Consider the following 144,179-nt stretch of genomic DNA (forward strand, 5'->3'; position numbering starts at 1 on the left):
GAAACATGCAGAAGAATGAAACTGAATCACTGTTTTTCACCATTTGTATTTGTACTTTTGTATTAAGTAAATTCCAAGTGGATGAAGGACTTGGATGTTAGACCAGAAACTATCAGATACTTAGAGGAAAATATTGGAAGAACTTTTTTCCGCATAAATTTTAAAGACATTTTCAATGAAACGAATCCAATTACAAGGAAGACTAAGGCAAGTATAAACCTATGGGACTACATCAAATTAAAAAGCTTCTTCATAGCAAAAGAAACCACTACCCAAATCAAGAGACCCCTCACAGAATGGGAGAAGATCTTTCCATGCCATACATCAGATAAGAGTTTAATAACCAACATATATAAAGAGCTTGCCAGACTCAACAACAAGATAACAAATAACCCCATCCAAAAATGGGGGGAGGATTTGGACAGAATATTCACCACAGAAGAGATCCAAAAGGCCGAGAAACAAATGAAAAAATGCTCCAAGTCTCTGATTGTCAGAGAAATACAAATCAAGACAACAATGAGATATCACTTCACTCCTGTGAGAATGTCACACATCAGAAAAGTCACCAGGTTCCAGGTGTCATCAGGATGCCGGCCAGACTTCCCTGGATTGAAGACCCCACCAATATGTCCTGGAGCTCATCTTCCCCAGAGACCCACCCTACTAGGGAAAGAGAGAGGCAGACTGGGAGTATGGACCGACCAGTCAACGCCCATGTTCAGCGGGGAAGCAATTACAGAAGCCAGACCTTCTACCTTCTGCAAACCACAATGACCCTGGGTCCATGCTCCCAGAGGGATAGAGAATGGGAAAGCTATCGGGGGAGGGGGTGGGATATGGAGATTGGGCGGTGGGAATTGTGTGGAGTTGTACCCCTCCTACCCTATGGTTTTGTTAATTAATCCTTTCTTAAATAAATAAATAAATAATAAAAAAAAAGAATAGGTTAAAAAAAAATTGTTTAAGGACTCTCCACACTGTCTTCCAAAGGAGCTGCACCAGTTTGCTTTCCTATCAGCAATGCAGAGGAGTTTCTATTTCTCCACAACCTCTCCAACTCCTGCCATTACGCGCTTTGTGGATGTGGGTCATTCTCTCAGGTATGAGATGGAATCTCAATGTAGTTTTAATTTGCATTTCTCTAATGATACGTGAGAGGGAGAATTTCTTCATATGTATCTCTTTAGAAAACTCTGTAAACTGTTCTTTGGTGAACATTTTTTATTATGTTAATGCTTTTTGTTGTTGTTGTTGAGTTGTACCAGTTCATTTTAACTGATTTTCTTTTTTAATTAGTTATATATTTATTGGATACAAACAGAAAGACATCTTGAGGAAAGAGTGAGATAAAGAGAAATAGAGAGAGACTTCTGCAACACAGCTTCACCACTCCTGAAGCTTCCCCCTACAGGTGGGGTCAAGGAGTTTGAACATAGGTCCTTGGGCACTGTAATATATGCACTCAACCAGGTGTGCCACCACCCAGCCCCAAATTATACCAGTTATTTACAGATGTTTGATATCAGTTACTTGTCTGAATGTCTGATGTAATATTTTCTCCCAGTTTCTGGATTGCCTGGCTTTCCTTGTGTGGTTAACTTTTGATGTATAGAAGATTTTTAGATTGTTACAGCCACATTTATTTATTCTTGTTTTCATTCCACATGCCCATGAACTTGAGTCTCCAAATGTGTTTTTGATGTTAAGATCCTTCAATGTTTTGCTGATATTTTCTTCTCTACATTTTAGTATTTCTGGTCTAATATCTAGATCTTGGGTCCATTTTAATCTGATGTTGGTGGTTGGCGTGAGGTGATGATCTGGTTTTATTGTTCTACATGTGGCTGTCCAATTGTTCCAGCATCATTTGTTGAAGAGGCCTTCTCTTCTCCATTGAATGGTTTTAGCTCCTTTGTCATATATTAAGTGATTATATTAGGGCTTATTTCGGGGCTCTCAGCTCTGTTCCATTGACCCTAGAGTCCAGTTTTAACCCAGTGTCATGCTATTTTAATTGTTATTGCTTTGTAATATTACCTGAAGTTAGGGAATATGATGCCCTCATTTTTATTCTTTTTTTACTCAGAAGTGCTTTTCATGGTTTTGCTTGTTTGTTTGTTTTTGAAGTTCCACACAAATTTTCAGAGAAGTTGATCTAGTTCATTGGAAAATGCCATTGGGATATTGATAGGTATTATATTAAGACTGCAGGCTGCTGTTGACATTATGGGCATTTCTATAATGTTTAATTTTGTCCAATCCATAAACGAGGAATATTCCTCCACTTCTTTGTGTCATTTTCAATTCCCTTTAAGAGTGTCCCATAGTTTTCACTTTATTGTGGGTGGGTCGATGATAAATGGGATTAATGTCTTCAATTGCTTTTCCTCTAGTTCATAATTTATATATAGAAAAGCCACCAACTGAATGTAAATTGGTACAGCCTCTGTGGAGAGCAGTCTGGAAAACTCTCACAAGGCTAGACATGGACCTTCCATATGATCCAGTAATTCCTCTCCTGGGGTTATACCCCAAGGACTCCATAACACCCAACCAAAAAGAGGTGTGTACTCCTATGTTCATAGCAGCACAATTCATAATAGCTAAAACCTGGATTCCGTAACCCAGGTGCCCAAAAACAGATGAGTGGCTGAGAAAGCTGTGGTATATATACACAATGGAATACTATGCAGCTATCAAGAACAATGAACCCACCTTCTCTGACCCATCTTGGACAGAGCTAGAAGGAATTATGTTAAGTGAGCTAAGTCAGAAAGATAAAGATGAGTATGGGATGATCCCACTCATCAACAGAAGTTGAGTAAGAAGATCTGAAAGGGAAACTAAAAGCAGGACCTGACCAAATTGTAAGTAGGGCACCAAAGTAAAAGCCCTGTGGTGAGGGGTAGACATGCAGCTTCCTGGGCCAGTGGGGGGTGGGAGTGGGTGGGAGGGATGGGTCACAGTCTTTTGGTGGTGGGAGTGGTGTTTATGTACACTCCTAGCAAAATGTAGACATATAAATCACTAGTTAATTAATATGAGTGAGGGAAAATCAATTGTATGTCTCAAAGTTTTTCAAAACACAAACTGAATCTTTTAAATATATAGGCTGTTTATTTGATATGCGGACTCTCTCAAAAGCCTAGACCAAGTAGATTAGAAGCATCCAATAGCACAGCTATATACAAGATACTGAGTACTGTACAGCAAACCCTGACAAAAGGACTTTTCAAAGTTAACCCAATTAACAAATAATGTGATGATAACATTAATTATCGATGATCTTTTTGAACCCTAAGACAGCAGGAACCTCACATCTCCACTATAGAGCCCCTACTTCCCCCAGTCCTGGAACCTTAGGCTAGGGCCCACTTTCCCGTATGCCCCTCCCAATCCATATCAAATAATATTGCATCTGCCGACCACAACCTAACCAACACAATGATTGCCACCTCAACATGCTTCACCTCAGACTGTGTCCGGAGACTTCACATGTGGAATGACAACCCTTCAGTTTCATTACTCGGGTGAGACCTTTCCTTTTATAGTACACTCTAATTTCATCTCAGGTGCTTCACTTCCTAACAAAGTCCCAAAACCTAGATATACACCAGTTTCTGTGAGAGAGAGCTTATGTTCACATGTATCCATAAACTACTGCAAAATGTATACCTGAAAGCAGAAGTACACTAGAGTTTGCAGTGAGTACGTCCCTAACACTTCCTCTCCACTATTCCAAGCTTTGGGTCCATGATTGCTCAACAATTTGTTTGGCTTTGTATGTTAACTCTCTTTTCAATCACCAGGTTCCAGATGCCATCAGGATGCTAGCCAGGCTTCCCTGGATTGAAAACCCCACCAATATGTCCTGGAGCTCAGCTTCCCCAGAGACACACCCTACTAGGGAAAGAGAGAGGCAGACTGGGAGCATGGACCGACCAGTCAACGCCCATTTTCAGCGGGGAAGCAATTAGAAGCCAGACATTCTACCTTCTGCAACCCTCAATGACCCTGAGTCCATGCTCCCAGAGGGATAGAGAATGGGAAAGCTATCGGGGGTGGGGGTGGGATATGGAGATTGGGTGGTGGGAATTGTGTGGAGTTGTACCCCTCCTACCCTATGGTTTTGTTTATTAATCCTTTCTTTAAAAAAATTAAAAAATAAAAAGAAAAGCCACCAACTTATGGTCATTGATTTGTTTCTAGTAGTTTTTTTTTTTTCCTGTAGTCTTTGGGATTCTCTAGATATATTACCATGTCATCAGTGAATAATGGTAGCATGATTTCTTCCTTTACAATAATGTCTATCTTTGATACTTCTTTCATGTCTGATTGCAATGGTGAGGGCCTCCAGGACTATGTTGAATAATAATGATGATAGTGGACAGCTGGGATATTGTGCAGATGCAGTCACATCTGCCATGTTGTCCCCTCAGGCTACTGCTAGTTCCCACGAGAGTTGGGACATTCTCGGAGTGCCTGTTTCGCCATGTTGTGCCCTCAGGGCATTGTCTATTTCCCTGTGATATTTGGAGGGCTTTGGTCACTCCTCCCCCCTCCCATTCTCACTAGAGTTATTATCCTATCCTGGAGTGCTATGGTTACTCCTCCCCCTTCCCATTCTCGTGAAAGCTGCTCCTATAAAAGTCCTTCTTCCGCACCTCACTCTCTTGCCAGCGCTTCACTCCGGTGGTGTTCAGACGCAGGAAAGGTTACTGTGTGAGGCGGCCATTTTTGCTACCTCCACGTGGCCCAACAGCCTCTCTAGCACCCAACTCTGAGGTGTCAGTGCAAATAAAGATTTGTGTTTCCTCTTCGCTCCAGACCCCCTCTCTCTCTTCTCCGCTGCCAGCGCACAACATCTGGTGCCCAACGTGTCCCGCACTCACACCCAGCCTGAGGTCCAGAAAAGCTGCCCAGACACAGGTAAGTGGCATCCGCCTGCCTCTGTGGCCCCGCATCTCCCTCCACCATGGGATTTTTTCCGTTTTATGAGGAGGTGTCCCAGACATTCTATCCTTCTCTCCTGGGACAGGCTTTCGATCTCAGAGACGCTTTAATTTTCGCTACACCATGGATTCTCATGGCTATATTTACTATTTTCAGGATATATACAAGGCCTCCTGCCAAAAGGTTAAGTCACCTTGAGGCTGAGATACGGGAGTTAAGGGATATTTGCTTAAGACTTAAACACCCTAAGCAATCTGCAGTCAGCCCCAAAACTGCTGCCTCTGGAGACACGTATTTGGTTTCTCCTGTGGCAGCTTCTGCTCCTTTGACCCCTCCCTCAGTTCTCCCCACAGACACGTGTTCGGCCGCCCCTTTGACCCCTCCTCCAGCTGTCCCTACAGACACGGGCTCAGTTTCTCTTGCTGCGGCTTCCGCTTCTTTGACTCCTCCCCCTGCTAATACCTCATCATTAAGAGACCCTGTGGCTTCCTCTCCTTCGACTCCTCCCCCTGCTGACACCTCATCATTAAGAGACCTTGTGGCTGAGATACGAGAGTTAAAGGATATTTTTTTCAGCATTTACTGACCTTAAACCATTTGCAGTCCTCCCCAAGAGCTCCGTCCCCATAGATAAGTGCTCAGTTTCCCCTGTGGCCACTACGGCAGCTTCTACTTCTGTAACTCTTTCCCCCGCGTCATCAGACCAAGTCCACACCTTCCCGGTAAATGTGGTCCCTAATAGACAAAACCCTCAGGTATGGGTTTCGCATGCATTTTCCCTCAAAATTACTCTAAACCTGTCTGGGTTCCTGCCCGCCATGTCCGACAATAACCGCAGGATGGTGCTGTTATCCCTAAAGAACAAGAAATACTACAAGAGGACTAGATAAAGGATACATCCCAGGATCCATAATATGACATGGCAGAACCTACAAAAGTTGGCTCACAGAGCCCTCTCTCCTTCCCCTCCCCTGAATGTCTTATGTTATGACTGGCCAGTTGTGTTTTGTGAGTGTGTTGAATGACCAAAAATTTTTTGCATGACCCATCTGCTCAAAATACTCTAAATGTTAAAACCATTGTCACTAACATATGTTAACTCTCTAAGTAACCTGAGTCTGTTTATACTCCAAAGTAAAAATGGTTTAAAATCAATATATATTTTAACTATAATTGGTCTAAAGATCCTGCTGTAGAGACTGCTACAGGAGGTCACATTAGATTACCTTTTAACAAAAATCATAAAGATATTCAAACCAATTATAATCATTGAGGTATCAATTATAGTAAACCTCTAACTTGTTACAAGTTTTATTTTTTTTCACAAGTAAGTGATTACAGCTATCAAGCCTTCATATGAAGAATCATCTGTTCATATGGTAAGGTATTAAACTATAAAAAGTTCCTCCATACACAACCTATGTAAATTAACAACATTCACATATTCTTGTACACTTAACTGGGGTATCTTGTCTTGCAACCATAAGCCATGCTTTTGTCAGCCAACAATTTAAAGATGTTTCCCTTTATAACATCACCCATGCCACGGACATCCTTTACTACCCCCAAAGACAAATGTCTGTTCCCCTAGACATCACATCCACTGACTGCTTCCCTTGGACTTGAAATATGATCCCACCTCTTCATACCAATGGATACATTCCCCCTTCCTTACCTGTCTACCCTTAGTTGTGGGACTCTAGCTTGTTTTACTTCTTCTGCTCACAATAGGTCCTATAATTCTTTTTTTAAAACATTTTAATTTATTTATTAATGAGAAAGAGAGGAGGAGAGAGAAAGAACCAGATATTTTTCTGGTACATGTGCTGCCAGGGATCGAACTTGGGGCCTCACGCTTGAGAGTCTAACGCCTTATCCACTGCGACACCTCCCAGACCATGGTCCTATAATTTTTAATAAGCTCATGGCCTTTTTGCAACAACAGATTGATGCCATAAAGATGCAACCTATACAAACTCACTATCATAGGCTGGACATGGCAGAATATTGAGTTGCTGTGGAGGATTTGCCCCCCTCCATCAGAACGTCCACCATGTAGAGGACTGGCTAGCCAATTATGGGTAAAAGGGAAACTAGTGCTATCCAGTCAACCTAAGACAGGGCACCTGGTACTACCAGGCAAAAATGACCAGGTGTTCCAATGACAGGTAAGACGGAAGGCTGATCCCCAACCTAAGACAGGCACAGTCCGCCCTGCCATAAAACAAAGTCCACCAAACATCAAAACATGATATAACAAAGGGAGACATGTGGAGAGCCACATGTGCCCTCAAGCTTGCTATTGGCATGGCCATAGAGTTTATGTTAAAAGATAGTTCCTGGGAATCGGGCAGTGGCGCAGCGGGTTTAGCGCAGGTGGCGCTAAGTGCAAGAACTGGCTTAAAGATCCCAGTTTGAGCCCCTGGCTCCTCACCTGCAGGGGAATTGCTTCACAGGTGGAGAAGCAGGTCTGCAGGTGTCTCTTTCTCTCCTCTTCTCTGTCTTTCCCTTCTCTCCATTTCTCTCTGTTCTATCCAACAACCACAATATCAGCAATAACAACAATATAATTACAACAATAAAACAACTAGGGCAACAAAAGGCAAGATACCAAAAAAAAAAAGGGGGGGATAAGATAGTTCCCTCTTCCCTACACCTTAGAGTCTTTGTTAAAAGATAAGTTCTTTTTCCCCATGAATATATAATAATAAATGAATAGGAAAGATAACATCCCCCAATACACAGTTGGCTAAGGCAACAAACCTCTTTTTCTATAAAGCATTCAAATCAGATGCCCTGCTAACCACGAGAAGCAGATTGTTTGTTTCTTCCACAGGAATCCCAGAAAAAACCATCTGGACCCCTGCACACCCTGACATCACCCATTAGATGGCACGACTACAGTGGCACACCCCCCCAAAACCCTAGATGTCACCTGATGTGATCTGAAGAACCTGATTCACAGACTCCAAGGACAGAACTTTTTTACTGTCTGTCTGCCTTTCCTGCTTCTGCTTTGCCTGTCATGTTTTGGCAGTTCCAGCTCACAATCTACAGAAAAATGGAATTCCAGAGGCTGACCTTCCTCATGCAGCATTTCATCCCCTGCTATTTCTCCCCCTAGTTGCCTACTTTGGACTGAGACTTCTATCGGACTTGCTGGTATACCCTTTGGACACTTTAGACAATTTTACAGCAACTTCCTTCCCTTCACATTGCTGGTTTTTCATAGACTGACCCTGAGTAGTTCATAGACTTTACAAACTGTTGCCCTGGGCATTAGATAAAAGGAAAGGGGGAGATGCTGGGAAATTGTGCAGATGCAGTCACATCTGCCATATTGTCCCCTCAGGCTACTGCTAGTTCCCACGAGAGTTGGGACATTCTCGGAGTGCCTGTTTTGCCATGTTGTGCCCTCAGGGCATTGTCTATTTCCCCGCGATATTTGGAGTGCTTTGGTCACTCCTCCCCCCTCCCATTCTCACTAGAGTTATTATCCTATCCTGGAGTGCTATGGTTACTCCTCCCCCTTCTCATTCTCACGAGAGTTATTATCCTATCCTGGAGTGCTATGGTTACTCCTCCCCCCTTCCCATTCTCACGAAAGCTGCTCCTATAAAAGCCCTTCTTCCACACCTCACTCTCTTGCCAGCTCTTCCGGTGTTCAGACGCAAGAAAGGTTACTGCTTGAGGCAGCCATTTTCGCTACCACCACGTGGCCCAACCTGCTTCTCTAGCACCCAACTCTGAGGTGCCAGCGCAAATAAAGATTTGTGTTCCCTCTTCGCTCCGGACCTCTTCTCTCTCTTCTCTGAAGCACACAACAGTGGACATGTGTGTCTGGTTCCAGATTTCAGATGGAAAACTTTCCATTTTTCCACATTGAAGATGATGTTAGATATGTAATGGGAGCTTCTCAATTGCATTTTCTGTTTTCTGGATTTTTAATTTCCTCATAGACTTCCACAGTTGGGAGATCAGTCATGCAAGCCTTGCACAAGTTCTAAAAAATAATCAGTTCCATTTGCAACTCCAATGATTGTTCTCGGCGTCACAGTTTGTAGTTTCTGCCAGGAAATGAAGCAAACATTCCCTTTTTCAAGGCAGGTGCAGCAGCCTGACAATAATCCAATAAAAAACCTATTAGCTGGGTCTCCATGACACTCCTGGTATCCATGGGACCCACAATATCTTTAATGTAGATAATAAATCCAGACCATTTCCTTCTGCAATTGCTCCCAATGTGGCTCCACTTCTAGGACTGTTACACTAACCTTTTGTTGCTACGTTTTCTCATGAATGCTGAATCACTCTCTAATTTTTGCCATGAAACACATGAGGTCCCACTCAGTGAAACAGATCGATTTGCTTGTGTTAGTCCATTGCCATTGCCTACTGGGCTATGTCTTCAGATTGCAAACAGCAGGCCCGATGCTAACTAAGTTGTAAATTATCAGTCATGCCTTGGTGATTAAGTGATGATGGGTAAAAAGAGGACACAAGAGTAGGTCTGTGACCATTGGGATATACTGCATATATTTCTGAGCTCGTATTCTGGATTGATAAGCTGCAGAATAGGTCAATGTGTTAACTTAAATTTGAAGAAAAAAATGTTCCAATTCATCCCATATGCTGCTCTTCCCTCAGTGCTCACATCACCTCTCATATCCTTCTGGAAATTAATAGTGACAAACATTCAATAAGAAAACCTCTATTGCATTTGGGTTTTATCTGACAAGGTTAGCCACAGAGTGACTGGGGGAAGTGAACTAGGAAGCAGATGAGGAGGGTATCCAGGTCCAAGCAGAAACCGCTTGACTAGGCACCTTATAGTATCCCTCCCAGGCCCTTCTATTTGCTTGCTACACTTACTGACTCACTGCAAACTACTGTGCACTTTTGCTTTAAGGTATATATTTTCCCTTAACTTATGGATACATGTGTACATATGCCTTATCTCATGGACCCTCTTCTATGTCTAGGTTCTGAGATTTTGTTAGGAAGTGCATCACACAAAATCAAATTAAGGAGTTCAATGAGCTAGGACAAGTCCCACCAGAGTAATGGAGGTGGAGGATTGGCATTCCCCCATGGGCACCTTTACATATCCAACCCTATCCTTCCTTGCCTCCATATTGAGTATCAGCTTAAAGAGGCAAAATTGCTCACAGTTAAATATGTACTATGACCTCTATCTTAGCCTTTAAAGTGCTGGACTGTAAGTATTATAAATATGTAAGTCAGGTTTATCTTGCTAACTAATATTCCTAACATAGCACCCAACATCTAGTACCCATTTCATAAGTACATCAAAGCAATGCACGGATTCTCATGAATGTTTTCACAATAAAATATTCTTTTCCAACACTTCTTATATTTTATTAGTCTCAGGACCCCAGTAGATGCGGTGCTGGTGACAAAATGAGGGTCTCGTGCATATAAGGCCTATATTCTACTACTGAGTACTCTATTTGCCTGTATTCTACCTCTCTAGTCACTGCAGAAAGGATTTAAAATAAGTGCAGTTGACTAAATATGCTGAAGATACAGTATAAATGCTTCAAAAACGGTTTAATAGCCTTCCTAGCCACAAGGATATAATCAATGTATTAACCTGAAATGGAGTCTGGTAGGAAGGTCTAACTTTCACTGAAAAAGAAACATCAAGTCAAATAGAACAGAAAGAGGATGATTCAATAAGAAGAGAAAGTAACTGACGAGGTAGCGCCTATCTGGAGTTACAGAAGTCAAAACAGAAAAGTGAGAATCACTGTAATTGATGTTTTAAAGACATGTGTAGAAGTCTCATTGTTTAAATGTGAAGGTAAAAGAAAAAACTAAAAATACACTCAAGGTTTTAATTCTTTGAGTCTAGAAGATAGGGATTTACTATTTATAGCTAGGAATTAAAGCTAGTAAAATGGCTAATTTTTATTTTCCACTTATTTACTATACATACTAGATTAATTTTCAGGGGAACTGTCATTCTAGTAACATTCTTCCTAATCACAATAACCTTAATTTCACCATATTCGTCTCCAAATGATCATTGTTTGTAAATATCCAGTGTATCCTCCAAAAACAATAATTTGCCACCACTGTGGAGGAAAAGGATCATTGTATTTTTCTTTTCTAGTTGAATATTCATGGAGTTTGGCTAGCAAACTTAAGTAACAAAATTTTAGTACATATAATTTAGTCCAGGAACAAAAAGAATTGTAGGCACTGCACAGAGTTTGTAAGATTATTGTTGTTGCTATTTCTATTGTTGCTTTACAAAAGTGATTTGCAAGTGTGGAGACTAGATTGTTGTTCATTCTTATTCCTTTTAGTCTTATTTGTTTTCATATGAGAGAGAGAGAGTGAGTAAACTGAGTTTGTCTCAACTCTGGCATGTGTCAACTCTGGTGACTGACCTGGACCCTCCAGAGTAAGCAAGACCTAGGATCTAATGCTGCATCACCTCCCAGAATCCGCTGTCATTCTTAACCATTGTTTTTATTTACTTATTTATTTTGCAATGTAACTTGTAGCTTAAGGCTTTTTTTTTACTTTAATTTGTTTTTTGTTTGTTTTTGTTCTTCAGACAGAGACAAAGGAAGAGAGAGAGAGAAAGAGAGAGACAGAGACAGAGAGATCGCAAACACTCCTTCAATGTGATGAGGGCTGGGCTTGAACCTGGGTTACACTTAGAGCAACACACTATCCCAGTGACTATTCCACCAGCCCTGTGGCATAACTTTTGGCACTTAGTAAGTACTTAAAAATACCTGTCACTGTTGATGTTAGAGAATCTGCTGTCCTTCTGTTTATAAGTGTGCTCTTTCTCAACAAGGGTCATTTATCTACCTTTCTCACTTTGCAAACAGACTTTTTAAAATTCCACTATGTAGTTAGAAGCACATTTTATAGTATATCAAACACATAGTTAAGAATGAAAGATAAAAATCCTGATATCTTATTCCGATTCACCACCTCTTAACCTACTACTTTCCTTAACTGTGTAACCCAGGGATAAAATAAATGCTCTACACTGCCTCATTCTTGGTCCAATTGTGGTCAAATTTCCCTGAAGCATGCCCAGTGTCTTATATGAACCTAGGCATTTTATTATCTAGGGCCACATTTTGCCCTTATAATCCACCCCAGAAGGTAGATATATAAGCATTACTATCCCCATTGTGCTCAGAGAAGTTCCAGGTTCAAGGATCTTGCCTAAAAATCACACAACTGGGTACTGCCAAGCAGGTCCCTGCATATAACATCCATGCAACTTCATTTTCCTAAATCAAGCAGCTTCTGAGACTGAGCAAATATCTCTCTCAATTAAAGTTATGCACATTAATTACAGATGTTTCCCAAGTACATGGGTGGGGAGGTGAACAGCTGTTCTTAACCTTAAAAGTGACACTAGATCACAGTCATGGAGAAGGACAACAGGAAGCATCTTTCAGACAATTTACAATTTACAGCTTGTGGCCAGGCCTGCATCTGTAGTGACAAATAGAAGCGGTGTATGGTAATTACCTAAGGCATTAAGCCCTAGAGATAACCACTCTCCATAAACTCCTCCAGTCACTTTGTCCTTAGAAGCATGGCCTTCCTTCTCTCACCCTCACATTTTCTGAATAATTACATGGTAGATACTCTGCAGGCAAGGAAAGGGTTTGCTCTGTCCCACACAACTGGACTGATTGGCTTAATGGATGCTAATGAGCACAAGCTCTGTGCTCCATGAGAAACATGCGGCATTCTTGTTCACCATCTATCTCCCTGACTTCCTCAGAGGCCCATTTAAACCCACTCTCCAGGTACAATTATTTCTACCTTCCCTGTGAAGCTTTCCCTAGATGTTCCAAGTTGATGTACACTTTGATGGGATCCTTTAGGCTATAACTGACCCCTCTTCATCCCTAAGGCATGCTATTTAGTTGTGGCACATACATTGACTAATATTGAAATAAAAGGCCAAGAACTTTTCATTTTCTTTAATAATCTTTTATTTATTTATTTATTTATTTATTAGATGGAGACAGAGGGTAATTGAGAAGGGAGGGAGAGATAGCAAGGGAGAGAGGCAGAGAGGCATCTGCAGCCCTGTTCCACCACTCATAAAGCTTCCCCCCTACAGGTGGGGACCAAGGGCTTGAACCTGGGTCCTTGTGCTCTGTAATGTGTGTGTGTGTTTCACTGCCTGCCCCCCCCCCATATTCTCTGTCACTGTATATTTCTACAATCCAACTCCTCCTCTCATCCCAGCCTCATTCTCAACCAATAGGAGGCACTGGCAAAGGACTAAAGCCATAAAAATTGACAATGCAAACAATTTTCATAAATATATTAAGACTTAGATATTCAAACAAATGCTGTTTTCTTTGCAGAAGTCCACTTGGAAAACACAACTTCTGTCTGTATTTGACAGTTGCTCCTAAATTTGTACTTTAAGGGGCTAGATAGCCTATGCCTGAAAGGACTGACAGCTCCTATTTGACCCCTTACCAGTCTGTCAGCTTACAGACCAGGTAGGAAATCTCTTTTTCCAGCTTGAAACATTCTAATAGGGATTTGATGGTCTTGATTTTTATTTTTTCTATTTGTACTTTTAAAAAGTTTAATTTATTTATAAAAGGAAAATATCAGTAAAACCATAGGATAAGAGGAGTAAAATTCCATACATTTCCCACCACCAGAGTTTCATATCCTATCCCCTCCATTGGAAGCTTTCCTATCTTTATCCCTCTAGGAGTATGAACCCAGGGTCATTATGGGGTACAAAATGTGGAAGGTCTGGCTTCTCTCATTGCTTCTCTGCTGGACATGGGTGTTGGCAAGTCGATCCATACACTCAGCCTGTTTCTATATTTCTTTAGTATGACAGGGCTCTGGAGAGATGGAGTTCCAGGGTACATTGGTGGGGTCGTCTGCCTTGGGGAGTCAGGTTGGCATCATGGTAACATATGTAACTTGTTGTCTGAAAAAGTATTAAGATACAAAAAAAGAACAATTTGTTTAATAATCTGGAACCTAAAGGCAAGAATATAGCAGATAAGATATGGGGTTTCTATTTTGGAAAAAGTTAATAGGTCTATTTTAGGTATATTCCAAGGGACTAACAGTGGAGCAAATAAAATATCAGTAGTCCACTGAAGTGCATAACCAAATTGTGGAAATATCTACATCCTCATGCAGGACAGATCTTCTCATGTTTGACACACATTGTTAACTCTATTTTAATTATTGGAGGGGAGGAGATACAGATGAAGTAGAGAGAGAGAGAGAGAGAAAGAGAGAGAGACCTGCAGGGCTGCTTCACTGCTTGTGAAACTTTCCTCCTGTAGGTGGGGATCAGGACTTGAACCTGGGTCCTTGGATATTATAACACATGGACTAAATGAGGCAAGCCACTTCCCTCTCCCCCTGAACACACGTTGCACTAAAACTCCAACAGAACCTCACCCTGAACCTGCAGCAGTGAGCAGCCCTAACTCTTGCTGCTTTGCAGAACTGTAACCTCTTATTAAGTAGAAAATGGGTTTCTTCTTCTTTGCCTCTAGACCTAGCACAGTGTCTCAGTTAATAAGTTCCAAAAACTCAATCAATTCATTACTCAGTGAGTTTCCCCTTGCAGGGCTAAAGGAATTAAGGGAAGGTGCTGAGCAGTGTGGGTCTTGGAAGACAGACAAGACTTTATAGTCCACTGGGGAGTTGCCATCAGCTTTAGTGGTTAAGTAAAAGATGGGGACAAAGACAGAGGGTATCACACACAGAAAATATTGGATACAAACAAAAAGACTGCATATTTACTTCCTCTAGGTTTCAATAAAGATTTCGACACTTTTTCCTACCACCACTACCTAAATACAAAGACCTAATATAAACATATAACTATGTAAATATAAATTCCTACATATAAATATATTGATGAATAAATCAAGATGATGTATATGAATATTATTTAAGCAAGAAATAAGTTTCATTTGGGTACAGTGTATAAATATAACAATATACATTAATTAAAAGAGATAATATTGTGTCCTTTGGGACAAAATGGATGGAACTGATTATGCTTAGTGATTATGCTTAGTGAAGTAAGAAAGGAAGTGAAAGACAAATACAGGATGATTTTACTCATATATGGAATACAGAGAACTGAACTATGTGAACTTGAAGAAAAAAAAGTCATCACATTTCTAAGACCTTGGAAACACTATGGTGATTATCATTATGTGTGGGTAAGGGCACAGGACTTTGGAGGTGGGAAACTATTATCTTATAACCTTGTACCTCATAAAATATAAAATCAGTGTATGCTAAATATGGCACTGAGATACGTAGCATCAGAAAATATTGAACTTCCTAGACATTGACTTCCACATCTTTACTATGAAAATAACAATTCTTGCCCTGTTTCTGAGTCTAAAGATGAAGAACAGAGGCTGTAACACAGTGAAGTAAAATGATGGGCACCGAGGTAAATGTAAGTAATTAATATCTAAAGTTGGCTACTCTGCTGGAAGAGAACGCAGCTACTTTACAATATAAGGACACCAATGTGACTTGCTTGTTTTCAAAACCCTTTCATACAAGGTCAAACCTTTTGCATGTGAAACTGCCAAGTAGGTATAATCAGAATCCAAAAAAGATGACTCTCTATACTTTATTTTTCTCCACCCAAGATTGGTGATTTAAGAAATGTTCAGAAGAACCAAGTTGAAAATGTCTCCTAGAAGCAGTTCTGTCTTTTATAAATTGTAAAAACAAACAAATAAACAAAAGCTCTTACTCATTGTGTTTTTTCCATGTTAATACAGAAAGAAGACATTTAATATAAGGGATGAATGTAGTTGCACACCGACAAAAGACTTGAAATTTATTCGTTAATTAATATAGTAATTTACACCAAGAAAGTAACCAGGTCATTTAGGAAATGGCTCTTCTGTCTTGTGATTTAGGTCCATGAGTTAATTGGTTTCTCTGCCTGGCTGATTGTCAATGGAGATGCCTACATCGCTCTAACCAACATGTCCATAAACAGAACACAGTTATTAATTTCATTGGCTCCTCTCAGTGGGCAATGGGACTGAGCCAACCTGTGTGCACCTGGTTTGTTTGTTTGCTGAATCACCACCTCAAAAAGCCAACTTGTGTCTGTCTACACAACACCTACATAATTGGACTAAGGCTGTGTAGCCAAACAACTCATTGATTCACTGGCAAGTACCAGTTGCTTGATTAAGTTTCCAGTTGTCTAATGAAAGTAAATAGCTAATAAACTGCAGTGCATGTATCCTCTAATGGGGTCGATAAATTTTGTGAAAATTGTGCATTTCTTTCCTGCATAATCAGTCTAATGTCAAAAACATGGTTAGAAATCAATTGAATTGTCCTCTCATCTAGCACTTCCTCTTCGATGAACTATTCTTTTGATCTCAGAAAATTTATTTAAATCTAACACCTCACATTCTGTCCCCACCACCATACTCCATCTCACTTCTCGCATGTAGACACAATGTTACCATACCCACTTTGATCTTCCTTGATGTAGAGTCCTTCAAGCTTCTATGTAATGGGGACTTATCTACATTGTATATTTGAACTGTTCATAAAAATGATTCTACTTCAGAGAAATTAAGTGCATAGGCTAAGTTTCCCCGTGGTGTTAGACCTTCAAATAATGGTGTATAAGTTGTACTAGTGAAATGTCAAAGAGTAAAGGACAAAGTATTGGGCAGAACTAGATGTATGAGCAAGGGCAGGGTGCTAAGACAGATTGCAGTGATACAATGGAAGGGCATATTGTTTGACTTACCTTGAATCTAACCTGAGAGAAGTGACAATTGGAATACTAGATTGTACAGTACGGTGACTTTCATATTTACTCAACAAATGGTGAGTTTCACTATTTTTCAAGACTCTTTTTCAGTAATGATAAAAAAGAAAATTTACTATAGAGCTTACATTCATAAGCTTACAAGTCCTAGAATTGGTGCCACTGTGCAATGTGGTTTGGAAATGCAAAGGGGTTTGAATTAAAATATGACAACCACATGGGAAGCTGTCATGGCAATCTAGGTAAGAAATAAGGAGAGCTGAAAATGAAAGGCAGTGAGGTGGGTATGGAAAATGAGTTATTTTACTTGGAGTGGTCATCATTTCAGAAATCATGGATAAGGGCCTCCAACCTATTTCCAAGGTGCAATCAGTCTTCCCTTGATGATTTGAGACTACAATTACATTTATTTGGAAAAGTAAAGCAAAATTCATTCTAACAGTTATAAAAACATGTCATAACTATGCACCAATGAGTGAACTCCTATAGGCTGAGCTGAGATTTTAACAGAGCTTGTGGGAAATCTGTGGCTACGGCAGCTGAAGAGAAGCTTCCAGTCCCACGAGGCCTTCAGTGGCCCAGATCCACAGCAAAGCTGCTTTCCTTGCTCCACAACCATCCAGACAGTTGTGTATTCCACTAATTCTGACCTGCCCACAGACGGTGTTCACAGCATGGCACAGCACAGAGCAGATCTGGAGGGAGATGATTGCTATGTGAGCCTGAACTACTCACTTATCTGCCCTGTGGTTGCAGATGAATTTTGGAATCTGTCTACACCTCCACTATATGATCCATGATATGGGTGGGTGCTACAGTCTGTAGAGGTGATTTCTTAAGATTTATATATTTATTTGCTTATTAATTTATTTCTGAAAGAGGAAATAGAGAGAACCAGAGTAGCATTATGGCATCATGATGCCTGGGATTGAACTCAGTGCCTCTTGTTTGCCGACACACCACTTCACCCACTGAATCACCTCCTGGGTGGCTTAAGTAGTTGTTATAAGGACCGGCCCCACTTGCACTGGAACACTTTACAAGTGATCAGTGAAGCAGGTCTGCAGGTGTCTTTTTCTTTCCCTCCCTATCTCCTTCTCCCTTCTCAATTTGTCTTTGCCCTATCAAATAAAAGAGGAAAAAAGGAAAAATAGCCTCTGGAAGCAATGGACTCATAGTGCCATCACTGAGCTCCAGTGATAACTATGGTGGCAATAAAAGTAATATTATAACAAAGAGTAAGGACAAAATAGCTTGTCTGGATAGTACACCCACTTTGTCATGCAGCAACCCAGATTTGAGCCACTCTTTCACAACATTGGAGGAAACCTTAGTACTTTAGTTCTCTCTCTCTCTGAAAGTCAATCAGTCAACCCATAGCATTGAAATACTGACAATGACAAGAAGAAAGAAAAATTTTAAAATAGTAATTAAAAACCAAACAGAACACTGTACCTCTAAGATTCATGGACATTTCATAAACAGATAAACTTGTAGCCATCTGAAAACCCTGGAAATACCAGCAGAACTTCCTCTTCTCTCTGGGGGAGTAAAGGGAAGCATGTACATGTATGCAGGTTCACCTTCCTAAAAGACCTTAACTTTCAGCACATTCTTGCTCAAGTACTCAATTCAAAAGATGCAAAGTAATGAAAAGACACAGAATGAGGTGAAAGATGAAGAAACGTCTGGACAGGGAAAGGCAGCGAGTCAGAACAGGAAGACAGAGAGGACTTGAGACTAACGTTCCTTTGGTCACATCTTTTTTTTCCTCTTTTCTTAGATAGAGACAGGAAGGAATCAAGGCAGAGGGAGAGTGAAAGGGACCATAGACCCTTAGAGTTCTTCAATGTGGTGGGTGCTGGGTCTGAACTTGGGTTGTACACATGGCAAAGCAGCACACTGTCCAAGTGAGCTAGTTCACTGGCCTCTTAGGTCGTATTTTGACTACAGACTCAGAGTGCTTTACAACTTAGACCCTTGATAAGCAGCAGTCCAGATTATGAGCCAGCAATTACTGAAACACCTCTAACCTTACCCAGAAACCCCCACTCTACAAGCGATACTCGGGCCCCTGCTCTTGAAAAACCTTGCTTAACTGATTTATTATTATTTATTTATTTATCTATCTATTTATCTATTTATTTCCCAGAGCACTTCTCTGGCTTATGGTAGTGTGGGGGAATTGAACCTGGCATTTTGGAGCCTCAGGCATGAGAGGCTCTTTGCAAGATCTGGGTGAAACCTGGGAGAGCCCATGAACATATTGACTTAATAGGTGGACTCTAACAGGGGGGAATGACTTGGACTGTGACAGCTGGGCCTGCCCTCATGATCATATCTCCTAAAAATGCCCCCAGTAAAGCAAAACCAGTCCCAGTACTGAATTGTTCATTACTACTTACTGCCTCTACAGTAAGTGCAAATTGGAACTTCTAAAAATGCTTGAATCTTGTCCAGCAGCAGTAGTCAGGCACTTATCTATATACACAGAAGTCAAACATCTACAGGTTTACTTCTCTTAAAAATGACTTATGGGAGTCGGGTGGTAGCACAGCGGGTTAAGCGCACGTGGTGCAAAGCACAAGGACCAGTGGAAGGATCCGGGTTCCTTCAAGCCCTCGGCTCCCCACCTGCAGGGGATTTGCTTCACAAGCGGTGAAGCAGGTCTGCAGGTGTCTATCTTTCTCTCTCCTTCTCTGTCTTCCCTTCCTCTCTCCATTTCTCTCTGTCCTATCCAACAACAACTACACCAATAACAATGATAATAACTACAATAAAACAACAAGGGCAACAAAAGGGAAAAATAAATACATATATTTTTAAAGATTTATCTATTTTAAATAATCATCCTCTTGCCTTCACTACTGTGGATAAACTTTTTCAGACAGAAAGAGAGAAACGGAGACAGGGGAAGAGAACATAGCATTGAAGCTTTCTTCAGTGTGGCAGGGGCTGGTCTAGAATCTGGGTAAAGTGTATAGCAAAGGAGATGCTATTCAGGTGATCTATTTTGTTGACTTAAGATTTATCTTAATTTGGGAGAGAGACAAAGAGAGAGAGAGAGAGAAAGGGAGAGAGAAAGAAAGAGAGAGAGAGAGAAAGGGAGAGAGAAAGAAAGAGAGAGAGAGAGAAAGGGAGAGAGAAAAAGAGAGAGAGAGAGGTGGGAGAAGCTGAAAAGTGAGAGAAAAGACACAATAATATGACTCCACCACCCATTGAGTTTTCTTTCACTGTTCTTATATGGTGCCAGGTCTTGAAACCAGTACTTTTCCTACCATAAAGGGCATAATCCAGCAGGTCAACTGCCTTCTGATTCAATTTACTTATTTTTAGAAATAAATAAAATATCTTCTATTTATAATATAATAATAATTAGTAATTGGATATAAGATAGATTTTATTTGCCTAGAACTACTCAGCTCCAGCATAAATGGTGCCATAGATTGAAACTGGAACCTCCTTTATGCAAATCTTACATTCTACTACTGAGTCAGTTTGACAGATTTATTTTGATCTTATGCCTCATCCAGTTTCCTTCACTGGCCCCCATATAATCACATACATATGTACACACAGTCTCAATGCTTACAAGAGTAAGATGGGGAGGGAAAAATACAACTCATCCTGCTGCCTAAACTTTGTCATATCTCACAAGATATGTCCACTGGGAAACTATAGATTGGTTTGGAGAAGGAATAAAAAGATTCCATATTCACACCACCAGAAGTGAGTAGCATATCTTTCTCACAATAGCATATACACTGTTCTCACTATAAACAGATTTCATCATCTCGCTCCATTTTCTCAGTGGCAGGAAGATATTTTAGAAATATGTTGAGAAGATATTAAGATAGTCAAGTCAATGTTTCCTAAAGCCTGGTGTTCTATGATTTACAACTTTCATATAACAGTGACAAGTATTTCTTTTTAATAGCATTATGTAGTCACATAACTTTGGGAAGTTTTGACAGTGCTCTAACAAAAGAGATGGAAATTTAGTTACCACTGACTCTTCAGCATATACCATGATGTGTTCCCAAGAAAAAGACAGGTTTTGAAGCATGTCTCACATTTATTTTGATTCTTCTCACACAGAGCATTTCATTTGACCAATTTGTTATGAATATTTTCAGAAATATGGAAATAAAAAATTGGAAGAAAGAATTCCTGTGATCAATTCCATCTGTAACACTTACTCACTGCTTGTCTTTAGCTATGTATCCCTGTGTACGAAGCTGCCTCAACACCAAATGATTTGAATTAACATTCATTAACTAATCACTTGCAGTTGGGTCAAGCAATGCAGGACTGGCTGAACTGAAAGTGAATGGCCTGGGTCAGGGGTTTTCATTAGACAGCATTCATATTATTGGTCCTGGTTATAGTCTTTGCATGGTTCAAATGGAGAAGCTTCTGCTTACAAGTTCACTTGAAGGGTGATCAGCAGGAATAGCTATATTCAGCCTCAAAGCCTTAAAATTCTTCACTAATTATTGGACACAACTGTCCTCAGTTCTCCCCAACATAGTTGTCTACAGATTGCCATTTAATAATCTCATGGATGAAGCCAAAGACACAACAAGGATGAGGGAAGTCACAGTACTTAATATCTAATCCCAGAAGTGGCAGGTGTAACCAACTAGAACCTCACAACTAGGTCCAGCTCACAGAAGAGAATATGAACAAGTACGAATTCTAGGAAGCAGGGGTACTTGGAGTTATTTAATAACAGCAGTTCAGTTGGGGTGAGACTATTTATTTATTTTGCCTCCAGGCTATCACTGGGGATCAATGCCAGCATTAAGAATCTACTGCTCCTGGCAGCCATTTTCATTAGATAGTATTGAGAGAGGAGGGGAATATAAGGGGGGACAGAGACAGACACCTGCAGACCTGCTTCACTGTTTGTGAGGTAACCCCTGAAGGCAGGGAGCCAGGGGTTTGAACCAGATGGGAGAGAATATTTTGCAAACATCTATTACAAGGAGATGAAAATTGTATTCATGTGTCAACAATTCTACTGTAAACCACTAACTCCTAAAGTGATTAAAAACTCTACAGTGGTAATCCACTACCACCTCCATCAACATATTTAAATACACTTATTTGCTAATAAAAAATAAAAATAGCAGCTAGTAATAGCTATTAAAAAGAGTCACAGGATATTCAGCAGGGGAAAATACTCAAGTGATCTGATTTCCAAATTGAAAGATAAGAAAACAAAGGTTCTATGGGGTTAAACATGTTTCCCTCAATCACATGGCATCAGGGAGTGACAACCCTTTTGTATAACTCAGGTCTTTTGAGTGTCAGGTTGGTGTTATTCCTATCACTGGCTATCTAGGGCTGTCTCATCTGTAAAATAGGATTAAAGTTCCCTAGTCTGTCTTTTCCCCAACTGAGAAAAAAGCAGTCAGAGTGAAAAAGCATAAAATGCTGGCTATTCAAAGTTGTATTTTATTATTATTTATATTAATACTAAAATAAATGGCACTTAAGTTTAAGGCCAATCAAATTAAATTCTACTTAACTCCTTTTCCTTTCTTTAGTTGTGCTCTTACTTGCTTAGGGGAGATGAATACATGTACTTCCTGTTGAAGGAATGCTCAGAGCCAGACATCTTGCCTCTTTCCCACTCCCCTTGCCTCCCAAGTCATGTACAAGATCTTTCTGCTCTCATTCACCTGCAAAAGAGCCTCCTAGACATAGTTCCATCTAGTGAAGTTCTTTCTCATTCCTGGCAATGCATATTCAAAATAAAAAGAATGCTTCCCTCCTAAAGTGACACCATAGAAAGAATAGATGTGGGGGGGATGAGCAGCACCACACAGATTAAGCACACATATAGTACTAAGTGTAAGCACACATAAGTACTAAGCAAGGACCCTGGCAAGGAATCTTGGTTCAAGCCCCCACCCCAACTACAGGGGTGATGCTTCACAAGTAGGTCTACAGGTGCCTCTCTCTTTTTTTTCTCCATCTCTATCTCCCCTTCCTCTCTCAATTTCTCTCTGTCCTATACAATAAAATTAAAAAACAGCCACTAGGAGTGGTGGATTCATAGTGCCAACACCAAGTCCCAACAATAACCATGGAGGCAAAAAAAAAAGTTATTGAATAATGCGGAGACCCAAATATCCTATCTTGTGTACCTCTGCATTGTACTCCAATGTTCCAGCCACCAAAATTTGTAACATACATGAAAGCTTATCTGAGAACTACATTTTTGAGGGTCCACATTGGCTAGACATTTTTATTGATTTATTATGACCATAGGATAAGAGGGGCACAATTCCGCACAATTACAATTCCCAATTATAACTACCAGAGTTCTGTATCCCATCCCCTCCATTGGAAGCTGCCCTATTCTTTATCCCTCTAAGAATATGAACCAAAATTCTTTATGAGGTGCAGAATGTGGGAGGTCTGGCTTTTGTAATTCCTTCTCTGCTGAACATGGTCACTGGCAGGTCAATCCATACCCACAGCCTGTTTCTATTTTTCCCTAGTGGGATGGGGCTCTGGGGAAGTGGGATTCCAGGAAACATTGGTGAAGTCCTCTGCCCAGAGAAGTCAGCTTGGCATCATGATAGCATCTGCAACTTGATGGCTGAAAAGCATTAAGATATAAAACAAAACAAATTTTTTAGTAATCAGGAACCTAAAGGTAAGAATATAGCAGATGAGATTTGGGGTCTCCACTTTGGAAAAAGCTAGGAAGTCTATTTTATGTATATTCCAAGGAGCCCATAAATTTACTGATTTTTGTCTGAGCCTGACAGTTAACATAAAGGTAGGCTAAAGGTATTACCTGGGGAGAAGGTGTCATAGTTGGAAATAGGACTAGAAAGCTGGATAAGAACAGAGAATAGCTCCCAAATTTGGGAATGTTATATAAATATCTTTAGCTGTAAACCCCACTGATTTAATTTGGGGCCTATATTCAGCACATGAGCCTGTATAATCTTTGCATCCCTATAGATCTGTGATCATAGCTAGGAACATTCTGGACCATACTCATTGCAGGGCCTGTCTTTCTGGAGTAACAATAGTAGGTTGATCCAACCTCCCTTCGGAGAATTGGGCAGTCCCTACCATTGTTGGTCCACACTGAGGGCAAGGTCCTGTAGAGTCCTACAAGAGGGTCTACTATGTTGTTCCTGATGGAGATGACCAGTGATGGTGGAGAGAGGGATTTTTTAGAGGTCTAGGCCCATTATATCTATGTGGTAATCCCAGGATTCCCTGACTAGTGCCCAAGATGATGGGGTAGCCATTCACATCATCATCTTAGATTTTGAAAGACACACTCAAGTGAACAACCTAGATGGGGTTTTAAAATTGAAGCTAGGCTCAGCAAAATAGCTCACTTGCATAGTGTGCTGCTTTGTCATGTGTGCAACCAAGGTTCAAACTCAGCACCCACTACATTGAAGGGAAATTTGTTGCTGTGTTCATCTCTCTCTCTCTCTCCCTCTCTCTCTCCCCCTCTCCCCCACATCTCTTTCTCTATATAAAGAAAATGAAGAAAAGAAAAGGAAAGAAAAAATTGGGCTAAATAAGACTATAAAATGATAATATTTTTATCAACTTCATAATGAAGAGTAATCAATCGGTCTAAGGAAATCTGAATCCCAAGCCCAATCATATTTTCCCACATTTCCAGGAATTTCCAGGTTTGTTATTATTATGATTTCCCAGCAGATTCTAGAAAACTTGAAGGGAATACATTTAATATTTATTTATTTTCCCTCTTGTTGCCCTTGTTGTTTTATTGTTGTTGTTACTGATGCTGTCGTTAGATAGGACAGAGAGAAATGGAGAGAGGAGGGGAAGACAGAGCAGGGGAGAGAAAGATAGACACCTGCAGATCTGCTTCACCACCTGTGAAGCGACTCCTTTGCAGGTAGGGAGCTGGGGCCTCCAACCGGGATCCTTATGCAAGTCCTTGTGCTTCATGCCACATGTGCTCAACCTGCTGCACTACATCCCGACTCCCTAAGGGAATACATTTATCTCATTTGTAACCCCAGTGCCTGACAGTGTTGGAATTCCTATCACTGAATAACAAATATGTATCCACCATTCATCCAAAGATCCTGAGGACAACTTCTTGTCTTATCTTCCCCTCAACATTCATTAAAATCCTCCAAATGTGAAGGTGTGTACAGGTGAGCATACTGTTTCTCTCGATCCCATCATCTTAAGAGTGACAGGCAGAGCTGTGGAGATAACATAATGGCTATGCTAAAAGTCTTTCATGCCTGAGGCACCTAACATCCCAGGTTCATTCTCCAGCAGAATCATAAGCCAGAAGATAATCAGTGCTCTGCTAAGGTAAGAAATAAAAAAGAAAGAAAGAAAGAAAGAAAGAAAGAAAGAAAGAAAGAAAGAAAGAAAGAAAGAAAGAAAGAAAGGTTTAAGAAGGAAAGAAAGAAAAAGAAAGAAAGAGAAGGAGGGAGGAGGGAAAAGGGGAAGGAAGAAAGGAAGGAAGGAAGGAAGGAAGGAAGGAAGGAAGGAAGGAAGGAAGGGAGGGAGGAAGGAAAAGGGACTGGACCCCATAAGGCAGAATAATGAATTTTGTGAGTTCTATGACTGAATATAGAAAAGATTTTGCCAGGTATTGTCTACCAAAGCCCAGTAATTCCATGAATAAATGCCAGTGGAAGACTCCATATCATAGGATAACAAAAATAAGAATAAAGTTGTGAATGCTATTCCTCCCACACAAAGGACTGTGCTTCCCACTGAGGACTTCCCTTTAATTGGCTCTCAAGGTTCCCCTTCACACATCAAAGAAAACAACCTGTCCTTTTATGCTTCTTGTGAAATGTCCAGGAATGGCTCTATCTACACACATAAGGGAAGATGACAGGCACTCTGGATGGTCTCTGACATTTGCTCTTCAACTGTTTTCTCCCACAAAATTTATTCTTCCAAGAGTCTATCAGAGTAACCTTTAATTTCCCTCAGACAGCCTTTATCATTTTTCTTTTGGAAAGCTATAGATCAGACACATTTTATTGAGGTAATGTTGGCTTACTGCATTAGTTTTACTTGTCCTATTTCAGTTGTATTCAAACCATATGTGATCACAGTGCAACCATCACCAAGATGTTAATCACCCACTCCAACAGTCCAGTGAACCTCCCTCTCCTCTGTCAGCTTCCTTTCTCTCCTCTCTCTGGGAACACCAGTTGTGCATTAGAGATTTAGGGGTTTTTTATTTTCTTTCTTTTACTTTTTAAAATTTTTTTCCAGGAAATAGTTCTTAATACATGTGTAAAATTTCCTTACATTTTACAGAACTCTCTCACCCTCAACCTAAGTTCCCCTCCACCATCATGCACCAGGACCTGAAAGGCTCCCCGCCAGACCCCAAAGTCCTTTACTTTGAAGCAATATACCAAAGCCAGTCCAAGTTCTACATTGTGCTTCCCCTCTCAGTTTTAAAAATTAACCTCACTCAGTTGTATATACAACTAAAGTCTTTGTTTATAGAGCTTTCTTTCACAAGCATAACATAATAAAGTATCATTTTGTCAGTTCACATTGCCAACAAAACTTGTCTTGATATTATTCCGTATTTCTCCCACATTTATCCACCTTGTCTCTATTTCTTGGCTTCATACCCTCATTCTCTTCCTTCCTGAAGTAATTGAGAACAGGAATCTCCCTGTCAAGTTAGTTCCTCACTCTTTTGCCAGCCCTTCTTCATTTCACTTATTTATTGGACTCATGTACATCCCTAGAGTTTATAATAATCCAGAAATTCACTGAATTCCAATTTAATATTTCCCTAGCCACTAATTTTATCTCTCTATTACCATTGAAGCCTTCACAGTATGCACTGATGCCAGAAAATATAACATGTATCTCACAACTGAGGTGCAAATAGAATATTCTTTAAAATATCTTGCCCTTTATCCATAAACTATATGAGAACAAAAAAAAGAAAGAGAGAGAAAGAGAGAAAAATAAAATAGCACTCTGTTTCCCTTAATTTCAGCCTCATAGCTCCAGCTGTGCTGTGTGTTGTTCCAATAACAACTATCATCTGTGCACTTTAAGTCTGGTCAACAATTTACTAAATACACACAACACTTTGATGTCTCAATTCTCTTGTGTGATTTTTTTAAAAATATGTAAGCCATGTGGAGTAAAATATGAAAAGTGGTTTTACATCTGTCTACATTGATATTAAAGAGTTCTCACAGGCTGGGGTTATGGATCAACCTGCCAATGTCCATGTCCAGTGGAGAAGCAATTACAGAAGCCATAATTCCCACCTTCTATACTACAAAGAGATTTTTGGTCAATATGTCCAAAGGGATAGGTAAAAGGGGAAGTAAACAAGAGGGCTTTGTACCCCCATTCCACCAGGACCCAAAGCATTTGTCACCAGGAACCTTGTTTTTATAGCATCAATGAAAGAAAAGTGACTCTGGAAAACACCAGAGGAAGCCAGGCACAGTTTCTCTTATCTGAAAGAGAAGAAGAAGAAAGGAAAGGCACCCAGAAGTAGTAATAGGTATATTTGTGACTTAGAAAATAAGTGAATGGGGGAGTCGGGCTGTAGCGCAGCGGGTTAAGCGCAGGTGGCGCAAAGCACAAGGACCGGCATAAGGATCCTGGTTCGAACCCGGCTCCCCACCTGCAGGGGAGTCGCTTCACAGGTGGTGAAGCAGGTCTGCAGGTGTCTATCTTTCTCTCCTCCTCTCTGTCTTTCCCTCCTCTCTCCATTTCTCTCTGTCCTATCCAACAACGACAACAACAATAATAACTACAACAATAAAAAAAACAAGGGTAACAAAAGGGAATAAATAAATAAAATAAATAATTTTTTTTTAAAAATTTAAAAAAAAAAAGAAAATAAGTGAAGGGGGAGTAGGGCAGTAGCACAGTGGGTTAAGCGCATGTGGTGTATGGTGCTAGGACCAGCACAAGGATCTCTGATCAAAGAGCATGTTCAAGTAGTTACTGAGAATCTTATACACAAAACACACCTAACACAAGTCATTGTTGGAAATTGCCAGATCATGGATCAAATAAAAGTTTTTCACTTGAAACTATGAGTAAAATGAAAACAGCCTATGTTTTTTTTTAATTTTCATATGCAACCTACATTTAAAACCACTTGATTAGCTTAGAGACAGAAAGTGAAGAAAGCATATGCACAATTCACAATCTTGATCTATTGAACAACACATAATCTCCCTAGATAGCTTTGAAGGAAATCAGTTTAAAAGGGTATGGAGAGGACTTGGGCATTAGACCAGAAACTATCAAATACTTATGAGGAAAATATTGGAAGAAGTCCTTTTCAGCTAAGTTCTATAGGCATCTTCAATAATACAAATCCAATTGCAAGGAAGATTAAAACAAAAATAAACAAGCAGTACTACATCAAAATAAAAAGCTTTGTACAGTAAAAGAAACTACCACCCAAACAAAGAGATCTCCTACAGAATGGGAGAAGATCTCTACATGTCATACATCAGCAAAGAGGCTAATAATAAAAACATAGAAAGAAATCACCAAATGGCAAAAAAAAAAGATATAATTCAAAATGGGGAGAAGATATAAACAGAATATTCACTAAAAAAAAGACAAACAGACATATAAAAGAAAATGCTCTGGGGAGTCGGGAGGTAGCACAGCAGGTTAAACGCATGTGGCATGAAGAGCAAGGACCAGCATAAGGATCCAGGTTCGAGCCACTGGATCCCCACCTGCAGGGGAGTTGCTACACAGGCAGTGAAGCAGGTCTGTAGGTGTCTTATCTTTTTCTCCCCCTCTCTGTCTTCCCCTCCTCTCTCTATTTCTCTCTGTCCTATCTAACAATGACAACATCAATAACAATAATAAACTACAACAATAAAAAACAACAGAGGCAACAAAAGGGAAAATAAATAAATATTTTAAAATAAGAGATTTTACAAAAAGTGCCCCAAGTCTTTGATTGTCAGAGAAATGCAACTAAAGACAACAATGAGATACCACTTCATTCTTGTGAGAATGTCATATATCAGAAAAGGTACCAGCAGCGAATGCTGGAGAGGTTGTGGGGACAAAGGAACCCTCCTCCACTGCTGGTGGGAATGGAAATTGATCCAATTCCTATGAAAAATAGTCCTGAGAACTCTAAGAAGTCTAGGAATGAGGAGCCAGTCGGTGGCACACCAGGTTAAGTGCACACGTTACAATGTGTAAGGACTGGGGTTCAAATCCCTGATCCCCTCCTGCAGGGGGAAAGCTTCACAAGTGGTGAAGCATGGTTGTCTCTCTGTCTCTTTCCCTCACTGTCTTCCCCTCCCCCCTCAATTTCTGACTGTCTCTATTCAATAATTAATTAATTAATTAATTAAAAAGCAAAAGAAAACAAGCAAAAAATAAAGGTTGGAGTATTACACCAAAGTAAAGAACTTGGAGGAGAACGGTATTTTAGGTCCTAGTGCATGATGATGAAAGAGTGAGAGTGTTTTGTAGAAAACTGAGACATTTTCTTTTTTTAAAGAATTTATTAATTTATTTATTCATGAGAAAGATAGGAGGAGAGAAAGAACCAGCCATCGCTTTGGTACATGGGCGCTGGGGATCGAACTCAGAGTCTAGTGCCTTAGCCACTGTGCCACCTCCCGGACCACTGAGACATTTTATACATGTACCAATAACTGTAATTTCTGTAAATTGTTAATTCCCCAATTAAAAACTGAAAAAAAGAAAGAAAAAGACTCCAAATTCTATACTTTATTTCTAGACTTTGTCTCTATAAACTTTATTCTGCTGGATCCTATATGGGCAATTTAACTGAACATGAAAAATTCCAACTAACAGTCTTCCTTTGTGCTTTGAGCTCATGTGCTAGCCCTAGCCCACTTTTAGGAGGTGTTGCAGGAAGTTGCTATTGATTCCTACAGCAAATAGTGAAGTTCAGGATGTGGGTTAGGGGAGCAGCTGACCCATGAAGCTGACACTTCTGCTTCTAGCTCCCTGACTAACCATTCAGCTGAGTGGTTCTTTGTGAAAGCAAACCCTGGAAATAAGTGCACCGAGGCATATACATTTCTCTAAAGCAGTAAGAACTGTCATGGTGGTGACACACATGGTTGAGTGTACCATGTGGATGGACCCACACTGAAGTCTCTAGTCTCTATTTACAGAGGAGAAGCTTCCCACGTGACAGAGGAGTGATGTAGGTGTTTCTCTTCTCTATGTCCCCTTCTCCTCTCAATTTCTCTCTGCTTTATCTAGTAAACATCAATATACAAATGAAACCTCTTTTAAAAATCAATGCCATTGACTTATTACAAAGTAGTTATCCTTCTTTGATACTGTGTCTCTGTGATATGGGACTTAAATACCATGAGCAAATTGGGAGACAATTTCATACATCAAATCTGCACATACATCATTTCTCCAACTTGCTCTTTTCACTTCTTCATAGATGCCAGTATATGTCAGACCTCTTCACCATGGCTATATGTGTCTTTTTTCTTTATTTCCTGATCTTGTGTCTTTCTACCTAGGAATTTCTGATATCAATTTCTTGTCTGCATTCCCTATTCTTTTGTTTCTGTAAGTAAAATGCATCAAGTATTTAACTTTTTAATTCTAGTTAGTATAATTATCAGTTCTATAAATTCCATACCATTTTAAAAAATATTTTCTTATTATTGATTTAATAATGATTGACAAGATTGTAGAATAAGAGGGGTACAATTCCCACCAACAGAGTTCTGTACTCCCTCCCCTCCATTGGAAGTTTCCCTATTTTTTTTATCCCTCTGGGAATATGGACCAAAGATCTTTATGGGTTGCAGAAGGTGAGAGGTCTGGCTTCTGTAATTACTTCTCTGCTGAGCATAGTCACTGACAGGTAGATCCATACCCTAGCCTGTTTCTATCTTTCCCTAGTGAGGTCTGACTCTGGGGAGGTGAGTTCCAGGACATATTGGTGAGATCATCTGCCCAGGGAAGTCAGCTTGGCATCATAGTAGCATCTGCAGCTTGGTAGCTAAAAAACATTAAGATATAAAGCATAACAATTTTTTAATAACCAAGAACCTAAAGGTAAGAATATGGCAGATGAAATTTGGGGTCTTTATGTTAGAAGGAGTTAGGAAGTCTATTTTAGGAATATTCCAAAGGGCCCATGACTTTACTACATTTAGCATGTCATTCTCTAATAGTTACAACTTTCTGGTTATATTAACAATGTTTTTTTTCTTACATATGTCAGCTGTACTTATTTTTAAATTGATATTGGATAATATGACATATAATTCTCTATTTTCTATTTTTTCCTTTGGATTTTTAATCATTCCTTCTGTCTCTTGGATTACCTAGTAACTTTTGATTGAATTCTGGATACTTCTAACAACAGATGAGTGGCTAAGAAAACTGTAGTATATATACACAATGGAATACTACTCAGCTATTAAGAGTGATGATTTTACCTTCTTCCTCTCATTTTGGACAGAGATTGAAGGAATCATGTAAAGTGAGATCAGCCAGAAAGAGAAGAATGAATATGGGGTGACTTCACTCATGGACAGCAATTGAGAAATAAGAACAAAAGGGAAAACACAAAGCAGAGCTTGTACTGGGTGTGGTGTATTGCACCAAAGTAAAGGATTCTGGCAATAGCAGGGTGAGGCTTTCAGCCCCTGGAACACGATGATTGAGCAGAACCTAGGCTAAGGAGAAATTATTTTGCAGAAAACAGAGAGATTTTACACATGTAACAACAGCTGTCTACTGAAAATTATTAATCCCCCCCATTTATATACATATACACACACACACATAGATAGTGGCTCTATTTTTCTGTCCTGCTCCAGACATAATATTGGCTCCTTAGTTTTATCCTGTAAGAAATATTCTATTTCATGTCGGCCCCTGTGTGTGTGTGTTGGTTGGTTTTGTGGAGGGGGTGTAGAATAATCAGCCAGGAACAGACAGACTTTCCTCATAGTATTTATTGACACAAGAATGTGCTACATCAAAGTATGGAACAAAAAAACATAAAAAGTATTTCTTCAGAGGTCCACATATCATGACAATTAATGTTTGGCCACGAGAACATTGCTATGCAACTCCTTAGGGAGCCCTTTGGCTAGCAGGAGGCATTAGTCTTCTACACTCATGTCCATCTTCTGCATGCCATTCTCTGTGAGGGGCAGCAGTGTTTGCCATCATATGCAGATTAGGCTATTGCCTCCATCATATGCAGATTAGGCTATTGACTTTTCACCCAATTGCTCCTTAGCTGATGACAGCTACCAGGAACCTATCAGAGAATAGAAACTGTTGGTAGTAAAGTATTCCTTTGTTCTGTACATAACTCTCAGTAACTGAGGCCTAGGGTATGGAACAGCAGAAAATCAGCAATGCAAGCTGTTCTCAGTAAGTAGCAGGCAGGATAAGTCAGGAATCTCCAGAAGTATTCTTCAGGCTTTTAGCCTTAACACTATATAAGTTGAATATGGGAGAGTACAGGTGTGGCTGAGAAGCCATTGTTTATGAGCTAATACAATTCAACCTTTTGGCTACTTGTACTCTTCTATAATTTTTTTTAAACTTCAAAACATTGACAGGAACAACAGCATGTCTAGATCATACAAAATGCAACTGTCCATGATGCACATTTCAAAAATGTTTTCACATAAATTCCTGGAGGTTCTTGTTCTTATCTTCATGTTATGATAATTCTAGTTAAGTTAAGTCATACCTTCTTCTTGGAATAAGTTCAAATAACTATAAAATGATTTTGGGAAGAAGAGAAATATGTAATGTATACAAACAGGAAAGGACAAGACATTATATTTAGCTATAACTATGTCCTGTCTTCCTTACCTTCAAGCAGCACCTCAACTGATTGGGCCTTTTTATGTGGTGGAAACTAAGCTGTTATTCATGAAAGGCCTGAATCTTATATATACTGGATTTTAAGCTCCATAAACTTTGGGACATAAAAGCATTTAGAGACATCTAAAAATGCCTGCATTTCAGATATATTTCCTTCTGTCCTATTATAGAGAATCAACTACTTTTCTCTTTGGTGATCAGAATTGGTCACATTAACCTATAAAACAAAGCTCTTTCACTATAGATTGGTTCTGTGTCATAAATGTCAAGTGTTAGCCTGAAGTTTTCAATTCAGTCAAGTTACTGCCTCCCATCCCTCTTAGGTAAAATACTCCTCTACTGAGATCCAAAGCTTCTTGATCAGTAGAGCCCAAAAATATAGAAATAAAAGTTCTACATTATATATGAACTTAACATTCACTCTGCTCTATATGCCCTCTTAGACCAAGGAAAAAAAGAGAAAGAAATGGTGCCCTGGATATCTCTGTGCTATTTGTCCTCAGAGGTCAGGGTAATGGTGGGACAATTTGCTGTTGCAGGGTAATGGTGGGACAATTTGCTGTTGATAGTGGCTCCCTCTTTTACCTGAAATGATGAGATCCCAGGAATCAGAGTTCAAGTTACAGAAACAAAGCAGGTACAATTGCCACAGTGGCTGACAGCAAAAGCAAAATATCTAAAATGTGGTACATAGACTCCTAGAGGCTCATTGGAGGTAACTAATAGATCACTAGTAAAAAAAATAATAAGCCTGAGGGACCAATTACTCTACAATCAGTGCCTTAACTGTGTCTTATAGTTGGCAAAGACTTCCTCAGCCCCACATTGGAGGTTATCATTTAAAGAAAATTGTTAGGAAACCTGATTGGAAAGAAAACAATAAGAGAAACTAGTTGAACTCTGTCTGTAATACTAGATCTGTCATGAACATGGGTGAGACACTCCTCTTGGGATCTTATCTTTTGTAATTTTAAAATAAGAATAATAAATAAGAGTATAGCAATAGTGGATGTATATGGAATACCCACAGTGCACCAGGAACTGTTTTAAACACTTAATGTCATTTACCTCATGCAACTGACTTATGAGAAGAGTTGAATTATGAAATCTATCTTGCAGATAAAGTAAAACTGGTGAATAATGCACCCCTAGTTTCAATAGCCAGGAAGTGGCAATTCAGGGGTCATACAAACTCACATTTAATGTCACTAAAAATGATTAAATGCTCTTAAACTTGGTTTAAATATTAGTGGCTTTCTATTATGTTTGCTGTATGATCTCAGATGACCCAAGGTGATCCCCAGGAATGACCAATATTATGGCAACAGATGAGCTTTCTGCAATTGACTGACGTAAATTAATTCAGGTGGACTAAATTGGCTATAAATTCTTTTACTAGGCATCCATGCCCCACAGGCTCCTGGGCACTAGAACAAAAATAACTAAGTGCATAATGATCACAACAGGACTACATGCCCAAACAAATCCATGTACCAGAGCACACAGGAGAAAAAGAGAAACAACTTCCTATTAATTCCCCGAATCATGCCGGGTGAGCACTTAGTGTTGATTTCTAAAGCACAACCGGGGGGAAGGTGGGAGAAAAGGATAAAGGCTACCAGCTATCTCAGCATGACTTGACATCGGGACACTCAGGTTCTAGTTCTGTCTGGGATTCTAAGTATCTGCACAACAATGAGCTTCTTGGAAACATCAAGGAAATGTCAGTGCTAAGAGATCATCTTCAGGTTCATTTGTAATTCTATAGATGAGTATATGGAGACATAAAGAAGTATGTCCAAACCAGAACAGTCCTATGACTATAGGACTAGAGAAGAATGAATGAAAGAATCAAAGCCTGAAATCAAGACACCCAGAATCTAGAGTTTGCACTTTGTTCTACTAGGATATTTCATTGTCTTAAGTGGAAATTCCAAAATACCTTTCCTAGGGATTGAACGACTCTAATTGTTCGCCAACTATGTAATGATATTTTCATATTTCTGTAAAACACTTTCATGTTGATGAGAAATTAAAGCTATTCTATATGTCTTTAGAAGGAAAAACAAGACTCTATGACTACAAAATGTAGAAACATTTTAGTCTGAAGTAAGAAGGACTCTGTGTTCATTGGGTTGTTAGGTAAGCATAAATACCTCTACTGTGTGTATGGAATGATGACATTGTTCAAGAAGGTTATCAGAGATTACCTGCCATACACTGCTTCCCTGGGAACAGGACTTGCTATCCTGAAACCCCTACTAAATTTATGGCTAATATAAAGCTTTCCAACTTGTTGAACCACAGATCTGAGTGAGGGATAAGAGAAAATATCCCTTGTCCAAGATAGCTTTTCATAGTGATTCCATTTCAATTGTCACAACCAATCTCAGAAAAGAAGTCAAAACAAATTCCTGTGACTTCAGGAAAAGAGGTCATCTCTTGTACTTGCTCTCTTTTTAATACAGTCTTCATCTCCTGCATGAAACATTTTCTGTCTTCAGTTGCCAGATTCTACTGTCTCTTCCTCAAGCACTATCTCGCCTCCTCTCCTCCAAGCTTCCCTGGGATATCCTGCTTTGGCATCCCTTACCCCCTAAACACCTGTGACACCTTTTAAACTGAAAAATAACTATATTCCTACTTAATTTGGATACATGATAATGTTACCAGAGTCTAGGGCTACCCAGAACAAGTATAATCAAGAAAAAAGACTTCTGAAAGGAAAATGTGACTGAGAAAATCCTTAAACGGGTTGTCGATCTGGGAGGGTGGGATTATCAGTGCCTACTCTTGTCTATTCAACCCTGGTAATTGACACAGAGAATAGTACACCTTAGGTGCTCAAAAACATCAAAGGAAGGAGGGAGGAAAGGGTGCGTGAGGAGAGGAAAGGAAAAAGAGAGAAGAAAGGCAGCAAGAGTGGCCCAAGCCTGTTTGGGGGATGCTGAAGATATGGGTTTGTGGGAACAGTGTCCATCTGTGTCATGGCCGACAGGATTGTGAATGAGCAGAGTAGTCACAAAGTGGGGATAGCACAGAAGGCCCAGTAAGAACTGGAAGCTGGTTGGAAAGGCATGTGTAACATTCCAAAGAGCAATGCCATTTTTGAAGCTCCATTATAAAAGTTCATCTCATTGAAAGCACAGTTCTCAGTTAATTTTTCCCCTTATCTTCAGCTTATGTAGCTGAGTATTATTTGTGAAAAGCAAATAATAAAATGCATATACCATTCTCTGCTTTGGTCTTTTTTTTTTTTTTTTTGCATTTTACACTTTGAATTTTTCCAATGTTCTGGTGTTAGCTGTAAAGTTGGGTTTTCACATATGTAGAGGATCCAAGGTGATGTGAGCATTTCTTCAATTTGAAGCTACAAAGTTAGAGTTAATGAACTCTCCTCTCCAGAGAGTACTTATCATTAGCTCAATATCAACTCCCTTGTACAGTTCCAAATATCCTACTCCAAATCTATATTGGCTTCCAACCTCCAAGACTGACTAATGCTCTTGGAAATGAACCAAAATGCAAAGATTTATCATCAGAGAACTTAAAAATGCACCTTATATTTTTTTACAAACTATTTAGTTAACAATGTTCCAATCCCGTTGTTTATTATTAAATTAAGTACAATAGATTGTAATTTATTTCTAACCCTTATAAGAAAGAAATAAAATGCCTTCTGTGATTCCAAAAGACATATTGAATTAGAGCTTTGTAGATGTGTAGAGGGGTAAGAGAAAAAAATGGAAAACAGGCCTGATCTCAGATGTTATCTCTGCTTCATACTGATCTTCAATTTTGGGAAAACTACTTTGTCCAGGTCTCAGTTCATTCAGGTAAAAATTATGATAAAGGGGGGGCTTGACAATGGCACACCTCGTTGAGTAAAAATGCTGGTATCCACAAGGATCTGGGATCAAGCCTCCAGTCCCCACCTATAGGGGGGTTGGCTTCATGTGTAATGAAGCAGTGTTGCAGGTGTATCTGTCTCACTCTCCCTCTCTCCCTCCCTTTCCCCTCTCAATTCTTCTCTGTCTTATCAAATAAATAAATATTTTAAAATTACTATAAAGACTACTATATTGTACATCAGTTTTGTTAAAGATGTACATATATAACTATATGCATTTATTTACATAGTTTTAATTTAAACATTAATAGATTGTAGTCTAACTACATTTACTATTTACCCCTCTGGAAACAGATGCTACTCTGAGCTTTCTTGCCTCTCCCAGGTTACTCTTTTTACCTGGTTTTTCTTATTTTATTCTCTTATCAGAGCATAGCTTTCCATTTTGCCATTCTCTTGGCACCAGCATTTGTCTATTTTCAGACTAATGTATTAATCAAAAACTCCAAATAAATTTTTAATCCTTTACCTTTAAGAATATCTTTGATGTTAACGTCATTAGACATTATTAATTGGGAAATTTGGGCTGGCGTAAAGTCAGCAGAAGAAAAAATCTGGACTTAAAATTTCAGAATAGCACAAGTCCTTAAAATTCCTTCCACTCAGGCCACTGTTCCATGGGCCAACTGCTGTTGTCCTTGGATCCAAGTCAAGGAGACACATTTCAGCACCCTTCATTTATGCTGAAAGTATAGATTTTACAAGTAGGAGATGGTACTTGTTATAATAACATTCACCTACAAAAACAGTGAATGTTATTTGATCATAGGCTGGTGGTATTTAGAAAAGCTAACACAAAAATTTATACATCGAAGAAGTTAATCTCATAAGACAGTCTAAGGTGACACTACTATGATAATGTATCTGAGCTAAGGATAGAATCCAGCATGAGGAAGATCAATATAAGCCCTCTTGTGGGCTTCTCCAGGACCTTGCCCAGACTATAAAATAGCACTCGTAGAAACTGCCCCACTCTCCAAAGGGAGCCTGGGTCATCCTACTCTGCCACTCAAGGAAGACTGGTCTTGAAATGAATGAGTGCAGCCTAGAATGTTCCCAGCTGAGACCATGGACTATGAACTCAGACTAACAGGGATATGGAGGTTACACAGGCTCCTGTGCTAAATGTGAGTATACATGGTCCGGGGATCAGATCGATGGAGTAAACAGTAAATTGTATTTATACTTTCTTCAAGTTTGTTTTCTTCAAGCTATGACAACTGAGTGCCTGAGAGAACCATCTAGAAATGATGGTAAGACTAGTATCCATAATTTTGTTAAATCACTAAAGCAGTAACTACTGATGAAGTATAGTAGTTCCTAATTTGCAGAAAAAAATTTCATAAAATTGTGCTTTGTGATTTTTTTATTTATAAAAAGGAAATATTAAGTAAACCATAGGATAAGAGAGGTATGACTTCACACAATTCCCACCACCAGAAATCTGTATCCCATCCCCTCCCCTGATAATTTTCCTGTTCTTTAACCCTCTGGGAGTGTGGAACCAAGGTCATTGTGGGATTCAGAAGGTTGAAGGTCTGCTGCTATAATTGCTTCTGCGCTGAACATGAGCATTGACAGGCCAATCCATACTCCCAGCCTGTCTCTCGGGTTCCCTAGTGGGGAAGGGCTCTGGGGAAGCAGAGCCCCAGAACATATTGGTGGGGTTGTGTCTCCAGGGAAGTCTGGTCAAGATTATGTTAGCAACTGGAACCTGGTGGTTGACAAGAGAATTAACATACAAAACCAAACAAATTGTTTACTAATCATGGACCTAAGGGCTGGTTGAGTGCAGATGAAGAGTTGGGGGGTCCTCATTTTGTAGATAGCTAGTAGGCATATTTTAGTTAAATTCAAAGGGCCTATGGCTATACTAGTTCCCCCCCCCCTTTCTTTTTTCCCCTGAGACTTAAATCTAATATACCAGTGGATCCAAGTTATTGTCTGGGGAGATGATGTCATGGCTGGGAAAAGGACCAGAAAGCTGAACCAGGGAAGAGAGTAGCTCCCTAATATGGGAAAGGTGTATAAATATTTTTTACTGTAAACCACATTGATTTGATGTGATCTGGGGCCCATAATCAGCTTAGGGGCCTAAATGACTTCTGCATCCCTCTAGATCTGAGCTCACATTCTTTGGTCATGAGTGGGAACATTCCAGGCTGCCCAAATATCGACCCATCTTCCTCAGGTGCAGCATACAGTATGTTATATATTCTCCCTTTGGAGGATGGAATATTATCTACTATTTTTTATCCAAGTTGAGGGCAAGGTCCTATAGGGGCCCACAAAGGGGTCTATTGTGTTGTTCCTGATAGAAATCACCGGTAACAATGGAGAGAAGGATTTATTCGAGGTCTGGGCCCATCAAGTCTGTTTGGGAATCTCAGGACTCCCGGATTAGGGCCCCAGCTGATGGGGTGACGCGATAGTGAAATACTCTAATGATAGTCATCATTAGAGTATTTCAGTCTCTTGCCCTTATTCAGCTTTTGCAGTCCTTGCTTTGATGAGGTTAGCTTTGGAGTGAGTGAAAGAACTATAATAGGAAGTAGGTGAGGAGGGTATATAAGTCTAAGTAGACACTATTTCATTATGAACTTGATACTGATTCACTACAGACTATTGTGTACTTTTGCTTTCAGTATCTATTTTACCCTAATTTATCGATACATGTGAACATATGCTCTATCTCATGGGACCTGGTCTATATCTAGGTTTTGGGACTTTGTTAAGAAGTGAACCTCATGGAATGAAATTAAAGAATACTATGAAAGGAATGGTCTTGCCCAAGTAATGAGAATGAAAGGTTGACATTCCATGCCTGATGTCTCTGGACACAGTCTAAGGTGAAGCATTCTGAGGTGGTACTCATTGCATTGATTAGGTTGGAATCGGCAGATGCAACATCATTTGGTATGAATTGAGAGAAGCACGGAGGAAAATTAGCCCCACCCTAGAGGTTCCAGGACTGGGGGAAATATAGGCTCTAAAGAGGAAGCAGGAGTTCCTTCTGTCTTAGGGTTTAAGAAGATAATAATTATTGCTATAATCACATTATTTGGCAATTGGGTTAACTTTGAAATATCCTTTTGTTAGAATTTTTAGTATCATACACAACATCACCAAGTTTTATGTCCTTTGGCATTATTTGTATATAGCTATGACACTGGTTGCTTCTCTTTTTTTTTTTTTAATTTTTTATTTAAGAAAGGATTAGTGAACAAAAGCATAAGGTAGGAAGGGTACAACTCCACACAATTCCCACCACCCAATCCCCATAACTCACCCCCTCCCATGGTAGCTTTCCCATTCTCTATCCCTCTGGGAGCATGGACCCAGGGTCGTTGAGGGTTGCAGAAGGTAGAAGGTCTGGCTTCTGTAATTGCTTCCCTGCTGAATATGGGCATTGACTGGTCGGTCCATACCCCCAGTCTGCCTCTCTCTTTCCCTAGTAGGGTGTGTCTCTGGGGAAGCTGAGCTCCAGGACACATTGGTGGGGTCTTCAATCCAGGGAAGCCTAGCCAGCATCCTGGTGGAATCTGGAACCTGGTGATTGAAAAGAGAGTTAACATATGAAGCCAAACAATTTGTTGAGGAATCATGGATCCCAAGCTTGGAATAGTGGAGAGGAAGTGTTAGGGAGGTACTCACTGAGAACTCTAGTGTAATCCTGCTTTCATGTATATATTTTGCAGTAGTTTATGGATACATGTGCACATAAGCTCTCTCTCACAGAAACTGGTGTATATCTAGGTTATGGGACTTTGTTAGAAAGTGAACTACCTGAGATGAAATTAGAGTGTATTATTAAAGGAAAGGTCTCACCCGAGTAATGAAGCTGAAGGGTTTCATTCCACATGTGAAGTCTCTGGATACAGTCTGAGGTGAAGCATGTTGAGATGGCAATCGTTGCTTTGGTTAGGTGGTGATCGGCGGATGCAATATTATTTGGTTTGGATTGGGAGATGCATACGGGAAAGTGGGCTCTATCCATGGGTGCCAGGACTGGGGGAAGTAGGGGCTCTATAGTGAAGATGTGAGGTTCCTGCTGTCTTAGGGTTCAAAAAGACAATCAATAGTTAATATTATTATCACATTATTTGTTAATTGGGTTAACTTTGAAAAGTCCCTTTGTTATGGTTTGCTGTACAGTATCCAGTATCTTGTATATAGCTGTGCTATTGGAAGCTTCTAATCTACTTGGTCTAGGCTTTTGAGAGAGTCAGCATATCAAATACGTAGCCTATATATTAAAAAGATTCAGTTTGTCTTTTGAGAAACTTTGAGACATACAATTGATTTCCCCCTCTCATATTAATTAACTACTGATTTATATGTCTACATTTTGCTAGGAGTGTACGTAAACACCATTCCCACCACCAAAGGACTGTGACCCATCCCTCCCGCGCACTCCCACCCCCCACTGGCCCAGGAAGCTGCATGTCTACCCCTCACCACAGGGTTTTTACTTTCGTGCCCTACTTATGATTTGGTCAGGTCCTGCTTTTAGTTTCCCTTTCAGATCTTCTTACTCAACTTCTGTTGATGAGTGGGATCATCCCATACTCATCTTTATCTTTCTGACTTAGCTCACTTAACATAATTCCTTCTAGCTCTGTCCAAGATGGGTCAGAGAAGGTGGGTTCATTGTTCTTGATAGCTGCATAGTATTCCATTGTGTATATATACCACAGCTTTCTCAGCCACTCATCTGTTGTTGGGCACCTGGGTTGCTTCCAGGTTTTAGCTATTATGAATTGTGCTGCTATGAACATAGGAGTACACACCTCTTTTTGGTTGGGTGTTATGGAGTCCTTGGGGTATAACCCCAGGAGAGGAATTATTGGGTCATATGTCCATGTCTAGCCTTCTGAGAGTTTTCCAGACTGCTCTCCACAGAGGCTGGACCAATTTACATTCCCACCAGCAATGTAAAAGGGTTCCTCTGTCCCCACATCCTCTCCAGCATTTGTTGCTGCTGTTCTTTTTGATGTATGCCATTCTTACAGGAGTGAGGTGGTATCTTAGTGTTGTCTTAATTTGCATTTCTCTGACAATCAGTGACCTAGAGCAGTTTTTCATATGTTTGTTAGCCTTTTGGATCTCCTCTGTGGTGAATGTTTTGTTCATTTCCTCTGCCCATTTTTGGATGGGGTCATTTGCTTTTTTGCGACTAAGTTTGCTGAGCTCTTTATATATTTTGGTGATTAGTTTCTTGTCTGATGTCTGGCATGTGAAGATCTCCCATTCTGTGAGGGGTCTCTCTGTTTGTTTAATAGTTTCTTTGGATGTGCAGAAGCTTTTCAATTTGATGTAGTCCCATTGGTTTGTTTCTGCTTTGGTCTTCCTTGCAATTGGGTTTGATTCATCAAAGATGTCCTTGAGGTGTATGTGGGAAAGTGTTTTACCAATGTTTTCCTCTAAGTATTTGATTGTTTCTGGTCTGACATCTAGGTCTTTGATCCATTTGGAGTTGATTTTTGTTTCTGGTGAGATAAAGTGGTTCAATTTCATTCTTCTGCATGTTTTAACCCAGTTTTCCCAGCACCATTTATTGAAGAGAGCCTCCTTTTTCCATTTAATACTTTGGGCCCCTTATCAAAGATTAGATGCCCATAGGTGTTGGGATTTACTTCTGGGCTTTCAATTCTGTTCCACTGGTCTGTGTGCCTATTTTTGTTCCAGTACCATGCTGTTTTGATGATGATTGCTTTATAATATAGTTTAAGGTCTGGGAGTGTGATGCCTCCATTTCTGTTTCTTTTCCTTAAGATGGTTTTGGCAATTCTACGTGTTTTCAGGTTCCAGATAAATGATTGTAGTGTTTGTTCTATTCTCTTAAAGAAGCCTGGTGGAACTTTGATGGGTATTGCATTAAATTTGTATATGGCTCTGGGGAGAATATTCATTTTGATGATATTTATTCTTCCAATCCATGAGCATGGGATATCTTTCCATTTCTTGGTATCAGTTTCTATCTCCTTGAGTAGCGACTCATAGTTTTCAGCATACAAGTCTTTCACTTCTTTGGTCAACTTTATTCCTAGGTATTTGATTCATTTTGCTGAAACAGTAAATGGGAGTGATTTCTGGATGTCTTCTTCTTCAGATTTAGTGTTTGCATAAAGAAATGCCACTGATTTTTGTACATTGATTTTGTAGCCTGATACCTTGCTGTATTGCCTAACAACTTCCAGTAATTTTCTACTGGATTCTTTAGGTCTTTCTATGTATACTATCATATCATCTGCAAATAGTGAGAGCTTGACTTCTTCCCTTCCAATCTGTATCCCTTTGATTTCTTTCTCTTGCCTGATTGCTATGGCAAGAACTTCCAATACTATGTTGAAGAGTAACGGTGACAGTGGACAGCCCTGTCTAGTCCCCAATCTGAGGGGGAATGCTTTCAGCTTCTCTCCATTGAGTATGATGTTGGCTGTAGGTTTGCTATATATAGACTCCACTATCTTGAGGAATTTCCCATCTATTCCCATTTTTTGTAGAATTTTGAGCATGAATGGGTGTTGGATTTTGTCAAAGGCTTTCTCTGCATCTATTGAGATAATCATGTGGTTTTTGGCTTTGCTTTTATTGATGTGATGAATGACATTGATTGACTTACGGATGTTGAACCAGCCTTGCATTCCTGGGATGAATCCCACTTGGTCATGATGAACAATCTTTTTGATGTGTTGCTGTATCCGGTTGGCCAAGATCTTGTTTAATATTTTGGCATCTATGTTCATCAGAGATATTGGTCTGTAGTTTTCCTTTTTTGTTCTGTCCCTATCAGCTTTTGGTATCAGGGTGATGTTGGCTTCATAAAAGGTGGAAGGGAGTATTCCTGTTTCTTCAATCTTATGGAATAGCTTAAGAAGTATGGGTATTAACTGTTTCCTGAAAGTTTTGTAGAATTCGTTTGTGAAGCCATCTGGTCCAGGACTTTTGTTGTTGGGGAGATTCTTAATAACGGTTTCAATTTCTTTGTCTGTGATTGGTGCATTTAGATTTTGTAGTTCTTCTTGGTTCAGTTTTGGAAGTGCATAGGTTTCTAGGAATTGTTCCATTTCTTCCAGATTCTCTAGCTTGGTGGCATATAGTTCTTTATAGAAGTTTCGCAGAATTCTCTGGATTTCTGTGGTGTCAGTTGTGATATCTCCTGTATCGTTTACAATTCTATTAATTTGAGTCTTCTCTCTTTTTTGTTTGGTGAGTCTGGCTAGGGGTTTGTCAATTTTGTTTAATCTTTCAAAGAACCAACATTTGGCTTCATTGATCTTTTGTATGGTTCTTTTATTTTCGATGTTGTTTATTTCTGCTCTAACTTTAGTGATTTCTGTCCTTCTGGTTGCTTTAGGGTTCCTTTGTTCCTCTTCCTCTAAGTCCTTGAGGTGTGTAATAAGGTCGTTCATTTGGGCTTCTTCTTGGTGTTTAATATGTGATTGTATGGCTATAAGTTTCCCTCTCAGTACTGCTTTCGCTGTGTCCCAAATATTTTGATAGGTTGTGTCTTCATTTTCATTAGTTTCCAGGAACATTTGAATTTCCTGTTTGAGTGAGTCTCTGACCCAGTGGTTCTTAAGGAGCATGTTGTTTAGTTTCCAAATTCTATGTCTTTTAATAATTTTCCGTTTGTTGTTAAAAGTTAGTTTTACTCCACTGTGGTCTGAGAAGATACTTGGGATGATTTCAATGCTCTTGAATTTATTGATGCTGTCTTTGTGGCCTAACATGTGGTCTATCCTTGAGTATGTGTTATGTGGATTTGAGAAGAAGGTGTATTCCAGTTTTTTGGGGTGGAGGAGTCTGAAAATGTCCAAGAGGTCTAGTCTGTCAATCTCTTCATTCAATTCTCTTGTATCTTTATTGGTTCTCTGCTTTGTTGATCTGTCTAAGTGTGAGAGTGGGGTATTGAAGTCTCCCACTATTATTGTATTACTATTGATGTATTTTTGAAATTCTTTCAGTAGATGCTTAATGTATTTAGATGGTCCCTCGTTGGGTGCATAGATGTTAATAATTGTTAAGTCTTCTTGGCTGATTGATCCTCTAATCATTATGTAATGTCCTTGCCTATCTTTTATTACTTTATTTAATTTAAAATCTATCGTGTCTGAGATGAGAATGGCTGTTCCTGCCCTTTTTTGTGGTCCGTTAGCCTGTATGATAGTTTTCCATCCTTTCACTTTAAGTCTGTGTTTATCTTGTTGTGACAGATGGGATTCTTGCAAGCAGCATGTGGTTGGGTTATGTTTTCTGATCCATCCCCCCACCCTGTGCCTTTTGATGGGTGAATTTAAGCCATTGACATTTATTGATATTATGGATTTAATGTATTGTAGTGCCATTGTTCTAAAAAACAATTTGTTTACTCTGATATATTGCAAGTATTATAGTGATGTTCTTGTTTATAAGAGGTCTTTTAGTACCTCTTTCAGGGCCGGCTTGGTGATAGTTGTCTCCTTTAACTGTTGTTTGTCTAAGAAGGTTTTGATCCCTCCATCTAGCTTGAATGAAAGTCTAGCAGGATATATTATCCTTGGTTGAAATCCTTTTTCATTCAGGGCTTGATAGATATCTTGCCAGTCCCTTCTGGCTTTTAGAGTTTGAGTTGAGAAATCTGCAGATAGTCTTATGGGTTTTCCCCTGTATGTGACTTTTTGTTTCTCTCTTGCAGCCTTTAGGATCCTTTCTTTATCCTTACTTCTTCTCATTGTGACTATGATGTGTCTTGGTGTCTTCAGGTCTGGGTTGATTCTGTTTGGTACTCTCTGGGCCTCTTGAACCTTGATATCCTTTCTGTTATTCAGGTCTGAGAAGTTTTCTTGTATTATTTCCTCTAGAATGTTTGCTTCCCCTTCCTCTCTTTCTTCCTCTGGCAGGCCAATTATACGAATGTTACTTCTTTTGAGATCATCCCATATGTCTCTGTTGTTGTTTTCAGTGTCTCTCAATCTCTTTTTAAGCTCTTTCACCTCTTTCTTAGTTTTCTCTAACTCATCCTCTGTCTGACTAATTCTGTTTTCTGCTTCTGTTAGTCTGCTTTCCCTTGCCTCAGCTTCTTTCTTCATTACAGCTATTTCAGCTTTCAGTTCTCTAATTGCCTCAAGATAATCAGTATTTTCCTTGGGGGTCTCAACTGTTGTTTCCCTAATACTGCCATTCCTTTCCTCCAATGTTGTTTTCATTTCTGTGATTAATAAGTTTATTATTGCTTGCATACTTTTCTTATCTATGGTTACTTCTGACTGATTTGTGGTTTCTTCTGGGCTCTTGTCTTCATTCACTGGGGTAGCAGTTTTATTTGTTTTTAATCTACCCATTTTTTTATGTGTTTCTCTCTTTTTTTTTATGCTCTGTTGTTCCTCAGTTGTTGTGTTTTGAGCACAAGTAACACTGTACTAAATACCTTTATGACAATTGCACTCACCAACCTCCGGAATAACAGTAGCAACTGAAGTAAGTATTGAAGGAGTTTAATCATTACCAGTTAGCCAAACAATTTCTCCAGTCCGTGAAAAAATAGTAACCAAATCCCAGTGAAGAAAGAGAAAAGAAAGAGAGGATAGCAAGAATAGACAGTTATGCAAATCTACTATCCAGTGTATATTCTAGGGGTAACAAGAGTGTAAAGGGCACTAGAGCAGAGATACACACATAGAGAGTCCACTCTAGGTCAGATTTCTTCCCCAAAGTAATTCACAAATTCAGAAAGGCAAAGAAGAAAGAAGTGTATGACAAGATTAAAAAAAAAAAAGAGAGAGTGATAGAGAGAGATAAGAGAGAGAAAAGGGAGAAGATAAGAAGAAGAGTTGTAATTAAAGAGCAGTGCGAGGAACTTCCCAAATGTGTATCAGTGAATTAAAAAAAAAAAAAAAAAAACACCCTGTTTGGTGGTATGGGGTATCCTGCTAGTAGCTGGTCCCAGGCACTGCTTATGGGGGGGGGGGGGGGGGCGGTGGGAAGGATGTATGCTTGAAAATTAAAAGGAAGAAAAAAGAATTTTTTTCCCCTACTATAATTCTTAACCCAAATTAAGTTATAGACACCTTGGTGTCACTGCTATGGCTCCTTATTGGCTGGCCTGCTAAAGGCAGAAAATCCTATTGTTTACACGAGATGTGTCCGGAGCTCCAAGGCTAGTCGCTTCTCAGTCTGCCATCTTCCGGGAAACCCCCCCTCCAGACTTTTTTAAAGGATTTCTCAAAAATGAAAACTAGCTCCAAGTCCTTTGATCCAATGAGAGCTATACTCAAGAAGTCTTTGGATCCGCCCTCAGGGTCACGGTGGACCCTGGAGACTCCCAAGAGGAAGCCCCCGAGCTAAAGTGCTCTCTCCGGGTCCTCTGCCCGCCGCGCTCTACAACCAGCGGAGGAGCCGCCTTCCTGGGCTGGTGGAGGACAATGCCCGGCGCACTCGCCTTGCCCGGCGCCGCCTGGGAATTCTGGCGCCCCGCTAGTCCGTGTCACCTTTACTCTAATTCTTAACCCAAATTAAATTGTAATCGCTTCTTTGGTGTCCCTCCTTATTGACTGGCCTGCTAAAGGCAGAAAATCCTACCGTTGCCAACTATGCGATCAGAGCACTCGCTGTTAGCAATTTCTCAGGCCGCCATCTTCCTCTGGTTGCTTCTGTTCTTTCTGGACTAAACTTTTAAGAGAGTCAACATATCAAAGACTCAGCCTATGTTAAAAAGACTCAGTCTGTGCTTTAAAAAGTTTGAGATATTCAATCAGTTTTTCCCCCTCCTATTACTAAAATAATGATTTATATGATTACAAATTAATAGGAGTGTACATAAACACCATTCCCACCACCAAAAACTGTGTCCCATCTCATCCCCCTGCTCCCCACCCCTCCCACTCCATAAAGCTGAACATCCACCCTCACCTTCAGCCCAGGGTTTTTACTTTGGTGCCCTACTCCATATTTAGTCAGATCCTGCTTTGAGTTTCCCTTTCTGCTATTCTTTCTAAACTTCTGTTTATGAGTGGGATCATCCCATACTCATCTTTATCTTTCTGACTTAGCTCACTTAACATAATTCCTTCTAGCACCATCCAAGATGGGTCAGAGAAGGTGGGTTCATTGTTCTTAATAGCTGCAAAGTATTCCATTGTGTATATATACCACAGCTTTCTCAGCCACTCGTCAGTTGTTGGGCACCTGGGTTGCTTCCAGGTTTTAGCTATTACAAATTGTGATGCTATAAACATAGGTGTACACATATTATTCTGTTGGGTGTTATGGAGTCCTTGGGGTGTATCCCCAAGGAGGAATTACTGGGTCATATGGAAGGTCCATGTCTAGCCTTATGAGAGTTCTCCAGAGTGCTCTCCACGGAGGCTGGACCAATTTACATTCCCACCAGTAGTGCAGAAGGGTTCCTCTGTCCACATAGCCTCCTTAGCATTTGTCCTTTTTGATGTATGCCATTCTCATAGGAATGAGGTGGTATCTCAATGTTATCATTATTTGTATTTCTCTGACAATCTGTGACCTGAAGCAATTTTTTATATGTTGTTAGCCTTTTGTATCTCTTCTGTAGTGAATGTTCTGTTAATATCCTCTCCTCATTTTTGGATGGGGTCATTTGCTTTTTTTGATGCTAAGTTGGCTGAGCTCTTTGTATATTTTTGTGATTAGTCTCTTGTCTGATGTACGGCATGCGAAGATCTTCTCCCATTCTGTGAGGGGACTCTTTGTTTGTGTGATAGATTCTTTGGCTGTGCATAAGGTTTTCAATTTGATGTAGTCCTATTGGTTTATTTCTGCTTTAGTCTTCCTTGCAATTGGGTTTGTTTCATCAAAGATGCCCTTGAGGTTTAGGTGGGAAAGTGTTCCACCAATGTTTTCTTCTAAGTATTTGATAGTTTCCAGTCTAACATCCAGGTCCTTGATCCATTTGGAGTTGATTTTTATTTCTAGTGAGATAAGGTGGTTTCATTCTTCTGCATGTTTCAACCCAGTTTTCCCAGCACCATTCATTGAAGAGAGCCTCCTTCCTCCATTTAATACTTTGGGCCCCCTTATCAAAGATTAGATGTCCATAAGTGTGGGGGTTAGTTCTGGGCTTTCAATTCTGTTCCACTGGTCTCTGTGTCTTTTTTTGTTCTGGTACAAGGCTGTTTTGATGATGATGGCTATATAATAGAATTTAAGATCTGGGAGTGTGATGCCTCCATTTCTGTTTCTTTTCCTCAAGATTTTATTGACACTTCTAGGTGTTTTCTGGTACCAGATAAATGATTGTAGTTTTTGTTCTATTCTCTTAAAGAAGTTTGGTGCAACTTTGATGGATATCTCATTAAATTTGTATATGGATCTGGGGAGAATATTCATTTTGATGATATTTATTCTTCCAATCCATGAGCATGGGTTGTCTTTCCATTTCTTGGTATCAGTTTCTATTTCCTTGAATAGTGACTCATAATTTTCAGTATACAAGTCTTTCCCTTCTTTGGTCAGCTTTATTCCTAGGTGTTTTATTGATTTTGCTGCAACAGTGAATAGGAGTGATTTCTGGATGTTTTTTTCTTCAGATTTAGTGTTTGCATAAAGAAATGCCATTTCTTTTGTAGCCTGACAACTTGCTATATTGTCTAATAATTTCCAGTAGTTTTCTGCTGCATTCTTTAGGTTTTTCTATGTATACTATCATATCATCTGCAAGATGTTCTGGATTTCTGTGGTGACAGTTGTAATATCTCCTCCTTCATTTACAATTATATTTATTTGAGTCTTCTCCCTTTTTTAGTGTCTGGATAGGGGTTTGTCAATCTTGTTTAATTTTTCAAAGAACCAACATTTGGCTTCACTGATCTTTTATATGGTTCTCTTATTTTTGATGTTGTTTATTTCTACTCTAATTTTAGTGATTTCTGTCCTCATTGATTTAGGGTTCCTTTAGTCTTATTCCTCTAAGTCCTTAAGGTGTGCAGTAAAGTCATTTATTTGAGCTTTTTCTTCTTTTTTAATATGTGATTGTATGGGTATGAATTTCCCTCTCATTACTGCTTTAACTGTGCCCCAAATATTTTGATAGCTTGTGTCTTCATTTTTATTTGTTTCCAGGAATATTTGAATTTCTTCCTTGAGTGACTCTCTGACCCAGTGGTTCTTAAGCAGTATGTTGTTTAGTTTCCAGATTCTGTGACTTTTAGTAATTTTCTGTTTGTTGTTAAATGTTAACTTTACTCCACTGTGGTCTGAGAAGATACTTGGGATGATTTCAATCCTCTTGAATTTGTTGATGCTGTCTTTGTGGCCTAACATGTGGTCTCTCCTTGAGTATGTGCTGTGTGGATTTGAAAAGAATGTGTATTCCAGTTTTTTGGTGTGAAGGACTCTGAAAATGTCCAGGATGTCTAGTCTGTCCATCTCTTCACTTAATTCTCTTGTTTCTTTGTTGATTCTCTGTTTCGTTGATCTAAGTGTGAGTGTGGAGTAAGGAAAAAAGGGAAAGCAAGAATAGACAATTATGCAAATCTAGTGTCCACTATAAATTCTAGGGATAGCAAGAGGAGAAAGGGAAGTAGAAAAGACACACACACACACACACACACACATAAACACACACACACAAAATCCACTTTGAGTCAGGTTTATTCCCCAAAATAATTCACAAATGAGTATCAGTAAATTCAGAAAGCAAAAGATGGAGGAAGGAAGAAAAGAAGACAAGAACAAGAAAATAAAGTGCACTGAAAGGAGTTATTATTATTATTATTATTATTTTGAATTAGCTAGGAGGAGGGATAAAGGAGAATGCAGGGAAGTGGTAGAGTGAAACATGTTCCTCTCACAATGGATAGGACACCCAGTCACCTAACAATGGAAAAAACAACAACAGTTAATTTTGGTCAACCTGCGGAAGGAGGGAGGGAATGGGACACATGATTAAATAATAGTAGTAATAAAATAGAGTAGAGTAAAAAACCCTAACAGTCAATCTGCAGCTTGGACCACTGTAGATTGGCTGTAGAAAATCTGAGCAAAGACAAAGAAGTATCAAAAAAAAAAAAAAAAAAAAAAAAAAAACCCTCCAGGTAGTCTTTCCCAGGCAGGGGTGAGGCTCTAATTGGTCAGATATTTTGTCACTCAAATAGAGCTCCAATCACTTAAAAAAAATAGAGAAGGAAAACAAAAAGGAAAAGAATTGGAATGACACCCCTGTTGAGCCAGGAATCTTGGTAAAGAAAATAGCTCAGCAGGAAGCCTGCTAGTAGTGGCTGTCCAGCCCCTGTGGGCTGCTTCTGAGGTGTGTGTGTGTGTGTGGGGGGGGTGAGTTTCAGAAATAATCAAAAGATTTCCTTTCTTTTTCCTCCTGGCCTCTCTTTTCTAACCCAAGAGTGAGCTATAGGATCCCTCCTTGGTGTCACACTTATTCACTGTCCTGCTGATGGCCCAGTATCCTACCCTATCCAGAGAATCCTAGGTCACAAGCCACTTCTTATTGGAGCTCACTACAGCAGCTGTCTCCAAGTCACCATCTTGGCTCTGCCCTGCTTTGTAATTTTTATTACTGTACAGTTTGACATAGAATTTGCCAATGCTTTTTCTACATGGCTTGATTAACCTATAATTTGATAATGACATTTTGAAGTTATATTTTAATGCATTGATTTCACTCATAACATCCCATTAAATACCAATGCCATGATGACTTACACTGTGGCCTTACAGATGAAGTGAGTATCTGAAGCCTTTCTTATTGGGAAGGCCTTCTGGTATACTTAGACAAAGGAATGAATCTGATAGCAATCAACAAGACATGTTTTGTAAACATGGAGGCTTAGTTGAAATCAATAGATTTTCTAGCAACAGATATCAAGATATCTGGGACCAGAAAACTCCTTCAACACAGCTCTCTGATATTAGGGTATCTGGCAGAGATCAGGAGTTAAGAATAATCTGGATCAACACATCCCCACAGACAACAAGTGTGGATTCAAATACAGCTGATGGAAAATAATAACTCTGAAAGTCAGAATCCTAAAAGTGCAGAGTTGGGCTTAGGATAGACATTATATTTCATGTGTCACTAGAGTTTGTGCCATGGGTAACATTTAGAATAATGCCCTAAGTAGTCAGATTATTTATGCTTGAAATATATATGTACCCTTAAAAATATACTTTGATATTCCTTATTCTACTTTGATGTAATGCATGTTTTGGTCAATAACTATTGTGAGGTGTGTCTGTGGTCATAGTTGGTGAAATCCCATCATGCAGGATGTATACAAATATGGTCACCTCCAGACCGCTGTTTGACCATGTGATGGTGTCTGAGTCAATTCACTCAATCCAAGATTCATGCCAGAAAACCTTTGAACCCAGCAAATTCTAATCACATTAGGTAGCTGTGGTAAACTGAGTAGTGATGACCTAAAATCATTCTCTAGAATTTGCAAATCTGTTACCTGGGGCATAAATAGATTTTGTGAATGTAATTGCACTGTGGATCAATATAGGGAGTTTAGCTCTGACTATCCAAAGGAGCCCAATAAAACAACCAGGTTCCCTGTGTGGCAGAGAGAAGAGGGCACAGAGAAGAGGAAAATAAAATAAGCTAGGGTCAGAGGAATGCAGTTCCATGAGCCAAGAAATGTGGGTAGATCTAGAAATTGGAAGAGCCAAAAAATAAAAAAAATAAAACCTAATCCCTCAAGAGCATTAAGATCAATCACAGATTGTCCTATTCCAAAATATGGAGTTGACAAATTGGAGCTCCAGGACATTCAGTCCTATGGTTCCAATACAAAGATTAGCAACTTCTGGATTAGATAAATTCAGTGCCTCACTTCAGATCTAAAAGAAGGACAAAATCCAGTATCCTAGATGAAAAAGATAAATTATGCTGTATTTGAGTAGAGTCTATCTTTTTGTTCTATTTGGTCCTTCTACTGGTTGGAGAAGACCCACCCTATTAGGACATGCAATCTGTTTTCCTCTATTAATTTACACTGATAGACTCATCCAGAAACACCAACATAGAACTACTCACAGTGAAGTCTGGGCAAGTATCTAGAAACCAGAAGGTCCATTCAAATTAACAACTAAAATTAACCAGCACACCTTCAGCTTGACAAACTGCATATGCAAAGTCCTTCTCTTTGCAAATTAGACCCCGTTTTAATGTCATAGGAGGACATGGATTTTAGATGGACATGATTTAGCCAAATCCACCCTCTTCTTTGTCCAGTCTGTGACATGTTAGTCTGGCCTCTGAGGGATGATTCCCACATTATAGTTTTGGTGGAGAATTTTGCTGGGGTTTGTAGGCAAATTTGCCATGGCAGGAGCCTCTGGCTGTTGTTTTGAATGAAATTCGGCCGGTGTCCTTGAAGACTGGACTGGAAGTTACCAAGGTGTTACTCTGTGAGTGATCATTGAGTCTTCAGGCTGGAAGTCACACCTCTTCTTCCAGAGCTCATGTAATCCCAGAAAGTCCCTTCTATTTTTCTTGGAACAATTATGAACACCTCCAGATCTAGGGTATCCTGAGTTCCAGTTCAGAGATACTACATGATGATCTCCATGGAGTCCTCAACTTCCAAATCACCTGTGGTTCTATTACTATTGATAGTTCTCCAACTTCCTTGTGAAGAATAAATTCCTCTCAACCTCTTAGTATGGATTTAAAATATATTTAATATAGCACTACTTAAATATGAGTAAAGATAAAACCTTCTATAATCTTCTTATGCTATGACTCTTAAAGAATTATAAACACTAAGCAAATGTATGCGAATTTCAAAGAAGACCAATACAATGAACAGTATTAATTGAATGTGGTATCACTTTGTTGGTATTTTATTTGCATTCACAAAGCATAGATGGTATGTTTCACTCTGGTATTGTAATAATCTCCACAGACTGATTCTCTGCAGCTTACTCTAGCCATAGACAAACTCCCTTAATTCAAACTAAGTGGGCTATGAAGAGTCCAATATGAATTAAAGAAGTCCAAATTAAATTATCTCCTTACTACCTACTAGAGAAAACAACTTAAACTATCATAACAAAGTGTTAAGAGGCAGAGGTCTTTAATGGGCTGCTCTAATGAACAGGCAGAAACAGTTTAAAATTAGCACAATGATTGTTTTCTTGCAAATTGATTCTCCACTGTTCCATTAAGCATCTTCCTTGCCTGCAATCTTGTTTACCTCAGTAATTTGTTAAGAAAACCTTTTTTTTTTTTATACTGAGAGTAGAATCAACATTTAATTCAGGCCAATCCAAATGAGCAGGAGTTTCAAATTAGTAGTATCTAATTTAATTTGGTTTTTCTAATAGCAAGTCAGGAAAATGTATTAACTATGTTATCCCACTAGGGGTTCCCTTTGTGTGCTATTGCTAATGGCTACCATTTAAATCTACTGCCAGTTGTTTCTTTCCTGCCTTGTGATTTGATATCAGTGTAGGGAACTTTCTACAAGAATACACTCAACACCAGTGGCCTTCTCAGCTCAACAGATGGTGAGGAATGCTCATTCAGTTGTCAGTCAGTAGGAAGAGATAATTCAGATCACAAAAAAAAAAAAAAATCCCCACCTGTTAGCTAGTTTAAAAAGAATCCTTAAATAGACATGGCACTTTGAGAACTTTTAGAGATTGTGCAAGATTGTCATTATTGTCATTATCATCATTATTATTTTGAACATCACTGGAGTTTCACTGCTCCAGATCAACTTTTTCAGGTAGAAAGACAGAGCCAGAAAAAGAAACTACAGCACCAAAGTGCCCTGCAGTGGGGTGAGGGCCAGGCTGAAACCTGGGTCATGCACATGTCAAGTGGCCAAGGGGGCTGTCTTGCCAGCCCTGTGCACAGTGGTTGTTGGGTCTTCATACTATGTGTCCCTTCATCTCTCTTCTATCACACACTCTGTGTACATTAGCAAAGCATGGGCTACTTGCTGCTATCAGTATAAACTTCATAAACGTATGCTCTATCTTTTTATAGAGTTAACTTTTCTTTCTTTTGTTTACTTTCTTTTATTCTTAATTTAATAGTGATTTATAGGATTTTAAGACAATAGGGGTATAATTCCACACCACTCCCCCATCCTCCTGTGGTAACCACCACATTTCTCCCAAGGTCATAGATATGGGTTGACATATATTTATTTTTCTTGCCCATTTTTCATTCATTTCTATAGCCCTGTCTTCACTTCCTTTCTAAGAAGCACCTACAACTATTACAACTTCCAGGCATCTATCCTTTTTCCTCCCTTCCCTCTCAGAAAAGAGAAACAGCCTCCTGACTTCCTCAGTTGTTCTCCAGATTCTCTTCCTTCCCAGCGATGGCATAAAAACAAAGATTCCTGGTCACAAATGTTCCAGGTCCCAATGGAACAGGGAGTCAGAGTCCTCTAATCAATCATATTCCCAGAAAATTTCCTCCTTCTGAGAATGTGGACCAAAATTCTTTTGGTGGTGCAGAAGAGAGGACTTTTTATTCTGATTTCTGTGGTTGTGTCTCTGCTGATATGGACTTTAGCCTGTAGATCTATACCCCCAATCTGTTTCTGTATGTCCCCCAACTATAGGTAATTGTTTACTATTAGCTGTTCACTGTTAGCTGTTTTTTCACCTAACAGACAATGAAGGCCTAAGGAAATATATAGAACTGGGAAATTTCAATGAAATGTTAAAAGACAGCATAATGGTTATGCAAAAAGACTCTCATATCTGAAGCTCCAAAGTCCCGGGTTCAATTCCTGACATCACCATAAACCAGAGCTGAGCAGTGTTCTGATAAAAAGAAAAAAAAAATCAATGGGATGTTAAGATACTTGGAACACAGATGATGCAAAATAGAATGTAGCATCCAGGATAAACTTGTGGATTTCAACAAGAAAGAATCTCATTCCCCTAGTGTCTATTTGGCTTCTGATTAGGATAACCCAGATACCATCGTTAATTAGAAGAGGAAAAATATCTTAATAAAATCAATTCTTACTCTGCTTTTTTTCCCTCTACAAATTATTCTCTGGTGAGACTACAAGGAGGAAATGCTTTAGTTTTTTTTATATTTATTTATTCCCTTTTGTTGCCCTTGTTTTATTGTTGTTATGAAATGCTTTAGTTTAAGAAATGTTCATTATAATCAGACCTGATGTGAAGTAAACACATCATAAAACATGAGATGAAGCTCAGGAAGTGACTTCCACAAAGGACAAGAGCAAAACATCTGTTTTAACCCCACTGGCAGATAATGGGCAGGCAGCTTGATGAGAAATTATTGTCCTGGGGTGCACTAATCGTGGTGTTTCTGCAATACAATAATTAAATGTTCGGCAAAGCACTATCAACCAAAGATAATACTTGCCAACAGTTTCCCCTGTGTTTTTAAAAAGGCAAGAAAATGGCTTCCTGGCTGGAATTATTCCATCAAACTATTGATAATTGAAGAATGTTGAAATACTGACTCTATTACCTCTAGATAAACATTTAATGGCTTAAGAATTACTCTGGGAGGGAGTCAGGCTGTAGCACTGTGGGTTAAGCACAGGTGGTGTGAAGTGCAAGGACTGGCTTAAGGATCCCGGTTCTAGACCCTGGCTCCCCACCTGCAGGGGAGTAGCTTCACAGGCGGTGAAGCAGGTCTGCAGGTGTCTATCTTTCTCTCTCCTTCTCTGTCTTCCCTTCCTCTCTCCATTTCTCTCTGTCCTATCCAACAACAATGACATCAATAAAACAACAAGGGCAACAAAAGGGAATAAATAAAATAAAATAATACGTTTAAAAAAAAAAGAATTACTCTGGGAGTCAGGCGGTAGTGCAGCGGGTTAAGCGCAGGTGGCGGCAAGCACAAGGACTGGTGTAAGGATCCCGGTTCGAGCCCCTGGCTCCCCACCTGCAGGGGAGTCGCTTCACAGGCAGTGAAGCAGGTCTGCAGGTGTCTGTCTTTCTTTCCCCCTCTGTCTTCCCCTCCTCTCTCCATTTCTCTCTGTCTTATCCAACAATGAACAACATCAATAACAACAGCAATAATAACTACAACAACAAGGGCAACAAAGGGAATAAATAAATATTGAAATAAAAAATATATTTAAAAAAAAAGAATTACTCTAAGTCTTCGTTTGGTTCACTGGCACCACCAAAACTTGGAGAAATGACTGAGACAACAGTAAAGGTAGAGGCAAGTAACAGGGCCCTTAGACATAGAAGGCATTGCCCCTAAATCTGCCTCTCTTCTGGGATGACCATTATCCAGAAAACAACCATGAAGAAAGCCATTTGCCTTTTGGAGATCCTAGCCCGTCTTCCTGATAGCCTGGGTCGTAGTATGTGGAAACCTTGATTCCCAGCTTTTAATTGTTTAAATACTGCTTTGGGGCACATTTAACCTTACCCATCCCATTATGGAATGAATATTTGCATCCTCCAGAGAGCCATATATTGATATCTAGCCCTCAGATATCATCTTGTTAGGACCTCTTTGGAAAGTTATGCGGTTTAGATAAGGTCAGAAAAATGGGCCCCTCATGATGGAATGAATGACCTGCTAAAAAGAGAAAGGTGAGCTAGGAAGCTGGCATAAGGTTAAAGTACAGAACCAGCATGTCTGAGACTCTGGAGGCCTCAGTTTTTATCTCTGGTACCATCACATGTGAAAGCTAAATTGTGTTCTCTCATGAAAGTGACTAAATACAGACATAAGTTAAACTTAAGTTAAAAAGGAGAGAGAGAGAGAGAGAGAGGAAAGGAAGGAAGGAAGGAAGGAAGGAAGGAAGGAAGGAAGGAAGGAAGGAAGGAAGGAAGGAAAGGAGGGAAGGAAGAAAGGGAAATCTCCTTGTCACCATGCACAGGCACCAAGGACAAATGGTGTGATCTCACAGCATGAAGGGTATCGATATTAGCTACTGTTGTTAGAACATATGCTTTCTGATTAGCCACTCTATAAAGTCCCCTGTTCCTGCTGGATTCTAACTACTGTGGCACAGGAAAGGTGATATGACAATGGAAAAGAGCCCCTGACACAACTTTGGTGGAGGCTGGAGGGTGATTCACACAACACTTGTGAGTCTGAAATGATACATCTGAAATGTATTTTTAATCATCTTTAATTATTTATTTATTTATTTATTGAATAGAGACAGCCAGACATCAAAAGAGTAGGGAGAAAAAGGGAGAGAGGGAGAGGGAGAGGGAGAGGGAGAGGGAGAGGGAGAGGGAGAGGGAGAGGGAGAGGGAGAGGGAGAGGGAGAGGGAGAGGGAGAGGGAGAGGGAGAGGGAGAGGGAGAGGGAGAGGGATACTTCAAGCCCAGCTTGCAAAGCTTTCCCCCTGCAGGTGGGGGCTGGGGGCTTGAACCCTGGTCCTTGTTACAACATGTGCACTCAACCAGGTGTACTACTACCTGGCCCCCATCTGAAATATTTTAATTTTATGAAATACTGTTAAAAACTGGGAGTGCCATTCTCTAGAAGGAGGTTGAGTCAACATATACTCTGCCATTTGATGGAGACTGGTCCTAAAATGAGTGCAGCCTAGAAGGTTTCTAGCTATGATCATGGAATGTGAACTCAGTCCTACAGGGATGCAGAGGTTACACAGGCTTCTGAGCCTAATATGAGTCCCAGATCAGTTCAATAGTATTCCCATATACCATTATATACCATTTCCATATTAGGAGCTATTATTTGCCCTGATCTACTTTCCTAGTCCTATTTGCAACTCTAACACCATCTCCCCATACAATAACCTTAGCCCACCTGAATGTTAGCTGTCAGGCTCAGGAAAAAATTAGTAATGTCATGGACCCCTTGGGATATACCTAAAATAGAGTTCCTAGCTTTTTCCAAGTGGAGACCCCAAATATCATATTCTATAGTCTTATCTTTAGGTTCCTGATTACTACTAAACAATTTGTTCTGGTTTATGTCTTAATGTTTTTCAGTCACCAAGTTGCAGATATATATATATATATATATATATATATATATATAGAGAGAGAGAGAGAGAGAGAGAGAGAGGTAGCATGGACCAGACCCAGAAAATAGACTAGAGTTAGACAACTCTGAAGAGAGAAAAATGTTTTGTGTGTGCCCTACTTATCTCTATTTTTTACTGAGAAATTATAAATTCAATTTGAGAAATAAAAAAGTAAGCTGATCTTAGTGAAGACATCCCAAATAACAAAAGAAAGAAAGAAAATGGTGTCTGCACTCATAGCAGTATTCACTTGGTAGTGCTAGAGACCATAGCTTAAATTAATTAAGTCCATTGAGTCCCTTAATCTTAATTTCTAATAAATAAAAAAAAGTAAATAAAAATAAAGTAAACAAAAATAAAGGACAAGAAAGCTAGCTCAGTTGTTGCATGCCGGACTTGACCTTCAGAACTCAAAAGTCCCAAATACTATCTCTATGCCCAAGTTAAGCTGTGTTCTGATCTCTCTTTTCCTCTCAGCCTCTCCCTCCCTCACTTATGAAAATAAATCTTATTCTAAAAAGCAAAAGAAAAACTAAAATTATGAATAAAATATCTAGTATAAGGAAAATGAAATTTGGGTGGAGTTTTTTTTTTTTCTAACCATTGCACTGCTCAGCTCTAGTTTACATAGTTTCAGGGTATTAAACCAGGGACTATGGAGCCTTAGGAATGAGAGTCTACTCGCATAACCATTATGCTATCTACCCCTACTCCCAGAGAAATTTGTAGTTAGGAGATATTATACTAACCAATCACTAGCCAGTCATTTTTCTTCTGAATAGAATACTAATAACCTTCACTAAGTCTAAAATTGTGTTTATTTTAGCCTCCTTCCATTCTAAAAATACAATTGTCTAAAAGTCAATTTCTAATTTATAGTTTTCAAAGCTGAATCATATCTTCTTGCTTCCAGATTGGACACTAGGAGGTTCTGCTCCCAGTGCCCAGTAGAAGGCCAAGTGCTCCCCAGGGTTGGGTTCTAATTACAGCAAATCTGATCACAGGACCTATGAAGCAAATGGCATGCTATGGACAGACAGAAAGTTGTATAGAAGACCTTTGAAGCACTTTCAAACACAATTTCTACCATTCTAGAGACTTCTGAAACATAAAATGGAATAGACATCTTACCAAAGCTTTGAGTAGAAGCTATGGGTTCTAATATTCAAATAGTGATTATTGAAAAGCAAGGGATGATGGGTCTGGTCTCATAACTCAAGAATTTGGGACTGCTGTCTTTTTGTTAAAAGAGTAGGCAAGGGGGGTGGGGTGGTTAATTGTATAATGGTTTTGCAGAGACTTCATGCCTGAGGCTCCAAAGTCCCACTTTCAATTCACTCCACTCCCACACCACAGTCAGCCAGAGTTGAGCAGTGCTCTGTAAAAAAAAAAAAAAAAGAATGAATCAATGAAAAATTTTAAAAGTGCCCTAAACCCATAAAATCTCCTCTCAGCTAATGTCTAAGATGTGGAGAGATACACAAAGTGTGTGGAAGCTGCCATGGCTGGGATGCTAATAACAGATCCTTGAGAGAAGATTGATCCTTTCAGGCTGCATCACTGTTCCCTGAGGGGGGTCCTGGAGAAGAAGTGGCAACAATGGTTTACCCTGGTTCTCCCTTTAAATTCTGGGCAGAGACAAAATGAAGACTTACTACAATTTCAAAGTTGATCAATGAAGACTTCTCTGAGGCTGGAATATTCAAAAGAGCAAACTGCTTGAAAGAAGGAAGAGGAGGAGAAGGAGGAAGAGAAGGAGAAGGAGAAGAATAAGAAAAAGAAGAATGAAGAAGAACAAAGAAGAAGTTACATGGTAATCTCAGAGGCTATTTGTCAGGAAGGATTCCAAATTCTGGTCCAAAGAGTAGGCATTACTTCAAAGGGTATGAGTATCCTTATTAAACACTTTCTGGTTCAGAAGAACACAATCTCCACTGGTAATCTCTGACAAAGATAAGGAACATACTGCTTATGGTTGTGGGATACAAGGAGCCATGGAATCTCCTAGAGGAATCTATATTGTGTGAAAATTAGAAGTCAAAACTGAGTTTAGTGGTCTGGGAGACGGCATAGTGATAAAGCTTTGGACTCTCAAGCATGAGATCCCAAGTTCGATCCCCAGCAGCACATGTGCCAAAGTGACCTCTGGTTCTTTCTCTCTCCTTCTATCTTTCTTATAAATAAATAAACTCTAAAAAAAAAATGTGTTTAAAGCCAGCTCTACCACATGTTAGCTGTGTGATTTTGTGTCAATTAATCTCTCAAGGGCTTAGATTTCTCCTTTTTTCGTAATGAAATCATAATGCAATCTTTAGAATATTACAAAATTAAATGAGAGAATATATGCAGAACCCATCACAAATTTGGACAGTATCATATTACTGTCACTTAGTATTGTAAATACAACCCTGGAATTAACATAATTTTGAATAATAACCTAGAAATTCATTATATTTAATCTAAACATCTGATATGTGCATAAACCAGTGTTCAAATAAAGAACTATTTCTGAGATAGGGAACAGGATTATACAACTATGAAGTCTCAGAGCCAGAAAGCTAAGTCATATGACTCCAGGATAAGGTGCTTTTTTTTTCCCACCACATTCATATTAGTTAGGATGACTTACACATCCAAAATGTCCACAATTTGTCTATAGACCTATTCACACAGCTTATTTCACAACCAGGGAGTAAGTTCTCAAACTGCATAAAACTTGCAGTAAGAGTAAGTTCTTAATTCCTTGTGCCCTATGTTCTATTGTATTTTATTTTTAATTTTTATTTATAAAAAGGAAACACTGACAAAAACCATAGGATAAGAGGGGTACAACTCCATACAATCACCCCATCATCAGGACTCCATATCTCATCCCCTCCCCTAATAGCTTTCCTGTTCTTTATCCCTCTGGAAGCATGGACCAAGGGACACTATGTGGTGCAGAAGACGAAAGGTCTGGCTTCTGTAACTGCTTCCCTGCTGAACATGGGCATTGGCAGGTGTATCCATACTCCCAGCCTGTCTCTCTCTTTTCCTAGTGGGGCTGGGCTCTGGGGAAGCAGAGCTCCAGGACACATTGGGGGGGTTGTCTGCCTAGGGAAGTCTGGTTGATGTCATGTTAGCATCTGGAACCTGGTGGCTGAAAAAAGAATAAACATACAAAGCCAAACAAATTATTGACTAATAATGAACCTAAAAGCTAGAATACTTCAGATGATGAGTTGGGGGAATCTCCATTTTTTAGATAGTTAGTAGGCCTGTTTTAGTTCTATTCCAAAGGGCCCATGACTATATTAGTTTTTTTTTTTTTTTTTTGCCTGACATCTTATATGCAGGTGGATCCAAATTATTGACTGGGGAGATGATGTCGTGGCTGCAAAAAGGACCAGAAAGATGAATCAGGGAAGAGAGTAGCTCCCAAATATGGGAAAGATGTATATGTTCTATTTTAAACTGCTTAATAATTTCATCCATACAATAACATGTATGTGTGTTCTGCCATGACTTCTCCTTATTCCCCACAGGCAATTGCTGACATACTATACTTTTTTATGAGTTCTTTAATATATTTTTGGGAGACAAGCACTGACAAGGTTCACCTGTCTAAGTGCACATATTACCATGTGCAAGGACCCAGTTTCAAGCTCCTAGTCCTGCAGGGAAAAAGCTTCATGAGCAGTGACTCAGGGCTTCAGGTGTTTCTCCATCTCTCTTTCCTTCTCTAGCCCCCCTTTCCTCTCAGTTTCTCTCTGTCATATCAAATAAATCAATACATGCTATTTAAATACATATATTTGTTTCTTTGTGTGTCATTTTTTTCTAGTATTAAAAGTGGAATATTTTAGTACCTACTTCCATCAGACTCGTGATCCTGAGGTGACATAATTCAATAGAGATTATCCTATGTACTCTGTGTCACTCATCTAAAGCATAGCAATGAAATATCCAATTGATGATCTTGGATGCTTAAAGAAAAATTATTGACATTGGATTCAAAGAATTTAAATGGGAAGGGTACCTGAGGAAATTGAAACCCTATTCCTCCAACTTTATGGACCATGTTTAAGACATCACAACTCAGGGCCCAGTGGTGGCATGCCTGGTTGAGTGCACATGTTAAAATGCTCAAGGACCGAGGTTCAAGCCCCCAGTCCCCACCTGCAGAGGGAAAGCTTCATAAGTGAAGCAGGACTTCAAGTGTCTCTCTGTCTCTCTCCCTCTCTATCATTCCATTCCCTCTCAATTGCTGGCTTTCTCTATCCAGGAAATAAATAAAAATAATTAAAATAATAATAATAAGATGTCACAACTTCATACCCTGAGTTCTACCTCTGAAGAGATAGATAAGGAAAGCAATCTTGAATATTTTATCTCTGCCATGGTATACATGAATTCTCTGAAGACAATTGTTTGCCAAATAATTGTTCCACCAAAGTGAACTGCACTAACTAAAGGAATGAGCACTATCTCTTCTTTAAGAGTCAATATAAGACCCTGAATTCCAATGCAGAGAACTGTCTTGGGTCTCAAAGAAGAAAAAAAAAAATCTATTTGCTATCAGAATCATTTCTTCAGAGTCATCAGCTCACTGACAAACTTGACTTCTAAACCAGGTTGGGAAGGAGCAGACAGACATCCCTTTCTCTTTAAGTAATGAAGTTGAAAGTCTTTGTCATTTTTCTCATTCCAAATTTTACAAATATGAACTTCTGGTTCAGTGACTCTACAGACCACAGTAGCTATGTTTCCCTTATTTGCAATTACCAAATCTATTGAACCCCTTTTCCTTTCTATGTGAATGCCCCCCAATAACGTTTTCAATCTTGGACCCTCTAGTGTAATAGGGCTACATTTTCCAGGTGTATGTGAAGCCATTGAAGATAATATGCTAACACCTTAAACTACTATACCTAGTATTTTGTTTGTTTGCTTGCTTATTTGTTTGTTTTAATTACCTACCATGGGCCTTATAGTAATGCTAACTGGATACATCCATAAAGTTTCTCCTGTTAATTTTAATATTTCCAGGCATGTTTCTATCATGCACTTTGATCACAAACCTCATGAAAATCATTTTCTTTAACTTTGCCCTTTCCATGAACCCTCAAGTGCTATCACTCATCAGTTAGTCAGATATTTCTTTAGGATGCCCTTGTCAACAGCTAGATTCAGTAATCTTATTACTTTATCCCTCTCTATGGACTCTACTTTCATTGTCTCACTCATTGGAATCTACCTTTAATCTAGTTTATTATTGTATAGCTGACAGCTATGATTCTGACAGCAGACATCCCTTCTCCCCAGTACTTAACTGTGCTAGTCAGTGCTCTAAAGAACCTGTTCTGGTGAGTCTCAAATTGGTGCAAAGAGCCCTGGGATTCCCATGAGCGCATGAGTGGAAGGTCAGGTAGAAAGACTTGTAGGGGGAGTCAGGTGGTAGTACCGTGGGTTAAGCACAGGTAACGCTAAGCACAAGGACCTGCCTAAGGATCCTGGTTCGAGCCCCTGGCTCCCCACTTGCAGGGGAGTCACTTTACAAGTGATGAAGCAGGTCTGTAGGTATTTTATCTTTCTCTCGCCCTCTCTGTCTTCCCCTCCTCTCTCCATTTCTCTCTGTCCTTTCAAACAACAACAACATTGATAACAACAATAATAATAACTACAACAATAAAACAACAAGGGCAACAAAAGGAAATAAATAAATAATTTTTAAAAAAAATAAAGAAAGAAAAAAGCCTCGTAGGGTTCTCTCTCTTCTCCCATTGGAGGAAGTTTTGTATTGTTTTGTTTGTTTTAGTCTGCATACTGAGATCTATTTGAGTTTACTTTCAGTTTGCCTCCATTGAGTACAAAATGGGTCTGGAGATGAGAATTCATGTGCAAAAGGCAAAACAACTTAGTCTAACATTTAAAATGCCTTCACTTTAGTCCCATACAACTCTGGAAATATAACTCATTTTATTTCTCATCAAGTCAGGTTTTCTCATTAACCTCTTCATAAGTTTTAAGTGTCCCCCCGCCCCCTGCCATTTCCCTTATCTATATCGTGTCCATGTGTAGTCATTAATAGTCATTAGTAATCACTGCTAATACTGAACAAGAACTTCTATTTCTCCACTGTTCCAATACAAAGCAGATTTGCTCTTTCAAGGATAATTTGACTGTGCTGAGAATAAAGCTCTTGTGTCTCTTACAAGACAGAAAAATGATTGCTAATTTTAGATGCTGCAAGACCTGTCTTTTTCTCTGGGTTTGCAATTGGCTCTACTGTAGATAGTGGTTGCACCCTCCACAGTGAGGATGGTACTGAAGAGATCCTTTAGCAATTCAGTGAGTGGGAACTAAGCATGAGTTGTTTTAAGTCAGTAAGATTTTGAGCTTTTATTGGGCTGCTGTAATCTGGCCCAAACAATATGCTGTTCTCTTTCAATAACAGGTTGAAATAAAATCCTTTCCAGGATGATTTATCTTAGGATGGGGGAGGCACTCAATGGAAAGTTCATGTCTTATATGCATGAGACCCTCAGTTAAGTCCCTGACACCACATCACTTCATGAGAGCAAATGGTACGTCATAGGCAGTGGACTGACTCTCTCTCTCTCTCTTTCTCTCTCTCTCTCTGTCTCTCTCTCTCTCACACACACACACACACACACACACACACACACAAAAACAAACAAAAACAATTTTAAAAAGAACAGATGGGTGGTATATATCAAATACTACTCAGATATTAAGAATAATAAACTCACATTCTCTGACCTATCTTGGATGTAACTGGAAGGAATTATGTTAAGTGAGGTTATGTCTGAAAAAGAAAGACGAGTATGGGATGGTCCTACTCATAACAGAAGCTGAGAAAGAAGTACAGAAAGGGAAATGCAAAGTAGAATTTGACTGTGTTTGGAGTATTGCACCAAAGTAAAAAAATTCTGGGTGGAGAGTGAAAGTAGATTTCCAGCTTCACTATAGGGGGGTGAGGTTATGGACACAGACCTTTGATGGGGGAATGGTGTTAATATACACTCCTATTAATTTAAAAAAAATACTATGTTTCAATGAAGCCATATTTATCATGTCCTCTTGCCTTACTTCTTCCATCAGTGGAAATATTTCTTAATGAATGCTATCAATAACATGTCAATCAGTCATGTGTCCCTGCTTGACATTTCAGTAGGCTTCTCTATATTGCTGGACTGCATAACTGATTCTCATATAAACCCAAAAATCTTTGACTTGAATCTTTCTTAGTATGTCTCTGGGTGGAGAGAATCTTATATAGTAATCTCCCACAGTCCCACTTCAACTTAATTATTCTGGGTGGAGTTTGGTTAATTAATATCAAGGAACTTTTTGAAAGACAACTCATAAAAGTGTTGAGAGACTCTACGTATGTTCATAGCTGCACAATTTGTAATGGCCAAAACCTGAAGGCAACCAAGATACAGGGTAAATGGGGAAGAGGGGCTACAGGGGGCTGGGAGATGGAGGGCTACAGGGAGCCTCCAAGGTACAGGAGAATAGAAGGAAGGGGGATATAGGGGCTGTCCAAGGTATGGGGGCCTAGAGAATAGGGCATGGGGTGGGTAGGAGATAGGGATCTGAGGTATCGGGGATATGGGAGGGAGGGAAGGAAGGGGGTCTGGATGTCTATCAGCTAGCTGAGAATGTTGTAGTCTATAAGCACAATGGAATACTACTCAGCTATTAAGAATGATGAATTCACCTTCTTTACCTCATCTTGGATGGAGCTTGCAGGAATCATTAAGTGAGAAAAGTCAGAAAGAGAAAGATGAAAATGAGCTGATCTCACTCATAGACAGAAGTTGAAAAATAAGAACAGAAGAGAAAACACAAAGCAGAACTTGCACTGGCTTGTTATACTGCACCAAAAAGTAAAGACTCTGAGGTGGGGTGCTGGTTCAGGTGCTGGAACATGATGGCAGAGGAGGACCTGCAAGAGGAGTTGAATTGTTATGTGGAAAACTGAGAAATGTTACACATGTACCAACTACTGTATTTACTGTTGACTGTAAATCATGAATCCTATTAAAATGTTTAAAATAATTGAAAGACAGTTTCATAGAATTGCACAAACATGTACAGGTGAAGAATTGTGTGTATGGGGAGATACTGTGAAAGAGGACAGACAGCCTCAGAAGCTCACTATGCTTGTTTATTGATTCACTCACCTCCCCTTATTGTGAGCTTATTGGCTCCAAACAGAAACCAAGAATTTTTCTAAGGTTCACTAAGTCATGGAGCAGATTATATTAACCTCCTCTCCTTTGCCATATGTCTTTCTCCCAGCTACTGCGAAGTTCAAAACTGTGTCAGCTTCTTTCTTTTATACCACCTCCGAGCATTCAGCCTGGGAATACCTACTGATCACTCACTTCTGGGCTATTGGGGCTTCAGTTCCCCTAGATGCATGAACTGAGTCACCGTGATAGGTATACCAAATGGTCATAGAAAATTACCCAGAATTAAAAAAAAAAATGTTAGTAATTATATGTTCAGTGTGTACCTGGTATTGCTGTAACCAGCTTATTTGTGTTGATTTGACAGAGTGTGGGTTTCTGGGTTCCTGGGTCACATGACCAGAATTTAAGTCCTCAACCTCTAATTACTACCTATCTGAATTAGGGCAGTCTTCGTCTCTGCATCTCGGTATCTACCTCACAGTGGTATTGTGAGAATTAGAGGAAATCACAGAGGCCCAGATCTTAAAACACTCTTCTTCCTTCACACAGCACAAACTCAGCATGTATTAGCTCTGGTCATTGCAGACTAGTCACATTACACACTCAGGACTTGGGGGGGGGGTGTTGCAGACGGAAGACACATAACAATAAACATGAAAACATCACAGCACCCGATGTCACGTGAGGAAAGATCTATGGAGACCTGGTCACTGACTCTGATAAAGAGGATGGAACTAGCTCCTGGCTGAGGCTTGTACTGCTGCTGCTGCTTTGTGTTAGAATTCTTTTCTCACTTAAGAGATATGTGTGATATACTTTACACTTCAGAGCTCATCATCCCAGACATTTATGGGATGTGAGAACTACTCTCCTAGTATTTGTTTCCCGTCAGAGGAGGCCAAACCACAGCTAGGCAAAGAGTTATGGGAATGTTGTAGTGTTCTTAAACTGGATGAGAACCAGGTCTAATGTAATATCCAGAAAGAGAGAGAGGATGTGGGTCTGACCTGCAAGCATTGCATTTGAGAAAGTGAATAATGAATGGCAAAGGACAATCGGAGTGAGTGACAGGTTTTGGGTCTATTATGACTTTCCTGGATGCTGTGTTGTCAGGGGAGACAGAGATAGAGAGGGAAAAAGACAAAGAGAGACACAGCACTGCTTCATTCACCACTTGTGAAGCTTTCCCCCTGCAGGTGAGGACCAGGAATTTAAATCCAGGTCCTTGAGGACTGTACTGTGTACCAGGTGCACCACAGCCTGGTCCCAGCATTTAAAGTCTTCACCTTTGATATGGAAGAGGATTTTCTTTTCTCTTTTTTTAATTATTTATTTTATTTTATTTATAAAGAGGGAACACTGACAAAGTCATAGGATAAGTAGGGTACAACTCCACACAATGCCCACCACCAGAACTCCATATCCAATCCCCTCCCTTGATAGCTTTCCTATTCTTTAACGGTATGGGAATATGGACCCAAGGTCATTTTGGTGGAAGGTCTGGCTTCTGTAATTGCTTCCCTGCTGAACATGGTCATTGACAGGTTGATCCATACTCCCAGCCTGCTTCTCTTTTTCCATAGTGAAGTGGGGTTCTGGGGAATAGGAGCTCCAGGACACATTGGTTGGATTGTCTGTCCAGGGAAGTCTGGTTGGCATCATGCTAGCATCTAGAACATGGTGGCTGAAAACAGAGTTAACATACAGATCCAAACAAGTTGTTGACCAATCATGAACCTAAAGGCTGAAATAGTGCAGATGAAGAGTTGGGGAGGTGTGTCTGTTTTGTGGATAGCTAGTAGGCATATTTTAGTTATATTCGAAAGGGCCTGTGACTATACTAGTTTTTTTGTTTGTGTGTTTGTTTTCCCCTGAGCCTAAAGTCTGATATATAGGTGGATCCAAGTTACTGTCTGGGGAGATGATGTCATGGCTGCAAAAAGGACCAGAAAGTTGGATAAGGGAAGAAAGCAGCTCCCAAATATGGGAAAGATGAATAATTACTGTTGACTGTAAACCCCATCGATTTGATCTGATGTGAGGCCCATATTCAGCTTAGGAGCCTATGTGACATCTACATCCCTGTAGATCTGAGCTCACATTCTGTGGTCATGAGCAGGAATGTTCCTAGCTGTCCCAATTTCAGGACCCATCCTCCTCAGGTGTAGCATAGAGTGTGTTGTCCAGCCTCTCTTCAGAGGATGGAACATTCTCTACCTTTGTTGATCCAAGTTGAGGGAAAGGTCCTATGGGGGCCCACAAAGGGGTCTATTTTATTGTTCCTGATAGAGATGACCAGTAACAATGAAGAAAAGGATTTATTCAAGGTCTAGGCCCATCATGTCTCTTTGGGGATCCCAGGACTCCCCAAATAGGGCCCCAGCTGATGGGGTCCTGATAATGACTAAAGAGTCACCCTTAAAGTATGCCAGGCTCTTGCCCTTATTCAGCTCTTGCAGTCCTTGCCTTGCCTTGATAAGGTTAGCTTTAGAGTAAGTGAGAGAACTGAAGTAGATGAGAAGGGTATCTAAGTCTAAGTGGACATTATTTCATTATGAACTTTATACTGACTCACTGCAGACTACTGTGTATTTTTGCTTTCAGTATATATTTTGTCCTAATTTATGGATACTTGTGAACATACTCTCTATCTCACAGGACCTGTTCTATATCTAGGTTTTTGGACTTTGTTAAAAAGTGAACCACCTGGAATGGAATTAGAGAATCCTATAAAAGGGAAGGTCTCACCTGAGTAATGAGTCTGAAGGGTTGACATTCCAGGCCTGACGTCTCTGGACACAGTCTGAAGTGAAGCATGCTGAGGTGGCACTCATTGCATTGATTAGGTGGATGCAATATCATTTGGTATGAATTGAGATAAGCATGCACAAAAGTGAGTCCCACCCTAGAGATTGCAGGACTGGGGAAAATATAGGCTCTATAGAGTAAGTAGGAGGTTCCTACTGTCTCAGGGTTTAAGAAGGCAATAGATAGTTATTGCTATAATCACATTATTTGGCAATTTGGTTAACTTTGAAATATCCTTTTGTTAGGATTTGCTGTATCATACAGAACATCACCATATTTTCTACCCTTTGACATTATTTGTATATCGATAGCTGTGCCATTGAGGAAGAGGATTTTCAGTAGCTACTGATAAACAGAAATTATTCATATTCAGATTTCAACCCACAATCCCACAATTTAACTTACCATTATTCAGGCAAGACACCCTATGTTTCAAGGGTCTTTAGTCATTCACACCATTGTGCATTCTGCTTCCTACCCAGTCCTACCTCACTGAATATGAGATTCCTGACATTTTGTAAACCTTGTTGATAAAAATGATCCTGAGCCTTAAGGTGGTACCTTTTTACTGGCCTGCTCTCACTTCTTCTTTTTCATTTTAATTTTTATTGATTTAATAATGATTAACAAGATTGTAGGATAACAGGTACTATTCCACATAGTTCCCACCACCCTGTTTCATCCCCTCCCTTAGAAGCTTCCCTATTCTTTATCCATTGGAGAGTCTGAATAAAAAGTCTTTATGTGGTATAGAAGGTCAAAGGTCTGGATTGTATAATTGCTTCTCAATGGACATGGGTGTTGGCAGGTGGATTCATACCCCCAGTCTGTTTTTCTCTTTCCCTATTGGTGTAGGGCTTTGGTGAGATGGGGCTCCAGGACACATTGGGGAGGTCAACTGCTCAGGAAAATCAAGATGGCACCAAGATGGTATCTGCAACTTTTTGTCTGCAAGGTGGTGGGATATAACGCAGGAAAAAATATTTAATAGACAGAAACTCAAAAATAGGAATAGAGTCGATAAAACTAGGGGTCTTCATGTGGGAAGAATCTAGGAAAGCTATTTTAAGTATGTTCCAAGGGACTCATGGCTTTAGTAATGTTTCCCTTAGCCTAGTAACTAATATGCAGGTGGGCTAAAAGTATTGTCTGGGAAGCTACTCTCACATCTATGATGGTGCCAGTCATTGAAAAGACACCTCCTGGCTCTCATTAAAAACTTAGAACTTTTTAGTCTCTGAGTAATTTTCTGGGTTTCCTGCGTCTCTGGCTCTGACAATACAACAATTTATGTCTATTTTGTACAGATTTCTAAGAGAAAAATATACAATGAGTCACATAGTATCATTAATTTAAGGTTGTATAAATATAGATATATATCATTTGCACTATGATTTTTATTATATATGTAATATGAATATGATAATAATATATATGGTACATATTTTACTTCAGGAAGGAATTTTGTATTTCCACAACTGTATGTGAATGAGACCAGTTTTTCCAAGATCCCTAATCTTAATGATAGCTGGGTAGGTTTATGATAGATGGATAATTTTTCAAATTGTAAGCTAGATTTTGAAGCATTTGAAGATTTACTCATAGCAGACATCATCGTGGATTGCGAAATGTTATAAACTTTTCAATGAGCTGTAAAATATATTGGAATTGGGAGAAAATAGGAACTCAATAAGACTTAGAAAATGTAAAAGAGGCTTCAAATAGAAATTAGTACTAAGCTGAACCTAACACATTGTTAGCATCTAGGAGATAATTCATTGGGTTAGAACAAAGAATTTGCATGTGTGGGGACTCTGATCAGGTTCAATTTTCTCCACCCCTATACTACCATATGCCCCCCAAGCTGAGAAGTACTGTGGTTTCTCCTTTATCTTGAAATAATGTTTAAATATTGATGGTGTTTTTTGCAGTTAGATAGAAAAAGCACATGTATACCTGGAGAAGTGGTAAGGTATTTTTCACAAAGAAGTCAAAATAAGAAATATAGGGAGATGGTTCTAAAAAACTTTATTTCCACATCTGTTGATTTCAAGCAATATTAAATTAGTATTTATTAGGTACCTGGAAGTGTGCTAGGTGCTAAAACACAGTTTTGTTTGTAGAAGACAGAGTTCTCCACGTGTGCCTGTTTCCAAATTGGCCTCCCTTCCTCCATTTTCTATACACACCAATCCACCACTAACACAGCATCAAAGTGCACTACAGTCTATAAACCTATTTACATTACACCTTGCTTTTAATCCCCAGATCATTTTTACAGGACTGGGAAACCTCAGTGGCTTAGCCATGCTTTAGGACAAAAGCCTAAGATCTTAGTGGGGCTTTCATGTGTCTCTCCATATGGAGCTGTTCTACCCCCAACTCCTAACATCTAGTCTCTTGTCTCCTCTTTCCAGAAATAATAAGCTACTTGAAGTTCCTTTAACTGGTCAAGTGCAAACTCTTCACTGAATGTCCAGACCTCTAAATCTATACATGTTCTTTTGAAACATCTTCCCCTAGGACTCCAGTAACCCAGTTCCACTTCTCAGCTAGCTGATTCCTACCTAACTCCTAGCTGTCAGCTTTAGGAAGTCTACCCTTGGCCCTAACTCTGAGTTAAACTTCCCTATAATATATTCCCAAGGAACCTTCAACTCAAACTGGTATAATTTTCATCATATTTGATTCTGTAAGTCTTTCTTATGGCCCTATCTATGAGAAAGGCCTACATCAAAAAGACAGGAAAAGATACCCCTATGTTCAAAGCTGCATTATTCATACTAAACAAGGTAAGAAATAAACCTATATGCCTACCAACAAATGACTGGATTTAGAAGCTCAGTCAGTGGAGCATGATACTTTTAATTTCAGGATTGTGGGTTCGCGCTCCATGTTGGGCACCATATATTATAATAAAAAAATTAAAGGACTTTGTGGTAGCAGGGATGGATGTGGGTTTAAACAATCAAAGGTTTACTACAGCAGTACCAAACAGTATAGTTTAGGTACAGCAAAATAAGTAATTATCAGCAGGGGTAAGAATAGACCAGACCCATGAGAAAGGTTAGTTTCCAAGGTTTAGACTCACATGGGTACGAGCCCCGGGAGAAGCAGCCATGGCAAGGCAAGCATCTAGGAAAGCCAGTAGCTGGGCCAGCCAACTGCAGGAACTGCCAGCAGCTTCTGTGTGCAGCAACAATGAGTGCCTCTTCCACCTAGCGAGCGCCTAAGTTCCGTCCTGACTCCAGCCTGACATCAGCCCTTCTGCTAATTACGTCCAATTCATCAGCCATATGCTAATTACATCACAAAATTATGGCAACTATATTTAATGAAATATTACTCTGTAATTGCTAGATGTTTCCACTCATATGTGGAATAGACAACTAACACAAAGGAACAGGCAAAAAAAAATGTAATCAAACTGCCTCTCTTAGGTTTTGTAAGAACTATGGCAGGTATCAGAAGGGGTGTGTGTGTGTGTGTGTGTGTGTGTGTGTGTGTGTGTGTGTGCAGAAACTCTAATATTGAGTGTGGTGAATTATGCAAAAATATATGAGGTTTCCCACACCTCTAAAATCTTATAATTTGGAAACAACTGCTAAACCACTGAGTATAAAAATTATATAATAAAATGAAGTGGAAGGCTTTGGAGAAAAACAAATTTAGATTTTTTTTTTTCATTTTTTGCCTCAGAATTATTTGGGGCTAGGTGCTAGCACTAAGAATCTACTACTCCTAGAAACCATTTTTTTTCCATTTTATTGGATAGAGCAGAAAGAAATTGAGAGAAGAGGGGAAGATAGAGAGGGAGAGAGACAGAGAGACACCTGCAAACCTGCTTACAGATGTGGAGCCAGGAGCTTGAACCCAAATCCTTGCGTAGGTCCTTGAGCTTTATGCCATATGTGTTTAACCAGGTTCTCCACTTCCTGGTCCCTCAAGTTCAGGTCACTAGCCCATGTCCACTATTTTCTAAGTGAACCTGGGTCAATTAATTATCTCCTCTGGGTATAAATCTACTCCTCAGTAATATAGACTTTGCCTCTCTCTAATTTTTTTCTTTTTTTAAGTTTTTATTTATAAAATGGAAAAACTGACATAGGATAAGAGGGGTACAATTCCCACCACTGGAACTCTATATCCCACTCCCTCCCCTGATAGCTTTCCTATTCCTATCCCTCTGGGATTATGGACCCAGGGACACTATGGGGTGCAGAAGACGGAAGGTCTGGCTTCTATCTATAATTGCTTCCCCACTGAACATGGGCATTGACAGGTCGATCCATACTTCCAGTCTGTCTCTCTATTTCCCTATTGGGGCAAGGATCTGGGTGAGGCTCTGGGACACACTGGTGTGGTCTTCTGCCCTGGAAAGTCTGGTTGGCATCATGGAAGCATCTGAAAAAAAGTTAAGATAGAAATCAGAACAAATTGTTGAATAATCATGAACCTAAAGGAAATAATATTGTGGATGGAGATTTGGGGTCTCCAGTTTTAAAAAAGCTAGTAGGCCTATTTTTGGTATATTCCAAGGGGCCCATGACCCAACTAGTTTTTGCCTGCACCTGACATCCAATATGCAGATGACCTAAGCTATTGTCTGGGTGGGGGTGATGGTGTCACAGTTGGAAAAAGGACCAGAAAGCTGGATCAATGAAGAGAGTAGCTCCCAAATATGGATATAAAAATATAAATATTGTTAACTGTAAACCCATCGATCTGATGTGGGGTCCATAGTCAGCACAGGAGCCTAGGTAACCTCTGCATCCCTATAGGTCTGAGCTCACATTCCATGGTCATGGCTAGGAACACTTTAAGCTGTGCCAATTTCAGGACCCATCATCCTCAGGTGATAGGCAGAGTGTGCTATCCAACCTCCCTTCAGAGAATGCAGCATTCCCTACCATTGTTGATTCACATTGAGGCCTAGGTATGATAGGGGCCTGCAGAGTGGTCTATTATGTTGTTCCTGATGGAGATGACCAGTGACAGTGGTGAGAGGGTGCCTCTCTCTATTTCATGAGTGAGAGAGAATATGTTCCTATCTAGCATTAGTGGGACTCAAACCCAGGACCTGCTGAGCCATCTCTCCAATCACTAATGTCTCTCATAAGGTCATGAAATCAAATGATCACTTAATACAGCTGCTATCAAACTCTCACAATTACCACTTGTTTTTTCTTCCTCCCTTTAGCTCTTCCTTTTAACCCCTGACGAAACTTGACAAATCATTTCTTCCTGGCCTTTCATGCTTTCTTTGGGGAAAATAATAAGCCTAAGGAACTGAGAATAGGCAGTAGTTACTGAGATTGTTCAAACACAAACATTATCAAGAGAAATTTGACTGGAAAATCTCCAAGGGTAGAACTGGATGCCGGTTAGTTTCTTTATAAAATTCCCCAGGTGATCCGATGGCAGCCAGCCCAGCTCAGAACTGTGATTTGGTGTCTTGGAAACACTAGCCTTTTCCAGCTCAAACAGGCAATAGTTTCATTTTGCTCTCTACTTCTCACATGGAAAATGTTTATTCAATAAATCAGAATATGACTCACCTGGCTGGCAATTTTGTTCCACCAGACCAAAACTATGCCATAATTAGCAAGGAAGTTCAGCTCTGTGTGTGTGTGTGTGTGTGTGTGTGTGTGTGTGTGTGTGTGTGTGGTGAAATATAAAAAAAAAAAATGCTTTGCTTCATTCAAGCACTTTCCTTACATACCGGCCTGAGCTAAGTTTCCCAACAGTGGAGCCTCAGCAGGATTAAGAAGGGAATTGCTTATAGAAGACTGTTCCTAACACAGAAACTACTATGTAAAGGGCCTCTTTTGTCTTCTGCTTTTATTACATTAACGTCAGTCACACTGGTAGGTTGGTCAATGGTCCACCAGTGGCACACCTGGTTGAACTCACATGTTACAACATGCAAGGACCAGGGATTGAACTCCAAGTCCCCATCTGCAGGGGGAAATTTTGCAAAGAGTGGTGAAGCAGGGCTGCAGGTATCTCTCCCACTCTATCTCCCCTTTCCCTTTTGATTTATGGCTGTCTCTATCCAATAAATAAATAAAAATAATTGGAAACATTAAAAAAAAACCCACACCAGATGATACAGTTATTATGGATTCTCAGACCCTAAAAATATTAGTGAAGACAGTAAGTATCAAGACCAGTCCAAAGGTCAGTTATTAGTTTAACAGAAAGTGTGAATAAAATCAGTGTCCAAGAAGAAAAATAGGGATTAGGATGTCCTCCTGATAAGACAACAGAAAATACAAAACCTGAATGGGGTATGCAAGAAATTTAAACTTCATGGAAAATCTTGAACTCTAACCTTGTAGGTTTCTGTGGCAAATTCTATAACTTCTTCAGACTCTGTGTTATGAATTGTGTTCATCCCCTTAAAGAAGCCTATGGATAAAGAATCCTGTAAAGAACAGAAGTTAAATGCACACATATGCTAGCAGAATTATACACATTATATTATTTAATTCCCTTAATACTGTGTATATTATTCCACAGACTTGACAATCACCCAAAATTTAGACCTAATCTTAGAAAAACTGGATTATCTCTTCATTAATAATAGAGGAGCTCTTCAAAAATGTGACATAAAATACAGAAATTCATTAATGTTTATCACTAGTAAATAATCATAGTTAAATGTTTTATCAGGATGGCAGGGGCAGATAGCATAATGGTTATGCATAAAGACTTTCATGCCTGAGGTTCCATAGTCCCAGGTTCAGTCCCCTGTGTTACCATAAACTGGAGCTGAGCATTGCTCTGGTATAAAATAAATAAATAAAATAAGATTTATCAGTGAAAATTTTTCAAGTCCAATGAGTTTCTCTATAGCAGTCCAGAAACTTCATAATAATTTCAGTTTTAAGACCGAAGGTACTGAATCTTTTTTTTAATCACTTAAGGAGTAGGAGGTAGTGGTTTGTAGTACAGTTGTGACACACAGGTACAGTTTTTCATTTCCCCATTACTGGTGTCTGCAAAGCAATCTTAACACCAATTTGGGTCCTTTTCATCGAACATCTACTGAGTCATTGAAATGCCATTGTCATTTCATTATTAATCCTAAACGCACCCTTTCCAGGCACACAAATCTCCTTCACTCTTCATTAAGTTGGAATAAGAAAAGACCTTGGCCTTTATTTCCACCCATGTTTTAGGTAAGGTGGCAGTCCAAGTGTCAGAGTCCTGTGAGATACTTGATAGATAATGCTGGGCAAAAGATTAGGCCAAATGGTTTGAAGCATTGTCAACACAATTCACCAAGTGGATTTAAAAGGGGGGAAAAATCCACCTTTTTATTCTTCCTTAACAACAACAAAAGTCCCCCCCAAAAATAACACTCTATCTAGACTAGTAACTGGGAAACTAAGTATTCACTACTCCCCTCAAATCCTTTTAAACAGTTTCATTGCTTGAGCTGGAAAGAAGTAGAAATAATCTTTGTCCCTGATTGAAAACAGGTTTCCTGATTCTCTTGGGTTTCCACGTTTAACAGCTCGTTCCACAAAAATAATCTCTCATCTCTCTGCTTGGCCTAGAAAAGTTCTGACTTTAGCAGAGCGTTTTAACACAGGGACCCTATTCTTTAAATGTGACTTGTCATATTGAACTTTAAATATCCAAACCCCCGTTGTCCCCTCCCCCAAATTAGCTGAACACATCACATTCTGTGTTGACTAGAATTGGGTGGTTGCTACTGAACTTGAAAAGGTTGTGTCTGTCTGGCATCCTTGGACAGGTTACAAATCATAACCACACTAATTAACACATGGATTTCTGTATTTTAAATATATGCCAGGCACAGGCAGAGGAAGAAGGAGAGAGAGGGAAAGGGTCACTGGGGGAGAAAATAGGAAAGAGGGAGCATGGGCAAAAAGGAATGTGAGTGACCTTATTTCACTCTCCAAAGTAGATACCCCTAGAGGATTAGCTTCAGCAAAAAGGCTTCAGTGTTAGCCTCACTGACTTGTTAACACAGGAATAAACATTCCTGATTTTTTTTTTTTTTTACTAGAGCCTCTTTTCCTCCTCTTTGAATCATGGAAACTACTGCAGGCTTGGTAGGTACTGAGTTCAATTTTCTCTGGCCTTACTGTCAACTGTAGTCATGTCAGTTGCACACTTCTCCATTAATGGAACAAACTGAAGAAAACAGGTCTTCAGAAAGTTAATTTTTTTTTTAGCTCAGTTCACTCAGAAAAAAAAAAGGAAAAACTATTTTCTTAAGTATAGATGTGAGTGGATGACTGTGTTTATAGAGATAGTTGTATGCCCACGTGTTTTATTACACAGACACAAACATGTATGTATGCATGCATCATGGATACATAGCTAGAGCTAGGAGGGCAGGCAGACATCTAGGCATGCAGTCATATATGTACATATATACATAGGAAATGCTTTGATCCTCCAACAAATAAAAGGTATTTTGTTAGGAGAAAGAAAAATAAAAGCTCCCTCTCAGAACACCCCTTTTGTCCACAGCTGTTCTTGAAATTAGAAACTTCCTTTCTTGTGTCACCTACCTCCTCCTGCCTCAAGGCTAAGGTTAACACACAGCCATTTTCTAATTAGGGACATGTCTGACAGGTATCAAAAGCAGCAGACTGCCTAGCCTGTTTTTAAACTTTGTCTCTTTGCTTGCTCTGTCCTATTCCACCCTCCGTGCCCCCCCAACCCCCACCCCATCCCCTTCTTGGCTCTTCAAATAGACCTGTCCTAAATGAACCTTCCAGGCCAGTCTGGTGTGAAGAGAGAGAGAACTGTTTATCTTGGAATGCAGAGATAATTGACAATTAGACAAGAGGACGCTTTTAGCTCTTGGTCAGGGCGCTGTGCTCCTGGACAAAGCGCCCTTTACTTTGAAGCAGGGTGGAGTGCTGAGTGACTCAGGCAGGCCTCTGTGCATGTTTATCCTCAGGGCCTATCCCAGTCCAGAACCTGAGCTTTCTGGGATAGATTTCCCTACCAACTCATCCCACATAATATCAGTGGTTCATAAAAGGTACCATCAAGTGATTCTAGCTCCTCTACTGAGAGCTTCCAACTTCTCCACCCCAAGGTACTTCTTCTTCTTCTTCTAGCGTTTGCCCTTCTTCCGTAGCCAGTCAACAGCGTCAGGTTTACAGGAACTGGCTGACAAGAGTTGAACCTGCATCTGTGCCCAGTTTGTATTTTCATCAACTACCACAAAAACTTGTCATGAAAAGAACTGGCTTTCTTCCTAATGCCAATCTGAAAAGTCAGGTCATCTCTGGCATATTTTTATCCAAAAGTCTTACTGCACTGCTATTTCAGATAGGTCTTGCTCCATTGTAACTCCATGTTATGTGATGCAATTGTTTTTCCTTGTGTAAGATTTTTTATTTTAAATTTTGTATTAGTGATTTAATAATGATTAACAAGATTGTAAGACAACAGGGGTACAGTTCCACACAGTTCTCAACACCAGAGGTCTGTGTTCCATCCCCTCCATTGGAAGCATCCCTATTCTTTATCCCTCTGGGAGTTTGGACCAAAATTCTTTATGGGGTGCAGAAGGTGGGAGTTCTGACTTCTGGAATTGCTTCTCCACTGGACACGGGCATTGGCAGGTGGATCCCACATTATCATTCTTAAATCAATGACTATTTCCAACAGGGGTAAATTTCCTCCTGTGTTGAATGAGTTTTTATTTCCTTAAAACTAGGAGGATTTTAGATAAATTAATACTAACATGTTAGAAAAGTTAGAGCCCCTTCTGGTCTTTCCTTTCTGTGCGCTGTGCTGAGAGCATCACGCATGGCCCCTGTTGTGTGCCTGTATTCACTGCTCCAGTTGTGTTCACTCACCACCTTCCTGCCTCTCTGGCGATCTGTACTGCCAGCCACATGCAGGCACAACTGGACTAACACAGCAAAAGAAAATAAAAGAATGGAAATTGACACTGTCATACATTAAAACTTTCTATATTGGGAATCGGCGGTAGCACAGTGGATTAAGTGCACATGGTGCAAAGCCCAAGGACCGGCATAAGGATCCCGGTTCCAGCCCCTGGCTCCCCACCTGTAGGGGAGTCACTTCACAGGGGTGAAGCAGGTCTACAGATGTCTTTCTCTCCCCCTCTGTCTTCCCCTCCTCTCTCCATTTCTCTCTGTCCTATCCACAACGATGACATCAACAACAATAACTACAACAACAATAAAAATAGCAAGGGCAACAAAAAGAAAATAAATAAATAAATAAATATTTTTTAAAAAACTTTCCATAAAATTGTAATACTGGAAACAGTACACTTAGGGGTCAAAAAACAGAAAATGGACCAATAGTGAGCCAGGAGACAGACTCCAATATATGTAAGTATGCCTTATGCTGTAAGGTGGTAGTAGTAAGAACACGCCTTACCATATGTCACTATATGTAGAAATAGGTAGGCAATATCATGTTCAGTGACATACCACAGATAAGTGAAAGGCCTACATTTAAAAGGTGAAAAAAAACTAGAGATATAGTAGAGATGACTGGGGAAATGGTTCTTCTGAGAGAGACCTTTCATTCCTGAGGTTCTGCATCCAAATCTTAACACTGCACTATCTGAGGAATACTCTGGCATCTCTGTCTTCCTCTCTCTCTCTCTCTCTCTCTCTCTCTATCTATCATCTATCTATCTATCTCTCCCTTCTCATGTAATAAAGAGAATAAATCTTGGGTGGAGAGGAGATACCATAGTGGTTATGCAGAGACTCTCATGTCTGAGGCTCCAAAGTCCCAGGTTCAATCTCCTGCACTATCATCAGCCAGAGATGAGTAGTACTATAGTAAAAATAATAATAATAATAATAGTCTTTAAAAATAATAAGGGAATGTGAGAAACTTTGTAACCTAGAAAAAAGAAAACACTTGGGAGTCGGGCTGTAGCGCAGCGGGTTAAGCGCAGGTGGCGCAAAGCACAAGGACATAAGGGGAGCCGGCATAAGGATCCCGGTTCTAACCCCGGCTCCCCACCTGCAGGGGAGTCGCTTCACAGGTGGTGAAGCAGGTCTGCAGGTGTCTATCTTTCTCTCCTCCTCTCTGTCTTCCCCTCCTCTCTCCATTTCTCTCTCTGTCCTATCCAACAACAACAATAATAACTACAACAATAAAACAACAAGGGCAACAAAAAGGGAATAAATAAATAAAATAAATATTAAAAAAAGAAAAAAAGAAAAAAGAAAACACTTTTTATTTTTAAAATGTAATTTTTAAAACATTTTTTTAATTTTACAAGAGAGAACCTCATTCTGGCATATGTTGCAGAGGATCAAACTCAGGGTCTCATAATTATTAACAACTGAGACATTTCACTGGCAATAGGAAAATGCTTAAAGAAAATGTCAAAATTCAAAAGCCAAAAATCTGGGAATTTATAAGGAAGAATTTCTGTCCAATGAAAACCATCAGTGAGAATGTTTTTTCTACTTAGGTAGTAAAGAAATGCTATCACTCCTTTTTACTTGCCTTGATTCAAATTCTTAAGAATCCACACTCATTCCTTCTGTTCAAAGAAGTCCCCTTCAACTTTCATTCTTTGCAGGCTCTGCATGGTTTTATAGCTGTTAGCTAGAAACACCTTATCTTATAGATCTAGACCAAACAAGTAGCCACCACAACCCTAGCCAAAGGACTCCTTCTCCACCCCCCCCCCAAAAAAAAAAAATCCTGGAACCTTCCCTGATACATCAAACAAGAATGTGTACACAGAGATACTGCACTTGTTTCAAAGCATCAAAACACATAAATGCATTTCTTGCCCTCTGTCTCAGGCTTGATACCAGGCATACATGGAATTCTTTAAATAGTTTTTCTGAAACAATTCTGAGCTTGCAAAACTAACAGAGGCTGGGTATGTGGCAAGAAAGGAGAGATGGCTACACTCAAAACCATTTTTGTAATATTTTAAAAAAAAATTTTTATTTACATAAAGGACTAATTAAGTATATAAGCACCTAGCCTTCCTTAATAGTACTGATAAAATTAGAGCACATCCAGTCCTAGGCACTGAAAATAAGAAGAAACCACAAGGGGTGAACCAATCAATGCATTCTCCACTGTAACAGAGAAACTGGTGAATAGAAGTTGAAGACTTTTCCAGTGTCACAGAGCAAGTTGGCTGGCCGAAGGGCACAGCTCAGATGGTAGACTCAGTACCCTGTTCTTCTGGCTGTACTAGCTAAGGGGTCTTAATCTCACAGGGGTGCTGCTGTTGGGCATTTTATAGATGTTTTCAGGGAGACAGCAATAGTTGGCACCTGTACGAAATAACACTAACTACCAACTCCAGGTAGTTCAAATTCAAAGTTAGATTATCTTACAGTCTTTTTATGGCATCATATCTTAGAGAAGCTAGGTTCTCATCTGTTCCTCTGAGTAAGTCACAAAAAAAAAAAAAAAAAGTCGATGTGAAACAGAAAATGAAGATGGTATCATTTGATCTCAGTCCCAAATGAGATAGTTTGGATAGGGCCCAAATAGCATATACATTCTATCAGCAAATGATCTTTGATGTGGATAAAAGACTGAGGAGATAGAAACAAATGGATAAGCCCACTTACAAGACAGTCAAACTGTCTTGGAGTTAGGAGAAAAGTTCCCTCTTATTAAAAATGTCAAGGGGCATGATGGGCCTAGACATCGAATAAATCCCTCTCTCCATTGTTGTTGGTCATCTCTATCAGGAGCAACAAAATAGACCCCTTTGTGGACCTCCATAGAACCTTGCACTAAACTTGGATCAACAAAGGTAGAGAATGTTCCATCCTCTGAAGGGAGGCTGGACAACACACTCTATGCTACGCCTGAGGAAGATGGGTCCTGATATTGGGGCAGCTTGGAACATTCCAACTCATGACCACAGAATGTGAGCTCAGATCTACAGGGATGCAGAGGTCACATAGGTTCCTATGCTGAATATGGGCCCTAGATCAGATCAAATCAATGGGTTTATAGTAAACAATATTTATACACCTTTCCCATATTTTCCCATATTTTTCCTGATCCAGCTTTCTGGTCCTTTTTCCAGCCATGACATCATCTCCCCAGAAAATAGCTAGAATACACCTGCATATCAGATTTCCACCTAAGGGGAAAAAAGAAAAAAAACACTTGTATAGCCACAGGCCCTTTGGAATATAACTAAAATATGCCTACTAGCTATCTACAAAACGGATATCCCCCAAACCCTGCACTATTTCAGCCTTTAGGTTCATGATTAGTCAACAACTTGTTTGGCTTTATATGTTAACTCTGTTTTCAGCCACCATGTTCCAGATGCTAGCATGATGCCAACCAGACTTCTCTGGACAGACAACCCCACCAATGTGTCCTGGAGCTCTGATTCCCCAGAACCCCACACCACTAGCGAAAGAGAGATAAGCTGGGAGTATGGATCAACCTGTCAATGTTCATGTTCAGCGGGGAAACAATTACAGAAGCCAAACCTTCAACCTTCTGCATCCCACAATGACCTTGAGTCCATACTCCCAGAGGGTTTAAGAATAGGAAAGCCAGCAGGGGAAGGGATGGGATATGGAGTTCTGGTAGTGGGCATTATGTGAGTTTATACCTCTCTCTTATCCTATGGTTTTGTTAATGTTTCCTTTTTATAAATGAATAATAATAATAAAATGTCAAGGGGTGGGAGGATGTGGCACTTTGGTGGTGGGCAAAGTGTGCTGTTCCTTAATTCTGGGAGGTATGAAACAGCAGAATTGTATAATATTTCCTCAAGAAAAATCTTACAAAATATAAGGGATGACAATGAATCTGTCCCTTAGCACTTTTGCTTGAAAGCATGATACCTGGTGAAGACAAAACTAAAAATGCAAACACCAAGACAGAAGGGCCATTAAAAAATAACCCATACTGTGGTTATTATATAACCCATAAGTGCACGAGGCACAAAGCACAAGAACCAGCATAAGGATCTTGTTTCGAGCCTCTGGCTCCCTACCTGCAGGGGAGTCACTTCACAAGCAGTGAAGCAGGTCTGCAGGTGTCTATCTTTCTCTCCCCATCTCTGTCTTCCTTTCCTCTCCATTTCTCTCTGTCCTATCCAATAACAATGACATCAATAATAACTACAACAATAAAAAACAAGGGCAACAAAAGCGAATAAATAATAAAAATAAATATTTTAAAAAAGAAGTCTGAAAAACAAAATAACCTATACTGTTAAAAAAATGAATCTTTCTCCTTTGCATCCTCTTGGATGAAACTCAAGGACATCATGTTGAGTGAAATAAGCAAAAAAAAAAAAAAAAAGGGGTGGGACAAATATCAAATGATCTCATTTATTAGTGAGACTTAACAAGGTAGGGATGGAGAGGGAGAACACAAAATTAAATATGGACTGGATATGGTGTATAGCATCAAAGCACAGAGTGAAACATGGACTGGATATGGTGTATTGCACCAAAGCAAAGGACTCTGAGGAGGGAGGGGGAGGGAAGATAGCAAGAAAATTTAGGGGCCTAATAAATAATGAAATTGTATGCAGATGTCAATGATTGCACTGTAAAGCATTAACCCCCTTAATAAGAATAAATAATACATTTTTTAAATTAAAAAATAAAATCCTAGGTCAAATGGAAATGTTTCTTGGTCTGGCCTCAATGCTCAATTTGGTTTAACTTTCAAAGTGTTCTGTGTCCTAAAAACTGATAACCTAAGACCAAGCTCACTATCCTTATTGACCCCAATTTTGACTCATTTCTGTTGCTGGTAATACCATGTTCAGAGTCATCTAGACCAGAAGTCTGGAATCATTTCCACCCTCTCCCTTTGTCTTACTCTCTGTAATTTCATAAACCTAATTTTTTTATTTTTCTTTCTTTCTTTTTGTTCTATCATTTTATTGGGAGGTTATTAGTTTACATCACAGTTGTTGACACATGAGCAAAAAGTCTCATCTCATGATGTTAGGTGTCTACAAAACACTCTCACAACCCCTCCCCCCAATTAGTTTCTTGTTCACCATAGTGTACCAGGACCCAAGGCCAACCCCTGTCTCATCCCCCAGAACCTCTCCCTGCCCTTCTCTCTGAGTTATTTGCTCTGGTGCAGTACACCAAACTCAGTGCAAGTTTATATTATATTGGAATATTATCACTGGCCAGTTTTCTGAAAATCTTCAATTTTTAAATCAGAAACAAATAGCTCATAAGCTACTTTTAAGCCATGGATGGGCATTGTCCTATGGTTTGAAAATCATTTATCTCTTGATTTTAGTGTGAAAACTTTCATCAATGATTAAAAGTATAATTTTTTATGTATTCCAGAGCTCTAACTTCTCATAAACAATCATAATATGCTAATATGGGTCATTGTTTCAATAAAACTACAGTCAGTGCTTTAATAAGTTTCTTAAATGCTTGTCTGTCAAATGCAAATATTTGATTTTTCATGATCTTTGCAAGATTAATCTCATTTATCATATTAAAAAAATATGCTTCCCTTAAACGAAAACCTTTATGACTTGGACGAAACCCAAATGTGGAGCCAGGTTGGCTATACAGGCATGTCTGAAGCACGTGGAGATGGTGATAAGGTGCTGTCATTTGAAACCTCAGCACCCCCTGCCCCAGCAAAACAAACCACAAGAGGAGAGATGGAGAGCAGAGCCCTGGGAGGAAAAATGGAGGTATAGATGGACAGAGAGGCCTTCCAGGGTGCCTAGTCAGCTGAAATGGAGCCTCCTGCTGAGCTCAATGGATCTTTCTCAGTTGCCTGGAGCAGAGGCTTCTTGGCAGTATCTGCAGGGAAGACAATTTTTAGTCCATCGATTCATTAGAGCTGGGCAGTTTGCCCCAGTACTTAGGCACTTAGACAAAAATGCCCTTAATCACTGGCAACCCTGGAGATGTAAAGAGAGCCAGTTGTTCCATCAGCAGACCCTGTCTGCCTGGAGAAGGAGGGTCTAACAAGTTCAGGTGGCCCTCAATAAAAATAATCCTAAACAATCCCTTATCAAAGGGTCAAGAACACTCTAATTTAAAAGAAATGCACTCTGTTCTTTACTGAGTTGTGCCACGTACAGTCATGGAGGAGGCTTTCAGGGTTTTGTTCACACTGTCTAGTCTGCATGTGCTCACAGGTTATGGTGGTTGAATCCTACTTACCCCAGGGTCTACATTCTCCAGAGAGCTTTGCCTGGTCTCCCTCTCCTGCCTTTGTGAGTTCAGGACCCTATTATGGACCATTCTCACATCTTTGTTCACTTTTCTTTAGTTGTTGTTTACTAGTGATTTAATAATGATTATCTAGATTGTAAGATAACAGGGGTACAATTCTACACACTTCCCTGTTGTTTTCATTGGGCTGGCTTCGCGAGAGGAGACAGACGACCCGGAACTCATGGCTGGGTTGTACACAGCATCTCTTTATTCATGCAGGACACAGCGCAATCAATACCAAGCTAAGCTAAACTAAAAACTACAATCTTGTCCTTATAAATATACTAGCCCAGTAAGGTGGAATCAGGATGCAACGCAGAGAGGGTGGAGAGAAAAGTGACTGGTGAAAATCGGGGTATGACAAGGAGAGGGGGTGGCGCAGGTGAGAATTCTACCACTAAACCACCAATGCCCTGGAGGGAAGGTGGTGCTTATTAACAGAGGTTATGTAAATAGTTCCCGCTTCCCTGCACCTTAGAGTCTTTGTTAAAAGATAAGTTATTTTTCCCCATGAATATATAATAATAAATGAATAGGAAAGATACATCCCCCAATACTCAGTTGGCTAAGGCAACAAACCTCTTTTTCTATAAATCATTCAAATCAGATGCCCTGCTAACCACAAGAAGCAGATTGTTTGTGTTTCTTCCATAGGAATCCCAGAAAAAAAAGCATCTGGACCCCTGCACACCCTGACATCACCCACTAGATGGCACGACTACAGTGGCACACCCCCCGAAATCCTAGATGTCACCTGACGCGATCTGAAGAACCTGATTCACAGACTCCAAGGACAGAACCTTTTTACTGCCTGTCTGCCTTTCCTGCTTCTGCTTTGATCTGTCACGTTTTGGCGGTTCCAGCTCACTTTCTACAGAAAAGCAGAATTCCAGAGGCTGACCTTCCTCGTGCAGCATTTCATCCCCTGCCATTTCTCCCCCTAGTTGCCTACTTTGGACTGAGACTTTTATCGGACTTGCTGGTATATCCTTTGGACACTTTAGACAATTTTACAGCAGCTTTCTTTCCTTCACGTTGCTGGTTTTTCATAGACTGACCCTGAGTAGTTCATAGACTTTACACACTGTTGCCCTGGGCATTAGATAAAGGGAAAGGGGGAGATGCTGGGAAATTGTGCAGATGCATTCACATCTGCCATGTTTTCCCCTCAGGCTACTAGTTCCCGTGAGAGTTGGGACATTCTGGGAGTGCCTGTTCCGCCATGTTATGCCCTCAGGACATTGCGATATCTGGAGTGTTTGGTCACTCCTCCCCCCTCCCATTCTCACAAGAGTTATCATCCTATCCTGGAGTGCTATGGTTACTCCTCCCCCTTCCCATTCTCGTGAAAGCTACTCCTATAAAAACCCTTCATTTTCCGCACCTCGCTCTCTTGCCAGCGCTTCACTCCGGTGTTCAGATGCAGGAAAGGTTACTGCGTGAGGCGGCCGTTTTTGCTACCTCCACGTGGCCCAACCTGCTTCTCTAGCACCCAACTCTGAGGTGCCAGTGCAAATAAAGATTTGTGTTTCCTCTTCGCTCCGGACCCCCTCTCTCTCATCTCCGCGGCCCACGCTCAACAACATCTGGCTCAACAACACTTCCCACCACCAGAGTTCTGTGTCCCATCCCATTCATTGGAAGGTTCCCTATTCTTTATCCCTCTGGGAATATGGACCAAAATTCTCCTGGGGTGCGGAAAGTGGGAGTTCTGGCTTCTATAATTACTTCCTGCTGGACATGATTGTGGGCAGGTAGATCCATACCCCCAGCCTGTCTATCTTTCCCTAGTGGGGTAGGGTTCTGGGGAGGTGGGGTTCCAGGACATATTGGTAAAGTCATCTTCACCAGGGAAGTCAGGATAGAATCATAGTAGTGTCTGCAACTTGGTAGCTAAAAGGTGGTAAGATATAAAGCAAGAAAAAATGTTCAATAAACAGGAGCCCAAAGGTAGAAATAAAGCAGATGAAACAAGGAGTCTTCATGTGGGAAGAAGCTACAAAGCCTATTTTGGGTGTATTTCAAGGGGCCTATGACTTTAGTAATTTTTGCCTAAGCCTGCCAACAAAGTTGCAGATGGACTAAAAATATTGTCTGAGAAGATAGTGTCAGAGTTGAGAACAGGACTAGAAAGCTGGATTAGGGAAGAGACTAGCTCCCAAATATGAGGAAAGTCTATAAATACCATGAACTGTTATTGAATAAGATTGTATCACCTTCACACATATTGCAACGGCTTCTTATTTTTCTTTTCAGTAAGATTCCCAAAAGAGACTGGAGAGTTTGATTTAATTAGTAATTTTTTGCACCTGATAGAATGGCTAACCTATAAGACATTCTTATATTTGTAAATGTTCTCAGAGGGAGATCAGGAAGAAGGCAGGGTGGAAGGGACTGAGGAAGCAGAGGTGACTGCTCTGTTGAGCGTGTATTGGCCTAGGGAGCAAGACATTGGGGATCAAAGCCCCTAAAGCAGCATTAAGAGCAAACTCAGGTGCATGGGCACTAGACCAGACAGCACTGGCCATCTGTGTCCTTCTCTATAAAGCACTGGAAGGAGCTGGTTAGATCATAAATACACAAGCTATCTGGGGATTTTAATGTGTCCTGTGTATATAAATAATTATTAAGTCCCTATCACCACCATGAAAGAATTAGAGCCCCTTTCTTTCAAGTTGACTCAAATAGGAAAGCAACAACAAAATTGGTTTCCTATTTATAAACACACTTGCATTTATTTATTTTTATTATTATCTTTATTCATTTGTGTTAGGTAGTATGCCAGCTCCCCCTGGCTTCTGCTTAACCATATGCCTATATAGGGATTGATTTGTTCAAAGCTTTGGTCTATTTACATAAATCACTTTTACATTTACATAAAACACCACACTCCCTCCGGGGCATTGGTGGTTTAGTGGTAGAATTCTCACCTGCTCCACCCCCTCTCCTTGTCACACCCTGATCCTCTCCTTGTCACACCCTGATCTTCCACCAGTCACTTTTCTCTCCACCCTTCTGCGTCACATCCTGTTCACACCTTACTTGGGAAGTATATATAAAAACAACATTGTTCATTTCAGTTAGTTGTTAGTTTAGTCTAGCTTGGTATAGATTGCGCTGTGTCCTGCATGAATAAAGAGATACTGCGTACAGCTCAACCATGAGTCCCTGGTCGTCTCTCTCCCGTCAGTGAAGCTCAGCCCGACACATTTGTTGAATAGAGACAGCCAGAAATTGAGAGGGGGAAGATAGGGAGAGAGACACCTGAAGCCCTGCTTCACCACTTGGGATGATGAAGATGGGGCTAGGACCTTGAACCTGGGTCCTTTCACACTGTAACATGTGTGCTGAACCAGGTACGCAACCACCCAGCCCCCACACCTGCACTTCTTAAGTAAAATTTTGTGAGTCAAGACCTTTGGGAATACAAAGACTCTACCATGATTTAATGATAAGTAGAGCAGACATAATAGAGAGTCCTAAAAAATGCTTATGTTGGAATTTTGTGAGAACTCCTTAGAGAGGCTGACCAGTATACCTATGTTCATAGCAACACAATTTGTAAAAGTCAAAACCTGGAATCAACCCAGGTGTCCAACAATAGATGAGTGGCTGAGAAAGTTATAGTCTATATACATAATGAAATACTACTCAGCTATTAATAATGATGAATTCACATTCTTCACCTCATCTTGGATGGAGTTTGAAGGAATCATGTTAAGTGAGATAAATCTCAAGAAAGGGAAGGGTGAATATGAACTGATCTCACTCAGAATTTGGAAAATAATAGCAGAAGGGAAAACACAAAAACAGAAGTTGCACTGGAGTTGGTATACTGTGAAAAAGTGAGAAATGTTACACATGTACCAACTACTGTATTTTACTGTCAACTATAAACCATGAATACCTCCAATAAAGAAAAAATGAATTAAAAAAATAAAGGCTGATCAGATAGGATAGCATCAGTTTTCAGATAGTCAAATTCATAATCATGGTAGTTAAGCGATTTGCACAAAACTGTACACTTAGTGATTATCTGAAATTATAATAAGTACTAGTTACGTTTTAAAAAAATACAGAAATAAGAGTGCTAAAGGACAAAGAAAAAGATAAAGAAGAGAGCTCAGTGTGTTAGAGCATGAAATTTGCATGCTGTGGATCCCTACGGACCCAGGTTCAATCTTTGACATTTCTGAAAGCCTAAACTGAGGGTTCTACCAACCCATCCCCATGTGTGTGTGTGTGTGTGTGTGTGTGTGTGTGTGTGTGTGTGTGTGTGTGTGTGTAAGAGAGAGAATAATAAATTAATTCTTGAAAAAAAATAGTTCTGGAAAGAATCTTAAAGATAAATAAGTCCCACTTCCTTTAAAGTACAAAAAGATTTTTGGCAGATGGGAATGCCCAGCAGCTGACAAGTGACTTAAACAATCTTTATTTTCTAGAAGCAAGACCCATTTCCGTTAATCTTTGGGATCATAATTGGTACATGTCTCCAAGATTTTTACTAGGATGAAAATAGATAATATGTGCAAAGGACTGAGAAAGAAAACTTTTTAACATATAGCAAGCATGATGGTAAATGTTAGTTATTATTACTCTCATTACCAAGATTCCCAATAGTCTGCTATTGTTTTTTGTTTGTTTGTTTTTCTGTATCATTTTTAGCTTCTTGCGTCTATTACAGATTTACAGTTTCAGGTGTATAGGAGAAATATGTCTTCTCTAAATCATCCTCAGTATATTGGAAATAGCTGGTTTTTATTTCTCTGTGGATTGTAGAGATTTTGAGATGTGATGAATTGACAACAGCTGAGTCAAGACAAAGCCTGAGGAAGTCAGACTTTTTATCTGACTAGAATCTGAAAGGAACCTATTTGGCACTTTGCTATTTCAATAGAATAGCTGTGTTATATCTCCAGCATCCAAAACTGTGGATAAAATTCCTGGAAAATAAACATTTTCAGTGACAATGAGATGACTGCTTAGGAGACTTTGATTAAAAACATACTACATAAAGTGTCATGTTCATGTTCACCTCATTGACTATAATATAAGCAACACCATTCACTGTATTGGAGACATATCATAAAGTTGTTTTTGTTTTCTATTGGTTTTGTTTTCTATTTGTATTAGCTATGATCATTACTTAAAGAACCACCAGTATATGCTTTAAACATCCAGGAAAGCTGGTTGAAAATCAAACCACAAATCCAGCTGAAGATTTTGATACACTCTGTAGTAATGGCCCAAATCCTCGCTATCTTTATCTGCCAACACAATTCTCATGGAATAAAATTAAGTGCCAAGTCATCTGCAGTTCCTTAGGCAGTGTGGCCATAAGCCTGGTTCAATCACACTGTCAAGTCTAAAATGATTCTAGATTATGTCTTCCTCTTCAAAGCTGCAGAAACAAACTGAAAGAGGTCTTCACCTTAGACTTTACAACTCCCCCAGAGGCTGACAGATACTTCAGAATCCTTTAGAGAATGTTCTTTCCAATTAATTTAAAGACTGAGAGACTATGGAGTTGAAAATCCAAACCCCAAAGCTTATCCCTAAAAGTGACGATAAGAGATGAGACCTTTGGGAAGTGATATTATCAGTAAGTACCATAAGGGTAGAATACCCAAGAACGGAATTGGTTTACTATAAAAATAAAAAAAAATCCCAGTTTTCTTTTTCGCATATATATTTGGATAGAAACAGAGAACTTGAGAGGGAGGTAGATAGAGAGAGAAAGAGATAGAAAGACACCTGCAGTCCTGCTTCACCACTCTTGAAAGCTTCCCCTGCAGGTGGGGACCAGCATCTTGAACTCAGGTCCCTGTACATTGTAATGTGCATTTAGCTAGGTTCACCAGCACCTGTCCCCCCTTTTTCTTTCATATATACATAAATTAGTTAACCAGTTTTCTTGCCCCTTCCAGCATCTGAGAACTCGGAAGAAGATGACAATCTATGAATCAGGGAATGGACTTTCATAAGACATCAAATCTTGTTCTGCCTTGATCTTGAACTTCCAAGTGAAAGAGAAGCAAACAAATTCCATTGCCAAAATACATCTTTGGCAAGAGTTAACTCAATAATGAGGGACTCTGAAGTCTGAGTGGAAAACTCCTTTGAACAAAACACATTTACATATGTAAATGAAAGAAATGCTCCCCACTGCATCAAGGGAGACTTAATCTCTTTATCTCTAAGGGATGGCAAATGTAGAATTTAGGAACTGAAAATCTAAGTGTCTTTCTTTACTTTTGTGAGCTCTTCTAGTCCTCTCCTTTCCTCTTCCGAAAGTCCTCTGCTTTGGAATCTATTTACCATGAAGCCCAGGGCATGGTAAATTACTCAGTTTTAGGGTCTCTCTTAGGTGTACAGGAGTTATAAAAATTAGTAATACATTTCTCTTCAAAACTTCACATATCAACCTGCCTCTTGTCTCTTTGATGGCTTGCCCAGCTTCTGCAAAACCCAGAAGACACAGGATGCTTTCTTGATACCAATTTATATAACTGAGAACACCATCATAATTTAAGCCACCTTATCCATCATACATTTGTCATAACAGTTCAAATGACTAAGAATATAGTAAGCTAAGTCACATATATATATATATATATATGGAAAGATACTGTGGCAACATTAGAATCTTTCAACATTCGTTTGGGAAATATTTTACCACCCTGAGTCCATTCACCACTTCTCTGTGACTCAGAAGGCCTGGCAACCTGAACTATGATACTTTGCAAACATTATCTTTTTACAAAAGACCATTTGAGAATTCAACTTAATGCTGACTATTTACCAGGAGATAACATGAGATTCCACCAGTAAAGGGCTCAAGTCTCCTAAGACAACACTCTACTCCAGATGCTAGTCTCAATCTCTACAGTTACCTGGGCTTCTGACCAACAGATACTAGATGAGAGGGCTCCAGGACATTCTCTTTAGTTTTAATCAATTTGCTAGACCAGCTTGTAGGATTTAGAACATACTTTTTCTCTCACTTGATCACCAATTTCCTACAAAGGATACTACTGGGGGGGGGGAGGCAATGGCACACCTGGTTAAGTGCACATAGTACTAGGTGTAAGAATCTGGGTTCAAGGCCCCACTCTCCATTTGCAGTAGGGATGCTTCACAATCAGCTGAAAAGGTTTGCAGGTGTCTCTCTCTCTCTCCCTCTCTATCTCCCATCCTCTCTCAACTTCTCTGTCCCATTCAATAAAATGGAAAAAAATGACTGCCAGGAGCAATGGATTCATAGTACAAGCACCAAGATCCAGCAATAACCCTGGAGGGTAAAGAAAGGAAGGAAAGAAGGAAGGATGAATGGAAGAAAGGACAGACTACTCAGGAACAGTCAGTCAGAGGATATGCACAGGGCTAAATGTGGGAAAAAAATGAGGTTTCCATATCCAATCATGGTTTGCACTCTCCCTAGTCCTCCTTCCCTTAGCAGCCTAGAAGCCTCCAAACCCCCACTTTGCAGCAAGCTTGCAAAAGGTTTCCTTACTAAGGAATGTTTGTTTTTTAGACTTTATTTACTTTATTTGACAGAACATAGAGAAACTGAGGGGAGATATAAGAGAGGGAAAGAGACAGGGAGACACTGTATAGCACTACTTCACCACTCCTGAAGCTTTCCCTCTGCAGGTGGGGACCTGGGGACGGAACCTGGGTCCTTTTTTTAAAATAATTTTATTATTGGATAGAGAGAACAAAATTGAGTGGACAGGGGTAGAAAGAGAAGGAAAGAGACAGAGAGCAAACCTGCAGGTGGTGACCAGTGGCTTGAAACCATATCCTTGCTCATGGTGATGTGTGAGCTTAACCAGGTGTGCCACTGCCTGCACCCCCCGCCCCCCTGAGGAATGTTTGACTAAGTCATTGGCCACAGGTGAGTGGACTGAACCTCTAGTCTTTTGCCTCTCCTAAGAAATCAGGGGTGACCTGCAAGTGCTCATTTTGTATCAGTTACACCTGACAAACAGCTCCCCTACTCTGCCCCCTGTCCTCAGGCAGTTTTTCCTTTAATTGCATCATTAACACAACAAGAAACACCTTAAACATCAACTTTTAAGACATGCCAGTGCTTTTAAGCAAATTAACTTGCAAATACAGTGACAACCAAATGACATTTTGCATTTTAAGACTTTTGTGATGGGAGGAGGAGAGGGCAGGCTATAGGGCAGAGGGTTTGAAAATTGACACTGACTACACATATCTGTGAAATTATAACCAAAATCTTATGATGTTAGAAAACCTTTAAGCCTGGGGATATGAACCCCCAACTGTCAATGCCCTTGTCCAGCAGAGATGCAATACAGAAGACAGAATTCCGACTTTTAAATTTTTTCTTGTTTTGTTTTTTTACTTTTTAATATTTATTTCCTTTTGTTGCCCTTGTTGTTTTATTGTTATTGATGTCGTCCTGTTGTGTAGGACAGAGAGAAATGGAGAAAGAGAAGACAGAGAAGGGGAGAGAAAGATAGACACATGCAGGCCTGCTTCACTGCTTGTGAAGTGACTGCCCTGCAGGGAGGAGCCAGGGCTTGAACCCCAGGATCCTTAAACCAGTCCTTGCACTTTGCACCACATGAGCTTAACCAGCTGTGCTACCACCTGATTCCAAGAACTCCCACATTCTGCACCTCAAAAATAATTTAGGCCCATGTTTCCAGAGGAAAAAGAATAGGGAAGCTTCTAATGGAGGGGAGGGGAGATAATACTCTGGTGATAAGAACTGTGTGGAATTGTACCCCCCTCATGCCATAATCCTGTAGAACATTATTAAATCACTAGAAAATTTTTTCAAAAAAGAAAACTCTGTTAATCACTTATCAAACTATAAGAGGAAAAGACTGACTCAGGCATGGTAGGTGACACCAAATACATATGGGAACATGTTTTTTTCATGTGAGTGACCAAATATATATTTCCTACAAATCACATTATTGTTCAAATTAAAAGTGATTTCCATGCCAGGATTTAAAGTGTCCTGCTAGTTTGGCGGTATGGACCCACCTGCCAACATCCATGTCCAGCAGAGAAGCAATTACAGAATCCAAACCTCCCACTTTCTGCACCCCATAAAGAAGTTTGGTCCATATTCCCAGAGGGATAAAGAATAGGAAAGCCTATATATTAAAAAGATTCAGTTTGTCTTTTGAGAAACTTTGAGACATACAATTGATTTTCCCCCTCATATTAATTAACTACTGATTTATATGTCTACATTTTGCTAGGAGTGTACATAAACACCATTCCCACCACCAAAGGACTGTGACCCAACCCTCCCGCCCACTCCCACCCCCCACTGGCCCAGGAAGCTACATGTCTACCCCTCACCACTGGGTTTTTACTTTGGTGCCCTACTTACAATTTGATCAGGTCCTGCTTTTAGTTTCCCTTTCAGATCTTCTTAGTCAGCTTCTGTTGATGAGTGGGATCATCCCATACTCATCTTTATCTTTCTGACTTAGTTCACTTAACATAATTCCTTCTAGCTCTGTCCAAGATGGGTCAGAGAAGGTGGGTTCATTGTTCTTGATAGCTGCATAGTATTCCATTGTGTATCTATACCACAGCTTTCTCAGCCACTCATCTGGTGTTGGGCACATGGGTTGCTTCCAGGTTTTAGCTATTATGAATTGTGCTGCTATGAACATAGGAGTACACACCTCTTTTTGGTTGGGTGTTATGGAGTCCTTGGGGTATAACCCCAGGAGAGGAATTACTGGATCATATGGAAGGTCCATGTCTAGCCTTCTGAGAGTTTTCCAGACTGCTCTCCACAGAGGCTGGACCAATTTACATTCCCACCAGCAATGTAAAAGGGTTCCTCTGTCCCCACATCCTCTCCAGCATTTGTTGCTGCTGTCCTTTTTGATGTATGCCATTCTTACAGGAGTGAGGTGGTATCTTAGTGGTGTCTTAATTTGCATTTCTCTGACAATCAGTGACCTAGAGCAGTTTTTCATATGTTTGTTATCCTTTTGGATCTCCTCTGAGGTGAATGTTTTGTTCATATCCTCTGCCCATTTTTGGATAGGGTCATTTGCTTTTTTGGTGCTAAGTTTGCTGAGCTCTTTATATATTTTGGTGATTAGTTTCTTGTCTGATGTCTGGCATGTGAAGATCTTCTCCCATTCTGTGAGGGGTCTCTCAAAGTTTCTCAAAAGACAAACTGAATCTTTTTAATATATAGGCTATGTATTTGATATGCGGACTCTCTCAAAAGCCTAGACCAAGTAGATTAGAAGCATCCAATAGCACAGCTATATACAAGATACTGGATACTGTACAGCAAACCATAACAAAGGGACTTTTCAAAGTTAACCCAATTAACAAATAATGTGATGATAACATTAACTATCGATTGTCTTTTTGAACCCTAAGACAGCAGGAACCTCACATCTCCACTATAGAGCCCCTACTTTCCCCAGTCCTGGAACCCTTGGATAGGGCCCACTTTCCCGTATGCATCTCCCAATCCATATCAAATAATATTGCATCCGCCGATCACAACCTAACCAACGCAACGATTGCCACCTCAACATGCTTCACCTCAGACTGTATCCAGAGACTTCACGTGTGGAATGACAACCCTTCAGCTTCATTACTCAGGTGAGACCTTTCCTTTTATAGTACACTCTAATTTCATCTCAGGTAGTTCACTTTCTAACAAAGTCCCATAACCTAGATATACACCAGTTTCTGTGAGAGAGAGCTTATGTTGACACGTATCCATAAACTACTGCAAAATATATACCTGAAAGCAGAAGTACACTAGAGTTTGCAGTGAGTATCCCCCTAACACTTCCTCTCCACTATTCCAAGCTTGGGATCTATGATTGCTCAACAAATTGTTTGGCTTCATATGTTAACTCTCTTTTCAATCACCAGGTTCCAGATGCCACCAGGATGCTGGCCAGGCTTCCCTGGATTGAAGACCCCACCAATATGTCCTGGAGCTCAGCTTCCCCAGAGACACACCTTACTAGGGAAAGAGAGAGGCAGACTGGGAGTATGGACCGACCAGTCAACGCCCATGTTCAGCAGGGAAGCAATTACAGAAGCCAGACCTTCTACCTTCTGCAACCCTCAACGACCCTGTGTCCATGCTCCCAGAGGGCTAGAGAATGGGAAAGCTATCATGGGAGGGGGTGGGTTATGGAGATTGGGTGGTGGGAATTGTGTGGAGTTGTACCCCTTCTACCTTATGTTTTTGTTCATTAATCCTTTCTTAATAAAAAATTTAAAAAAAAATTAAAAAAAAAAAAAGAATAGGAAAGCTTCCAATGAAGGGGAAGGGAAGGGAACTTTGGTGTTCCGAACTGCATTGAATTGTACCCTTGTTATCTTATAATCTTGTTAATCATTACTAAATCACTCATAAAAAATAAAAAATAAATAAAATATCCTGCTGAAACAAAGGAAGGACTGTGGGGAAGGAGAAGGAGAGAGGGAGTGGAGAGGGCATTGGGGCATTGATGCAGGAAGGTTAAAAATAACTTAAATCAAGGACAGGTGTTTTGCAAGCAGCTATCATGTGAAGATTAAATTAGATTAATTGTACACATGTGTCAATAACAGTACTTCAAACTATAAACCTCTCCATTAAACTATTTAAAAAAAATTAAGTGTCCTACCTAGTCATGGATAATCCAAATCTTTTTTTTTAATAGTGGTTTAATGACTAGTAAGACTGTAAGATAACAGGGGTACAGTTCTTTTTTATTTTACTGTTTATTTTTATTTATAAAAAGGAAACACTGACAAAAATCATAGGATAAGAGGAGTACAACTCATCAAAGTTCCCACCACCAGAACTCCTTATCCCATCCTCTCCTCTGATAGCTTTCTTATTCTTTATTCCTCTGGGAGTATAGACCCAGAGACATTATGGGGTGCAGAAAATGGAGGTCTGGCTTTTGCAATTGCTTCTCTACTGGACAGAAATGTTGGCAGGTGGGTCCATACACCCAGCCTGTCTCTTATCTTTTCCCAGTGCAGTAGGACTCTGGGGAGGAGGGTTCCAGGATACATTGATGAAGTTGTCTGCTCAGGGAAGTCAGGATGGAATCCTAACTAGTAGCATCTGCAACTTGTTGGGTGAAAGGTGGTAAAATTTAAGACAGGATATTTTTTAAAAAATAAATAAGAATCCAAAGATAGGAATAAAGCAGATGAAATTAGGGCATCTTCATGTGGGAAACTCTTTACTTTAGATATGTTCCATGTGATCCATGACTTTAGTAATTTTTGCCTGAGCCTGATAGCTAACATACAGGTGGACTAAAAGTATTGTCTGGGAAGATGGTATCAGAGTTAATAACAGGACTAGAAAGCTGGATTAGGGCAGAGAGTAGCTCCCTAACATGAGGAAAGTATATGAATAAAATTAACTGTTTACCACAGTGATCTAACCCAGGGCCCATATATATTCACATTTAGTGCAGGAGCCTATGTAGCCTCTGTATCTCTTGTCAGTCTGAGCTCTCAGTCCATGGTCACAGCTGGGAACATTCTAGGCTGCTCACTTTTCAGGACCAGTCTTCCTGGAGTGGCAGAGTAGACTGACCCAGCCTCTCTTCAGAGTGGGGCAGTTCCTACCATTGTTGCTTGACAGTGAGGGCAAGATCCTGCAGAGGTCCACAAGAGGGCTTATGATGATGAGTCCGCATCTATTAACATTTGCTGACTGGATAAGAGTATCCAATGAATAACCCCAAGAAAGTTACAGAGAAAAGCCAATGAATCACTGAAGACTTACAACTCATAATAGAACAAAGGGATAATAAACAGGATTATTTCTAAAGTTAAAATGCTTGCTTCATAAAATACACAAGTAAGAGAATGAAAGCAAAAGCTGAGGAGAAATAGCTGCTGAGCATGTATGTGATCAAAGACTCACATTCAAAATGTAGAAAGAACCCTTAAAGGCCAACACTATGAGTACAAAGAGCCCAACTGAAAAGGGCAGAAGATCTGGACAACTCACCACAGATGACAAACAAATAAAATGACAAGCAACTCCAGTTGTCATGGGGGAATTAAGGGTAAAACCAAAATGAAATACAGTGATATAGTATGAAGAAAGTTGGGGCCATGCAGTGGCACACCTGATTAAGTGCTCATATCACAGTCTGCAAGGACTCAAGGTCAACCCCCTGGCCCCCAACTGCAGGGGGAAATCTTCACTAATGGTGAAGCAGGGCTATAGGTATCTGTCTCTTTCTCTCCCTCTCTCTCTCTACCCCCTCTCTCAATTTCTCTCTGTCTCTATCCAATAATAAATAAATAAATAATATTTAATAAATAAATGGAATTCATTAAAATAAAAGTTAAACTCAGGGGCCAGGCACACCTGGTTAGATTTACACATTACAGTGCAGAAGGACCCAGGTTCAAACCCCCACTCTCCACATGTGGCGGGAAAGTTTCACAAATGGTAGAGCAGGGTTGCAAGTGTCTCTCTGTCTCTCGCCCTCTCTCAGTTTCTCTCTATCCAATAATAAACAAAAAGATTTAACATAAAAACAAGAAAATAAACATTGAATGTATAAAACAGTTTAAATAACAAAAAAGAAAAGAAAGTTAAACTCAATAATAACTTTGTGTTGAGTTTGAAGGACAGCTCAGAAAACAGCAGAAGCCACTGCCCAGAGAAACCTCTTCTATTGCCACCAGTAAAGCCCCCAGATTCTACAGAGGCCTGTAAGGAAGCCCCGGGGTGGATGAGAAACAGCTGGCTTCTCCCTGATCCGGAACAAGACACTGATCTCTCAGCTGTCTCCATAGTTCTGTACTTCTGATGGCTGTGGGGTGCATGCCCTGTTCAGATAGATTCTTCCCATTGGTGATATGCATCTGAGGTACCACAAAGGTTTCCTCATGGGTTACTAGCTCATGTCTTCCAGCACTGAATGGCATACTTTGTTACCCAGATGTACTCATATTTTGTATCTTTCTGTCTTTTGAAGGCCATCTCAAGTTGCTTCCATGTTTGAGTCATCATGAATAAAGCTGTTGCAAACAATTTTTAGCTACCCCCCAAATAAATAAATAAATAAATAAATAAGTAAAGGCAATAATTATTTCTGGCAAGGATAGGGAGCAACAGAAGCTCTCAGTGGTTACAGATCCTTTACAGGACACTTCGGCAGCTAAACACCGCTTTACCATATGATCCGATAATGGCATACCTAGGTATTTACCTAACTACAAATGTCTGTCCACAGAAAAGCCTGCACAGAAATGTGTACCGCAGCTGTGTTCATAATCACCAGAAATTGGAGGCAGCTGGGAAATTCCCCCGTAATCGAGTGGATAAGTAAATTGATATATCCCTGTAATGGACTGTTATTTAGTGATAAAGAAAGAACATCATCTATGAAGGATGAGGAGATATGTTTTAATCTTCAATGCACATTGCTAGCTAAGAGAAATCAATACGGAAGAAGGGCCATTTACAGGACGGTCCCGACGTATCTGACTGCAGAGCATGCAGCACTGGCCACTGGTAGAAAGTTAGTAAAAAGATGAAAGAGAGCTGGAAAAGTGAAGAGTAGAGGATTTCAGGGCACTGCAAGTGTTCCATATGCTATTGGTGGCTTGCCACTATTCGTGGCATTTTTCAGTAAATGGAAAGCCCTAATGAATCTAATTTGGTGAAACATGGTTTCTACCACTGGAGAATCTCAGGATGAAAAGCAGAGTGTGACTGGTTAAGGAAGAAGGGCAAACGCTAGAAGAAGAAGAAGCAGAGTGTGAGCAAAACAATCGACCTGGATTACCATAACTGAAATAACCTCACAGAAGGAAATAGGGGCAAAACATGTTGATTTAGATAACTGGAGACCAATAGAATCTTTAGAATTAAGAGCAAAATAAATAAATGAAAAAACATGTCTGCTGCCTGATAATGTGTTGTAATGTGTACCACCAGGTTTGAGTCTGACCCTCATAGCACTAAAAAAGTTTCAAAGCTGTGACACCTCTCTCTCACTCTCTTTCTCTCTCTCTCTCTCTCTCTCTCTGTCTCGCTATCTCTCTCCCCCCTCTCTTTGCCTTCCCTGTCTCTATCCATAAAAAGGGGATGGCTGCACACCCCATTAAGCACACATAGTACTAAGGGCAGGGACTCAGGTTCAAGCCCCCGCTCCTCATTTGCACTGCTTCATGAGCAGTGAAGCAGGTCTGCAGGTGTCTCTCTGTTTCTCCTCCTCTCTACCTTTCCTCCTCTTTCAATTTCTCACTGTCCTATCCAATAAAAAGGAAAAAAACAATGGCTACCTCCTGGATTTGTAGTGCTGACACTGAGCCCCAGCAATAAACTTGGTGCCAATAAAATGTAAAAATAATAATAAAATAAAATTTTAAAAAGGAGTTACTGGTAAAGTTATCATTATAGTCCTAAATGATAGCACTAAGCTTACTCACATAAATAATAAAATGAATAACAGGGTCCAAGATATAGCTTTTACAGTAGAGAGCAGACCTTATTGCGTGTGAGGACCCAGATTAGAACTCCCACATTACATGGTAGCAGTATTGATAGTGCTATGACATGTGGTTTCTCCCCTTCTGTCTTTGCTTCTCTTTAGCCCTCTCTCTCACTTCTCTCTCTATGTGAAATAAAAAAAGTAAACAAAAACTCTCAGCCTGCGAGTAATGGAATTATACATGTGCAATGTTCTAGAGAAAGGAAAAGAAATAGAAAAATTACTGGCAGTTCAGAGCAGTGAACTTTTTGATTGCTGGAGTGGGAGGGTCTCAAGTAACAAGGGCTAAAGCAGCATGTGTGGTAGTGGGTCAGAGTGTGAAAAGTGAGTAGAAATTCAAGTTTAGTAAAATATATGTGCAGATGATAACACACAGAACAAACTGGTTCATGTCAATTCATTACTTATCATACATGTTCCTGTTCTGTCTGCTGAACTGGTAGCAATAGTGCAGTGTCCAAAATTATTGTTTAATATCAGTGTCCAGTAAGAGGAACTAGGTTCCTTCAGAGATATCTCTGCTTCTTTTCTTTCTTTCCAGTTTTTTTCTTCTCTCTCTCTCTCTCTCTTTTGATATGATAGGGAGAAGTTGAGAGGGGAGGGGGAAATAGGGAGAGAGAAAGACCAACACCTGCAGATTTGCTTCAACACTTGTGAAGCATTCCCCCCCTCCATAGGTAGGGAGCCTGGGCTCGAACCAGGATCCTCATGCTGGTTCTTGCACTGCGTACTTTGTCTACTACTGCCCAGCCCCCTTCCCTACTTTTTTTTTTCCTACACTGTTCCTGAGAATGAGAATAAGGGCTCACTTATATGTGAGTGCATTCAGCAGTCTCCCTGGCCCATTTTTTTTATATATACTAAGAAAGAGACAGAGACAGACAGAGAGAAACAGAGGGAAAATACTAAAACCCCACACCACCATCCATACAGTTTCCCAGGTATTGTCCATGTGGTGTTGGAAATCGAGCCAAGGGCTCATACCTAAGAGGGCATACATTTTACCAAGTGAGCTGTCTCTTGGCCTGAGATGTGGCTGCTTCTCTCCAAGAATGCACAATATGAACTGGAAACATCCTGAAGTATCAGTAGACAAGTACAAAACAAGCACAGCAGCAGAACAAAAAAATAAAACAAACATACCTATGATATGAGTTTGAATAAATAGATAAATGGGGCAAAAGAGTAAACCTGTCCTTGCAGGTGAATTATAAATGATTTACTATACATTTCACCCCTCAGAAGGCAACTTTTGAAGCAGGTTTGTAGGTGTCTCTCTCTTTCCCCCCTCTATCTTCCCTTCCCTCTGAATTTATTTCTGTCCTGTCAGATAAAATAAATAAATAAATAAATAGAAAGAAAGAAAATAATTCAGATAAAACTACTGCCAGTAGTGGTAGATTCATAGTGCAGGCTTCAGCAATAACCCTAGTGTCAGAGAGAGAGAGAGAGACTATATGTATCCCCATGCTTATTAAAGCTTTATTTGCAAGAACTACAAACATCTTAAATGCTCATCAATAAATGAACAAGAAAATGTGATATATACACACATTGGAATACTACTTAGCTATAAAAAAGATGAAATTCTACATCCTGGATGATACTTTGCTTAGAAAATAATAAGTCAGAAGGAAAAAAAGAAACATATAAATTCACTCAGATGTGAAACACAAAGAAATGGAAATTTATAAATTTTTTCTTTGCCTTTACCTTTTGATAATTTCACAATGATGTGTTTTGGTGTAGATCGATTAGGGTTTAGCAATGTGTCTGTTTTCTCTACTACCTGAACATTTACATCCTGACCAAATCCCAGATTTAAATTTTTTCTGCTATTATTTAAAAAAATATTTTAATTCATTAATTTATTATTTGATAGAGACAGAGAGACATTGAGATAAGAGGGAAATATAGAGAGAAGAGACAGAGAGACATCTAGAGCCCTGCTTCACCACTTGTGAAGCTTCCCCCTGCAAGTGAGGACAGGGGGCTTGACCCTGAGTCCTTGTACACTATAATGTGAACACTTAAACAAATGCACCACCACCTAGCACCCAATTATTTTTTAAATATGATTTCTGCCCCTTTATTTTTCTTCTCTCCTTTTGAGACCCCTATAATATTGATGTTTGCTTTTCTTCTGGATTCTTCAATATCTTATCATTGCCTCATTTTTTTTTTTTGACACCTTTATTATTCTACTTGAAGTCAAAGAATGCGGCCAGTTTGTCTTCTGTTTCTGATGTTCTGACTCCTACATGGGTCAGTCTACTTCCTTGCTTTGTTATTTGTGCCTGGATTTCATTCTGTCTTTCACACCCTGTATCTCTGTTTTCAAAATCTCTATTTTCCTACCAAGTGACTCTTTGTAGCCATGGATCTCATTCATCATCTATTTCTCCGTATTCATTTGGAAGCTTTGTCTTTCCTTGAACATTCTGACAAATTGTAGTTCCTAATTTCTTTCTCTGACAACCCCATTGAATCTGTACCATGAAATGTCTTTGTGCAAAAACAAGAACCTTCATGTTTTACCCATCTTCTCTGGTTTCTGTTGTTGGCCAGCAGGTTTTACTGGAGGTGGGGGTGGGAGGGTGGAGAGACAGAGGAGTTTTGAAAAATTGACATATTATGATACCATGTGGACCTTAAACAGAACCCTAGTTGGTGGGGAGGGGGGATGAAAGAATCTCAGATTTCCCTCTCCTTTCAGACTGATTCCTGATTCCTGAAAGTGTGAGCTCAAAGTCATTTTTCTGGCCTGCAGGGCAGTCTGATCTTGATCCCCAGGGTGTCTACAGAAGCTGGGACACCTTAAAGTTTGGTTGATTTCTCTGCTGCCACAAGTGTTCAGTTACCTGCCTCCCCCCAGATGACCTCTGTGATTCATTCAGAGCCTGTGACCTCTAGCTTACTACAGCAACCCCAGGCTCCTTTTCTCCGGCCCCTTGGTTCGTGAGCAGCTAGCATGGGCCTTTTAAATCTGAAGCATAGACTTCAAGCCACTGCAGAAACAATGCCAGATAGCAACACAGGGCACTCCGCAGAGCATCCTCTCTGAGTCCCATTAGCTTCATGTCCCCTGACAGTAGAGAGAAGAATGTACCCCCTGTAGCAGATGTTTATGGACTAGAACCCCAGGGTCCCACCCCTCTTCTAGAAAGTGACCCTTGGGAATGTAAACTGATAGAACCACTCTGGAGAACAGTTTGGAGAATCCTTAAACAAACACAAATGGAAATGCCCCATGACCTAGCAATCTCACCACTAGGCATCCACCCAAAAGATGTAACACTGATTTGAAGTGATACATGCACTCTCATGTCATTGCAGCATTATTCACAGTAGCAAAAACATGGAAACAACAAAGACACTCTTCAACAGATGACTGGGTAAAAAAGTTATGGGGCTGAAAAGAGAGTTAGCATATAAAGCCTAACAAGTTGTTGACTAATCATGAACCTAAAGGCAGGAGTAGTACAGATGAAGAGTTGAGGGGTCAGGTTCCAGATGCTAGCATGATGTCCAGACTTCCATGGACAGACAACCCCAGCAATATGTCCTGGAGCTCCAATTCCCCAGAGCCCTGCCCCACTAGGGAAAGAGAGAGGTAGGCTGGGAGTATGGATCTACCTGTCAATACCCATGTTCAGCAGGGAAGCTGTTACAGAAGCCAGACCTCACACCTTCTGCATTCCACAATGACCTTGGGTCCATACACCCAATTAAAGAAAAGGAAAGCTATCAGGGGAGGGGAGGGGATATAGAGTTCTGGTTGTGGGAATTGTGTGGAGTTGTATACCTCTTATCTTATGATTTTGTCAGTGTTTCCTTTTTATAAATAAATACATAACATTGTAGACAATTAAATATGCAAATATGAAAAAATCAACCTATTTTCAAAACTGTGGGAGAACTATAGTGGTTATCTATGGAGGTGGGGATGGAGACACAGACCTTTGGTGATGGGAGTGGTGAAAAAGATAATTAATTAAAAAAAATTAAAAGTCACCCTTCCATTATTAAAGCCCTCCTATGAAAGATGGCACCTGAGGAGAAGGAGGAATACACAAGTCACATGTATTTCATAACTATAAGACCTTAAGCAGCAGGATTGGCAAACTAGTTCCCTTGGACAGTGCACCAGCTTTGCCATGCTTGTGACCCAGGCTCAAGTTCAGTCTCCTCCTACCCACCTACTACTAAAGAATATTGTCCACCTCTTTCCCCACCTTTCTCTATTTCTCTCTATCTGTGAAGTCCATCCTTGTACAGTGAGGCCCAGGTGATAACCGAATAAATACATAAAAAAAAAATTTCAAGAGATACAACTCTCCACTCACACACTTCACACCTTTTCCCAGAAGTACTGTCAGACCAAGTTACATCTTCAGTTTAACTCTGAACTTACACCTTCCAATATTGTTTAAAGGAAGTGTCTCAACTCCTGTGTCCATTGTTCTAGAAATAAAGACAGAACAAAGAACTGTCTCTTTGTTCTCATTATCTTAAACACAGAATCCTCAGCAATGGTGCAGTGGAGGCTCCTCGGTAACTTGAAATGTTCTGCCACAGAGTTACTTAGTGACAAATAACAGACACAAACTGACTGAACAGTATGAGACTTCCTTCAAGCCTCACATGAATATTACTGAGAGGGGTGAGAGATAATCAGGTAGAGTCCAGATTGTGCCCAGTGCAGAACCGCAGAATATGCAAAACTTTGGAACATGCAAGCCCCTGTGTTAGAACTTTAAGACTACTTGGAAGCAGCATGGTGTTTCTCTTCTCTGCATGTTTCTTTGTAAGGAAGAAAGGTAAAAAGGGAGAAAGGAAAAAGAAAGATATAAATAAAGGAAAGTAAAGGAGAGGAGGAGGAGAAAGGAGAGGGGAAAAGAGGAAAAGGAAGTAAAAAAGGAATGGAGGAAGAGAGGAGGGAAAAAAGAAAGAGGGAGACAGAGAGAAAAAAGAAAGAGAAAATAGAGCTAAGGAGAATGTTCAGCTGTATTGTGCATGTACATGTCCCAGAATTCATTTCCAGAAACTGCATTTAAAAAGCAGGCCAAAATTATTTTTTGTTTTTATTTATTTTTTAAAATTTTTTATTTATAAAAAGGAAACATGAACAAAACCATAGGATAAGAGGGGTAAAAGTCAACACAATTCCCACAACCAGCTCTCCACATCCTATCCCTTCCCCTGATAGTTTTCCTATTCTTTAACCTTGGGAGTATGGACCCAAGATCATTGTGGGATGCAGAAGGTAGAAGGTCTAGCTTCTGTAATTGCTTCCACGCTGAACATGGGCATTGACTGGTCTGTCCATACTCCTACCCCGCCTCTCTCTTTCCCTAGTGGGGTGGGGTTCTGCAGAACTGGAGCTCCAGGACACATTGATGGGATTGTCTGTCCAGGGAAGTCTGGTTGGTATCATGTTAGCATCTGGAACCTGGTGGCTGAAAAGAGAGTTAACATATAAAGTCAAAACAAGTTGCTGACTAATCATGAACGTAAAGGCTGGAATAGTGCAGATGAAGAGTTGGGGGGGGGTCTCCGTTTTGTAGATAGCTAGAAGGCATATTTTATTTATATTCCATAGGGCCTGTGACTATACTAGATTTTTTTTTTCCTCTGAGCCTGAAATCTAATATGCAGGTGGATCCAAGTTATTGACTGGGGAGATGATGTCATGGCTGAAAAAGGCACCAGAAAGCTGGATCGGGGAAAGAGTAGCTCCCAAATATGGGAAAGGTGTATAAATTTTTTGAATATATATATATATATATATATATATATATATATATATATATATATATTTGACTGTAAACCTCATTGATTGATGTGATGTGGGCCCATATTTAGCTTAGGAGCCTATGTGACCTCTGCATCCCTGTAGATCTGAGCTTACATTCTGTGGTCATGAGCTGGAATGTTCCTAGCTGCCCCACTTTCAGGACCCATCTTCGTCAGGTGTAGCATAGAGTATGTTGTCCAGACTCCCTTAAGAGGATGGAACATTCTCTACCATTGTTGATCCAAGTTGAGGGCAAGGTCCTATGGGGGCCCACAAAGGGGTCTATTTTGTTGTTCCTGATAGAGATTACTGGTAATATTTGGAGTAGGGCACCAAAGTAAAAATCTCTGGGCTGAGGGCAAGGACTGAAGTTAGGCTTCAGGGGGGCGGGGGGGGGGATGGGACACAGTCTTTTGGTGGTGGGAATGGTATTTATGTACACTCCTATTAATTTGTAGTCATATAAATCACTATTTAATTAACATGAGAGGGGAAAAATTGATTGAATGTCTCAAACTTTTTAATGCACAGACCATAGGCTGAGTCTTTGATATGATGACTCTCTTAAAAGCTCAGTCCAGGGAAAACAGAAGCAACCAGTGACACAGCTATATACAAATAATGTCAAAGGATAGAAAATATGGTGATGTTGTGTATAATACAGAAAATCCTAACAAAGGGATATTTCAAAGTTAACCCAATTGCCAAATAATGTGATTATAGCAATAACTAGCTATTGTCTTCTTAAACCCTAAGACAGCAGGAATCTCCTGCTTCCACTATAGAGCCTATATTTCCCCCAGTCCTGGAACTGTGGTGACGCATGTTGACCATAGATGGAAGTCCCAACACAATGCTGATGTCAGCCTAGGAGACAGAGTATGCAGTGATCGGAGCAGGTGCATGGTGGATTGTGGGCGGATCCAGTCTGCGCTGGTGCACAAAGCATTGTGGGTGGGCTGGATAGACAGAAGTTGCTCTCACTCTTTGGCTGCTGCTTCTTCTCCTGGTCAGAAGCATCTCAGGGGAGGTGCGCTAGGTTCCATAATGGGTACTTCTCCTGGGAACTGAATACATGCGACTTGACTAGCCAGTACATTTTTAGACCCCTCTATAGCCATGGCCAACCTTTACCAGAGCTGATAAATGTTTATCTTATAGGACTAAATTTTTGATAACTATACTCAGACTTTATGGATGTAGCTTACTCTTAAGCCTTGATAAGTACTTATTTTGCTTTCTACCTATTTCACCCTAATAAACCTTGTGTTGCTTAAACCAGTCCCAGCTCCCTCTGTGAATTCTTTTATGCACCACAGCAGCCCCCAGCCCCCAAACCAAACCCCCTTTTTAAGTTAAATTTCAACATGGCATCAAAACAGCATGGTACTGGAACCGAAATAGGCACACAGAGCAGTGGAACAGAATAGAAAGCCTAGAAATAAATCCCCACACCTATGGGCATCTAATATTTGATAAGGGGGCCCAAAGAATTAAATGGAAAAAGGAGGCTTTCTTCAATAAATGGTGCTGGAAAAACTGGGTTGTAACATGCAGAAGAATGAAATTGAACCACTTTATCTCACCAGAAACAAAAATCAACACCAAATGGATCAAAGACCTAGATGTCAGACCAGAAACAATCAAATACTTAGAGGAAAACATTGGTAAAACAGATTCCCACCTACACCTCAAGGACATCTTTGATGAATCAAACCCAATTGCAAGGAAGACTAAAGCAGAAATAAACCAATGGGACTACATCAAATTGAAAAGCTTCTGCACATCCAAAGAAACTATTAAACAAACAGAGAGATCCCTCACAGAATGGGAGAAGATCTTCACATGCCATACATCAGAAAAGAAACTAATCACCAAAATATATAAAGAGCTCAGCAAACTTAGCACCAAAAAAGCAAATGACCCCATCCAAAAATGGGCAGAGGATATGAACAAAACATTCACTACAGAGGAGATCCAAAAGGCTAACAAACCGCTCTAGGTCACTGATTGTCAGAGAAATGCAAATTAAGACAACACTAAGATACCACCTCACTCCTGTAAGAATGGCATACATCAAAAAGGACAGCAGCAACAAATGCTAGAGAGGTTGTGGGGACAGAGGAACCCTTTTACATTGCTGGTGGGAATGTAAATTGGTCCAGCCTCTGTGGAGAGCAGTCTGGAAAACTCTCAGAAGGCTAGACATGGACCTTCCATATGATCCAGTAATTCCTCTCCTGGGGTTATACCCCAAGGACTCCATAACACCCAACCAAAAAGAGGTGTGTACTCCTATGTTCATAGCAGCACAATTCATAATAGCTAAAACCTGGAAGCAACCCATGTGCCCAACACCAGATGAGTGGCTGAGAAAGCTGTGGTATAGATACACAATGGAATACTATGCAGCTATCAAGAACAATGAACCCACCTTCTCTGACCCATCTTGGACAGAGCTAGAAGGAGTTATGTTAAGTGAGCTAAGTCAGAAAGATAAAGATGAGTATGGGATGATCCCACTCATCAACAGAAGTTGAGGAAGAAGATCTGAAAGGGAAACTAAAAGCAGGACCTGACCAAATCGTAAGTAGGGCACCAAAGTAAAAACCCTGAGGGGTAGACATGTAGCTTCCTGGGCCAGTGGGGGGTGGGAGTGGGTGGGAGGGATGGGTCACAGTCTTCTGGTGGTGGGAATGGTGTTTATGTACACTCCTAGTAAAATGTAGTCACTAGTTAATTAATACAAGAGGGGGAAAATTAATTGTATGTCTCAAAGTTTTTCAAAACACAAAATAAATCTTTTTAATATATAGGCTGTGTAATTGATATGCAGACTCTCTCAAAAGCCTAGACCAAGCAGATCAGAAGCATCCAATAGCACAGCTATCTACAAGATACTGAGTACTGTACAGCAAACCCTAACAAAAGGACTTTTCAAAGTTAACCCAATTACCAAATAATGTGATGATAACATTAACTATCGATTGTCTTTTTGAACCCTAAGACAGCAGGAACCTCACATCTCCACTATAGAGCCTATATTTCCCCAGTCCTGGAACCCTTGTATAGGGCCCACTTTCCCATATGCCTCTCCCAATCCATATCAAATAATATTGCATCTGCCAATCACAACCTAACCAACACAATGATTGCCACCTCAATATGCTTCACTTCAGACTGTGTCCAGAGACTTCACGTGTGGAATGACAACCCTTCAGCTTCATTACTCGGGTGAGACCTTTCCTTTCATAGTATACTCTAATTCCATCTCTGGTGGTTCAATTTCTGACAAAGTCCCAAAACCTAGATATACACCAGTTTCTGTGAGAGAGAGCATATGTTCACACGTATCCGTAAACTACTGCAAAATATATACCTGAAAGCAGAAGTACACTAGAGTTTGCAGTGAGTACCCCCCAACACTTCCTCTCCATTAATCCAAGCTTTGCTCAACAATTTGTTTGGCTTTGTATATTAACTCTCTTTTCAGTCACCAGGTTCCAGATGTCATCAGGATGCCGGCCAGGCTTCCCTGGACTGAAGACCCCTCCAATGTGTCCTGGAGCTCCGCTTCCCCAGAGACCCACCCTACTAGGGAAAGAGAGAGGCAGGCTGGGAGTATGGACCGACCAGTCAACGCCCATGTTCAGCGGGGAAACAATTACAGAATCCAGACCTTCTACCTTCTGCAACCCACAATGACCCTGGGTCCATGCTCCCAGAGGGATAGGAATGGGAAAGCTATCAAGGGAGGGGGTGGGATATGGAGATTGGGTGGTGGGAATTGTGTGGAATTGTACCCCTCCTACCCTATGGTTTTGTTAATTAATCCTTTCTTAAATAAAAAAGAAAAAAAATTTCAACATGGAATCCCTAGGGTGGAGCTCACTTACCTACATGCTTCTTTTAATTCACACCAACTGATATTGCATTGGCCGATTCCAACCTAATCAATGCAATGAGTACCACCTCAGCATGCTTCACCTCAGACTGTGTCCAGAGACTTCAGGCCTGGAATGTCAACCCTTCAGACTCATTACTCAGGTGAGACCTTCCCTTTCAAAGGATTCTCTAATTCCATTCCTGGTGTTTCACTTCCTAACAAAGTCCCAAAACCTAGATATAGACCAGGTCCCATTAGATAGAGCATATGTTCACATGTATCCATAAATTAGGACAAAATATATACTGAAAGCAAAAGTACACAGTAGTCTGCAGTGAGTCAGTATAAAGTTCATAATGAAATAGTGTCTACATAGACTTAGATACCCTCCACATTACTTCCTATTACACTTCCCTCACTCACTCTAAAGCTAACCATATCAAGGCAAGGACTACAAAAGCTAAATAAGGGCAAGAGCCTGGCATACTTTAAGGATGACTCTTTAGTCATTATCAGGCCACCCCATCAGCTGGGGCCCTATTTGGGGAGTCCTGGGATTCCCAAAGAGACATGATGGGCCTAGACCTTGAATAAATCCTTTTCTTCATTGTTACTGGTCATCTCTATCAGGAACAACAAAATAGACCCCTTTGTGGGCCCCCATAGGACCTTGCCCTCAACTTGGATCAACAATGGTAGAGAATGTTCCATCCTCTTAAGGGAGTCTGGACAACATACTCTATGCTACACCTGACGAAGATGGGTCCTGAAATCAGGGCAGCTAGGAACATTCCTGCTCATGACCACAGAATGTAAGATCAGATCTATAGGGATGCAGAGGTCACATAGGCTGCTAAGCTGAACATGGGCCCCAGATCATATCAAATCACTGAAGTTTATGGTCAACAGTATTTATACACCTTTCCCATATTTGGGAGCTATTCTCTTCCTTGATCCAGCTTTCTGGTCCTTTTTCCAGCCATGACATCATCTCCCCAGACAATAACTAGGATCCACCTGCATATCAGATTTTAGGCTCAAGGAAAAAAAAAACTAGTATAGTCACAGGCCCTTTGGAAATAACTAAAAGATGCCTACCAGCTATCTACAAAACAGAGTCCCTCCCCCCCCCCCAATTCTTCATCTGCACTCTTCCAGTCTTTAGGTTCATGATTAGTCAACAGTTTGTTTGGCTTTATATGTTAACTTTGTTTTTCAGATACCAGAGTCCAGATGCTAACATGATGCCAACCAGACTTCCCTGGACAGAGGACTCCACCATTGTGTCCTGGAGCTCCAATTCCCCAGAACCCCACTCCACTAGGGAAAGAGAGAGGCAGGCTGGGAGTATGGATCAAACTGTCCACGACCATGTTCATCAGAGAAGCAATTACACCAGCCAGACCTTCCACCTTCTGCATCCCACAATGACCTTGGGTCTATACTCCCAGAGGGCTTAAGAATAGGAAAGCTATCAAGGGCAGGGATGGGATATGGAGTCCTGATATTGGGAATTGTGTGGAGTTGTACCCCTCTTATCCTATGGTTTTGTCAGTGTTTCCTTTTTATTAAAAAGAAAGAAAGAAAGAAAGAAAGAAAGAAAGAAAGAAAGAAAGAAAAATTTTAATTCCAGGTAATTGTGTGTGTCCCTCTTGATAAACAGGGATTCAATTTTATCTGCAGCTCTCTGGAATTCTAAACACTAACACTTTACCTTCTCTACATATGACCAATGTCTGAATTGATGCTACTGGTACTGTTATTTTTATTTTTTTCTCTGTTTATAGGAAAATACTTGAACATCATTGAGGCAGGTGGTGGTACAGTCTGAGAAACAATCCTAGTTGAAAGCCAAGGCCCCTCCCTGTATAGGAGAAGCTTCACAAGTGGGGGAGTAGTTCTGCAGGTGTCTTTTCTCATTATGGTCCTCTCTCCCTCTCAATCGTTGCCTCACCTTCTATCAGAAAGAAAAAAAATGGGCATAGTCATGCAGGCACTAAGTCTAAATGATAACCCTGAGTGTCAAATTCATTGTTTTATCTGACTTTCTGGAATCTCTGCAATTAAGTGAATTAGAATTAATAACTGACTTTAACTGAGAGGTGAAAAAATCTAAAGTAGGAATTGAGATGCTTATTGAAATCCATTCCACAAACTGTCAAAGTCCTTACCTTCTCATGGCATACAAATAAATCCATTGTGGGAGCCAAGTGGTAGCACATCTGGTTGAGTGCACATTACAATGTACAAGGACCTGGGGTCAAGCTCCCATCCCCACATGCAGGGGGAAAGCTTCATGAGTGGTGAATCAGGGCGACCGGTGTCTTTATCTTTCCCTCTCTATTTCCCCAACCCCTCTCAATTTCTCTGTCTCTATCCAATAATAAATAAATAAAAATACTCAAATGGCTCTGTAGCTAGTTCAAAGGGTTTACATTGCTGAGTTTCCCAGTTTGACTCTCAGCTTCCAGTATAACACAGAGGTGATCTGACTTCTCTCTTTGTCTCATTTTTCCCTCATATAAAATTCTCTGTACTTTAAATTATGTAAATACATAAAGAAACTCATTAACTTCTTTAAGTCAAAGAAAGCAAGATGTGAATCTGGCTTTAACTTCCTAAATAGCGTTTGTCAAATAAATTCCTGTGCCTCAATTTCCCCATCTACAAAATAGGAAAATTTCTCACAACTTCACTAAGTTTTTATGAAGATTTACAGAAGCAAGTACTCAACAAATATTCATGATTATTTCTCGTTTTACTTCCAAAAAGCCTCAGTTACCTTCACGGCCATCTTAAGTCTGAAGTTCTGAGAAATGTCAGTCAATATCTGTATGGGAATAGCAAGAGATTAAGTTGGAAAATCACCTGGAGGAGAAATATCTGGTAGTGAGGCAAGGATGTCAATTTCATCTACCAAAAGTTGTTCTTGGAATCATCTGGCAAACTGATATGTAGCAAGAATTAGCCAGTCAAAAATGATAGACCGTCGCAAACTGCAAGGCCCCCTTTGTGTTTTCAACTCATAGGCTGGGTCAAGTGCACCTGCATTCTCTCTGCTCTGTGCAGAGAGAGTAAGAAGCTCATCTCAGGAAGGGAAAAAGGCTGTAGGGCAGTAATGGTAGGGGCTGGCCTGCTCTTCAAAGGGAGGCTGGGTCAGCCTACTCTGCCACTCCAGGAAGACTGGTCCTGAAAGGTGAGCAGCCTAGAATGTTCCCAGCTGTGACCATGGACTGAGAGCTCAGACTGACAAGAGATACAGAGGCTACATAGGCTCCTGTGCTAAATGTGAATATATATGGGCCCTGGGTTAGATCACTGTGGTAAACAGTTAATCTTATTCATATACTTTCCTTATGTTTGGGAGCTACTCTCTGCCCTAATCCAGCTTTCTAGTCCTGTTATTAACTCTGATGCCATCTTCCCAGACAATACTTTTAGTCCACCTGTATGTTAGCTATCAGGCTCAGGCAAAATTTACTAAAGTCATGGACCACATGGAACATATCTAAAGTAGAGAGAGTTTCTAGCTTCTTCCCACATGAAGACCCCTAATTTCATTTGCTCTATTCCTATCTTTGGGTTCCTGTTCCTTAAACAATTTATCCTGTTTTCAATTTCACCACCTTTCTTTTTGCATCTCATAAAGATCTTTGGTCCATACTCCCCCCCAAGGGATAAAGAATAGGAAAGCTTCCAAAGGAGGGGATGAGATAGGGAAGTCTGGTGATGGTATCTGTAGGAAATTTTATCCCGGTTATTTTTCAATCTTGTTAATCATTATTAAATAACTAATAAAAATCTTTTTTTTAAAAAAAAAGTGCATGGAGTCCTTAGAATTACTGTGATGCAATTGCTCTCCTCTGACCATAGGTTATTCTGAAATCTCAAAGATTTCTACTTTGAAATCCCAGTCACAAAATAATATTCTGGAGATGGGAATTGTCCAGCCCAAAGTCAAAGACTCTCTTCATAGCATCTTGCTATTATCAATCCAAAAACACCCAATACAGTTATAGAGAATCTAATAATGGAGGGAAAATAGCAAATGAATTTTTTTGTCTCCAGGGTTATCATTGGGGTTCAGTGCTTGCACTACGAATCCACTGCCCCAGAGGCAATTTTTTCCCATTGTTGTTGTTGCTACTGTGGTTGTTACTACTGGATAGGACAGAGAGAAATTAAGAGGGGAAGGAAAGACAGAGTTGGAGAGAATGATAAGACACCTGTAGACCTGCTTCACGGCTTATGAGGCGACCCCCATGCAAGTGAGAAGCTGAGGCTCTAACTGGGATCCTTGCGTGGGTCTTTCTGCTTTGCACTATGTGTGCTTAACCCAGTGTGCTACTGCCCAGCCCCAGGACAGAAAATCTAAGATGGTAAAAGGGTTAATGACATCATTCCTTTATTTAAATGTAAGTCAGGAGCTACAAGATTTCTCAGCCTGTTAACAAGAGCACTGGAAGAAGCCCTACACCAGGTGGGAAGATACCAGAAGTGATTAGTTTGGGCCAACTGAGAGAGGGAGACAGAGGCCAGTAAACCTTCAAAGAAAGCTGAGAGTTTCCTGAGGAGATAAAATCCAGGCAAGGTGCCAAAAAGCCCTTTCTACATATAAATACACTTTGACCACAAAGAGAAGTAAGCTTTGGCTGGTCTATTTATTCTAGGTCCCTTCTTTCTTCCAACCATTTTGCCATCTGTTGCCAAATTATTCATCCAAATTCATCTTAATGTGCCCACGGGATCTTGGGAAAGTCTTTGAAAATGAACTATAATTTGACAGAGTTGTGGAAGATGAGTAAGAACTCACTATGATCAGGGAAGCTTGAACTCCAAGCAGAAGGAAGGACAACGTGTCTGTTTTGCAGTGTACACTTTTGTTGCAGACATTGTACTAAGTGTATTGCATATGACTGAGATAAACCACACAATACTGTCAATTACTGTTTCCATTATACAGATGAGGATGAAGAGGCTCAGGAGGCTAAGCAATTTGCCCATGCCTTTACTCAACTAATCATCATACCTCCTACTTAAAAACCTACACAAAGTCCATGGTGCAATTGCGCCTTTTCCCACAGCACCTCTCAGCACATGCAAAGCAATAGAGTTGCAAAATAAGAGGTTTGTTTGGAAAGAAAGTGCAGCTGACTTTCTCTGGAGAAGGATCATAAACTGGGAGTAACAGCTGGTGCTGTGATTCAAAAAATAAGAGTGAAGCCAGAATAGAAGGTTTCTGGATAAATGTAACGCAATCTTGTGGACAATGAGAGACTATTGAAGTTTTGAAAGTCTGTCAGAAGACTGACAAGTTGACACCTTGTGTAGCATCTGGGCCTAACTGCAACACTGCTGCATACCCCATATTTACAGAATATTATCAGAATCATTTCTATTTTTGAGAAACATTGCTGAAGCACAGGAAAATCTTGTTTTATTTTCTCTGTTTGATAGGAGAAATTGAGAGGGAGGGGAGGATTCAGAGAGAGAGATCTGTAGTACTGCTTCATCTTCTGTGAAGCTTTCCTCCTACAGGTGGAGACTAGGGGCTTAAGCATAGTACGTGAAAACAGGAGAAATTATGCTGTTTCACTTCTTGGTTCTTCAAAGGCTGATCAGTGATTAAGCAAGCACCAGACAAACTGACAGAGGAAGAGTAAAGACAAATTTATTAATGACTTATATAATAACTCCTCAATACACAGTAAGCCAAAAAAACCTCAATAACTTTACGCTAGATGTCACCTTTAAATCACTTAACTGGCTCAGAGAGAAAAGGACAGTCGGGGTAGATAGCATAATGGTTATGCAAACAGACTTTCATGAATGAAGCTCCAGAGTGCCAGGTTCAGTCTTCCAGAACCACCATAAACCAGAGATGTGCAGTACTATGGTAGTTAATCATAATAATAATACTTCCAGGTTTTGGCTATTACAAATTGTGCTGCTAAGAACATATGTGTACAAAAATCTTTTTGGATGGGTGCATTGTGTTCCTTAGGATATATCCCTAGGAGAGGATTTGTAGGGTCATAGGGTAGGTCTATTTCTAGCCTTCTGAGAGTTTTCCAGACTGCTCTCCACAGGAGTTGGACCAATTTACATTCCCACCAGCAGTGCAGGAGGGTTCCTTTGTCCCCACAACCTCTCCAGCATTTGTTGCTGCTATCTTTTCTGATGTATGACATGCTCACAGGAGTGAAGTGGTATCTCATTGTTGTCTTTATTTGCATTTCTCTTACAATGACTTGGAACATTTTTTTCATGTGTTTCTCAGCCTTCCAGATCTCTTCTGTGGTGAATATTTTGTTCATGTCCTCTCTCTACTTTTAGATGGGGTCATTTGTTCTTGTTGTTGAGTTTGGCAAGCTCTTTATGTATTTTGGTTATTAAACTCTTGTCTGATGTGTGACCAAGCAAGTTGTGGTATATATACACAATGGAATACTACTCAGTTATTAAAAATAGTGATTTCACCATTTTTAGCCCGTCTTGGCTGGAGCTTGAAGAAATCATGTTTAGTGAAATAAGTCAGAAACAGAAAGGTGAATATGGGATGATCTCACTCACAGGCAGAAGTTGAAAAAAAAAAAAAAAAAAAAACAAGATCAGAAAAGAAAACACTAAGAAGAACCTGAACTGGAGTTGGTGTATTGAACCAAAGTAAAAGACTCTGGGGTGGGTGGGGGGGAGAATTCAGGTCCTGGAAAAGGATGACAGAGGACCTAGTGGGGGTTGTATTGTTATGTGGAAAACTGAGAAATGTTATGCACGTACAAACTATTGTATTTACTGTTGAATGAAAACCATTAATCCCCCAATAAAGGGAAAAAATGATAATAAAGGCAAAAAGGGAACAGTAAAACAAAGGCATGCAGATTCAAGAGCTGAGATTTCTGTGGAAAACAGATAAGGGAATTAGGCCACCCTGTCATGGCGGGGTTCCTTTCATTATGTGACCTCCACCCCCAAGTCATCTTTTACCCAGATTTCAGCACTCCGTTCATGAAATTTATCTTCTCCCAAAGTCATATTTTAGTACAGCAGAATTTTTCTCTCCCACAATATCACCTTCAAAAATTTTTGGTTTTACCAGACATTTTTTATTTTTACTAATTTTTTAATTTCTAAAATGGAACTATTGACAAGACCCTTATAGGATGGGGGGGGGGGTAAAATTCCACACAGTTACCACCATCAGAACTCCATATCCCATCCCTTGATAGATTTCCTATTTTTTATCCCTCTGGGAGTATGGACCCAGTGTTACTATGGGATGCAAAAGGTGGAAGGTTTGGCTTCTGGAATTGCTTCCCCATTGACCATGAGCATTGGCACATCAATCCATACTCCCAGCCTGCCTCTCTCTTTCCCTAGTGGGGCAAGGGCTCTGGGGAATTGGAGCTCCAGGACATATTGGTGGGGTCATCTGCCCAGGGAACTCTGGTCAGCATCATGGTATCACATGGAACTTGGTAGCACAGAGCAGAACAAATTGTTAAATAATCAGGAATGTAAAGGCAAGAATATAGCATGTAAGATTTAGGGTTTCCGTTTTGGAAAAAGCTAGTAGGTCTTTAGGTATATTCCAAGTGGTCCATGACTTTATTAGTTTGTGCCTGAACCCTGACAGCTAATATGCAGTTGGACCAATGGTATTGTCTGGGAAGATGGTGCCAGACTTCGAAATAGGACTAAAAATATGGATCAGGGAAGAGAGTAGCTCCTAAATGTTGGGAAAGTATATAAACATTGTTAACTGTAAACCCTGGACTCTTTTTTATTTTATTTTTTTGTCTGAAATTAAACTCCTGAGATTTGCCTTTGGGCTCTCATGATTGGAGGCTGAAAAATGTCAAGTTCTTTCTCCTCACCAGGGAGTAGAAAATTTTGTGGTAGACACCCTACTTGTCTAACCTATTGGAATCCAGTCAAAGAAAAAAAAAACTGTAGGGCCAGGTGATACACACACAAGACCAGGCTTGAGGGTCTGGGTTCAAGCACCTGATCCCCACCTGCATGGGTAAAACTGCAAGACCAGTGGGGCAGTGCTGCAACTCTCTCTCTCTCTCTCTCTCTCTCTCTCTCTCTCTCTCTCTCCACCCCCACCCCCTCCAATTCTCTACCTATCTGAAAAATAAAATAAATACATAAATAAATAAAAAGTAAAGTTAAAATGTAAATGAGTGGTCTTGGGGAGTGGTGTAAACATGCAGGCACTAAGCTCTAGCAATAACCATGATGACAAAAAAAAAAGAAAAAGAAAAAGAAAAAAGGAGGAGGAGGAGGAGGAGAGGGGTTGAGAAGGAGCAAAAGGAGGAGGAGGACAGGAGGAGGAGAAATTAATTGCACTTAAATAGGTGCTTCCCAATGGGGACCTCACTGGAAAGCCTCTATACCCAGTGGCCCTCCCAGGGTCTTCCTGTCACCTTGGAAACCATGGACACATGTTTCTTTCATGTTTTATGAACCATACTTCATTTTTGTAAACCAGAACCAGCCCCATAGCAAGCTTTAATTTTTTTTATTATTATTCTCTATGCAAGAAAATCAGAAACTTGTGTGCAAAAATAAATAAATAAAATAACAACAATAATAATTATGGGACCAACACCACACGGCAGCAGCAATTACAGCCATCAAAATCCTTTGAGTGTAAAAGTCTTCCTTGTTTTATGAGTCAACACATGGAGCTAGTCTTAAAAATAAAAAAATAAGAATGGCTTCTCAAAGCTCAGATTTCATAAGGAAAAAAATGCATCTTTAATTAAGATTTATGGCCTTGGAAGGGCCCAGCAAGAGGAGAAAAATAGCTCAGGAGTGTAAAACTAACAGTTAAAAATGGGGAAATATGATTAAGGGTCTTTAATTCCTTCTGTTTCTTTGCAGGGCTTCCAGCGGCCCCAGGCAAAAACAGGCACTTATTGTCTTTAAAATAGCATTATTCCTGGCACAAAATGTTTATGAATCAAGACGAAACTTGTAAGGAGTAAGAATATCAGCTGTACTTGAAAGGCTTTTCTTGCCAGAAATAACATTTAGTTTAATGAAGAGAAATGCTTTATATGAAAAAATATATATATATGTGCATATATGTTTCTATATGTGTAGAAAGATGCATATAAATTGATAGCTTCCCTGGTATTTGTTGTCTTAATTTCCACATGAATATTTGTAAGTACTTGATCTCTATGGATCTTAAGAATCTTGAGAAGTTATAAAGGTTGACAGAAGGACCATGCTTTAAAGATGAAGGTGCGTTTTTCTAGAATTTAGTTTATCTGTTCAAAGACTGAAAATGGGCATTAATTCACGACTTACCCCACTATGTCATAATGCTGCTCTTCCTCTATAAATATACCTGGATGCCTTATTTCTACAGCACGTAAACATTATTAAAGTTGCATGAGGAACATTTTTCTAGAGCAGAATGAAGAAGCCTTGATATTACGCATATCAGCTCTCCAAACATGAAACTGAACAAAAAAGATATTTTTTACACAGATATTAAAGTGATTATGGAATAAAAGACACTTTATCTGACCAAGAATATGCAGTTCATTTAGACTACAGGCTTGGCTTTTAAGTGTATTCAAATTTTACTACTTTATCAAGAGTCATGATACTTGGTATCTTTCTCTTAACATTTGGTATAACTAGAAAATTTTATTTGCATGGAAAATATTTTAACATATTTTACATTTATTTGCAATTATATTATTTTATATGAAAAATTTATTGAAGGAGAAAATGTATGGCCATTAACTAATTTTAAAATAAAGGAAATGCCAAATCTGGAAGATAACTACAAATTTTTTGTTGTTGTTGTTGACATGTATATCGAGATTGTATCACTCATCAGAGTTATGGTAGGTTCTGAAATATGTAGAAAATATATTCTAAATATTTCCAGTAATTTCTAGTATTCTAGAAGCCTATGCTCATGAATTAGTCCATGAATTAAAAAATAGACCAAGAAAATCGAGTGAGACAGTCTATAAAAAAGCAATGTTGAAAAAAGGCTTATGAAAGAGCTACCCAGGCAAGCTTCTGAATCCCAAAGGAAAGTCAGAAAAATAGTTATGATCCTCAAATTTTGAAACATGAGTTGCATAGCTATAGGAAAGGAAGAAATGAAAGGTGGTGTGCTGGTGATATTTACAGCATGAGAAAACTAAACAAACGTCCAATTAAAGACAAGTACAGAGACTTCTTCCAGGCTAGCTAAAGTTTGGGGGAATTATCAAAGAAAAACTAAAAAGAAATCCTCATAAAAAAATTCAAAGCATATACTTAAGCCATTAGAAAGCTGCTGATTCAGTGATAATTAGATGCTGATTCAAGATTACAAAGAATGAGAACTACAGACCAGCAGACAGGAGGCCAACAGACTTGTAGCAAATTAAACATAGTAAGCATGGTATTTAAAATATTGTGTTATTAGGCATAGCATCAGAAACACCAAATACCTATTCATAAACCTAACAACATACGTATAAGACATAGGCACTGAAAAGTATATTATTAAAACTGAGAAATTTTACACATGTACCAACACACTGTATTTACTATAAACCATTAATCTCCCCAATAAAAATTTTTTTTTAAAGATGCAATACAGAATGGCCAACATGGAAGGTGATGGTTAGAACTCTCAGAACCCATTGTGGGAGTTTGAACTATTAATAGCTCCTCTGTCTGCTGGAGCTAAGCATATACGCACAGTTTAGAAAAGAAACACTTGGTTTTAAATAAATTCCCACTTTTTAAAATGACTCATATATTTGAACACAAAACATGACAACAATCTTCTGCTTTAGCACATGAGCACCTAAAAATCCAAATATTTGTAAATGCATGAATCAAGTTTTTCCAGTGCCAATTGAGAAAAAGAAAGTAGCATTCTTCGTATCCATGTGTTTATCTTTCTTACCATACATATCTCAGGGGTTCTGTTTCCCGCTCAAAATGTCAACCACCATTATGATGTGTGCTATTGACAGAAATTATTTCCTCAACAGACTTCTCTGTGCCAGGAGTAAATGTCTGCAGTGAGAACATTTGTGCTTTTTGAGCACTGAGCATAGTATATACATTTCTTCTAGGGTCTACATGTGTCACCACCAAGCCATGAGAGAAGCAGTTATGTCTGGCACACTTCATATCACCATGATGTCCATACTAATGTCAATTTTTTAACAGAATATGTTTTCTAGAGTGCCATGAGTGTTACCATTGTATGTTTATCTTCTTTGGAAATGGACTTTTCTTCCTTCTTAATTCTCTCATTTTCTCTCTCTCCCTCTCTCTCTCTCTCTCTCTCTCTCTCTTTCCTCCTTTCTTTCTTCTTCTGTAATATGAGCAATTAGCCAGGTGTGCCACCACCTGGCCCATTCTTCTTCTCTTCTCTTCTCTCTCTCTCTCTCTCTCTCTTTTTCTCTCTCTTCCTGAGCCATTGCTATGGTATTCTCAGGGCATGCTGGTGTTCAAGTCTGGATTGCTCTCTTGACAAGGCATATATTCTTCCCAGCAAATTGATGCTTCCATACCTGTACTTTTATCCTTTAAACAATATATTTGTCTAAAAATGGGGGAGGGAGAAACTATAGACTTAGAGATATAATGAAGATCAAAGCTGATTGTACCTTGATACCCATCAGCAGTGGTGGGGATGACCATTTAACAATCCAAGCTCCTGTTCTGGGATTCCAAATATTTGGATTCGTGTCTCTACACCCCTTTTCCTCTTTCCTCTGAAAGGATATGATCTTATGTATTATTAACACAGAAAGAAAATAATCTACAGAAGCTATTGCTTCAGTAATACAAACAATATGAATGAGAGAAAATGCTTGCACCAAGCATGGGCCAATTTTTTTTTTTTTTTGAAGAGGTGTGCTGTCTTGGCTTATGGTGTGGATCCAACAGTACTTTTAGATGTAAGACAAATTTGGTTTAAGTATTTCTCTTTTCATATAACCTCTTTTAAAATCTAAATAACTTGTAAAGGAATAATAGTTCTGAATGCTTAATGTATTATGCAATACTTAATGATAATCAGATTGCTTTTCTCTAGAAAGAACAGTCTAAGACCTACCATGAAAATGATATATGGGTATTTACAAGGGGATGGGGAAACTGAAAAAGAGAAAGGTACCTTGAAAACATAAACATGGCTTTCTTCAAAATTATCTCAGGGACAAAAAAAACTATGTAGACAAATACACAGACTGCTCTTCTCTGCCTATGTCTACCCCTTGAATAGAATAGAAGAAGCCTTCCCATGAGGCACTTGGGTTGACATCAAAACTATAATAAAAAGATACTGAATCACTTTCTAATCCAAACACTGACTGTGAGGCCCCAGGATCTCAGAAAAGATGAGAAAGAGGTTTCTTCTGTCTCCATTGAAGCTGTAAAGCTATCCAATGGCTGTATCCAATCCTGCAGCTAGACTAATCTCAACTTTCAGCACTGTCTGCAAACAGATTTGGGGTTGCCAGTTGCATGATTCCATTGGCCTGGGAAAAGTTCTTGAAAGCGCCTGATTCTCTATTCTTTATTTCAGTTTTGTCCTTGGGCTGATCGGTGGAATCTGTAAGAGGAAGAGGGCAGGATTTGTGATATCAAATGCTGAGGTTCCTCCCACTTCATTGAAAGGGGTTAATATGTGTAGACTACCCCCTCTTCACCAGGGGATGTTTGAGGGGGAACAAATTATCTATTAAAATACAGGACGGAGGTCAGGGAGGCAGCTCAATGGTAGAGGGAAGGCCTTGCCTGTGTGAGGACTCTGATTTCCACTCTGCATAAAATGACCTTCACTCTGCATAAAATGACCCAGTGGTGTGCTGGTCTCTCTCCTTCTCTTAATAGTAAATAAGTAAATAATAAAAAATCAGTCTTTGAAAAAACACAACACACATGCAAAGAGTGATAGCTAGCAGATAAGGAAAGGGGGGCCAACACTTGTTTCCCCAACATTTAAAAAGCTTGTCACATATTATCTCAACAAAGAATTGAGGAGAGCATGATTTTCATGAATTTTAAATTTTATTGGGGGAAAATTGAGAATATTCACGTTAGGACATGGAAGAGAGGGAGAGGGAGAGGGACAGACACAGACAGAGGTGTTACTTACATAATGACCTGGACAGAAAACAAGGAGAGAAGCTAACAGGTCTACCTTTTAACACCCAAGCCCCATCTCCACCTTTCCAAGCCACACCTGTCACCACTCCCATTTTCCAGGCAGTACCTTCCTGTACCTCCTGTCCCTCAACATTTCCAGCTCCTTCAGTTTTAATGAGCTACTCAACTCTGGATTCTGAGCTTGGAAAAATGAACACTGCACTGAGTGCCTGCCCTGAATTGCTGAGACAAATAGAAGGAGAGTGAAGGTTCCTAAATCACCTTCATCATAGCAGGACTGTGCAAAGTAAAACAGAAGTTTAACAAAACAAGTTTAATATTCCTCCTTGTTGGAAACAAAGCAGTCAGATTAAAAGAGACTGATGTTGTGAAGAATTCTCGAAACTATCTCTTTATAACTGAGAGAGATGGAGAAAAGAGGAGAATTTCTCAGGAAATAGAGTACAGTTTTAGGGGCTCCAGTTTCATATCCCAGAATGGTGTTCTGGCTTCTTTCTCTCATTTATATGATTTTTTTTCTCTCGTGAAACAAATAAATATTTAAGAAAACATAAACAATACACATAAAGATGCATATCCCAGAGGTGGAAGAACACTTCAGTTCTCAAGGAAAGCCTACTCCAGGGACATACTGTCAAGAGAACTGTTTCAGCTCTAACTCCCAGACTTCCTTCGAAGCTCCAGTTGATTTCTGCCCCCACTGATAGAACAGATGCAGATTCTCGGGGCTGAGTGGTGATGCACCTGACTGATCACACATGTGACAATGCACTAGGGCCTGGGTTCAAGCCCCCACCTCCCACATACAGGGAGTAAACTTCATAGGTGGTAAATCAAGGCTGCTGGTCTCTCTCTCTCTCTCTCTCTCTCTGTCTGTCTCTTTCTTTCCTCCCTCTCATTTCCTTCTCAATTTCTCTCTGTCTCTATAAAAAATAACTAACTATATAAATCTTTAGAAAAACCTCTTTTATTAAGAAGGAAAAAAACGCAGATTCTTGCAATATTTGTTCTGTTCTATTGCTCTCGCAGGGACAGATCCACAGGGGTATCTCCCCCCTCTTTCCTCTTCCCAGAGTTTGCTGTTTACTCATTTTGGCTTTAGGAGCCCCCATACCCTGTGGAGATCTTGTTGCCATGCTTCAAGGGAAAATTTATCAGAGGCTAACTTTGCTTATGTCACAGTACTCATGCCATTGTAAATTCTGTCAGAGCTGGTAGACAACAGACTTATATTACTGGTGGCACCAAAACTTTGATCACAAGCCAGAAAGAGAAGGAAGTATATGGGATGATCCACTCATAGACAGAAGTTAAGAAATTATAACAGAAGGGAAAGCACAAAGCAGAACTTGGACTGGAGTTGGTATATTGCACCAAAGGACTCAGTTTGGGGGTTGTTTAAGTCCTGGAACATGATGGCAGAGGAGGACCTAGGTGGGAGGGGGGTAGAGTGTTATGTGGAAAATGGAGAACTGTTACACATGTACCAACTACTGCATTTTACTGTTCACTGTAAACCACTAATACCCCCAATAAAGGGGAAAAAAAAGTTTCATCACAAGTTACATAGTGTTTTTTTTAAGTGATTTCTTTTTTCTTTCTCTTTTGATAGAGACATAGAGGAGAGACACCTGCAGCACTTCACCACTCACAAAGCTTCTCTTCTGCTAGTGGAGGGGCTTGCTCTTGAACCCTGGTCCTTGTGCAGGGTAACATGCACTCTTCTACTGGATGAAATACTGCCTGCCCCCTAAATTCTATAGTCTTTGGTATAAATAGAAGGTCCTAGAAAGGAAGACAGTCACAGCAGGCCTAGGAAGTAGCAGACCCACGAGGATGTCAAAACCTGGCCATCACTCACCTCAGAGCTCATTAACATTCAAAGACTTCAAGTTAAACCATGATTTCAACTGGCAGTCTAAGAGAAGCTAAACATCATCCTCCCTTTCTTTCTTTCTTTCTTTTTTTCCAGTTCTTTTGTTCTTTATTTATTTTATTTTATTTTTACCAGAGCACTGCTCAGCTCTGGTTTATGGTGGTGTGGGGGATTGAATTTGGGACTTGAGAGCCTCAGGCATGAAAGTCTCTTTGCATAACCATTATGCTATACCTCCTCCCCTCCCTCCCTTTATTTCTATGCTGAGCAGAAAGAGGTGCTACATTTGAGAGTCAAATGCCCCTAGGGGAAGGAAGGGTATACTCTTACCCCCAGGCATGGTTTCCTGGGGCAGGGGTACAGAGAATTCCTAGCATGTGGGGAAATTAGTGAGGCCTCAGGTAGGGAGGTAATTACAGATAAAGGTAAGGTCAAGCCATAGTTCTGCACCTCAAGCAAATTTCTCAAGTGCTCAGGCTGATCCTTCAAGATTCTTGGGTGAAGAGTCACCAAAGAATAGTGGAGACAGAAAAACTGTGGAACTCCTAGTAAGAGGAACAGAAATTCCCAGGTGTTCTTTCCTAAGTGTGACTCTCTATTGAGTAAGCATGCATCACCCAAACACAGCTCAGACTCAAAAGGAACTACTGATGATATCCCATTGATTTGGGTCAAGGCTGTCTAGCAAGCTGACCTGCCCTGGCTAAATCCTAGTCAGCAAAAAAATAATCTCCCTCTCCCCTCTCCCCTCTCCCCTCTCCCCTCTCCCCTCTCCCCTCTCCCCTCTCCCCTCTCCCCTCTCCCCTCTCCCCTCCCCCTACCCCTCTCCCTCTCCCTCCTCCCTCTCCCCCTCTCCCTCCCCTGCCCCTCCCCCTCTCCCTCTCCCTTTCCCTCTCCCCCTCTCCCTTTCCCTTTCCCCTCCCTCTCCCCTCCCTCTTCCTCCTCCCCCTCTCCCTCCCCCTCTCCCCTCCCTCTTCCTCCTCCCCCTCTCCCTCTCCCCTCTCCCTCTCCCCCTCCCCCTCTCCCCTCCCCCTGCCCTTCCCCCTCTCCCCTCCCCCTCTCCCTCTCCCTTTTCCTCTCCCCCTCTCCCTTTCCCTTTCCCCTCCCTCTCCCCCTCCCTCTTCCTCCTCCCCCTCTCCCTCTCCCTTTCCCCTCCCTCTCCCCTCCCTCTTCCTCCTCCCACTCTCCCTCTCCCCTCTCCCATCCCCCTCTCCCTCTCCCTCTCTCCCTCTCCCCCTCTCCCTCTACTCCTCCCCCTCCCCCTCTCCCCTCCCTCTCCCCTCCCCCTCTCCCCCTCTCCCTCTCCCTCTCTCCCTCTCCCCCTCTCCCTCTACTCCTCCCCCCCCCCTCTCCCCTCCCTCTCCCCTCCCCCTCTCCCTCTCTCCCTCTCCCCTCTCCCATCCCCCTCTCCCCCTCTCCCTCTCCCCTCCCTCTCCCCTCCCCTCCCCCTCTCCCTCTCCCCTCCCTCTCCCCCTCTACCCCTCTCCCCTCCCTCTCTCCTCCCCCTCTCCCTCTCCCTCTCCCTCTCCCATCCCCCTCTCCCTCTCCCTCTCCCATCCCCCTCCCCCCCTCCCACTCTCCCTCTCCCCTCCCCCTCTCCCTCTCCCTCTCTCCCTCTCCCCTCCCCCTCTCCCTCTCCCCTCCCTCTCCCCCTCTCCCTCTCTCCCCTCCCTCTCTCCTCCCCCTCTCCCTCTCCCTCTCTCCCTCTCCCTCTCCCATCCCCCTCTCCCTCTCCCTCTCCCATCCCCCTCTCCCTCTCCCTCTCCCATCCCCCTCCCCCTCTCCCCTCTCCCATCCCCCTCTCCCCTCCCCCTCCCCCTCCCCCTCTCCCTCTCCCCCTCCCCCTCTCCCTCTCTCCTCCCCCTCTCCCTCTCCTTCTCTCTATATCTCTCCTTCTTCTTCTATCTCTCTCTCTCTCTCTCTCTCTCTCTCTCTCTCCTTACAGAAATTGCTTTGCAGAGATGAAAGAAACTGCAACATGGTCCAGAGGCCAGTCTCAGGGTCCATTATCCTTAAACCATTTCCTGGTTTTCAAGAAATAGACAAGAAATAGAGGCCTCTCCTTCTACCTGTAAGAAATAATCTTTCAAGGGAAATGAGAGCTTCTTTTCAGCATTGCTCAGTCTCCATTTTGTGTTAACGGACAGCAAATGAATATTTCTCTCATACAAAGGCTGGCAGTGGCTTTGTTAGATTTTCAGTGGCATGGAGAGAATTCATCTTCTATTTCTCTTTAAAGTTGAAAAATTCAATTTATCCATTAGTCTAGTGTCACTAAAGTTAGACATCCTTGCAAAGAGCATTCCATATAAAACAAATAGAAAAATATGGCATATAACAAGTTTGTTAATAAGTAAAGATGTGTAACTAAAGTTCAATCATAGATGTGACTGTTCCTCCCCTCCTTGAGCTTCTATTTCTATCTGGGGAGAATGCTAAATCAGCCCAAGTCTCATAGACCACCAATTCAAACCAGAATTTTGTTGGCGCTGCCACGGGAAATGGTGGGACCCAGACCATCCTAGGATCTTGCCCACTGCTATTTGGGTCTGGAAGTGTTACTTCTCACCCACAGTCTCCTTTGACTGTGAGCACATTGCACCTGCAGGCTGCACTCCCTTGGGAAGGAAAGTGACTTGTTAACTACCCTGGAGAGCATCTGCCTTTGACTTTGGAGAATCTTGAATTAACTTTTAAATTGCCACGTTTACAAGTCCTGGCAGTGTCTCTGACTTCTGGTATTTGCAATCACACTTCTAAAGCAATTTTCTCTTTCTGGGTGGTTTGCCTGTCAGTTGGCTTCCTCACCTAGCACTGCAAGTTTATAACCAGATTAAGGGTCACTGAAAGTCATCTGATCCCAAGAGTTTGTATAATTATCCCTGAAGCCTAAGTGTTTCAACCCAAGCTCTTGATAAATTAAGAGATGCCTCTAATTTCTTCTTATTGCAAAACACTGGTTCTACTAATTTAACCTCTGGCACTCACTATTTTTCTGGATCTGAACACTAAAAACAATAGGAAACACTCTCTCCAGGATGTACAGAGAGAACTAATTCTTCCTGCTCTCTCAACTTTGAAAGCCCATAATGGGGAGTGGAGTGGCAGCACAGCAGTTTAAGCCCACCTGACACAAAGTGCAAGGGCCAGCGTAAGAATCCTGGTTCCAGCCCTAGGCTCCCCACCTGCAGGGGAGTCACTTCACAGGTGGTGAAGCAAGTCTGCAGGTGTCTATCTTTCTCTCCCCCTCTCTGTCTTCCCCTTCTCTCTCCATTTCTGTCAACAAGGACAACAATAGTAACTACAACAATAAAAAGAAATAAGGACAACATAAGGGAGTAAGTAAATAAATATTTTAAAAAAGAAGAAAGAAAAAAGAAAGAAAGCCCATAATGTTGCTAAGCACTGGGAAGACTGGGAATAGAAAGTGAGGTGACATTGTATTAAACTGGGATCAGCCAGGAAAGTATCAGCATCAGAAATATCACAGCATAAGGGCTTTAGCACAGAATTTAGGTTTTAGGTAAATGAAGGAATCACTAAAACATTCAGAGATTTCAAAGGGAAGGATCAAGGTGATTAACTCAATTTGATGTGTTGAAATGAGATGCAAGAACAAGAGAAAGCTAGGAATTCTTGTAGTCCAACCAAAGTCTGGCTGCACAGGTCTATTATAGAATTTGGCCTGAGTAATTACCAGCTCCTGAAGTTTTCATGAAAGAATCAGATGGCAGGTCATGGACACCATAGGTTGGAGAAAATTTCAAACAAATCAGAAGCTAATTGAGTTTTTTTTTTTTTTTTTTTTTTTTTGCCAATTGCGTTTTTATGTCTTTCACCATCTCTTATTGCAACCATCATCAAAGTGTAACACTTTATGCTTCATGATCACCTCCCGAAGTTCATGCACCCTCCCTTTTTGAACTCAACTCAGCTCAGCTCAGAAATCTCAAACATATCCCCACATACCCCCGCCATACAGAAGATTCTTGGAAATGTAGCTTCTAGTGTAATAAAACTAGCAATAGAAATATACCGTGCTCTGTCCAGTCCGAACTCCCTCTCTACTTCCTTATCACAATTACAATAGCAGATTATGGACTCTACTTAGGCCCATGCTCCCTCCAGATCTAAGGATTTGTCTTTTGTCACTTGAGGTTCATTTAAGCCTATTTTTACCTGAGTTAAATGAACAGTGTCTGCTACCTGACTAATGCGATAGTTTCCCCCCGCAAGCTTCTTTCTCTTAGGACAGTCAGACTGGTGGCATAGCTATATCCGAGAGGCTCAGAAGGTATCCTATGGAATATGTCTGCCAATATATCATCAGTATTTTTAAGCCTCATCCTATTACTGGCCCTTGAACTTTCTAAATTTATTCTCCTGAATTTCCTAGTAAACCAAAGAGAGTCTTGGCTAGTTTTAAGTGTTAAAGCAGAAGACAGAAGAAATTAACTGTAAGGACAATAATTACAAACTCCAAGGCAGGAATTCAGAGCAAGTTAGGACAGGACCAAACAAACTTGACTTTCTTGCTATGAAACTGAAACAGACTCCATCCCTTCTCACGATTACTTGCCCTAGATGTGATGTTGTCCCATAATGGGACTTGCTCCTTCCTGAGATCTAGAATGCATCTTACATTTCCTTGCTCTACTTCCCCCTCCCTTTTATTTTCTATACCTTGACATTAGATTTATTCTCCTTTCCCAAATTCTCATCTTTGGAAAATCTGTTTTTTATGGAAACAGTGTTTGGCAGCTGGTCAGTGGATCATTGGCTTAAAATATGTATGGCCATAGTTTTATTACCAGATTCTGGGTCCCATATTAGTTTTTTTTTTTTTTTTTCCTCCTCCAGGGTTATTGCTGGGCTCGGTGCCTGCACCATGAATCCACCACTCCTGGAGGCCATTTTTTCCCCCTTTTGTTGCCCTTGTTGTAGCTTCGTTGTGGTTATTATTATTGCCCTTGTTGACACAATTCGTTGTTGGATAGGACAGAGAGAAATGGAGAGAGGAAGGGAAGACAGAGAAGGGGAGAGAAAGACACCTGCAGACCTGCTTCACCACCTGTGAAGCGACTCCCCTGCAGGTGGGGAGCCGGGGCTCGAACCGGGATCCTTACGCCAGTCCCTGCGCTTTGTGCCACATGCGCTTAACCCACTGCGCCACCGCCCGACCCCCTCTGGGTCCCATATTAAACCCACTGTATCAAAAAAAAAAAAAGTAATAAAAGTGTGCCCTGGAACCTAAATCTTTAACAAGAATGCCAAATAATTCTTGAGAAAAGTAAATATCTGGATTTTAAATGATTCTGTAACACTTAAAACTACTGCACTAAAAAGGCTGTGAGGAAACACATTTATTTGTATTATTAATTATGACTATGCATAATCTTTATACACCAAAAATAGTATTTATCTCTTTTTCATTTAATATCTCATAGCTATATTATCCAATGTGTTTTATTTCTGTTTAAAAGAATCTCTAGTAACCAAGAGGCCTTGCTTTCAAAATTAGTCATTGTTGGAAATGAGTGGTTAATAAATAGGGTCAGAACATCTGGGATCCTACACTGATTGTATTCACTGGAGGAAGAGATTAACTTCAGTCTTTTGCTGTTTCTCTATAAAATACTCCCTGCCCTCTTGATAATACTTATTATTTCTTATTCTGTTCTTAATTTTTTCTTTGCCATCAGAGTTATTGCTGGGGCTTTGTGCAGCACTATGAATCCTCTGCTCCTGGAGCCTATTTTTCCCATTTTGTTGCCCTTGTTGTGGTTGTTATTGTTGTTGTTGTTGTGTTTGTTATTGTTATTGTTGTTATAGTTGTTGTTGGATAGGACAGAGAAAAATCAAGAGAGAAGGGAAAGACAGAGAGGAGGAGAGAAAGATTGACACCTGCAGACCTGCTTCATTGCTTTTGAAGCGACCTCTCTGCAGGTGGGGACCTAGTGACAAGAACTGGGATCCTTATGCGGGTCCCTGTGCTATGCACCATGTGCACTTAACCCACTACCACCCAGGAACCCCCCTTTTAAAAATTTATTTATTTAACTTTAATGAGAAAGAAAAAGAGCTGTTAGAGCCCTGATCAGCTCTGGATTATGGTGGTGCTAGGCATTGAACCTTAGACCTCAGAACTTCAGGCATGGACGTTATTTGCATAACCAATATACTACCGTTCCAGTCCTACTTCTTGTTCTTTTCCAATTGTTTAAACTTGCTTAGAATCCAGTCTGCACAGGTTGTCACAGGATTAAAAAAAAAAAAAAAACAGATTGATTACAGACATTTATTCTCTTAGTTCCAGAAGATAAAAGTCACTTTCAGGTGAGGCTTTTCTTTCTTCCTTCTTTTTTTTTTTAGTTTTATTATCTTTATTTATTTGATAGAGACAGCCAGAAATCAAGAGGAAGGGGGAGGTACAGATGGAGAGAAACAGAGAGACATCTGCAGTATTGCTTCACTACTCACAAAGCTTTCCCCTTGTAGGTGGGAACCAGGGACTTGAACTCATCTCCTTGAGCATTGTAACATGTGCACTCAACCAGGTGTGTCACCACCCAGCCCTGAGGCTTCTATTTCTAGATTGTAAACAGCTAACTTTCTGCTGTGACCTCCCATGATTGCCTCTGAGTGAACACACACAGTTGTAGCACTGGAGTCCCTTCTAGTATAGATAATCACCCTGTTTGACCTGGGCCCCATCCATAAGGGCTAATTTAAATTTCATTACTTCTGTTTGGCCTCAACTCCAAATATTTGCACTGAGGCTTACAGTTTCAGCACAAAAATCTGAGGGTAGACAGAAACTTTCTGTTGCCTCACACAGAGTTTAGTATTGGGATACAGACTCAAAGTAATGTTGGTTTATCTTAAAAGGACCTTAGGTAATAAGTAAAACAATGTATTTGTCCAAATGACAAACCCAGAGCTTTTTTAAGAATACTTTTTAATTCAGGGGCACTCTACTTCATCTGCCAAAACTTACATTTCATCCAGAAATGCTTCTAATGTGGCTAGCACAGTGCCAGCCATCACCCTAGCAGAATATAGGTTTCAACCATTCTTTTTCTTTCTTTTTTTTTTTTTTTTTTTTACCAGAGCACTGATCAGCTCTGGTTTTTTGGTGGTACAGGGGATTGAACCTGGGACTTCAGGGCCACAGGCATGAGAGTCTGTTTGCGTAACCATTATGCTATCTATCCCCTCCCCAACTATTCTAAGTACATTGTTTATAAATGTTCCTTCTACTTTTTCAATATTTATTTATTATTGGATAGAGACAGAGAGAAATTTGAGGGGGTGAGGAAGATGGAGAAGGAAAGAATCAGAGTGACACCTGACACCCTATTTCACCACTCAGAAAGCTTTCCCCCTTCAGGTGGGGACTGGGGACTTGAACCTAGATCTTGTGCACTCTAATGCAGGAGCTCTGCCAAGTGTATCACCACCACATGGCCCCTTAATGCTCATTCTCTGTTCTTCATTCTTGGCCTTGCCCTCACTTGTTGTTGTTGTTGTTGTTATTGACTTAAACATTTAATTAATTTATTTTCTTTTTTCTTAGTGATTTAATAAAGATCAACAAGACTGTAAAATAGTAGGGGTACAATTCCATCCAGTTCCCACCACCAGAGTTCCCTGTCTCATCCCCTCTATTGGAAGCTTCCTATCCTTTATCCCTGTTGTTCTACAGTGAGGACAAGGTCCTGGAGATGGTCCAGGATGGCTTCTGATGATATTCAATGATGGAAGTGATCAGTGATGATGGAGAGAGGGATCTATTAGAGGTATAGGCCCATCTTATTTGTGTGGGAACCCAAAGATTCCCTGACAAGAGCCTCAGCTGATGGGGTGGCCTGGGATTCACCAAAAGGGCCCCATTAAGTGAAGCAGTCTCTTGCCCTTCTCCAGCTTTTATAGTCCTTACTTTAACTGATGAGGTTAGATTAATGCGATTGAGAACAAGTGAGGTAGGGGTTAGGAGAGCAGAGTTTCTAGGCCTAAGTGGTAAGTTTTCTGCAGGTGTCTCTGCAATTGGCACTATCAACTTTTAAACTTGGCTGACTCTTTGTTGTAAGGGCCATCCTATGCACTATAGAAGGTTTACCAGGAACTCTGATATGTCGTGCTGCGCTGCGGAGAAGAGAGAGAGGAGATCCGGAGCAAAGAGGGAACACAAATCTTTATTTACGCTGGCACCTCAGAGGTGGGTGAGAGAGAAGCAGGTTGGGCCTCATGGAGGTAGCAAAAATGGCCGCCTCACGCAGTAACCTTTCCTGGGTCTAAACACCGAAGTGAAGAGCCGGCAAGAAAGTGAGGTGCCGAAGAAGGAGGGCTTTTATTGTTGGGACAAAGGGTCCCTGGCCTCACACCCCCGCCCTGGGGCTTTAAGTAGAGCTGCCTGCTGTGGGAGGCCAAGAGGAAGTACACAAAGTACAGAGGCTCGCTGAGAGCAGCCTGACCTCTCGGAGGCCCACGCTTCCTGGCAGAGCCAACCGCAAGTTCCGCATTCCCATGCCCTGAAACAGTATAAGTAGCTGGGACAAGAGAAAAATAAAGGCTTGCTTGCTTGCTCCATGAACTGAGTCTGCTGTTCTGTTAATCAATCCCGACGCCCTTCTCCAGCCTCGCGTCACCGTGGTGCTGGACACGACATTTTATGGGAGTAGCTCTCGCGAGAATGGGAAGGGGGAGGAGTAACCATAGCACTTCAAAGTAGGATAATAACTCTCGTGAGAATGGGAAGGGGGAGGAGTAACCATAGCACTCCAAAGTAGGATAATAACTCTCGTGAGAATGGGAAGGGGGAGGAGTAACCAGAGCACTGCAACTATTGCGGGGAATAGACAATGCCCTGAGGGCACAACGTGGTGGAACAGGCGCACTCCGAGAATGTCCCAATTCTCATGGGAACTAGCAGTAGCCTGAGGGGACAACATGGCAGTTGTGACTGCATCTGCACAATTTCCCAGCACTGATATATATATATTTTTTCAGAGTAGGTAACACTAGCTCAGTTTTGATAACAGAGAATACTTGCAGACATTGTCCCCTTGGGGGAAAAACATCACCCTTGCTTGAGAACTACTTCCATTCTACATCAGCTTTTTCATTTTGTCCTCATTTTTAGAGACCTGAATATCCATTCTATTGCAGTCTTGAGCCTAAAATAGCCTAATCCTCACTCTATGATCACAAGTGTTAGGACTATAGGTAAACTAGAAAATCATAGTTTCTCCTTCCTAAAAAATAAATAAATAACTTTATGTGGGTCGGTTGGTAGCACAATGGGTTAAGTGCACATGACACAAAGCACAAGATCCGGCATAAAGATCCTGGTTCAAGCCCCCAGCTCCCCACCTGTGGGGGGAGGGGGTCATTTCATGAGCTGTGAAGCTGGTCTGCAGGTGTCTATCTTTCTCTCTCCATCTCTGTCTTCCTCACTTCTCTCAATTTCTTTAAGCCTATCCAACAACAATGACAACATCAATAACAACAAAAATAATAACCACAACAATAATAAAACACAAGGGCAACAAAAGTGAAAAAAATAGCCTCCAGGAGCAGTGGGTTTGTGGTGCAGGCACCAAGCCCCAGCAATAACCCTGGAGGGAAAAATAAATAAATAAAATATTAACTTTATCTTAATGAGAGAAAAACAAGAGAGACAGAAACATGAACACTGCTCAGATTCAGCTTATGGTACCACTAGGGATTGAACTTGGTGCACCCAGGCCCCAGGCACAAAATCATGGCATGCAGCACTTGAGCAATCTTCCAGAACCACCTCTCTTTCTAATGTCACAAAGTGCAACCAGAGAGTCTCTGGGTGTCAGTAGGAATACACTTAGGTCTACAGTCAGCTATGTGACTGTGGACAAATAACTTTGCCTTTGAGCACTTCCCTCATTTATAAGATGGAGAGGGGGTCTGATTAGGGTTTGCTCAGTTCCCGGATGGCACTAGTATTCAATTCAATCTTCCAGTTTCTGTGTTAACCATCAGTAGGTGTTAGAAACATTATACTTCTGATCCTCTCTCCATATAATATAACCGAATCTGAGGATCAAAGCTTCAAGATACAGCAGTAGCATATGGACTAGTCCCCACTCTTCTAAGGAGTTTGGTGTATTGGTCAAGAAATGTGCGAGTGTTACAGATAGCAAAGTTTAGAAGCTCATAAATAGATGGACCAAGTAGTGAGGACTTCACAGAGAAGTTTGGAATTAGGGTGAGTCTTGGAAAGCTGCTGGGGCAAAGGCATATAGAGCTGCTCATAGGGGCTGGCATCCCTGGCTGTGTATCAGAATGAACAGAGGAATGGTTAGCCCACCCCATCCCACCCTACCCCACACTTCCATCGGGCTTCCCCTTAAGTCAGTGAAATTCAATCTTTAGAGACCAATATGTGGACGTTGGTGTTTTCCTTCCCAAGTCCCCTATGTGATACTAATCTTCAGAGAGTGTAGAGAGTAACCACTAAGCCAGGCAGAGTAAGACGATCTGGGCTCTCATTATTTTAATGTTATAATAACAGTTAGCACCTGCAAGGTCTTTTCATGCTCTTGGCATTTGACTTGAAACATGTATTAATTACTTACCAAAAGAAAATCCCCAAAGACCTTTCCTTGGCCCAGACCTTAAACTAGAGCGTGAACACCTGGGGGGCTTGTCAGCGCCTCCTTTGGCAAAACCTCACATCTGTGCCTCCTTGCCCACCCACAAAGCGGGCAAAATGAACACCCCCCTTACCCCCCCCCCCCCCCCCCGCCATGTCCACCCACAGCACCCTGTACACACAACCATTAGAAGTGCTCACCGAGTTGCCGGGGGGGTGTACCTGTTTCCCTTCTGTTTACCCCAGTAGATGATGCCTCAGGCAAAGTGACTTCCTGGAAGCATTGTATTCACTTTATTAAGTACAGTCACCTGTGGGCTCTGGGCAGCTAGTGTGGGTGAAACAGTGCATTTGAATACTGTGTTGTTTTGACATGTGTGTGACCCAGGTTCAAGCCTGGTCCATATTGTGTTGAACTAAACTCCAGTGATGTGAATTCTTAGCTTCTCTCTGATTTTCTGCCTTGCTGCTTCTTCATCTCTATCCAAAAGGGGAAAAGATAGATAGATAGATAGATAGATAGATAGATAGATAGATAGATACAGAAGGAAAAGGTAGCATAGCATAGAATAATAAAACCCACCAAAGATGACAAAAAACAATAATAACTGAGGGGGAAAAAAAAGCAATTTGCATAGCTAAGGGGTGAAAAGGACTGGAAGAAGGCCTTACTAAATTTCAAGTATGCTTCATTATACAGACTTCCAAATACACTGATGTTGGGAATCAATCTAACTGATAATTCTAGATCATTCTAGTTGTTTAAGGGAAGAAAATAGAAGTTATTTTGCTCAATTACTAGAAAACAAAAATTGGAGATTATTGTCCATTGAAAGCAAAGATGAATGTTTCAGCCTGAATCCCCAAAGTCAACAGTTCATAAGAACTTGTCAGAAAGTTGCTCAGCCAGATGACAACAGACCTCTAGAAAACTGAGCAGAGATCAGCAAAGATGAAGCAGACCAGAAATGACCTAGCGGACCTATAAATTATGAGGCATATAAAATAATCTAGGTTGCATTCTAAAGCATTACATCTGAGGTTGGCTGACTCTGCAGTGGGAACTAACTGGCATGATTTTAACTATGGACTCATTGCTATCCATTAGTACTCAAAGCCTGACCAAGACTAAAATTGTATATTCCACTTCCTTGAAATGTGTCACATGATTAAATGTTTACCTCTACCAAGTTCCTATAGATGCTGCTTTTCAAAGAATCATATTTATAGATTCTTTAAATTGAACTGAAGGACTTCAATTCTATAATTGAATTATGGGAGGAAAAAATAGCACAGCTTTGCTCCAAAATCCTAAACACTAGTGTTATGATTCTATGGCGGGAATTACACAGCATTCTTTATTTCTAAAACCACTTAGAACACCATGGGTTCTGCTTGATCCTTTAGCTAAGAAGTCTAGAACTTTATACCTGACACACAGTCTTTTTGGCTTATTTCTTTGTTTCCCTTAGTTTATCTACGTATTTACCGATGACAAAGAGAGTGAGAGAAAATAAAATTCAGAACTTTAATCTGGTACATGCCATGCAATGCATCTGAGGGTAAAACTCTAGACTACGTTTCCAAGCCTAGTGCTCGAGCTATTGTGCCACTTCTTGTGTTGCAAAACATTACCATTATTATTTTATTATTATTATTATTTTAACCAGAGCACTGCTCAGCTCTGACTTATGGTGGTACGGGAGGGATTGAACCTAGGATTTTGGAGCCTCAGGCACGAGAGTCTCTTTGAAAAACCATTATGCTATCTATCCTTCGTCCACATTATCATTATTTTTAATTTTTCTTTTTTTTGTTTTAACTTTTTTTTCTTTATTGAGGGATTAATGGCTTTCAGTAGACAGTAAAATATAGTAGTTGGTACATGTGTAATAATTCTCAGTTTTCCACATAACACTCTAATCCCCCACTTATGTCCTCCTCTGCCATCATATTCTAGGACCTGAACACTGCCCCTCACTCCAGAGTCCATTACATTGGTGCAATACACCAAACCCAGTCCCAGTTCTATTCAGTGTTTCCCTTCTGTTCTTATTTTTCCACTTCTGTCCTTGAGGAAGATCAGCCCATATTCATCCTTCTCTTGCTGGCTTATCTCACTTTACATGATTCCTTCAAGTAAACAAAAGTTTACTTTTGTGCGTGTTGAAATATAGTAGTTCAGTTTCATCCTTCTTCATATTTCAACCCAATTTTTCCAACACCCTTTGTTGAAGAGACTCTCCTTTCTCCATTTAATAGTTTAGATCCCTTTGTCAAAAATTAGATGTCTATAGGTATGAGGTTTGTTTCTGGGATCTCAGTCCTATTCCACTTGTCAGTGTGTATTTTTGTTCCAATACAAGGCAGTTTTGATTACAGTGGCCTTGTCATCTAGTCTGAGATCTGGGAGCATACTGCTTTCAGTGCTGTTCTTTTTCCTCAAGATTGTTCTGGTGACACTAGGTGTTTTCTAGAGCCACATAAATTGAGGTATACTGCTATTTGAGGTCAAGTAATGCAAACCAAGTAAAAGTAAACAGGGGGCAAGTGGTGGCACACCTGGTTGAATGCACACATTACCAATCCAAAGGAAACCATTTATCAATTCGTTATTAATAGTTGTGAAAAATAAAAAACAATCATTAGATCAGTAGTTGAATGTTAGATATTAGAAATGTTGGTATGTTCAAGTAAAAGAAACAAAACAAAATAACAACAGCAGTAACAACAACAACAAAAAAACCAACAAGCAAAAAAAAAAAAGGCTACACCTGAAAATAGTAGTTACATTGGAAATATCATTTGACTACATTCAGAGAAATTCACTTTATTTCTTTCTAATCACCCTTGGGGTTAGGCTCAATGCCTACACACACACACACACACACACACACACACACACACACACACTGCTATGGCTATTTTTTTCTTTATTTTCCTTTCATTTTTATTTTTTAATTTATTTTTATTTGATAAGACAAAGAAATTGAAGCTTCTCCTTTGCAGATGGAAACCTGGGTTTCAGCTGGGGTCCTTGAGCATGGCAATATATGCACTCAACTGCAAATGCCACCACTCAGACCCAGAACTACACATTTACACCACAAATGCCATGCTGTCTTTTAAACAGAATTAACATGCATATTTTAAATCTTAACAAAACAATTATTCTCTGAAATCTACCCCAACAGTGTTAAATTGATTTAATTCTCTATTTTGGTAGCAATAAAAATAACTTTTATTTATTTTTTATTCTTGTAGTTATATTTCTACAGGTCAGAAAGATAATGTAGAAAGCTTCATTATCTACCATTTTCTTTCTTTTTTTTATTTATTTAAGAAAGGAGAGATTAACAAAACCGTAGGATAGGAGGGGTACAACTCCACACAATTCCTGCCGCCACCTAATCTCCATATCCCATCCCCTCCCCTGATAGCTTTTCCATTCTCTATCCCTCTGGGACCATGGACCCAGGGTCTTTGTGGGTTGCAGAAGGTGGAGGGTCTGGCTTCTGTAACTGCTTCCCCGCTGAACATGGGCGTTGACTGGTGGGTCCATACTCCTAGTCTGCCTCTCTCTTTCCCTAGTAGGGTGGGTCTCTGGGGAAGCAGAGCTCCAGGACACATTGGTGGGGTCTTTAGTCCAGAGAAGCCTGGCTGACATCCTGATGGCATCTGGAACCTCATTATCTACCATTTTCAAAGTGTTTTTATTGCCAATATTCATGCAGGAAACTGAATAGATATTCACTGATGTGCTAGATATTACTGAACCTACTTTGTGCTGGGTGGAGCTTAGGCCAAACTTTTTCCTTAACACCTGAATTTTATAGGCTTATATTTTACATCTGTAGAATAAATAAGCACTTTTTAATTCTCCATAATTAGCAATAATCTAGATATATAGCAACCACTCTGGGTATTCCCAAACATAGTCACTTTTAGTAATGACTATAAATCAGTCTGGAGGAAACAGAAGAAAATACACAGGGCAAATGCCAAGAATGATGCTGGGTGCTAGAGAAGAGGAGGAGGGGGAGTGGAGGAGAAGAAGGGGAAAAGGAGCAAGGAGAGGGACCAGGGGGATTAAGGAAGAGCAGGAGGAGGGAGGGAATAACAAAAAGAACAAGAACAACAGGGTGGGGTAGATAGCGTAATAATTATGCCAAAAGACTCATGCCCAAGGCTTCAAAATCCCAGGTTCAATTCCCCACACCAATATAAACCAGTGCTCTGGTAAATAAACAAAGAGCAAGAAATGGGGAGGGGGGAGAATAAAGCATGCCAGAATAAAATTAATTAATTAACTAATTAATTAATTAATTAAAATACTGGGATTTGACATTAGCTCCAGAGACTATGACTGTTCTGATAACACCAGTTCAATAGTAAGCTCTTAACTCTGTTTTAACACATACAACACAAAAACACAATGAGCTGGGGGCAGGGCAGTAGCACAGTGCACATGGTAGGAAGCACACTGACCTGAGTAAGGATGCCAGTTCTAGTTCTTGGCTCCCCACCTGCAGGGGGAGGCGTCACTTCACAAGCAGTGAAGCAGGTCTTCAAGTGTCTTCTTTCTCTCCCCTTTCTATCTTCCCCGCTTTTCTCGATTTCTCTCTGTCCTATCCAACCACCACCAACAACAGGAATAACAATAATAACAAGGGCAACAAAAATGTGAAAATATGACCTCCAGGAGCAGTGGATTCATAGTGCAGGCACCGAGCCCCAGTGAAGGAGAAAAAAACAAAACAAAAAACAAACAAAAAAAAAAACCAAAACCAAAACAAACAAACAAAAAGAACCACAATGAGCTAATAATACAGTATTGCAGTTGTTCCTGGGTGCATGGACTGTCTTTCCCTATCATAAGTTAAGTTTAATTTCAGCCTTCTTGGATTTACTGATATTTAAATGTAACTATGAGCCTGGTAAGAAGTGTAGTTGCATCTATCTAGAGAATGGGCAGTCCTCAGAAGGTGAATTCCTTTGTTCACATTTATTTTATTTATTTATTTATTTATTTTTGGCTTGTTCTTAGAAATATTGACCCAGCAGTCAGTGGAAATCTTTCAACACTATAATTAGGGTCATAGTATCCAACATTTATCTCATTTCTTGAGTAAATCATGGAAGGTCTTTATTTTCCGTCTTTTGCATTACACTTAGAAATAGACATTTCAACTTCTCACTTGCCCTCTACTCTTTTTTTTCTACCATAAAGTTCTATTAATATTACTAGTATTTGTGTCTTGCATTCCGAAGTCTCATCTTCTCTCGGCATATAACTCCAGGAAATTACAGGTGATAGTGTATATAACTGTCTTGTTATTGAACTCTATGGACTATCAGTGACCACGTTTTACTGACATTGAAGTTGATATTGGTAAGGCTGACAAAGTAGCTCACCTAGACAGTGAACCCATTTTGCTACATCTCTTAAGCAGGCTTGAGCCCAGTCATCATCACACTAGATATAGTTCTGGGACTGTGAAGTCTTTCTCCTCCCCTCTCATTTTCTCAGTTTGAAAAAGTCATCTTCAAGTGATGACACCCTGATAATGACAACAACAACAAATTATTACCTTCAGTTATAATCCTGTGGGAGAATCACTTGACAATTTCATCCTGAAAGTTTTGTTACCTGTGAGTCACTTACAGGAAAAAAATGCATTAATTTGAGTTCAGTTAGGAAAAGAAGTCATTCATCTACTGTAATCGTAAAAAGTTTAAGTCAGCAAGTGTAGACATAACTGTTGAAAAGAACTTGAATGAAGAAGTGGGGTGGGGAAGCTGACACTAAAAATCTGACTTAAAATACCAAAACTGAGATTTTTCAAGAGTTTTCTGTGAAGCTTTTCAATTCTTAAAAAGGCTATCCCAAATCTCTCAGTTCTCATAGCTGAATCAAGCAGTTCTCCAGTGCTACCCATGAAGCTAATGCTAATTCTTCATCTGCTTATGACTTTGACCACAATGATGTCTAAAAGATGTCTTCCCTTTTCTTATTTGCAAAATAACATAAAAGTGTCTCTCACTGACAAAAGTCTAACTTGAAGTCGTAGATCAAGAGGACTCTGGAAAAGGAACCTCTTCTCTCTAGAGGACACCATTAATGAGGGTAGGAGCAATATTAAATTAAGCTTGTCATACATTCCAACACAGAGAGTTAGTTGTTAACATTTATGTGATATTCCTTTAAATCATGAGTTATCAAACCAATCCCACTTCCATCATCTTCTCTGAATTTTTTGTCTGCCTACAAGATGTCAAGGTCATCCCACTGAAAACAGAATTTTTTTTTTTCTTCAGCTGCTCACTCTGGGCTCTTTCCTATCCAACTTCACAAGGGAGATTCTATTAGAGAAGGACCTTCAGTCATCCCAGGTATGAGTGATGCTCAGATATTCCTAGGAGCTTTCATTGTGGAAACTAGAAAGGCATTCGGAGGCCAAAAGTGAAAGCTAAAGCTAATATCTGGACCACAGTCAAGTGAAATGAGCACCAGCTTCAATTCAAATAGATTAAAGGACATGTTTCTACTTACACAGTGTTTGCCTAGAAGGGGACGTATGCTCTAATGCTGAGTAAGATATTGTAGCCAAGATGTTGCCAAGATTAAGGAAGAAATAAAATTTTGTGATTCAGAAGTTCACATTTGTATGATATTACTTTGTGATGTGTTTAAGCTTTCTTTTTCCTGACAATTTATCAGACCAAGTACAAAAGTCAAAGATTTCCACTTTAGAAACAGCAGAAGACAAGAGCACGAGGAGAAAACTTTACTTTTATAATGTACACTGTAGAACCAAGTGCATGTATAATATTTTCAAAGATAGCAACATAGTGAGTTGTCTGAAAAGTCATAATGCATTTTTGCATAGGAAAATGTAGAAAAATACATGACTTTTTTGCACCAAAGTAAAAGACTCTGGGGCGGGTGGGTGGGGAGAATACAGATCCAAGAAGGATGACAGAGAACCTAGTGGGGGCTGGATTGTTATATGGAAAACTGGGAAATGTTATGCATGTAAAACCATTGTATTTACTGTTGAATGTAAAACATTAATTCCTCAATAAAGAAATTTAAAAAAAGAAAAATACATGACTTTTACAACAACCCAATAAATGCAAGCAGTAGAAGAGATTTGAACTTAACAAATGTTTCTCTCATCTGTGTCAGTCAGTAGTAGTAGCTAATAGTTGTGATGAGGAAGAATGAGGCTCACATCTAGCTCAGGAAGGAAAATAATTTGATTTCAGTGGGAGAAAAAGACAAACTAAAGTACTATTATCTAGGAGGAGACATGATGACCTTGTGTAGTTATTCCCCCCTTTTTTCTTTATTGGGGATTAATGGTTTACAGTCAACAGTAAAATACAGTAGCTTATTTATGTGTAACATTTCTCAGTTTTCCACATGACAATTCAACTCTGCCTCCCAGGTCCTCTGCCATCATGTTCTAGGACCTGAACCCTCTCCTCCACCTCCAGAGTCTTTTGCTTTGGTGCAATACACCAAACCCAGTCCACGTTCTGCTTTGTGTTTTCTTATTTGTCAAATTCTTTTATTATAGTTATTAGT

The sequence above is a fragment of the Erinaceus europaeus genome, chromosome 15, assembly GCF_950295315.1.
Source record: "Erinaceus europaeus chromosome 15, mEriEur2.1, whole genome shotgun sequence".
NCBI classification, from domain to species: Eukaryota; Metazoa; Chordata; class Mammalia; order Eulipotyphla; family Erinaceidae; genus Erinaceus; species Erinaceus europaeus.